Source organism: Fistularia commersonii, chromosome 24 (genome assembly GCF_037954325.1).
Source record: "Fistularia commersonii isolate RoL2024-O1a breed Wild chromosome 24, RoL_Fcom_v1.0, whole genome shotgun sequence".
Taxonomy (NCBI): Eukaryota; Metazoa; Chordata; class Actinopteri; order Syngnathiformes; family Fistulariidae; genus Fistularia; species Fistularia commersonii.
This window is the reverse complement of record NC_141307.1, coordinates 10,297,857-10,415,894: the sequence shown is the minus strand read 5'-3', so window position 1 is coordinate 10,415,894 and position 118,038 is coordinate 10,297,857. Positions and strand designations below refer to the sequence as shown.

General features: G+C 39.8%; 5 protein-coding genes across 9 annotated transcripts; 3 read left to right on the top strand and 2 right to left on the bottom strand.

Annotated features, from left to right (window-relative positions):
* The first annotated feature begins 21,704 nt into the window (after positions 1 to 21,704).
* bet1 (Bet1 golgi vesicular membrane trafficking protein) lies at positions 21,705 to 24,550 on the top strand. The gene is made up of 4 exons (XM_086171426.1): positions 21,705 to 21,857; positions 22,076 to 22,182; positions 22,316 to 22,372; positions 23,478 to 24,550. The coding sequence occupies exons 1-4, from the start codon at positions 21,839 to 21,841 to the stop codon at positions 23,631 to 23,633; spliced, it is 339 nt and encodes a 112-aa protein (XP_086027552.1). The 5' UTR covers positions 21,705 to 21,838; the 3' UTR covers positions 23,634 to 24,550.
* LOC147220473 (putative acyl-CoA dehydrogenase 6) lies at positions 24,224 to 47,149 on the bottom strand. Its single transcript, XM_086171425.1, has 9 exons — positions 46,921 to 47,149; positions 39,001 to 39,121; positions 29,436 to 29,565; positions 28,725 to 28,831; positions 28,269 to 28,436; positions 26,089 to 26,262; positions 25,832 to 25,993; positions 25,567 to 25,717; positions 24,224 to 24,778 (listed from the first exon to the last, which is right to left on the bottom strand). The coding sequence occupies exons 1-9, from the start codon at positions 47,110 to 47,112 to the stop codon at positions 24,688 to 24,690; spliced, it is 1,296 nt and encodes a 431-aa protein (XP_086027551.1). The 5' UTR covers positions 47,113 to 47,149; the 3' UTR covers positions 24,224 to 24,687.
* A 361-nt stretch (positions 47,150 to 47,510) lies between these two features.
* Positions 47,511 to 48,470, bottom strand: gngt1 (guanine nucleotide binding protein (G protein), gamma transducing activity polypeptide 1). Its single transcript, XM_086171427.1, has 3 exons — positions 48,360 to 48,470; positions 48,051 to 48,149; positions 47,511 to 47,925 (listed from the first exon to the last, which is right to left on the bottom strand). The coding sequence occupies exons 2-3, from the start codon at positions 48,144 to 48,146 to the stop codon at positions 47,800 to 47,802; spliced, it is 222 nt and encodes a 73-aa protein (XP_086027553.1). The 5' UTR covers positions 48,147 to 48,149; positions 48,360 to 48,470; the 3' UTR covers positions 47,511 to 47,799.
* Positions 48,471 to 49,774: 1,304 nt separating this feature from the next.
* On the top strand, positions 49,775 to 53,149 carry tfpi2 (tissue factor pathway inhibitor 2). The gene is made up of 5 exons (XM_086171469.1): positions 49,775 to 49,903; positions 50,019 to 50,189; positions 51,755 to 51,934; positions 52,012 to 52,185; positions 52,724 to 53,149. Exons 1-5 carry the CDS (start codon positions 49,831 to 49,833, stop codon positions 52,804 to 52,806), a joined length of 681 nt encoding a protein of 226 aa, XP_086027595.1. The 5' UTR covers positions 49,775 to 49,830; the 3' UTR covers positions 52,807 to 53,149.
* A 16,662-nt stretch (positions 53,150 to 69,811) lies between these two features.
* Positions 69,812 to 117,755, top strand: calcr (calcitonin receptor). 5 transcript variants are annotated; one of them, XM_086171423.1, is made up of 20 exons: positions 69,812 to 70,045; positions 91,279 to 91,365; positions 94,693 to 94,752; positions 95,785 to 95,885; positions 98,178 to 98,285; positions 99,485 to 99,570; positions 99,987 to 100,107; positions 100,207 to 100,317; positions 100,411 to 100,523; positions 103,233 to 103,401; positions 103,482 to 103,592; positions 103,679 to 103,791; positions 104,956 to 105,047; positions 106,878 to 107,004; positions 109,935 to 110,088; positions 110,623 to 110,683; positions 110,844 to 110,910; positions 111,833 to 112,051; positions 112,148 to 112,189; positions 116,313 to 117,755. In XM_086171423.1, exons 5-20 carry the CDS (start codon positions 98,195 to 98,197, stop codon positions 116,532 to 116,534), a joined length of 1,899 nt encoding a protein of 632 aa, XP_086027549.1. In that variant the 5' UTR covers positions 69,812 to 70,045; positions 91,279 to 91,365; positions 94,693 to 94,752; positions 95,785 to 95,885; positions 98,178 to 98,194; the 3' UTR covers positions 116,535 to 117,755. The 5 variants fall into 5 exon arrangements, with proteins under 5 accessions (XP_086027549.1, XP_086027548.1, XP_086027546.1 ...); XM_086171422.1 differs by having other exon boundaries at positions 95,738 to 95,885; positions 116,319 to 117,755; XM_086171420.1 differs by having other exon boundaries at positions 95,738 to 95,885.
* The last annotated feature ends 283 nt before the right edge of the window (positions 117,756 to 118,038 follow it).

Here is a 118,038-nt window from a genome sequence, read left to right as displayed (position 1 = left end):
TGCCTCTGTGCTTAATGTATTTGTACACTGTCCTAATAAACTTTTAAACAAACAAACAAACAACACAACTCTAAATATATAACAGATAAATAATAGAAAAATACGCAAATATTGTTTAACGGACACAATAGAGCACAATGAATGCATGGAGGCTGCTCACACACGTTACCCGACATGCTAAAATACACAGGTTTTTAGTCTCAGAACTTTATTGTCGTCACATCTGAGCTAAGTTATCTTTTGAACCGTGACCTGGTTGATGTCTGTTGTGGTTTATTCTTAAACAACAGAAGAGCCAGGAAACCCAAGAAATAGCGCAACTTTGCTTTTTATCTTGCATGAAAGAGGGGAAAAGGATCATACAGTTCTTTAGGAAGTCTGCACCCAAATCCTGCTGGACCCTGATCAAGTCATTGTAGGTCACGGATGGGGAGGAGCAGCTTCCTCATCTGGGCACCATGACATTATCCTGCATGCAGCTGGGTACGGGGAATATTTTAAAACATTTTTTTGTTTCTTCTTCGTACGTACTCGGTTTGTCACGTGAGAAGATATGCACGTGAGACACATGAACAATTCAGAAGTCCATCAGCAAATAATTACACCATGAGAAGATACTCAAATGAATGATTCAACTGTCCATCAGTAAATAATGGTCCGTTACACACGTCAAAAAGGAAGATATTCGAGTGAGAAATACAAACAATTTAGCAGGAAATAATTTACCCATTATTCAGTGAAAGCAATAATAAAATTGAATCAGTGAAGGCTCTCAGGGATACAGTTTCCTGGTCGAGTGAAATGTTTTTTTTCTTCTTACGATGTATCGCTCTACCAATGTCAGCTGCTCCAGGGATGTGGTTGTCCCGGGATACATTGAGAAATTCTCATCAGCGTGAGGCAGGCGGGTCGCGAGCGTGCACGGACGGACCCAGAAGGCAAAACTGTAAGTTTGTGTCCATAACCGTGTCAGTCAACCCCAACGAAAACGCCATCATAATCATACGTCCCGCCATTAACGGTGAATGATCCTGGTGCACGTGGGCGTTAAGGCATTTCATTTATATTTATGCCCGTTTGCATATATATTATGTATTTATGTTCAGCTTTCAAACTGGAACCGTAGCTCTTGTGCCGCAGCCTCTTGCAGTGCACCTTGGAAATTGTTACTGCTAGTGTGGACAAAATATCAGCAATATAAGCGTTGACACATCGGTCAACGCCAATAGCTATTTGATAAAAGCAGTGTTTAACTTTTATGTTTTTATTGACTATCTGTATATTTTGTATATATTGTCTATTTTGTACCGTTTTATATTGGTATTGTCCAGGACTACACATGGAAATTAGCTATGAGCTACAATCTGGTACAAACATCTCTGCCTCTGTGCTTCATGTAATTGTACACTGTCCTAATAAACTTCTAAACAAACAAACAAACAAACAAACTTAACGTCTAATTTTGAATCGTAACAGTTGTAGTTACGACATAAAAATGATAAAATCTCTTACATATTATACAAACATATCTTTGTTTGCATGAAACTGTAAAAAATGTGTCGGTCAGCCCTGGTTTAATGAAATTCTTTGGACTAAGTGTCGTTGTTGGATACACAATGCAGTGTGTGTGTGTGTACGTTTGTGTACGTCTTTGTCCAAAAAAAAACCCAAAAAAAAACCTAACCCCAGCTTACTGTTCTATATATTTCCTGTGCATCTTGTATTTGGAAGTGTTATTTGCAGTCCTTATGTCTTCTATTGTAAGTCGCTTTGGATAAAAGCGTCTGCCAAATGTAATGTTAATGTAATGTAATGTAATTCAGATTAATCGATAAAGAGGTCGACCCAAAGGGGGTCAGGGACTGGAAAGATGCCTGCGATGTAGGGCTCCGGTTCAGCCAAGGAATTGATACATGCCGTCAAGAGCTTCTGGGATCCTCCACGGTAGTCCTGCAGAGGGAGTTGGAAGACAAAGGTCGGATGCAGACGGACACAGGGAGTGTGTTGACCTCCTTCTAACCCTGGGAGTTTAAGTACACTGGGACTGTTGATGGGAGATAGAAGCAGTTTCAGCAGCGCACGATCCAGCCTGGAGAGGAGGGGAACTCACAGAACACAAAAGGACGTTGAAGTCGGACATCTTTATCAATCGAAATACCGGAGGGTTCGAGGTTAACGGGCAGTTTGTTCCCTCGTTGAGCAAAACCAAAAATCCCCCGACATCACAATTTGACAGCTAATAGAGAAAGTGGTGATGGACAGGCTGATGGATGAGGTCAGACAGGAATCTCCATGGACCGTGATGTTTGCAGAGGACATTGTGATCCGTTGTGAGGTCAGAGAACAGATTGAGAAAAATCTAGAGAGGTGCAGGTATGCTCTGGAAAGGAGAGGAAGGAAGCTCAGTCGCAGCAAGCACAGTATTTGTGTGTGAATGAGAGGAACTCGGATGGAATGGTGAGGCTACAGGGAGTGGAGGTAAAGAACGTAAAGAAACAGGTTCAAACAGGTTGGGACGGGTTGGGAAAAGTGTCAGAGGTACTAATGTATGAGAGAGAAAACTCAGACAGAATAAAAGAAAAGGTGTACAAGACAGTGGCGAGACCAGCGATGCTGGTCTAGAAAGACTTACAATGACAAAAAGACAGGAGGCAGAACTAGAGGTTGCAGAGATGAAGATGTTGAGGTTCTCTTTGGGAGCGACCAGGATGGAGAGGATCAGGAATGAGTCTATCAGAGGAACAGCACATGTTAGATGTTTTGGAGAGAAGGTCAGAGAAGCCAGACTGAGATGGTTCGGTCATGTACAGAGAAGGGATAGTGAATATATTGGTAGACAGATGCTGGAATCGGAGCTGCCAGGCAAGAGGTCTCGAGGAAGACCAAGGGGAAGATTTATGGATGTAGTGAGAGAAGATATGAAGGTAGTTGGTGTGAGAGAGGAGGATACAGAGAATAGATGGAGCAGGTTGATTTGCTGTGGCGACCCCCCCTGAAGGAAAAAGCCCAAAGGAAAAGTAGAAGAATAAGGGAAACAGTGCATGATAGTGTACATTTTTTTTTTTCCTCATGAAAGGCTGGCATTTTAATCTATGAATGGTTACAATGTCGAGTTTAGCACGGTCAGCTTTTTATTTGAGGACAATTTGCAAAGAGGTCTCATCTTGTCGGGCACATTTTGCAGTCGTGCACATCTGTGCAAGTAGTTTGAAAGGATTTCAACCCTCCAAATGGGCGACACCGCTGTCCTGACGGACACAAATCTGATACTCCTCATTTCAGACGGCAATTACATCGAAAGCATAACAAATTCAACACAATAAGAAATCCTCGGTGGAAGATAATTACGACGGGCCAAATAGCATCGCTGAGCAAACTACGGATTACTCGTCAATGCCTGTCATACAGAGCACTTGGAGTGTACAGTTGCAGGGACCTGAAAATGAGCCCTGGAAAACACAATTACAGAAATACAAGGGAATCCACCGAAGGGCGGGGGAGTAAGGCAGAAAAAAAAAAGCTTTGACAAAATGAGGGGCAATGTAGCACAGAATTGTACCTCTATACCTGCAAGAGTGTGCCATTTAAATGATTCTCTGGCTTGAACGACAGGTAATAGAGAACGTTCGGGCCCGTTTTCAACTCTAGAATATTAACTGAAATTAATGTGGCAAGACGCAGCTCTGACAGCCACAAAAACAATAAATTAATTCTTGGCTTCTAAATGAAATATCCTCATTGGTTGACAGCAATATTTTTTGCAGCACAGTATACCCTTGTTTTTCACGGGGGTTACGTTCCAAAAAGAACCCGTGATAGGCAAAATCCGTGAAGGAGAAACCTTTATTATTTTTTTACAATTATTATACAATTAAATACTCAATTATACATCACTGCTGTCGTCCTTATGTTTTTTTCTTCCTTCTTTATGGAACGAACGGAAGATTCATTCATTCCGTAATGCCGACCTACAGCCGCATAGCTTTTAGCTTCCCTTAGCATGTCCAGAAGTTTAACTTTATCTGCGATAGATAGCATCTTCCGCTGCCTTTTGTCGGTCCAGAGCGTTTTGTCAACATTATGGGTTTTAGAGAAACTCGAAATTGCAAGAGAATTTGCTCGTACGTAATGTAAATTCGGCAAGCTGTTTTACGTACGTGTACATATTAAACTGCAACGTTATTGACGCACAGGTAGAGAAGAAGCTGAGTGACTTTTGAGCCAATCAGAATGCAGAACACAATGCACCATGCAAATCCAGGAAGTAGCAAAACCGTTAAAAGCTAACGGCGTTATAGCGAGGGATCACTGTACCCTCAACAAAAGAGGCTGCTTTTGCCTGAAACATTATTTTCCCCTTTAAACTTAAAGGGAACCCCTCCTGGGAGGACTAATAGGCACAAATATTCTGTACTGCTTTTCTCATACTAGAGGGTATTGTTAAAACAGCATGAAAAATTGTTATTTCTTTAAAAATCACAATTTATAACATATTCTAACCCAGTGGCACCACCATTGTTTACTAGGTTGATGATGTAAACAGGTTGTTTGTGTTAACTCTATTTCCGCTAGCTTAAACTTTAGCTTGGTTCAGTACCGCATATGGGTAATAATGCAACATTGTGCTGCTTTTGGGTGCAGTTTCCAATCCAAGGGAACCAAAGCGACTGATGCTAAGCTACACAGCTTTCCAAGGGACGAAAAGAGAAGAAAGGAGTGGGATATTGCTTGTGGACGTACACAACGTCCTAAGGATCCCCTGCCGTGGTCTCACCGCATCTCTCTGGATGCATGTAGCCGAGCTAAGCTAAGAGCTAATGCATGCGGCTCGTCAACAACCCACTGCTGCAGAAGTAGCATCTGATGTCCAAAGACCAGGTGCGCAATTGTGGCACACCTAAAATAGGGTGACCACATTTATTTTGGATTTTATGTGTTATTATTTGGTGATTTATTTCAATTCTAGTATTGTTTTTTTATCTTCTCTCGTTGCACTAAGAGCGGAAAAGGGGCGGACGTTTCCGCCGTCTCTTCAGATGTTATTTGGGAGAGAAAACTAGCTGCATGTTTATTTACTTCTGCTCTTTCACTTGCTTGAAATATGTTGGTAAATCACCTATTAAGAATTGATTTTGTTTATATTTAGTCAAGCATTATTTCGGTGAGTTTTGTGTGTGTATTTGATGCTGTTTTCATTAGTTTAGAACGGGGCCGAGCCAAAGGCCGACCTTGTGACATTCATGATGTTCATAACCGTGCAATATTCACAGCTACATGTACAATATTTTTCATACTCTTGTGCACTCCTTATCTTTCACTTCGTACTTAAGACCTTAAGAGTTTTCACTTGTTACATAAGACACTATAGTTTATTTGTATTTCTTATTCTCCTTATTTTTTTTAATACAATTTTCTTCATTTATTATTGTTCTATTTTTCTTGTAACTCTGTCAAGACAATTTCCTGCAGGATAAATAAAGTTGTTCTTATTCTTACTGTGTTGAAACACAAACAACAATGGCGACCTATGAGGGCAAAGTGTTTCCACAATTTTTTACAACCTAAGATATGTTGAGAGCTTTATTGTTTTTCTGTAGCTGCTATGAATTGATGATAAATACCGTTCAAACTGAAAACGTCTTGGTAACCGAGGAGCCTAAATGGCTAAATGTCACATTGTTTTTAAGAAACAAGCCCTTCAAATATCTCTTTTCGTACAGTTGCCGGCTGGATAGGCCAATGACATGAGGGGAAACGGCGGCCTACAAGTGAAAAGCTTTTTTAAAATTTTATACAAACCCTCAGGACGGCACGGGCCGATCCGTGCCGATTGGAAGGGCGTCCGGCGTAAAACCTTTACCAAAACCAAACACGCGAATCAAACCTAATAATCAGATCATAGGGTTCAATGGAGAAGGTTGATTTTCTGTGGCAAACCATGAGGGGAAAAGCCGAAATGAGAATACAAACAAAGATATGTTGGTAAGAAGATGAATGGAACAAATATTGATCAACTAGGACAATATGTCACGATGTGCTGGGGCGGACTCGAGCAGGGAACCACACTTCGGGACAGAGATGGGTGGAAAGCGCTTTTATTCGGTTGAAGTTGCAGACCGGACGGGTTGCAGACTGGCCGAGATGCAGACAGAACGGCAGAAGCTGGGCCTTGACTGGACGGGACGAGTTGCAGACTGGACGGGACGAGTTGCAGACTGGACGGGACGAGTTGCAGACTGGACGGGACGAGTTGCAGACTGGACGGGAGAGGCTGGGCCTCAACCGTACGGATTGCAGACGGGGCGGGCCCCAGGCAGGGTGGCAGACTGAACAGTACGGGATGCAGACAGGACGAGTTGCAGACAGAACGGCAGGGGCTGGGCCTCAACAGTACGGGTTGCGGGAGGGCACAGAGGTCACGCCGGCCGGCTGGGCCCGGCCGTGACTCGGGAAGGGAACAGAGGTCATGCCGGCCGTCTGGGCCCGGCCGTGACTCGGGAAGGGAAAGGAGGTCCTACCTGGGGTCCGGTCATAGCAGGGGTGAGGTCCGGGTTGGCAGGGGTGAGGTCCGGGTCGTGGCAGGGTCCCACAGTAATCCATGAAGACCACAATCCCCCGGCGCCAGGCAGAGAGTGCCGCTGCCCTTTATAGGGATCTCGATTAGCGGCATCTGCTGCAGCTGGCGCAGATTACAACGGGGATCAGCTGTGAACCCTGACAGTACCCCCCCCTCAATGGGCGCCACCTGGCGCCCCACGGAGCTGGCTTGGGTGGGTGTGGTTCCGAGTCCATGAGGGCCGGGGGATTCTGTCACGATGTGCTGGGGCGGACTCGAGCAGGGAACCACACTTCGGGACAGAGATGGGTGGAAAGCGCTTTTATTCAGTTGAAGTTGCAGACGGGACGGGTCGCAGACGGGACGGGTCGCAGACGGGACGGGTCGCAGACGGGACGGGTCGCAGACGGGACGGGTCGCAGACTGGACGGGTCGCAGACTGGACGGCAGAGGCTGGGCCTCAACCGTACGGATTGCAGACGGGGCGGGCCCCAGGCAGGGTGGCAGACTGAACAGTACGGGATGCAGACAGGACGAGTTGCAGACAGAACGGCAGGGGCTGGGCCTCAACAGTACGGGAGGGAACAGAGGTCACGCCGGCCGTGACTCGGGAAGGGAACAGAGGTCACGCCGGCCGTGACTCGGGAAGGGAACAGAGGTCACGCCGGCCGTGACTCGGGAAGGGAACAGAGGTCACGCCGGCCGTGACTCGGGAAGGGAACAGAGGTCACGCCGGCCGTGACTCGGGAAGGGAACAGAGGTCACGCCGGCCGTGACTCGGGAAGGGAACAGAGGTCACGCCGGCCGTCTGGGCCCGGCCGTGACTCGGGAAGGGAACAGAGGTCCTACCTGGGGTCCGGTCATAGCAGGGGTGAGGTCCGGGTTGGCAGGGGTGAGGTCCGGGTTGTGGCAGGGTCCCACAGTAATCCATGAAGACCACAATCCCCCGGCGCCAGGGGGAGAGTGCCGCTGCCCTTTATAGGGATCTCGATTAGCGGCATCTGCTGCAGCTGGCGCAGATTACAACGGGGATCAGCTGTGAACCCTGACACAATAACATCTTGGCTAATTTTTAAACTCAATTTTTATTTTGTTTTTCTCTACATGGATGACAGGTACATATGCCACATATAATGAGATGACATAATCATGTCTCAAATAATAACAGAAATATTAGGTTAGAAAAAATGGGGGAGGGGTGAAAAAATCAAAACAACAACAACATGATGGATAAATGATAGAGGATTTGATTAATAATTCTTAAACTTCACTCAATTTTATCCAATAGCAAGCTATTAGTTAATAGTTAGTAATAGTTAATTGTTGCAGATTGTTTATGTTCTAACTCTTATTTTATCTTCCAATTCTCCATGTTTGGCCTCCCTTCCTTGCAGTTGTAAATGAAATAATACGGCCTCTTATATAGGCTTAGCACAGTCCCACTTTTTTAATTCTTCTGTGATGAACAAGATTAATTCTTTATCATTAAGAAGAGATGAGTTAAGCTTCCATTATTTAGTTCTTGGTCTTTGTCCTATTTCCCATTTCAATAATTCAAGTGCATGATCAGAAACAGTCATAGGCAGTATCTCAATGTCTGTTTTCCTATATAAATCTACCTCTGGAGTAAAGAAATAATCTATTCTCGAATATGATGCATGTCTACTTGAATAAAAGGTAAAATCCCTTTTTCTTGGAAATGTACTTCTTCATATATCCACTATGCCTGTTTCTGTAGTTTGGTATCTAAGCAGTTTACTCATTCTAGGTAGAGGGTTTTTAGTGGGTGGCCGTGTTGGAACATTACAAAGTTAAAATCTCCCCCCATCAACACTAAGCCAATTATTGCAGGAGGCCAAGGCAGATAAACCATATCGATGGCTGGAATGCAAAACCTCCCATCTGAAAAAAAACACTTTTTTCATTCATTCGATTATACTATGGTCTTTTGTTAAAAATATTCAAGAATATTCTATTGTTCACAGACTATTTCTATATTATAAATTAAAAATACATAGCATGTATTTTTACCACTGAAAATGCAGATAAGTGTTTTTTTCCTATTTTTTTTTCTGCTTCATTGTGCACATAGGAGTTTTGTCATGTGATATTTATGTCAAAAGAAAGAGCAGGATTATCTTGCTGGTAGACTGAAAATGTGGAGACGTCTCATTTCTCACCATTCAATGAAAAAAAAAACAAAATTTGCAGATCGGAGGATTTTTTGCATTCCAGCCATTGATATGCATCATGTCCTATTGTGAAGATTTTTGGAAGTGGGACTAGACAGTAAAACTGGGCAGAGTGGAGTAAACCACTAACCTATTGTCAGATAAATGTATCTGACAAAAGGAAATAATCTCGACGTTCAGAGGGATCAAATCAAAAAAGACAAAACCAACCAAAACTATCATTAACAAACATTACCAATGGTACTTGGGACCTTGTCCCTCCGTGCAAAACAAGCAGCAAAAATGCACAGCCTAGATTTAAACTCTGCTTAAGTGTGCTGAGACAAAGCGATAGAAATTAGATTAAAAAAAAGTAGTCATCATTCAAGCTCCTGCAGAACCAACTGATGGAGTTCAGTCAGGTAGCTTCTGGTACGTTCACAAAACTTAACTTTGAAAGACAATTAAATCTCCTCTCATAGAATTTCTATAGAAATGAGGGTAACAAATAATCAAGGTGGGAGCCGTAAAGTGTCATAACTTATCTGGCTCAAGGAATATATTCGATTAGCCCATGTTAATTGTGGAAAATAGTTTGCTCATCCTACTTTCTCCTCCTACAGTGGTTTCACAAATGAACCAGGATTGATACATAGCAAAAACATGAGAGCATAAAAAGATAACTTGTAATACAAAAGTATCCAGTCATGATCATCACCAGTTCTTTCTATTTTGTCACACATAAGTAGGGATGTATTTAGCTTTTTCAGCTCCGTCTGTTAGAGTCTTCTGGGAGAAAGGTATTGACATACTCCGTGGCCTTTTCGGGAGGCCATAAATTGCTTATCTTCACCCTGATATAAGACGTGGAGTCTGGGTGGGTAGAGGAGACCTTAGGGGATATCTTTCCGATCTCGTAGTGCAGTAAATGCAGTAAATACATCATTTTCTTAGCTACACTGGGGGTGTAGTTGTTGAATACAGTATACCCTTGTTTTTGGCAGGGGTTACGTTCCAAAAATAACCCGTGATAGGCAAAATCCGTGAAGTAGAAACCTTTAATTTTTTTAACAATTATCATACAATTAAATACTCTATTATACATTGCTGCTGTCGTCCTTATGTTTTTTTCTTCCTTCTTAATGGAACGAACGGAAGATTCATTAATCCCGTAATGCCGACCTACAGCCGCATAGCTTTTAGCTTCCCTTAGCATGTCCAGAAGTTTAACTTTATCTGCGATAGATAGCATCTTCCGCTGCCTTTTGTCGGTCCAGAGCGTTTTGTCAACATTATGGGTTTTACAGAAACTCGGAATTGCGAGAGAATTTGCACGTACGTCATGTAAATTTGGCAAGATGTTTTACGTTCGTGTACATATTAAACTGCAACGTTATTGACGCACAGGGAGAGAAGAAGCGGAGTGACTTTTTAGCCAATCAGAATGCAGAACACAACGCACCATGCAAATCCAGGAAGTAGCGAAACCGTTAAAAGTAAACCGCGTTATAGCGAGGGATCACTGTATAGCAATCTTTTGTCCGTTATAGGTCAGTGGGACTCTTTTCAGGATTTCCATTGCGTCTCAGTCATCGTGCAATTTCACAATGATCACCCGCGGCTTCTGCAGACCTCCTGGGTTCCTGGAAGCAAACCCTCGGCCCGTGGGCCGCCTTAACGTCCCGGTCCGGCTGGAGGACTTCTCTGATAACTTTAGCGACCCAGTTGCTATTCTTTTTTTTTTTAACATTTATTAGAACTGGTTCCTTAACAGAGTCACACACATTCTTACAAAACCTCATAACAAGATACACATTATACAATATTCCTTATATTTCCTCACTAGCGAGCGAAAAATAAAATAAAACTAAAAAAAAAAAGAAAAAAACAAAAAACAAAAAAAAACAAAAAAAAAACAAAAACATCTAACTCAGTCAAATAGAGATAATATCTTCAACTCTCCAAATATTTTTTTATGGGGGCCCATTTGTCAAGATATAGGTCTGTCTGAAGTCGTAAGTTTGCTGTTATTTGTTCCATGCAGTTTACATCCTTAAGCCTCTGACGCCACTGGTCCAGGGTAGGTGGGTGGGGTTTGAGCCAGTTTACTGTGATCATTTTATGTGCAATTAATAGAAGAACTCTAAGCGAAAACACCTGTTTTTTCCTTAAATTGCTTGTTGATGCTGTACCCATAATAAATTGCTGTGGATCAATTGGTCTGTTTAATTTTAAAATCTCACTTATTTGTTTTTTTTTACCTCTTCCCAGAATTTCATCAGTTTAGGGCGGTCCCAAAAAATGTGGGAAAAGTCCCCCGTTATGCCACAGCGCCTCCAACACAGGGGAGAACAGTTATTATCATAAGAAGCTATTATCAAGGGAGTTTTAAAATCTTAAGTGCCCTGAAGTCCTCCGACAGTGCACTTTTAAGTTAGTATCTTAGGAGTTTAGGGATCATTCTCTGCTTTGATGTCGGAGCGTCAGGTGTGGTGCTACGCTGCCTCTTCGTTCTCATGGGCCTCATGATGTTAGCTTTGCTGCTTTATTTATATTTTTGGAGCTTTTCCGCCATTCAAATTGACACTATGCGCCCAGTTCGTTGGACCGTCTCCTTGTATTATCTTTCGTCAACTATTAGGCTGGTTGGCATGTATGTAGCTGTTTTACGAAATAAATATGATTGGCTCAGCGGGAGCTCTGGAGAATGCGACCTACTCCATGTCCTGCGCACGAGACCCTGAATTGTTGATGCGGGTGAATGGCTGAATGCTAAAAGGAAATTTATGGAAAAACAAAGGCAGGAATGCCATGCAATTGCAGGGTGCAAAATGGGCAACAAACATCTTGAGAGAAAATGTTGCTGTACCCCATCAGGAAGAAAGAAAATGAAGATTTAAAAACAGCAGAGCTTTAGATAAAATAAGATAATCTTTTATTAGTTTGAAGTAGAACGGTTACTGTAAGGAGCATTTGTTGCAATCATAATCTGATGGTAATGTCTGTCTGTCAATCAAATACTGAGGATGCCATTCTGGGTGAGATATTTGATCATTTAAATTAGAAGTAAAAAAGTGAGGAAATGATTGAGAATGGAATGAAAAAAAATGGGAATAAAACATAGGTAATATTTCGTCTGTGTCACACATTTTTAATTTTTTTTAATAAAATAAAGATTCCTGTCAATATGATGTCAGCATGGCTAAAGCGGCGCTCAGTGCTCAGAGTCGATGGCGCTGAAGCAAGATGGCGGAATTAATCAATTTATCATTGAAGACGTTCAGCAATCATCTCATTTAGCAAACTTTCTGTTTAATTCAATAACAAACCAGTGTTGTTCCCTTATTTTCATGATACTGTGATAGTCTTGGACGGACCGCACATGTTCTATATCTTTGTGGCAGCGCGCCTGCTGACGGCGGAACAGGGCAGATGGAGTGAAGGTGCGAAGCTTTTTTTAACGATATTTGCCGTTGACGGGTTCATCGGTGGCAAAAACGTGCTGTCAAGGAAAAAGGGTGTATTTGTTGTGTTTCGGCCTTAATTGTCTAACATGTTGTGCGACATGGGAATGATGGAGACGGCCCTGATCAAGCCGCTCCGTTCAATCCCTTAACACATCATTAAATTGCGTTAAATTTTAATCTCCTTGGTGGCAGGCTGCTGTTTAAATATTATTGAAACGTCCATTTAATACTTCATAGCCTTTTTATGTCGTTGTTTGTGTTTGGCGATGCGGCTCCCTGCGGATTTTGAAAATAATTATGGAGTATTTAGTTAAAATGAATTTCATTTCCCTTTGTTCATATTCAAAATGTAGATTTAAAATTGAAGATTATAGCAATATTGTAACATCTAAATAAAATGTGTTAAGATATATTTGTTGCTCTTCATAAGTGACAGCACACAGAGAGAGGATGGCATTTTTGGTTTGCTAATTTAAGTCTTTAAGACTTCTTTTTTCATAAATACAAGACGGACTCAAATAGACACTGAGTGTTTTGCTTAGAAGCAACCGTATGTCCATTTTCTTTGAATCCCTCTTAATTTTTTGACTTTTACCTTCTTTTTGAGTCCCACCGTGCTGAGAACTCGAGACAGCCAGTGATTACTACTCCTACTAGCAGTACCTTTTGCTCGCTCTAAGCGATCTCAGGCAAAACTGTTCTAAGTTCTACTACCTCAGTGGTGGAACAAATTTCCAGAAGCAACAAGACTAGCATCATCTATCTCAACCTTCAAGAAACAGGTGAAAACTGTTCTCTTTCAGGACTTTTTACTGCGCTGATGCCCCAGATCAGGTTAGGCAGCAAGTTAGGCTATGCAGTGTGTGTGTGTGTGTACGTTTGTGTATGTCTTTGTCAAAAAAAAAAAACCAAAAAAAAACCTCACTAACCCAAGCTTACTGTTCTGTATATTTCCTGTGCTTCGTGTATTTGCAAGTGTATTTGCAGTCCCTATGTCCTCTATTGTAAGTCGCTTTGGATAAAAGCGTCTGCCAAATGCAATGTAATGTAATGTAATGATTATCCACCGGCTGCTGAGGGCCAGAGACAGAGCCTTCTGAGCCTAATGTGAGGGCGCAAAGACCAGATATCCCCCTCCCTTTTTTTTGATATTTAATGTATTTTATTTCCTGAGTTAGCAACTTGCTCCTTTCCTCTCACTCACTGTTGGTAAGTATGTAGTACCACATTCCACCACAGGATGGCGTGAAACCAACTGTGATTAGTTTGCCGAGACGCGGTCACTGCATTAGTTCAGTGCTGTGTCGGCGGCAAAGAGGTTGGATGCCGGTAATGTGGCTAATGTCTGTGTTACAGGTAAAGATTTATAACGACACGTAAATAGGTAGAAACGAGCGAAAGAGTCCCGGTGAAGTGAGTGAATGGCCGTTTAACTTGTAGGGTTGAGGTCGACAGTAGCTCGGGTAGCGCTAATAGCATGTGATCGCTAGCCGCTAGCTAACTGTAGTCTCGTGGCGGGACTACTGTGTATTGGAGCCGAGTGTCGGTTTGGGATGTGTGTAAATGTACGTGTGCAGAGGGGAAATGGGAGCAATTGCTATACTGGTTTTGTAAATAAGGAAAACTGATTAGTTTGCCGAGACGCGCTCACAGCATTAGTTCAGTGCTGTGTTGGCGGCAAAGAGGTTGGACGCCAGTAATGTGACTAATGTCTGTGTTACAGCCGACAACAAAACCCGCAAAACCTACACACTGAATCATCATCATTCCGTGTGCAACACTAAGACGAAACTAAGATACTGATATGCGGTATCAGGAAAGCCAAACAAATACACCAGCAAGACAACCCAACGATTCAAGGACAGCAGAGATGCCTGTGGCAGGGCATCCAGACCCTCTCAGACTAAAAACCTGCGCCGCAGCTCTGCGACGAAAACATCTCTCTGCCGAACAACCTCAACAGCTTCTTCGCGCCGTTTTTAGGCTCTCAACAATAGCGCTTGTCCCGTCATGCTTCAAACCCACCGTCATTGTACCCCTACCGAAGAAACCCGCCCCTTCCAGTTACAATGACTATCGCCCTGTAGCGCTGACCCCCATCATCATGCTGTCATGGCACACATCAGATCCATCCTCCCACCTACCCTAGACGCTTACCGGTTTGCATACCGGACCAATCGCTTCACAGAGGACGCAGCTCTCCGCTCAGCTCTCCACCCACCTGGACACCATTACATTACATTGCATTACAGCCATTTAGCAGACGCCTTTATCCGAAGCGACTTACAAAAATTGCAATTCAATAACCGAAAATCCAAAGTACCAGTAGTCGTTATTCAGAAGTCACCACTCTACCAAATAACCATCTCAAAACCATAAACATACATTCATTTCTTCTGTGTTTTTTTTTGGGGTGGGGGCTAAGTGTGATTATTGGGGTAGTGCTTGGTGAAGAGGTATGTTTTCAGGTTCTGACCTTTTCCGGGAGTTCGTTCCACCACTGAGGAGCCGAGACCGAGAAGGGCCGAGACTGGTTCGATTGGCAGCCTGGGGCTCAGAGTGATGGGGCGGACGGTTGCCGAGAGGCGGCAGATCGGAGGGGACGGGTAGGGACATGTGGCTTGACCATATCCTGAAGATAAGACGGGGCCGCCCGATTCACTGCCCGCTAGGCGAGCACCAGGGTCTTACCGAGAGCCAGTGAAGGGACATAAGAAGGGACAAGGATGTGAGAATGCTGTTCCTGGACTTCAGCTCAGCGTTCAACACCATAAGAGCTGGACGTTCTTATCCCACAAGAGCTTGTCACCAAACTACAACAGCTGGAGCGCAACACCTCCCTCTGCAACTGGCTGCTGGACTTCCTCTGTGAGAAGCCACAGGCAGTATGAGTAGGCAACAACATCTCAAGCAGCATCACACAAGCAACCTCAGTCCCCTGCTCTTCACCCTGCTGACTCACGAACCCTCTACAGCACCAATCACATGGTGAAGTTGGTAGACAACACAACTCTGGTGGGTCTCATCACCAAGGAGACCCACTACAGGAAGGAGGTCGAACTTCTAATCACATGGTGCAGAGACGACAACTTCCTGCTGAATGTCGGCAAGACCAAGGAGATTGTTGTTGACTTCCAGAGAGGCCACACCAAGCACTCCAAACTGACCATCACTGGAGATCAATGGAGAGAATGAGCAGCACCAAATTCTTGGGCGTGCACATCAGTGAAGACCTCTCCTGGACCACCAAGGCCACATCACTCTCGAAACAATGTCACTTTCTTATCTTGCTACTTTACACTGAAAACCTTCATGCTGCTATTGTCCATATACAATCATGTTACTCCCTACTGACCTTTGCACTAAACTGTACAAAATAAAAATAATTCTGCTGCTACTCAAATATCAATCTATATCTGCGTGCACGTTATACTTACCGTGGGATTGTGAGAAACGTCCTCTCGAGTCCTCTGCATGTCCAGTTCATGCGGAGAAATTTACAATAAAGCTGACTTTGACTATGACTGATAAATAACACATCGGCGGGTTAGATGAGCTTTGTGAAAATTTTGTCCCAGGATGTTTGAGCGAGATGGTGCCTGAAAACGCTGTGTTTGTCAGAAAGATAAGGAGAATGGAGACTTGATAAAAGGCAATACCCATGAGTGAGGTCAGACATGAGGCAGAGTAATACAATTTTCAATCAAAAGTATGGATGAAATGCCATTCATGAGGGAGAACTATCAATCCTGATCTCATCAGTAGCAAGTACAGGTCCCAATAGGGATATAAGACATTGCAGTGAACCTAATATTTTTGTTGTGTAAATTTAGTGGTAGAGGGTTTACGTAGTTAGTGTTACTGTCAATTGAGCAACAGAAAGACACGACTTTGCTGCTCTTCATTGGAAAGTGTCTTCTGATTGGCGCCTCAGACACATATGTTTATCTTGAAACACACTGGCTAATAGAGTAATATAACAAGGATCCAATTGGGTGACATCTCATTTTAGTTTCACTTAAAATGTTGTGCCCCCCAAAAAAGATAGCTGTTGCACAAGAGAAATTCAATTATGAATATGGATGTATTTATGCCCAGAGATGTCAGGGTGACAGGCCTGTAGTCATTTAGGCCTGAGAGGTAGAATTTTTTGGGCGCTTGATTGTATTTGAAGCAGGTCTTCAGGGGGAGCCCCTCCCCACGCTGTCGTAAACACCAAATTCAATAGCGCCGTGGCTGTTACGGAAACCTGCAGGTGTCAAGGATCCATCATCTCTCAGGATCAAACGTGATCATTCTACACAGATTTTGTGATCGAAAAGACCCAAAAGAGGATATTCACCTCTGGTCCAACTTAACGATTCAGTAGAACTATTCCAAAAGCCCTGATGGTGGACAACAGAGAGCAACAAGGTGCCTCATCCAGTTCAAGGAGACAAGGGTACCTTCCTGGAGCTAGGCAGGGAGGTGAGCAAGTCGGCAAACATCTGGTATCTGGGCCGAGAGCGATGGCGCTTGGTCAAAGATCAACTGGAGTCGACAACATGGAGCTGTTGCCCTGCTATCAAAGGTCGGCATAAATGTGCAGGCCCTAGGTGTGGTAAATTCGCTTATGAAACATGGAATGTCATTACTTTGCTGGGGAAGAAACCAGATTCAGTGTGTTCTTCTATGGAGTCACTCAGGGTGAAAGGTGCCTTGTGGGTGCTGGAGTAATCACAAACCCATGACTGAGCACCAGTGTTCATGGCCAAGCGTTGAACATGGTGTAATGTTTACTCCAGATTCTCTACACTAGATACAATATTCTGCCACAAGCAAGATATTAGTCCTTTTGGGACTTGGGTTCCAAAGATTACCAAATGATGCATGCTGCGAGGACAGTTAGCGATGTAGCATTTACCTAGCACAGGGATCTTTTGCAGCTTTAGCTAATAGCAGCTAACCCTGAAGTACACTGCGAGGTTGCGAGTGCATGGCCAAGCACCAAACAAGGCATAATGTCTGATTACATTACACCAGGCTAATTCTTTTTCTGTCCCAACTAGTACCCCACCCAAATATTCCAATTGTGTGTGTACCCGGCCCCCAAAACCCACGAAAACAATGTCTTTGCCAAAGAAAACATTCATTTTGGTTGCCGGGCTATTCAATTCAACTTGGATACTGAAGAATTTCCAGTGATATAGCATTTACCTAGCACAGGGGTCTTTCACAGATTTAGCTAAAATCAGCTAACTCCCAAATACACTGTGGTTGGCGTAATGATTACTCCATGTACTTTATAATGGATACAAAATTCTGCGACAAGCAAGATATTCGGGCTTTTGGGACTTGGGTTCCAAAGGTTGCCAAATGAGGCATCCTGCGAGGACAGTTCGAGATGCAGCATTCATCTAGCACAGGGTTCTTTCGCAGATTTGGCTAATAGCAGCTAACTCCCAAGTACAGTCCAAGGTTGTGAGTACATGGCCAATCATGTAACTTAGCATGATGTGTACTCCATGTACTCTATAATTGACTCTATAATCGGCCACAAGCAAGATATTAACCCATTTGAGACTTGGGTTTGTGGCCAAGTGCTTGGCCAAGCATCACACATGGTGTAATTGTTACTCCGTGTACTCTTTCATGGATACAATATTCTGCCACAAGCAAGCTATTAGCCCTTTTGGGACTTAGGTTCCAAAAGTTGCTGAATGAGGCATCCTGCGAGGACATTTAGTGATGTAGCATTTACCTAGCATTAGGATCTTTCGCAGATTTAGCCAATAGCAGCTAACTCTGAAGTGCACTCTGAGGTTGCGAGTGCATAGCGTCAAACATAGCATAATGTGCACTCCAAATACTCTGCAAATGCAATATGTGATTACACAACACCTATCCCAACTTGCATCCCACCAAAATGTTTGAATTGTGTGTGTCCCCTGCCCCCCAAACCCCCACAAAAACAATATGTCTTTCCTGGGGAAACATCAATTTTTGGGCCAAAGGTTGCCAGGCTATTCTGTGACTTCAACCTGGAAACTGAAAATTAAAGGCTGGTGGAGTTCTTTAAACGTGGTTCAAAGCAATGTCAAACATCTGGATAGAAATACATCCTCTTGAGACTAAGGGATGCAACAATATCCTTTTGATCTCTCATATGGAGCGTTTCCTTCTTTACGCCTCCTCCCTCATCCGACTCACTTATCGCTAAATTCTCTGGAGAAATTACACCACTCCGGGCTTGACGGTGAAGATCTTGCTTTGTGAGATATGTGAGTTAATCTCATTTCAGTTAATTATGGTTCTGTCTTGCCCGGTACCTGCAATTGTGAATACCGACAATTACAAAATTATTAGTAATGACATGGCAGGATCTTTAAATTTTAGTCCATTCCCAGATTCTTTCCTAGTTTCCTTTCAGCGTACTGACCTGAGTGTCACAATATTATATATTATACAACATCATAAACGTTAATATATCACATTTTTCATATCTATCTTTAGATTTGTACTGCACAGACTAAATTTGGTTGATTAAAATTAGTGACAGACTCAGAGATGAAGATGAATTTAAATGGTTGATTGGTGAATACTTGTGCGGTGTTAGAGCTAAGATGCACCACAGATCGTTTCCTTTTCCCTTTCCTTTTCGGCAGCTCATATGACAAGACAAGATAAGAAATTCTCTTGTTACAGCAGTGTAACAGTTATGTCAAAAATAAAAATGAATATAAATATAAATAGAAAAACAAGAAGACAGAAGATAGCAGAGACATCCATTAATAAATAGACAGCAGGGAGAGCAACAACAGCAACAACATCAGGTATAAGAATGGACAACAAAATTGAACATTCAGGGTAAAAAATAGGCAACCAAAACTTAACGACAATATAAATAGAGTGATAATAGCAATGACAAGAATAAAATAAATAAACAAAAATAGGCAGGATGCGTGCGGCCTGGAACCAACAAGGCCAAAAAGAAAAACGGGGAGTCGTCTCAGCGAATCATCTGCCTTTGTCAAACCCTCACAATCATCAGGCTTGAAATTTAAGATTCTTTTCATTTTTGCAACCTTTTAAATCTGTTTGTCCTTCTTACACTGTATAAGAGGGAGTTGTTGATCCCTAAAATTAAGACAAAAAAAAGGACAAAATGAACACATACATATACATTTGTTGTCTGGCTTTTGATTACATTTTACTAATAGTTGTTCATGTATCTCAATTGTTAAGACCTTAATTCTGTTCATCCTGTAATTTTAATTGTCATTTTTTGCAAACTTTATTATTCAATTTCCAATGTAAATAACGTTTGGTAGAATGCAAGAGGGAGCCACCTATCATAGAGCCTTGCAGATTCTTATGTCAAAAAAATAATTCTGTTGAAATACATTCTCGTATGTTTTAAATAAAATAATCGTGCTTTCCGACCACCTGCAGCTGGCTGCATTGTTTTTTTGATCATAACAATTTGAACTTCTAACATTTATTTGATTAATGCGAGTTTAATAAATGGACCGATTTGCTTCCTGCATGTTGGAGAATTCAGTTACAGTTTCTTTTGATTACTAATAAATCCTTGAAAGCCATAAATGTTTTACCTTGCACAGAGCCCCTTAATTAGAACATGTTTTAAATAAATGTGTCTTTGCAATTGAAGTAAAATTGGTTACTTACACGCTCAAGGGTGTGTTTGAGTGTGTGAGGGGTGTTTTTAGATCCTCATGGATTCAATGGGAATTAAGACCAACCCCCTGATGGCCGTCTCAGCTCTGAAGACCTTTGTGATAAATCAAATCCTCTAAAACCCACAAAGGTAACTTAAATGCACACTCGCGGTTCGATCGATACTTCCTGTTTCTCCCACACTTGTGTCAAGGTCGTGCATGACGCCTTCAGACGGAGCGTAATTGCATAACGTTAGACAGGCGTTAAAAGCTTTATTAATTCATAAGAAATTGCTTTGGGATAAATAATTGTCACGAAAGTAATATTAATATCCTGTATAATATTGTCTGCCTCTTTCATCTTTGGCACACTGTTAGTTGGTTACTGCTAAGGAAAGCTAATCACTATAAAATCAGATCTAATATCTATTGAATATTATGATGTTCTTGGATGTGATGGCAATCGCCACTGTCAGACCCACATAGAATCTTTGTCTCCTTTTCACGGCAGTCACGTTTCAACATCTTCAAAGTAAAGGATCACGCAGGGCCCACAGGGGACATCATTATCATAAAGATACTTTCCCCCAAATCATCAAGGGGAGATTGTGAGTCTGTGTCTTTCAGTCAGTGACTGTGAGGGGTAAAAAATAGTGTCTGTTGTTTTTCTTCATCATTGTATTTTACTTCAAATGCTGGATTTCTTTCTTTCTTTATATCAAACTGATTTAAATTCACATTTGCCCGATAATCATTCTTCAACTTTCCTAACCTAAAAAAGGGGCAAATACACAAAAAGTGCTTTAAGAAAGTAGAGGGTTTAGTTATTATGATTACAAACTCCGAATTTACATTCATAGTTATAAGAATGCAAGGCTTTATTGAAATTTTCTATATTACAATTGCCATTATGCATTTTATCCTTGAAATGTTGTATGATGACATCAAAGAACCCAAAAATAAATGAGGAAAAAAAATCTAATCATAAAATGTAATAAACACAGTAATTAGGCATTAAACATTGACTTACATAACAGTGTATTCACAAGATCAACTATGGTAAAGTAGGGAGGAAGTCTGCAGTGGAAGAAAAGTACATAAGAGTGGTGCAGGACATGTATGCCAGCTGTGAGAAGTTCAAGATGGAGGCGGGACTACATCAGGGGTCAGCTCTGAGCCCCTGCTTGTTTTCAGTGGTGTTGGAAAGGCTGAAGTAAGACAGGAATCTCCATGGACCATTATGTTTGCAGATGACATTGTGATCTGTAGTGAGAGCAGGGAGCAGGTGGAGGACCATCTAGAGAGGTGGAAGTATGCTCTGGAATATGAGTGTGAATGAGAGGGGCCCACATGGAGCACTGATACTACAGGGAGTGGAGATAAAAGAAGGTGGAGGACTTTTAGTATTTAGGGTCAACAGTCCAGAGCAACAAGAGTGTGGAAAAGAGGTGAAGAAATGGGTCCAAGCAGGTTGGAATGGGTGGAGAAAAGTTTCAGAGGGGATGCGTGATAAAAGAGTATCAGTAGAATGAACAGATTGGTGCACAAAATAGGGATGATACGAGCTATGCTGTTGATGGTGTATAGAATATTGCAGAATATTGCTAAAAAGACAGGAACCAGAGCTGGAGGTAGCAAAGATAAAGATGGAATGACTAGATGTTTTGGAGATAAAGTCAGAGAAGCCAAACTGAGATGGTTCCCCCCCCCCCAAAAAAAATGATTTGATAACACTGTTGGATAACTATCCGAATTTCAGTTCTTACCTGGGTAGCAAAACTAAAAAGATAATCATTTTTCTTTTCGCGTCGTAAATTGTCCCTCTTCGGCCACCCTGTGATGACGTGGCGTATGCGGATGTGCCAACGTTAACTAACGCCGGACGAAGACGGTGTTTGCTAACTACTCAACTCAAAGTCGTTTTACTCGGATTTCTTTTCGAATAAATCACTTAAACTGGTGGAAAGTGCTACCGGTAGTGTCACAATGAGGCGTTCCGGTTTGGGTAAGACACGTTGGTAAATGTATTTAACGTATTAATGGGATTTAGGGAAGCTAGCTAAGAATTTGAGTGTACACTCGACGACCGCTTTATTAGCTACCGATCCTTTTATGAAGTTGACCAAAGTTGGCAAACATTGAAGTTAGCAAACATTGAAGTTATTATAAATTAAGTTTGAGTGTTTATCGGATGATTTTGTCAACTTTCGTCGATTATTGTAGGTGACGGAGGGTCTTCGAATTACGTAGCGAGTGGATACAGCGTGTATGAAGAGGAAAATGAACACTTACAAGAAGGACTGAGAGCCAAAGTCAACGCTCTGAAAAGTGTAAGAAATTGCAAGTAAACATATTTCTTTTAGTGAGTCTTAAATGGTATACAGGCTTTTGCATTACAATAAGCGGACCCAGAGTTGAACTATGTCACAATTTCTAATTCATATTCATATTAATCGTTTATAGCTATCCATCGACATAGGAACAGAAGTGAAGAGTCAAAATAAAATGCTGGACGATATGGTGAGTTTCTTTTATCTTCTGTCATGATGCAGTGATTTATCGTTATTCATTATGATATATTGTTAAAAATTCATTCATATCACTCAGCCGAGTCAGATTTTATTTCTGCAGCCCCAAATCTCAACTCAGTTTTGATGTAGAGCAGTTCTGGGTTACACTCTTTTTAAATTGATAGACAACAGAAACCTAACCCATGAGGAAACCCAACTGGCAACATCCGCAAGGAAACATTGCCTTTATACGTGGCAGAAACCGTGGAGCTTTGTGTGGGCAGCCTTCTGTCTCTGCAGGTCGGACAAAAAAGAAAAACAAGAGTGATAGAAAGCAAGAGTGGGATGGGAGACAGAAGGGGGTTGCAACTAACAGGCACAAATAATCTATTACTATTAATAGCTGACGTTGACAGTTACCTGGTACTAGCTGGAATGTTGCAAGAATAATTCTAATATATTCATGATAGAAATAACAGTGGCGGACGCCTGGTGGGACGCTGCAGTAGATCAAGCCACGTCCCATTGGAACCCGTGGAATGAGAGGCCGAGGACTCGGGAGAAGATAAGAGGCTGCTATCATGTGTTGGTGATGGGACTCGAGGGCAGACAGGATAGGAGGAATGAAAGAGGTGCATCATGGCAGCAAAACGATGGGCTAGCCTGAGCTATGAGCTTTCTGAAAAAGGAAGGTTTTAAGCGCCTAATTTTACTCAGCTGTATGAAACATTGAAGCACTGAATTGAAAACTCTTCCCTGCAAATGATTTATTTATCATAAATTTAATCCGTAGCACAGGTTGATTTGAACATGATCATTCATACATTACCCGATAGAGATTGGGCTTATTTTACCATTGATAATTCCATAATTATTTAGCCTAAAAAGTAAAAATTAGACTAGTTTCATACTCTTGCTTGTTGTACAACAAGGTGAATTGCTGTTGGTTTTTTCCCCTATGGGACTTTAAAGAATTGATAAATGGGCCTCTCCTCCAGAGTTTTTGCTGAAAAATGACTTGATTAATGACTTTATGTACATCACAGACATTCACGCAGATATTCCAAAGCACTGTCTGTGGATTGAGGACTTTTTGTTTGTGTCTCCCGCAATAGGATACAGATTTCGACTCGACAGGCGGACTGCTCGGGGCCACCATCGGCAGGGTCAAACAGCTGTCTAGAGGCAGCCAGACTAAACTGTTATGTTACATGCTCCTCTTCTGCCTTTTTGTCTTCTTCGTGCTTTACTGGTTCATCAAGTTGAGGTGATGAGTGGACCCCCGTAGGACTCGGAATGGATTTTGTGGATTAAGAAAAAACTAAAAACCCAAAGTCCACTATGTTTTAATTCATTCGATAATGGTAAGTTCTATTGATTTTTTTTTTCCTCCCCCGCCGTTATTGATTGAACTGTTCCAAATTAAAATGCTCATCTGTTAGCGGGGTGCTACGATTAAACAAAACGCACCTGTGGTTTTTGTGGGATAATGCAAAGACTCAAAAATTAGAGGGACTGATTTTTTTTTTGTCAAAAACACACAAAACAATCATAACTGCACAGGGATCTTTTGAAGGTGAAATATAAGCGGAATATCTCTGTTGCATCACTGTGAAACACATTTCACCCCTTTCAAGTTCTGTGCCCTGCCATTTTTTTCGAAACTGGTAGATGTGGTTAATGATTACCTAAACCCAAAAGACAAGGATTTGTACTTTGGTGTTTCACAAACCCAGGTTAGTAATATTTCAGTAATCTTACCTGGATTGTTGTGAGGTGGTTCATTGTAAATAAAATAACGAAATAGGGTTAAGTGATGTTGTATCATGACATTTGAATGAAACAGAGTGCATGAAATGAATGAAACACATGACTGTGTTTATTATTGTATAATGTAATACACAATTGATCTTGAACAGACAAAAAAAAAAACATAAATCTGCATAATTATTCTAGAAATTTAAATACACAGGTTTATTGGTTATACAGAAATTAAGGCTTTTCACTAGTGTTAAACTTAGTTTAACACGTCTTGTACCATATGCATATTTTATGATTGGAAATTGATTTACACGAGAACAGTGTTTACATGTAAATATATTAAAAGTGAAATCAAAATAAAAGTCTTACTGTGCTACAGAAAGCATTCACTTCTGATCTTTTGACAATAAAAATCTAACAAAGCAAATGACCTTAAACATCCTTTATCATCTTCCAGAATGTCATCTATCTAATTCAATTGCACTGAGGTGAATTATTTTTTAATTTTAGTGTATTTTTTATTGTCGGCCCACTATGTTAGAGCCTCTCACCATCGACATGGAGTCACTTCTTGGGCAGAGTGTCCATGTATTTGCAGATGATGCCAAGCATAACCTCATCGGCTCCTCCGCCGATGGACATCAGCCTTGAATCCCTGGAGGAGACAAACGCAATTAACAACAGGAGTTCTCTGAAATGTCTGTTGACTAGTACATATATGAACATTTCCCCCCAATGAAAACGCCATCCTTATGTTTGTTTCTCATATATTTGCAGTGAAGGAGCCAGGTCTAAAACTTAACCAAAAAAGACCAGAAAAAAAGATTCCATAATTTCATAAAGATCTCTTCTTGTGCAGTTCAGATTACTTGCCCTACCACTAGATGTCAGTCTAGTGTCAGCTAGGGACTTGGGATAGTTCACCTTTAAAACTAAAATAATTTTTTTTTCTTCGGTAAGAGCTTCGATTCCATAAGTAATCTGTAAATCTTATTTACAAAGTTATTGAAAAGAAAGACTAGTTAACCCTTGTGTTATCTTGCGGGTCAAAAGTGACCCCCAACATGTTTAGCTGTAGAAAAACCACCTTAACCTATTTTTTTCCAACTTGAAATTTTATGACTTTTCCTAAAGAGACCCCATAATTAGAAAAAGTGATACTTCTTTTTTGTTTATGTTTCCATGTGGGCTGTACACCACTAGGGTACAAAGATTGTCTTATGGGTCATTTTTGACCCGTAGGACAAGGGGAGTAAACACAATGTTAAGATCGCACGAGGGTTAAAGTGCTTTTGGTCTACACATGAGCATAAACTTACATGGTTTACAGACCAAAATACAACAGTTGTCAAGCTTGTTTATTGATGCGTAGCGCTAAAGCGGCAAGATATAGTAAAGATCTAAAATCACAAAGAGTAACACTATCTAAAAGTATATACCTACCTGTAGAATCTGCTGACCATCACGTCGCTGGTGAAGCCCATCCCCCCCCAGAACTGGAGGCAGCTGTCACTCACTTCCCGGGCAAGACGGCCCCCTTTCAACTTCGCCATGGACGCAAGCTTGGTGACATCATTCCCCTTGATGTACAATGCTGGGAAGGGGGAAAATTACAGAGGGTGACAAACCCAAAGGAATGACGTGTTGCGAAAACGAGGAATAAGGGACAAAGTGAATCAGGGAACTCTTGCGACGCTTCCCACCTCACCTGTTGCGTGGTAGAGGAGGGAACGGAGCAGTTCCACCTCTGTCAGAAGCTCGGCCAACCTGAAATGAACCGCCTGGTGGAAGAGCACAGGCTGCTTGAAGATTTTCCTCTGCCTCGTGTAGTCAATGGTCTCCTGGATGACAGCGTCCATCGAGGTTAGAACTGGAGGTGTTGACAGGCGTGCAGATGGGTCAACACGTGTCAGCCGTTCTTGGAATAATACATTTATTTCGAGACCCCGAGTAAACTTTACTCACTATTGGCCACCGCCCAAAGCCGCTCTTCTTGGAACTGGAGCATCTGATAGGTGAAGCCCATGCCTTCCTGGCCAATCACATTTGTGCAAGGCACGCGGACGTCGTCGAAAAACACCTCGGCCGTGTCTGATGACCACATCCCAAGTTTGCTGATCTTTCGGGCGATGTGAACCCCTGTGGCAAAATGCAATAACTTGTAAAATATCATAACAATGCGGCTAATTTATGAAATTTTTGGGGTGCTAACGGGATTCATGGCGCCAAAATATTTAGCCTTGTTACATCGGACCAATAACATGACCGTGAAATTCTAAGGCCGTTCAATTCTGACACCAAAGAAGATGACTTTTATGGTTTTAGTGTGCAGGAGACCAAGATAGCGATCAGCTTGAGTAGGACAAAGCAGGGATAGAAAATGGATGGATGGACTTTTCCTTGTGTTATTTATCATTAATCTTTTTCATCAGCTGTGTTACAGGCATTGTTTGGAGAAAAGCATTTCCAGTACGTATTAAAAGTTGAAAAAAAATGTTTCTGTGTAAATAGGTTACATCGCGGTTTATAGACAAGTGCTGCCTATATATGTACAGTGATCCCTCGCTATAACGCAGTTTACTTTTCATGGTTTTGTTACTTCACAGATTTGCATCGTGCATTGTGTTCTACATTCTGATTGGCTAAAAAGTCACTCAGCTTCTTCTCTACCTGTGCGTCAATAACGTTGCAGTTTAATATGTACACGTACGTAAAATAGTTTGCCAAATTTACATTACGTACGAGCAAATTCTCTCGCAATTTCGAGTTTCTCTAAAACCCATAATGTTGACAAAACGCTCTGGACCGACAAAGGCAGCGGAAGATGCTATCTATCGCAGATAAAGTTAAACTTCTGGACATGCTAAGGGAAAGTAAAAGCTATGCGGCTGGAGGTCGGCATTACGGAATTAATGAATCTTCCGTTCAGCAGCAATTTATAATAGAGTATTTAGTTGTATAATAATTGTAAAAAAAAATGAAGGTTTCTACTTCACGGATTTTGCCTATCACGGGTTCTTTTTGGAACGTAACCCCCGCGAAAAACAAGGGTATATTGTTCACATAAATTCATTTATTTTTAGCCAGTATGGCTTATATTCAGGTGTGTTCAATAGTCTGGAAATTAGGGCACTTTTAAAAATCCTACATGACACCAAACCATCTCCTCCTTTCCTAATTCGGATATGACTGGCATACCATGCTATTTTCCTCTGTGCCACTGGCTCAACACCAGACTACATCGCTGGTCTCACTACCTTCTTGTATACCTTTCATTCTGGATGATAATCTTATATCAAACATTAACTCCTGGCACTTTTCTCGTCCCGCCCAAATCTGCTCTGGATTGTTGACCCCAAGTACTCAAAATCCTCCACCTACTTATATCCTCACCGTTCTACTTGGGTCCCTCTCATTCACACACATGTACTCTATCTTGCTGCGTCCAGCCATCATTCCTCTCCTTTCCAGGGCAAACCTCCACCTCTCTAGATCCTACTCCACCTGCTCCCTGCTCTCATTACACATAACCATGGAGATTCTGTCACCTCATCTGTCAGCCCGATCATTGCCGTAGCGAACAAGAAAGGCCTCAGGGTCGATCCCCGATGCAGTCAAAACCTCACCTTGAACTCCTCTACCACACCTACGGTACGCCTCAGACATACATGTCCTGCACCTCTTTGAACATAATTCTCTGCCACTCCAGGCCCCCTTGACAGTACCTTTGTCCCTCTCTTCAACATGTTGTATGCTTTTTCTGGATCTAAAGAGGCACATTGCAGCTTCCTCTGACCTTCTGTGTACTTCTCTGTTAACATTCTCAAACAGACACTGTAATCCTCTTTCTTGGCATTAAACCATATAACTGCTCACCTCTGACCTGGATCTACTTTCCACTAAACTCTTTCCCACAACTTTGTGGTATGAGTCATCAACTTTATTCCGCCATCGTTGCCACTTTTTAAGGAACAAATAAGTCGTTGAAATGATCAAACTTGAGCTTTTTGGACAGTTGGACAAGGCAAAGAGAAAGAGTTTAAGAACATTTTTGACCAATACGGATCAGATAGCTGAATACTGTAGCCGAGCAAAAGACCGACAACTCATATGTTAATATATATATATATATATAACCATCTTACCCGGTGAGTCCATGGGTAAACAGATGAGCGATTTGTTTCTGTGTGGTGGCCCGTCACTTGTATTGGCGAGAAGGCACATCCAGTCCGCCTGGGTGCCATTGGTAGTCCACATCTTCCCACCATTGATCACGTATTCATCCCCTTTTCTCACCGCCTTGGTCTTAATGCCTGTAACCGGTGTGAGTTGGAGCATGTGAGTAGATGGAGAGATAATCACAATCGGGCCGATGAGCGCAGGGATGAAGGCTTACATGAAGAAACAAAGAATGATCCAGAAATTTGATACAAAAACATTAGCTTAGGTCCAAATACACTACATTTCAACTGAAACAAGCTAACTAACGCTCTCAGAGTTAGCTTTGAGTGTGAAACTTGTTTGATTGCTGCATCATATCAGTCCTCTCGGAGGCAAAGATGATATTAAAGGACCAGGAATCGGAAAAAAGGGGTCCCTACTCGAAACGTCGGAACCTGCCCCGACCTCACTGACTCCCAGGCAGGCAACTTTGTCCCCCATGATGGACGGGAGAAGGAACTCTTTCTTCAGCTCAGCTGATCCAAACCTGTCAACGCAAAAACCAGGAACAGGGAGCTATTTACCAAGGAACACATCTGTAATACTTGAAACGGTACTTCAAATGTACAATAAAAGTTGATTGACATAAAGACTCCTATTTTAACAATTCTGCCACTGCTTTTACGAACCGTGGAGTTTGCTAAAATTTTTCTTTTTCATTTGAACACGGATGACATTTCCAATGATATTGGTAAAAAAAATGCACAGGGGAAGGGGTGAAATTAAACTTCCAGGATTCCACAGATTCTCAAATAGCAATCAACGTCCATTAGTCAGAATGCTTAAGGGCGAGCAGAAATATGTAGAGACACTTCATCATTGCTGGTAGCAGCCTCGGATCAGGACGATCGTTTGGGACAAATTCAAGACGGCTCGCCGCTTGTCCAGTTCAGCACTTGGTCGATGCAAGTATCCTTTTATCACTGCACTTCTGTTCCAATAGAAGTGAATCAATCAATGGTGTACAAAATGGACAAGCCAAAAAACACATACTGGCTCACTAATGAGGCATTATGCTTTTAATGTAACTGAGCTTTGAGTATCTTTTTGAAGGCAATGCATGCCAGGTTTTGCTTGTGTCTTTTTTTTACCTGGCAAGGGCGGGAGTCGTCATGTCGGTTTGCACGCCGATGGCCATCGGGATGCCGCCGCAGCGAATGTGACCCAGCTCCTCGGCCACGGCGACGCTGTAGCTGTAGTCAAGTCCCAAACCGCCATACTCTGGAAAAACAGGCAAATAAAAGAGGCATACGAGGTTCCACTTTACGCTTGCGATTCAAGGACAGAACCTGTATAACTTTGCAAATCTGATTGCCATTTTTTTCCTTTTCCCCTCTGTTCAACATTGGTATAAGAGGTATCTGGTCACCATTTAAAGTACGTTTGGATGTGTAAACTCAGTCCAAAGACATCTTACATGGAGCCTGGAAACCAAATAACAACCCTACTTTGATAACAGCAACCGAGCTGTTTGAGATTTCAGTGGTTAAGCGGTAAGTATTTACATTAATGGCTTATGAGGATCGTCTTTTTTACTAAACCCAAGAGTAGTTGAAGCTACTGACAAGGGCTCTTGTTGTATATAATATGAAGGGTTGAGGCGTATATGTGTGCTTCTGCTTGCTATGGCCTTAAACGTCTTTAAGGGCTATTTGTCCCATTCGTGCGGAGGCGAGACAAACGCCTTCAAGGAATTTCCTTGAAATAAAGGAAGATACAACGCGAATGTCACAAAAAAAAGTGTCCCTTCAAACTACAAACAAAACATTCCTTACCAGATTTAAGTCAGAAAATGAAGTCACCAAAGAGTTAAATGTCAACTTTTGACCCAATGGATGTTACCTGGCACTGGCTTACGACAACGACAGTGTGACATAGTAGCTGTTATTAGTCAACACAATGTCACTGGTGGGGTGACGTTGCTGTTACGCTACATGCCGAAACATGAGTTTTTTTTTTTTTTTGAAAGACCAGTTTGTGAACACATGTAGTTGATAGTGAACATATGACTCATAATGGAAAATATTGTGGGGGAGATGTTTGTGATTACTAGCATAGATGAATCTGGGTTAAGTTCCAAGCCTACCTCAGTGTCTGCTCGCTTGTTCAGGATTATCATTCAATTGATAAAACTGCTAAAGTTTAGTTTTTGTGATTCTGATAAATGTAACAAACTTTTATGCAGTTTCTTAACATTTGGAATTCAACCGCTGGTTTCCAATCGTACCCAAAAGTATGTCTCAAAGAGTGCAAAATTGGGGAGTCTAATTTTCCTGTTTGGGCAACGAAGACATCGGCAAAAAGACCTTTAATGCGGCCCGAATAGCCTTTCATAAACAAAATTTGCAAAACGCCACTTTTTTTTGTTGTTTATCATCACAGGCAATCATCATCTCGCCGTCTTCCTTTCATCATCACCTCGCGGCTTCCATTGTTAAACGGGATGCCGGTTTTCACGCTGGCACTCTCAGTGATTAGGGGCAGCTTTGCTTCTGCGTATGAAGGTAGCTATTTCTTCAAGTCATTTAGCGGCAAACAAACAAACAATCTAAATGTTTTCAGGATACAATGGTTGATAAAGAATTGGACCCTGCAGTTGAGAAATAATGCATGAGCCAGGCCCTGAAAATACTGATTAGATTATCAAAAAACAAAAAAGGTAAAAATAAGAAAAATATGTAATCACAACCACATTTAGAGCCTCTTTGAAGGCACATCCAAAGAAACGACTAACGGAGTAACCAGAGGGCAAGGCACGTAGTATCACGTCGTAAATCTACATTTGGTTCGGTTCTGCTTTCACTTTCAAGGGTTGTCAACTCTGGAACTCTGAAATGCAATTTTATTCCTGATAGAAAACCGGTTTACGAGAAAGGGTGAGTGCTGACCGAAAGAAAAAAAAAAACCCTCTTCGTGTCTTGATGGTGTGTATTTTTATGTACTGCGTAATGCGGTTTTATTACAGTTGTTATTGTGTTGACATGTATTTTATCATGTCCAATGATGTAGTATTTACATGTTGGTCATTTACATATTGTTTTATTGTTCATGTAAAAGCCCAAATTAGCAATAGCTTAAACTGGCCGATGACAAAAAGTGGAGCTCCTTCCAACAGACGCACTCTCTGTTAGCATAGCAACGCAGCTGCCACATGCAAACCAGCCACTTTTGCTGACTCTTGCCTCATCTTGGTTTTTGTTTGTTTTCATTTTGACTTCAGAGTTATCCGTCTCGCTCAGGTACTTTCGGGTCCAAAATGGGAATGGTTGTACAGGGGACATATTTTTGTGCTGTACAGTAAAATTAATGAACCTTTTGACATCACTGCCCAGACAGTATTGGGACATAAACAACAATGGCGGCCTACGAGTGAAGAATTTATTTTTACTGTTTTGTACAAGCTAAGATATGTTGAGAGATTTTATCGTTTTTATCTTGCAGTGACAAATATTGCTCAAATACGACAATAGCATCTTGTGAACCGTGAATCCCATTAAATTACAGTTTATTCCAGGGAAATGTTTTCAAGGTTTTTTTCCAAAGCATTTTAGATTTCCTGCATTCCAGGGAAATGTTTTCAAGGTTTTTTTCCAAAGCATTTCAGATTTCCTGGACTATGTGGAAACCTCTATTTAAGAATATTTTTATTTCCTGTAATAAGGGTACTTACGGGCAATGAGCAATTTGGCAGTTGTGTGCAAACGTACTACATTAGCGAAGTGCTGTAATAATACCATGAAGTAGTGTGATCGAATAGTAAATAACCCACTCTTAAACCGGACAAGAGTTGAAAGAGGGCAGGATAAACAGTGATGAATAGTGTTGTCGAGTAGAAAAGGTAGTGTGTGTGTGTGTGTGTGAGTGTATGCCGGGACTGAGAGGAAACAGGTGCGGCCATGCAATAATACCGTGCTGGAAACCCTGCAGCGGGGCAGTGTGTGTATAAAGGGAAGCGCTGGGATTTATCCGTCTTAAAAACAAAACAAAACAAAAACCATCTGACCGGTTGAACTAGCAAGCCCCGGAAAAACAAAACAAATGTGCCATAAAGGATGAATCCTACATGTTTAATCTTAAATTACTTTTACGGCGCAATACGATAGGAACGATGACATGACATGACATAAAGATGCATTAATTATGGTGTTTACAACACGGAAGTCCTAATATCGTATTATTAGGTAAACACTCATTTAAGCTGCCAGCATCCATCTATCTGTCAGGATGTAAGTGCAATAACACTGGTGTGAGCAGCAAGAGCTGAGGAAGCGGTGCAGGAAGCCAGGGGTCATCCTGGTCTTCTCTCTCGGTGCCGTTTTCTTGGGTTAACTTCCTGTTCTCATGTTTTTTAGTGGCAACGCTGCCCGTCACATTATGTGCAAGCACGTTATGTATCTTCGCACTTTTCCCATATTTTTCAACTTCCTGCCGCACAACGAGAAAAGAAAACTGGGAAGCGCGGCCATCCGATGAACCGTGATGGTGTTTTCTATCTTTTTTTTTTTTTTTTTTATTGTTGACGCTGCTTCGCCAAGCGCCGCACAATATCTGCTACCTGATAACACAGTGTGTGTTTGCTGCACGGCGTTCCTCTGTTCCCCTACTCTAATCCCGTCAACTAACGCTTGGGGGTTTGTGAACTCAGCAGTTTTTAATCCAACCCCTCCGCCTTCCCTGTTCTTTGACCTATAAACTCACAATTCGTAACCCATTGCGGTGTTTAGTTTTAGTTTTTTTTTCGTTTTTAAATCGTGTGACTGTCGCGGTTTCGTTAAAAATGTCTTTTGTTAATTCCCCAAAAAAGAAAAGAGATATTTTTGAGCAGGGCGGCTGTTTGTGGGGCGTCGCCGTCGCGTCGTCGTACTTCGGCACAATGGGGGAACGTTTAAATATTCTAACTTGCTGTAATTTGTGGCTACTGTCATCGAGCAGTAGAAAGGTTACGCCCTTGGCCGAAAACAGGCAATCACATCGCCATCGAAATGTACAACCATTCACCCTATTATTCACAAATCATATAGAGACAGACAACAAATTCACACTGTCATCATTGTCTTATATACATACCTCCATTCAGCCTCTCATTAACAGATCATACAGTCAAACAACCATTAACCCTCTCATTCATGACATGTAGACATACAGCAATTCACCCTTTCATTCATGTTTTATAGACAAACTACCATTCATCCTTTTCATTTACATGTCTTATGAACACTGCTATTCACCATATTATTTACAAATCTTATAAACATACAATTCACCCTTTCATTCATACATCTTATAGACCAACTACCATTCACCCTTTCATTCATAAGTCAATTTGGGACATACAACCATTCACCCCTCCATTCACCTGATATGCAGACATAACCATTCACTCTATCCTTTACATGTCTTATCAACATACCGCCATTCACCCAACAATTAACCTTCTCATTCTCAAGTCATAGAGACATAAAACAATTACAACAATCCTTCCTCGCTCACTCGACAGAAAATACCGGATGATCTTGAGAGCGGCTTCGGCAACAGACTCGTACCACTCTGGCGTCTGAGGGAACGATACAGGAAGTCGTTCCTGCCCCCATCGCCATCGGACTGCACGATTCATCTGCCCCGGTTATATCTGGGGTCTGAGGCGCCTCAGACACGGACTTGCCCTCCAGCCCTCGTACGTATATATATTTCAAAATAAGCAGTAAAATTTACCAAAGTAAATTATTCATCGCACACTGCACATATTTGCATATAAAATCTGATAGCAAGCATTGTTGAGTGGAGCAACCAGAACCACCTCCGACTCAACATCTCCAAGACCAAGGAGGTGGATGTGGACTTCAGGAAGAATCGGAGGAGACGGGTACCGATCACCATCCAGGGTGAAGAGGTGGAGATAGTGGACTCCTACAAGTACCTTGGAGTCCACTTTAACAATAAAGTGGACTGGACATACAACACTGATGCTCTTTAAAGAAGGGTCAGAGCAGGACCTTTTTCCCGGGGAGACCGAGGTCGTTTGGCATCTGTAGCACCTCAACACCTTCTTCCAGTCTATGGTTGCCAGCGCACTCTTCTTCGCTATAGTGTGCTGGTGAGGTCAACGGACTCAACAAGATAGTGAGTATAGCCAGCTCAGTGGTGGGACTGAACGTGGACCATCTTCGATCAGTGGCAGTGGGGAGGGTGAAGGACAAAGTGGGAGCTATCCTGGACAATCCTTCCAACCCCCTGCATGACAATCTGTGGCTGATGTGTAGTTAATTCAGGCAACGCTTCATCCCACCCCGGTGCAGAACTGAACAGTTTAGATCAGGGGTGAGCAAATTTTTGGGTCAAGGGCCGCATTGACTTTTGAAAATTTGAAAGACGGACCGGGTCACCACAAGATGCGATACAAATAAAAAAAACAAAACAAAACGCATTTGTTAACAGTACATATCAGACTCATCTGACATTTGCTTTGATCATAAATCCAGCTCGGTTTTGAAGGCTCTGACGTTTGCTTGCATTTCATGCACAAACTGTTTTTTTTTCCCTTGTAGCTTCACATCCAGCTCATTCATGTGTGTCAGTATGTCCACAGTAAAGGCTAAATCAAAAAGCCAATCCGTGCCATTCAGTTCAGGGAAAATTCTTCAAGTAGCTCCAAAAATGAAAATAAAATAAATGAATAAATAAATAAATAAAATAAAATAAAATAAAATAAAATAAAATAAAATAAAATAAAATAAAATAAAATAAAATAATCTCCTGCTTGAGCTCCCAGATTCATCGATCCAATCATTCACATCAAGAATGAATTTTGTACCAATCTTTGGCGGGCCGGATTGAATAGACCAACGGGCCGAATGTGGCCCGCGGGCCGTAGTTTGCCAACCCCTGGTTTAGATGCTTCTTTGTGCCCACGGCCATCAGACTGGTGTGATACAGCAGTCTGGACGGCACAGAACTCTGACCGGCGTGAGGTGCATCTGTGCTGCTTCCGCAACCTCACCCATTCATACCCTAATTCTCTTGTCTATTTTTTATCCTTCTTGGTCTCAGTACATTCGAATCCTGTTTATTTTTGTCATAGCTATTGTTTATGTTCTTATCCATCATTTTGGTTGTCTATTCTCACCCTTGCGGTCTTCTTTTTTTTTTCCAATTCTGTTGTCTATTCTTATCCTTGTTGTTCACTCAGCTGTCTATTTATTTGTGGGTGTCTTTTGCTATCTTTTAATTGTGTCTGTATTTATTTTTATTGATACTCTAATTATTATGGTGCTGTGACTTCTTCTTCTTCTTCTTCTTCTTCTTCTCCTCTAGTAGTACTTTTTCCAGGCCATACTGCTGTTCACAAATGTTCACAAGAACAAGAAGTTGAAATGAGAAATGCTGACTTCTGCTCTCAGTCTAGTTTCCACTACTCTTTCTCATAACTTCATTGTATGGCTCATCAACTGTATCCCTCTATAGTTGCCGCAATTCTGCACATCCCCCTTATTCTTAAAAATGGGCACCATCACACTTCGTCTCCATTCTTCAGGCATCTTCTCACTCTCTAAGATCCTGTTGAATAGTAGAGGCAGAAACTCTACCACAGCCTCTCCTGGACACTTCCACACCTCCACAGGTATATCATCAGGACCAACTGCATTCCACTCTTTATCCTCATAAATGACTTCCTCCTTTCACTTTCGCTAATCTCTTCTACTTTGTGGTCTGCAATAGTCACCTCTTCTACCCTTGCCTCGCTTTCATTTTCCACATTCATCAGTTCTTCAAAGTACTCTTTCCATTTTCCCATCACTCTTCTAGCATCTGTCAATACATTTCCCTCTCTATCCTTAATCACCCGGACCTGTTGTACATCCTTTCCATTGTTGTTCCTCTGTTTCTCCACCCTGTATAGATCGTTCTCTCCATCCTTACTGTACGACCGAGCATACAGGTCATCGTACGCCCTTTTTTTTGCCTTTGCTACCTTTATCTTTACCGTACGTTGTATCTCCCTGTACTCCTGTCTGTTCTCTTCAGTCCTCTCAGTGTCCACTTCTTCTTTGCTTTCTCTGTATATACTCCTGCACTTCCTCATTCCACCACCAAGTCTCCTTATCTATTTTTCTTCAAAATGACACACCAAGTACTCTCCTACCTGTCTCCCTGATAACACTAGCTGTAGTTGTCCAAGCCTTTCTCAACTCCTCCTTGAACGCCATACAACACTCCTCCCTTTTCAGCTTCCACCACTTTGTCCTCTGCTCTGCCTTTGTCCTCTTCATCTTCCTTGTCACCAGAGTCATCCTACAAACCAACATCCTATGCTGTCTGGCTACACTCTCACCTCCAACTACTTTGCAGTCACTGAGTTCTTTCGGGTTACCTCGTCTATACAAGATGTTGTCTACCGACGTGCTCCTACCTCCGCATAAGCTACCCTATGTTCCTGTCTTTTCAGGAAAAAAGTGTCCATCCTTTTTGCAAACTCTACCACCATCTGTCCCTCTGCGTTCCTATCCTGGATACCAAATCTGCCCATCACTTCTTCATCCCCTCGATTGCCTTCACCAACATGCCCATTGAAGTCTGCACCAATTACCACTCTCTCATCTCTGGGGATTATCTATATCATTTAATCTAGCTCATTCCAGAACTTCTCCTTCTCCTCAAACTCACATCCCACCTGCAGGGCAGAGCCACTAACAACATTGAGCATCACACCTTCAATTTCCAGTTTCAGACTCATTCTAAGTCTATCTGACATTCGTTTCACCTCCAGAACGTTCCTAACAAACTCCTCCTTCAAGATAACTCCTACTCCATTTCTCTTCTTGTCAGTACCACAATAGTACAACTTAAAACCTGCTCCTGAGCTTCTAGACTTACTACCTTTCCACCTGGTCTCCTGAACACACAGTATACCCACTTTCCTTCAGTTAGACCCAGAAAAATTTGTACAGTGACATAAGTTTTGTTATTTCAGCTGTTTACGAAAACATATTCTGGATACAATTATATAATCAATATGGGCTTAAAGTACAGACTCTCAGCAGTGATTTGAGAGCATCCACATCCAAATTGGAGCAAAGGGTTTAGGAATTACAGCTCTTTAATACGTGGCCACCTCTTTTTCAAAAAAATAAATAAATACAAAGGATTCACCACAAGGTGCAAACCATTAATAAGCCTAAAAAATAGAAAGGCCAGAATTGACTTGGCCGAAAACACCTGAAGAAGCAGTTCTGGAACAGCACTCTTTGGACAGATGAGGCTAAGATCAACCTGTACCAGAATGATGGGAAGAAGACAGTTTGTGGAAGAATTGGAACAACTCATGATCCAAATCTTCTGGATCCACCACATCTTCTGTAAAACATGGTGGAGGCAGTGTGTTGGCGTGGGCATGCATGTCTTCCATTACACTGGCTCATTTGGGGTTACTGATCATGTGACAAAAGACAGAAGCAGCCGGATGAATTGTGAAGTGTATAGGGATATACTTTCTGTTCAGATTCAGCCAAATGCAGCAAAGTTGGCGCTTCACAGTACAATGATCCAAAACACTGCAATATTCTGCAATGGCCGGGTCAATCACCAGATCTCAACCCAATCGAGCATGCATTTTACTTGCTCGAGACAGACCAGATAAACAAACAGCAACTGAAGACAGCTGCAGAAAAGGCCTGGTAAAGCATCACAAGGGAGGAAACCAAGCATTTGGTGATGTCCATGGGCTCCAGACTTCAGGCAGTCATAACCTGCAAAGGATTCTCACCAAAAATATTGAAAAGTAACCTTTTACTTAGGGGTTATGTTTATTTGTCCAATTACTTTTGAGCCCGTGAAATGAGGAGCATTTTTACAAAAAAAATTATAATTCCTACATGTTTAATCATAGGGTTATGTTTATTTGTCCAATTACTTTTGAGCCCGTGAAATGAGGAGCATTTTTACAAAAATAATTATAATTCCTACATGTTTAATCATATTTTTTTTTTTCAACCTTAAAGGCTGCACTCCAATACCGCTGTAGTTGTTTCATTTCAAACCCAGTGTGATGGCATGCAGAGCCCAAATGATAAAGATTGTGTCACTGTCCAAATATTTCTGGGCCTAACTGTATACGTACATATATACATACAGACACAAATACATATTTATTTATACGCATACACATGTATATACATGGCGGTGCAGTGGTTATTATTATGAGTATCAAATACGGACACACACACACACACATATATTGCTGGTAGATCATTTCGACTTTGCCATTTTAAGAGTACACACATCTTTTATTTCTATGTTGATGTCATCCCTTTGTTTTAAGTTATGCTATCTAAGAATTTTCCCTATGGAGCTCAATAAATTAGATCTTTTCATCATATGTTATCTTTTGTTATCATATCTTATCCCCAGCCTTATAATGTTCGAATGTAACTGGCTACTATGACAAATTAATTTTCTCCCTTGGATGACTAGAGTAAGTCGCTTAATCTAATCTACAATTTTGTTCATTCTTGTAACAATTTTTTTTTTTGTTATAACTATCAAATAACCTATCGCATAACCTTACGCATCCGCCTTGTTGGTTAAGCACGAGTATGAGTAAGTGCTAAATGACGAGTTATAAGTCAGGAGGCCCGACGATGACTTCAGAATATTTCTTACCGACTGGCTTGTTGACGCCCAAGAAACCGGCGCTTCCTAAGATCTTGAAGATTTTGCTTGCTGGAAACAATCCCTCCGCTTCCCACTGATCCACATAGGGGTTGATCTCCTGATCGATTATCTGTGGAGCAAACAGAACAGGGAGGGACATGATATATATATATATATATATATATATGTATGAGATTATGCACAACTTTAATTTTTTTAACACAAATAAAGTAGAACCTCAGCTTGCGAACACCCCTAATTATGAGCGCATTGGCCAATGAACAGAGTTTTTCGTCAAATTTTAAATCCAGCTGTGAAAAAGCCTTGATGCCCAACTACACAAACAAACAAACAAACAATGAGCTTTCTGTGTTGTAGCATTGTAGTGTAGTAGCGTAGCGGCGTGCTACTTTGCATTCTTTACATCCTTCAGCATTGTTTCCTCTTATTATAACTTTTTATCAGTAAGCTAGCACTCATTATGGCTCACAAAAAGGTTAAAAGTGCTAGTGATAGAGTTGTTAAGAAGAAGGCAAGAATTATATTCGATCTGAAGAAGGAAATGGTAGATAAACGTGAGAACGGTGTTTGTGTTTCAGATCTCGCCAAGCTCTACGACATGGCAAAGTCAACCATCTGTAAAATCCTGAAGAACAAAGATGCGCTAAAGACGGCCGATGAGGCTAAAGGACTGACTATATAAACGAAGCAAACTTATCGTTAGCTGGATTAATGAAAGAGAGCTCGCTGGAGATCACATTAGTGAGGGTCTCGTACGCGAGAAAGCTTTACTTTTACTGATTTAGTGAAGGAAATGCAGAGTACAAGAAAGCAAGAAGAGAAAGAGCACCAGAAAGAAACAATAAATAAGGTTATCTTTAGTTCTTATCGGTAGTTCTGCCACAAATAAACCCATAAAAAAAAAGTTTCAAAAGAGTACAGTATGCTTTTGGGGCTTGAAAAGAGATCAATGGGATTTCCATCGATTTCAAGGGAAAAATTTGATTCAGTTGGCGAACATTTCAGTTCGCAAACGGAGTCAGAGAACAAATTAAAATTCGTAAGCCGAGGCTCAACTGTATCCACAAAAGAAAAGGCTATAACTACGGCCACGGGCAACTACGTTATGAGAGGGGAAAACACAGCGGAGGGAATAAAAGTGATTTTCCTGCCGTGTGACACACATCCAGGCCTAAGCCCATGTCTTCTATTTCCAGCAGACAGCCAGTGAAAGTATTACATGTCAATGAATAGAGAGAAGCCCAGGAAATAAATGCATGAATGTATTTGCAAAGAATGATGAGAGCAGTCAGGGGTAAGCACGGGCATGCAATTCCCTGCGCGTTACCTGTCCCATACTGATAACCACGACTGAAAATTAGCGGGTGACAAAATGACAATCACCAGGCTCATAAAACCGTAACAGGGTCTTTCTGTCTGATTACCAGTCTACCACCCGAGCTACACTGCCCCATCAATCATTAATGGTATCTGAATATAAGAAAAGGAAAAAAAAAAAAAAAAGTTTTTAAAAGATTCCCAAAATACTCCTGAGGTTGTTAAGTCTTTGTGAAATCCTGGTCTCGGATGGACGAGCGGAACATTTGCTAACTGTGACAAGCAAATAATACGCTGAACCATCCGCAAAAGCCAGATTAATTGTCCCTTCGCTATTTTTTATGTCACAACCAGCTTTTGCTCCGAAATCTGAAGTCAAGCAGCAGGATGCTCCACGGGTGGATATCAGCAGCAGTGGGCGTTCGGAAAAGGAAAAGGAAGAGTGACGTTTGGCCGATCATTCAAACGAGAGCGTGAAACGGGCAAACCTGAGTATCGTGACTCATCTGCAGTGCCTGGAAGTGGAGCACAGCTGGAGAAGCGATCGCAAAAAACGATCCCGCGAATGAGATGCCCGAACTGTGCGGTGGAAGCTGCGTTTCACAGAACGGAGGATTGATTGGTGGCGTTGAATACATTTAAACACATTCTGACAACAACGCTTTGCACCAGATCATGTACACCCATTCACACCCGAGGCGCTAACCGGACCATCTGGAGGACTCGGGGGTTCAGTGTCTTGCCCCCAAGACACTTGCGTAAAAACATTGGGTACTTGTCGGCCAGAATCCATTATTACTGACTTTTAAATGTGTGTTCAAAATGATGACTCAGATCCCACTGTGTCCTAAGAGCCTGACAGTCTAATAAATGTTAGTCTGACTAAGGAAATGTGCTGTAAATGATAAGTAACACCAGTCAAAAGCATTTCTTGGAAAGTAAGATCGTTGTTAGGGCCGAGCCTCCGCCATTAGTTTGATATGCCAAATTGCCATGTGTTAATTTAGCATGTCGTTAATAGTAACAAATTGGATTTTCGGAAAAATATTCACAGTGTTTGATAAATGTGACGCAAAAACACCCACCGTCCTCCGGAACACACAAATGCAACTCAGCTAGTTTGATGGAGCCAATAGAAACAAGTTGGTAAGGAAATACTTTTTTTACCAGCCAGGACAGAAAACAGACAAAACTATCAATTCAAATATGCGGTACAGGGCAGACTCTATCTGAATCTGGCAAACTTTCATGACTTGATAGTAAACCGTGACAAAGGAGGCCCAACTAGGGTCCCCTTTCACCTTCAACAGTCATCTCTTTTCCAAGTCCAGATCCTGTGGAGGGAAAGGGAGGGACGACTTGTCAGTGGAACGGAAAACAAACTGCTGGTGTCATGAGGGAGCAATCCTAAATCTCTTCACAAAAGGTTGTTCTTGGCTCTTTGGTTGACAAACCGCCATAGTTTCCCCATCGGTGAACTGTCACTTGGTATGCCGAGGTCAGGAACGCTTCATTTCCAACTTCGCTACCTTGGTTGAAAACCGCAAGACTTGTTGTCTGTGCACAGCTGAATGTGACCTTGGGCACGGACACGTGAGTGGGCAGTGCCAGTTAATAACAGACAATAAATTTGCAATATGTCAAAATACATGTAGATTACTGAGTCTTGTTTTTGGATTAGTGATACTTTTCTGAATTCAATTTTTGAAATTTGTGTGATACTTAATTAATCTCCTTCATTGTGAAATGGGTTGTTAAAAAAAAAGCACCCCAAAATTAGAAAGTAATTTTTGAGAGCTGTCCATTTAGCCATTTGGGACACTCCATTAGTACTTGCTACCAATGACCGACACATCTCACATGGTTGGCTGATAAACTAGCTGGTCGGACAGCCTATTGTCCTTCTTTAACAGGACAATGAGCTAATAACAACGCTGTGATTCCAAAGTTCAAAGTTTCAAATTCCTGGCGGCTGCATTATCCCTGCATCGGGAGTTTATTGCAACTGTCGAGGCAAGACGGTGGTTTGTAATTTATCTAATCGTTACGCTTATTGCTAAGAGTTTCAGGATTTGTGATACACAACTAATCAGGCAGACCTTTTGACTTTGCCCGAAAACATACTGCTGTTATTGCTGATGACTGTCAGTAACCATTTGCAAAGTAACCCTATGTGAGTCCCCATGATTCTGTGAGTTGTCAGGGTATCAGCCCCTGGTAGGGTCTTACAAAGCAATTTGGTCATTGAGGAGAGTCCACCTTGCCCTTATTAGGGAGACTAGGGAACCCTTCTGGAGTTGGGATTGGGAGGGGAACTCATGGGTGAGGGCCTAGTTGGAGGGCATTTGACCCATGGGTGCTCAATCAGGTGCGAGGCATCTCATGCGGTAGACAAAGAAGGAGGGCTACAAGTGCTGGACCTCGGAGTCATAAACTGGCTCTTGTAATGCGGTGAGGTACAGGACAGGAAGGTGCCAGAGCAAAGCCAAGAGGTGTTGGGGAGTGCTCTGGGAGCATGGAGTCACAGGAATGTCACTACATGCTATCTGGTATCTGTACAAACATTGTGAGGACTGTGTCCAAATTATTTGAACAACCTAAGACACATTTCCATTGGGTACAGTGGGAAAGACCCCAGGCCATTCTGATTGAAAAATGTAGATTTGTCATTTACACGAACTGGACTTCTGAGGGAGGAGTGTCCAATACAGGAACCGCTTTATGCAGACGTAGCGACCTCGCTGGTTCCATCACCAAATGACCTCCTGCTGATACCCAGCTGTTTTGAAGCCAGGTGCAAAGCAGCTAGGTCGGGAGTCAACACTGGAATTGGGACAGGCGGTTCAGCGCGGTGTTGACAGTATAATGGGTGATTGATTTGTTCGATTGTGGGGGAGAAATCAGAAAAGCCAAGTTCTCAGCTTACCGGTATATTTATGTTCCAAATCTGACCTGCAAACTTTAGGTTGAGAACGAAAAACAAACAAGGTCTCAGATACACGCAGCTGAAATTACTTTCCTCTGCAGGCTGACTGGGCTCTTCCTTGGAGATGGGTTAAAGAGTACAGACATCTGCGGGGAGCATCGGAAGAGCCGCGACGCCAATGTGTCAAAGTGGGTCAGCTGATGTGCTTCCAAAACCTGATGCTGATGCCTCCTTGTGGCAGTACAAGTGTTCCGGGTGCACCCGCGGGGTAAGAGGTCTGGTGGACTACCCAGGACAGGCTGGAGGGATTGTGTATCCGGTCTGAACTGGGAATGTCTTGGGGGTCTGCAGTCCACACAGGGAGATTTGGGTGGACCTCATCAATCTAATGCCAGCATGACCCAGCCCCAGATAGTTGGCGGGATGATGAATCAATGAATATTAGTCACTTGTTTCTTTTCACCTTCTGCGATGGAAGCATTGTCTTTGCTCAAATAATCAGAATTTTACACTTATAATATTTCTAATATTATGAAATGCCAATATTATTCGTGACAATGAAAATACTTTGCTGTGTTAAGAGTTGATGTGCTTTGTCAAATGGCCTCCAAACATACAGTCACGGGTATCTTGATTGGCATGACATTAAAAATGGCAAAGATGTCCTATAGTATGGGTAAAAACAACTGCATTAAACTATGCCATATAGAACATGACACAATTTTATGGATCCACAAATGTCTAATGAAAGCTCTGGCTTCCTATCTGAAGAGATGTCATTTTTTTACCGACAAGATGTATTTATGGACACATTTTTGGGGTATCCTGCATGATCAACTGTCCTCAGGGATCAATGCGGTTTTCTGGGGTCTAGTCTCAATTCATGTTGAGGCCTGCAGAGGAGCTTGGTTGGTGGACTCGGGGGGGAATGCTGGTTTTTGTTTGGGGTTAAGAATCGGTAAGAACGGCCGTCTAGGAACCAAGCGCTCCGGGTTCGGTTCCTGAGCTCCTCCTTGCCCCTCGAAATTATTGTTGAGCAAGACACCGAACTACTCCCCGGGCACTGCTAAGCGGCTGCCCACTGCATCACAGTTCCTCCACGAGGGGTTTAAAGCAAACAAAATTAAGAGGTTTTTCTGTCTTTCGTATTTTTGAAGCAACAGAGAGAGGTGATTGCCTCTTTTTGCTTTCTGCACAGGCGGCGGCGATACACTGGATGTATACGAATGGCAAGGAAGTAACGTGAAAACAAATCCACCCAGAGGCTGAGACTAAAGAAATAAACTGCCATCCATGAACTTGTAAGAAAAACTGAATGGCTGATGATGGGAACCGCCTAGCGTAGAGTGCACTGACAACAACAAAACATACAACTCAATGCCACGCACGGGTACCGAGAATCCAAGTCAGTCTCGGCCAGTTTGGTAGCTTTGCAGGTGGAACCCTCCGGAAGTTTGACTAATTTCAAAGCAAGGAAGTCATTCTGGCTGTCTATAAATGACCATATGAAAACATCAATCGATAAAGCACATGCATACACACAAGCGTGATGTCTGCAAGGTCTTCCAGCCCTCCCCAAGTGCCTGAAAAAAAGTATAGTGGAAACATTTGGCACCACAAGTGTCTAGCCTTGAACAACACAATCATTGGAGGATATCCTAAAACTCCATCTTTAAATAGGAGTCATCCTCCACGGAGTTCTTTTAATAAACTTCGCCAGCTCGAGTTTCCTTTTCTATACTAACAACATATTGTTTTGCATTTCCTTTCACATTTTTATCCTTCCCATTATTCCCTGTGCTGTTTTATTTTCAACCTCACGGCATAGTTTGAAGGTTGAGTCACACAACACGTTTCCCTCCATTTACTGCAATATGTCTGTGCCCCTTGCTCAAATTAGCTTCTTGTTGATATTTTTACATCCCAGACAGCTTGTCTATTACATTATATTAATCATTCCGATAACTAATGCTTGATCATAGATTCCGATACCATTATTTGCAACAGGTTAGCCTCAGTTCCAAATAATATACATAGAAAAAAACAAAATAACTGGCGAACACAAAAATTAGAACTAAAAAAAAAAACAGTTCTATATTCACTATCTTTATCTGGGTTTCTTTGGGAATCAGCTAATCTATGAATGCTTTTTAATGCCCCTTGAACAAATCTAATGACATATGTCCGACTGCAGACATGTTTATTTATAATAATGTCAATCATTTACATCTGGAACAGATTTTGCACAGTAGCAGATATGTACATTTGACCTTCTGAGTGAAAATGAAACTAAAGAATCACATGGATTTAACTCTGTGATTATCAGTACATATTTCATAGTTTAATTCCTTTATGCGCCAACTCTGGTGTTATAACTTGGTGCACTGTTAGAACACCGGATGTAAACAATAGCCAATTAAAGGGTTCCGCTTATCAATCATAACTGATCTTCACAATTCAATTACAATTATGAAATTGATATTGCCCAATCCAAATAAATTGCAAATAAAATGTTCTTATCAAGTGTATTTAAAATTCTAATTCCTCCTGACATTGAATGGTTTATAATGCTACTCGAGGTCTTCATTTTTGCAATATCTATTGAATGACTTTTAATGCTTTTAAATGACATGAGGAAACGTAGATCATGTTCTTAAATATTAAGATAAAGGGCAAAAAGGTTCTCACTGGATTATAAATGGGTATTTATTTGCAATCCCAGGTGTAATCACACATGAATTGAAGAACGATCTGACAAAATAAAAATGTCTTCCATTGTTTTTCGAGTAAATTTAGAGGAGTTTGAATTGAACGGCCTGAAGAGCACAGGAATTTTTCCAATCATGACCCAAACGTGGCCATTCCGTGTCCAAAACTGTGAGACCTGGCGTAGCAGGTTGGGACAACTAAGACAGTCCAATGCTATATTTCAAATTTTATTTTTCTTCTGAGACACGACGATTTGGGGCCAAGTGTTTAGTTTGGCGGGGTCGTTTATTCTTGTGTAATATTTGTTTTTTGCCCAATACAATTTCAAATATAACTACCGTGGACGATGCTCGCTTTTGGAGCCACACATCAGTCTTGCCTTCTCTCGGGTTTTATTGGAAAAACAAATACCACTGAGGACGTCTGCTTGCAAAATCCATCACAGTACTAGAATAAAGTGGCTAATAAAGTTGCTACTGAGAGTAAACTTGACGTTTTTTGTGTCATTGTCACGTAGCACTGAGACAAATCTCACCCAACACAATACTATGAAGCACATGTGGTGTATTAAAGGTCTGAAATCATTTTAGAACACAATATACATTCAAAGGTAAAAATAATGCTTGCCCGTGCTTTTGGAAGTCAATAAAATTATTTTTAAATTCATGGTGATACGAAACTGTTTTTCTTAGTATGTGCCTTTATTTCCTTTGCTTAGCCGAAATATAAACGCGCATCACTTTTTAATGATGCGCTTCTATTTTAAACATTACGGCCCGGCCATACTGTCCTCTAAACACCCGAAAGTTAACTTTCGATTATAACTACGCTTATTACGGTTACATTAGAATTTAAAAAGGGAATTTCGCGAGGAAATGTGATTACTAACGTGCAAAATTGTGACCTAAAAACGCTTTGATTACGTGGTTGCTAAGACGGGTTAGCATTGATGTTACCTTTCTGAGGGACTCCTTTAACGCAAAGTGCTGTGGCGTATAAATCAAATGGTCATCCGTTGTCTCAGAAGCGCTGGAAGTTACGGATTTCGATGAAGGATTTTCAGAAAATGACCGAATGCTCAGAAAATTGTATTTGAAGTATTTGCGACCGCTAATAAAACATTTTTCAGAAACGCCGCGCAGCGCCATGTCTGTTTTGACGTATGAAGTAGGCTCTACTGAGCATGCGCAGAGCGACTATTAAGCAACCTAAACAAGGGAAAATCAAAACATTGCCAATATGTAGTTACTTCTTACCGTCCCTAAATCAGTAATGCATCTTCTTACACTATTCCAGATAATTTCACGCTAAATAATGAAATTATTAGCATTTTAATAATATGCATATCAACCTAATTTCCATCATCACTCTTAATACATTGTGCTTTTATTTTTGTTGATGTCTCTTGCAAAAGTCTACAATAGTATTCCATAAATGATAGTAAAATCTTTCAGTGTATTACCATTTTGCAATAATTCGCTGTTGTTACCGAGTGTTGATGCTGCATTATCTGCATTAAGTTTTCTCACAGGGATGGAGACAAGTCAAGGGGTTATAGAGGAATTTAATGAGATTTGCTTGTATTAAACAAGATGTAGGGCCATATGTCCAGACTAAACATACAACACCAGGTAGGAAAGCGTTATGTAACCAACTTTGCCCAATAAAAATAATAATCATATTGATACAAGGATACAAATCTGGCATTAAAACAGGGAATTAAATAACTAGCTCCTGCCATACAATGGATCAATTGTTTTTTTTTTCCTTTGCAACCTCTCACTCGGAATCCACTGTAGAGGGGATGGAGATTCGTCCTCGGTGCTAGAATAAAACTAACAAATGACGCAACCCCCTTTCTCCTTAAATGGATTCTTCTCCTCTGAAATGCCTTTGACAAGGGTGTCTTCTTCCACTCCAGCCTGAATGTAGTCCTTGATCTCCTCGCAGCATTTGGATGTCTGCAACGAAGGGGAAATGTTGAGAATAGACTTTCTAAAATAAAATAAAATAAAATAAAATAAAATAAAATAAAATAAAATAAAATAAAATAAAATAAAATAAAATACAAGAATACTGAGCTTACCAACCACCGCTCGAGTTTCACCTCAATTTTGAGCTGGTTTACATCCATCACGGCTTTGTCCTTGTCTGTCAGATCATCTACGTTTATGACTGGCATTCTCTGTAAAAAAAACAAAAACAAAAACAAAAAAAACAAAGCAAAAATTATTTAATTGAAAAAAAAATCATAGATTAAAAATAGCTCTACAATACAAATATGAATGGCATTCTAATTATGTATTTGTGAAAATAAATAATTAACAAATATATAAATTCATTATAATTATTAAAATTAGAAATGATTAAAATGTGAGAATAAAAGTGTACTTACGACAGCTTCGAGGCAGGAGTCCTTCACCCTCCGCGAGCCTGTCAGAGAATCCCTCTCCTCCCCTCAATCTGGGTTATAAAGTAATCTGTACAAATTATCCTTATCCCTTAATCTGATTACAACAAAACCTGACAGTGTGATTATACTAGTTTCTCGAATGTGTCTTGAAAAGAAAGGATGAATGCCGCTAGTGTCTTTTCTGCCCTTTTATACACGCGAAAATGCAAAATACAATGTCAGATTTGAATTTCTTCAATTCCTATTGTGGGTTCAGATTATTCAATCCGGGGTCACGACGAGTCTTTAGGTATCATTTTGATGACCGGGCTAATCTGCTTTAACCTATATCTGTCAAGGTGGAGATGCACCGTTGTCCTCGAGGGATTACGGGGGTGGATTGTAACCATTCGCTTTCAAGAAAGACGGTTGTTTTGACAGTGGGATTCTGTGGACGTATCTATCTATCTATCTATCTATCTATCTATCTATCTATCTATCTATCTATCTATCTATCTATCTATCTATCTAACGTGTTTTTTACTGTTTTTTTACAGTTTCCTAATATTGTTTATTATTGTTATGTTTCACTTGAAACTGTGACACAACAATATCCTTCGGGATAAATCACGTTGTTCTTATTCTTATTCTTATCTATCTATCTATCTATCTATCTATCTATCTATCTATCTATCTATCTATCTATCTATCTATCTATCTATCTATCTATCTATCTATCTATCTATCTATCTATCCATCCATCCATCCATCCATCCATCCATCCATCCATCCATCCATCTATCTATCTATCTATCTATCTATCTATCTATCTATCTATCTATCTATCTATCTATCTATCTATCTATCTATCAGCCGCAGGGAATCTTCAATCTTTGTAGTTATGATTGACAGTTAAGACAATTCATATTTCATTGTATTTCTTATTCTTCCTCCTTTCTACTATTATCTATTACTGTTATGTTTTTACTTGAAACTCTGGCAAAACAATTTCCTTCGAGATTAATGAAGTTGTTCTCATCTCATCTCATCTCATCTCATGTCATATCTATCTATCTATTCACCCAACCACCTCGTGACGTCACGCCGCGCTGGTCGTGACGTCACGCCAGTCGCCAGCCAGGACGAGCAGCCGCTGCTTAGCAACAACAGCAGGTCTGCACCTCGCCTTGCGCATTCTTACTCACGATGATGTCGCGTTAAAAGAAAAAAAAAGAAAAAAGAAAAAAAGAAAGAAAAAAAACTCGACCGGGATTCAATAAACCCTCCCTCTCCGTGGAAATGACTCATCATGACGGGTCCGCCCCTAACACCCCCCCCCCCACACACACCCTCCCACCCACTCACCCACACCCACACCCACGGGAAACGATCTCCGCCTATAAAAGTTGCGCTCCAGAGGACAAAGGATCCAGGAACTTTCCCCCCCTCCCACTCCCACCCAGTTTTCTCAACCATGCATCCTTGCGCCTTCTCCATTCTCGCGTTCGTGTCCTGCGTGTACGTCGCCACGGCGTTGCCGCCGCAAGGTCCGATCCTTAATTTATAATTTTTTTTTTTTTATTTTTTTATTTTATTTTTTTTTAAATTGCAAATGTTTCATTTGAGTCTAACCTTTGCTTTTCTACCCCCTCCCCCACGCAGGTGCGTGTCTCCTCCAGGTGGACCCGGGGCCCTGCAGGGCCGACGTGGAGCGCTACTACTACAACACGATCACGCAAAAGTGCGAGGAGTTCTCCTATGGCGGTTGCCAAGGCAACGCGAATAACTTCAAGAGCTACCACGAGTGCCATAAGACATGTTTTAGAATCCCGAGTGAGTATATCTGAATTTGACCTTTTTTTTTTTGAAGGGATTAGGGGTTATAACACATTTATAACTGATTTTTAGTGCTGGCAGAGAATGGTGGTGGTGGGTGGGGGTCACTTCCTTTTTCCTTTTTCTTCTTGTTTTCTTCTCTGGGCTGCTCCCTTCATGGGTTTCCACAGCCAATCATCTACAACCCCTCTGCATCCTCCTTTTTGCAACAAAACCAACTAGGCCGTACCGTCCGTGTATCTCCTCTGCAGGCCTTCTTCCACCTGGATCTTCTCCGCCTCGTCCAAAAACCCCTTCTCAGTCTTCTCTCCTCCCAAGTCGTATTATGTTACATTTAAAAAAAAAAATCAAATTTAGAAACGACCTAATCTAAGAGTTTATATTTTCCACGTTTTTCTGTTGTACCTTGTTCCTCCACTGCAAATGGACATTCTTCCAGGTGTATTGTCATTAAAAAAAATGACGTTATGGGTTCGTCAATAAATGACAAGAAAGGCTGGGCGTTGGGCTAACGCATTACACTACATTACATTACATTAAATTACATTACATTACATTACAGTCATTTTGCAGACATTTTTATCCAAAGCGACTTACAAAAATTATAAGTGTTTTTTGATGCTCAGGGAACTTTCACTAGTACCAAGACGCTCATGCATTGGGAGTGAAAACCTATTGGTTTTAATATCGAAGACAAATTATTTTTTCCCGATTCTGAAAAAAATCTCACAAAGGTGAATGAGAGACCTATTTTGAGATTTGGAGATTTTAAATAAATATATATGATTTCCACACACTTACCAAAGAAAATAATAGCTTTGCTTTTACCACTCTTTAATTGATATGATTACATCATCACACATTTTTTTTTAATTATTTTTATTATATTGTTTTCATTTGTATTTTAGATAAAATAAATAAAAACTACATTCATAAAAAACTACCTAAATCAATGTGTAACAAATGATAAAAATAAATATATCAGAAAATTCAAATTAATTAATAAAAATAATTTTAAATTAGCTTACCACAAAACACAAAGATCCTGTAAATAGGGGACTTAAAAGATCACCAGGCACAGAAACAGTCTCTTCCTGCAGGATGCAAATAAAATAGATTAATAAGAAAATAAAAACCATACCCCTCCTGTCAGTTTCTTCTCTACCCTGCACTTTAAAAATTTTTTTTTTTTTTTACTGTTTATAAAATTTTCTACCGTTATCTATTATTGTTGTTCTTCTTGTAACTCTGGCACAACATTTTCCTTCGGGATAAATAAAGTTGGTCTTATTCTTATTCTTAGTCTTAGTCTTAGTCTTAGTCTTAGTCTTAGTCTTATTCTGATTTCTTTCACTATTGCACGTTTTGAACATATTTGTGTTTTTATATAAACAAGCAATTTTTGTCTTCTTAGGCGCCCCTTTGCCTGGCTAAATAATTGGGTTAATCCTGGTGGAAATGCAAATCTGTTGTATTATTGTTCCCCGGTAAAGCCCCATCTTTTGTTTGCTTACAAGACCTGATTGATGAATCCCTTTTTTTTTTTTTTTTTTTTTCCTCAGAAATCCCGCAGATCTGCAGGTTCCCCAAAGAGGAGGGTCCGTGCCGCGGCCTTTTCAGACGCTATTTCTTCAACATGACCACCATGCAGTGCGAGTCCTTCTCCTATGGCGGCTGCAGCGGGAATTCCAACCGCTTCCAGGATCTCGCCTCCTGCCAGGAGTATTGCAACCCACCGAAAAGTGAGTCCCTCCTCCGCGATTTCTTTCGTCCGAAAGACAGATCGTTGGTCCTAACGTTGCATTTGCTTGTGCCGCAGCCAAGCCAGTGCTATGTCTAGATCCCCTGGACAGAGGCAAGTGTTCTGCTTCCATCCTGCGATACTACTACAACACGGCCACCAAAATGTGTGAGGAGTTTGTCTACTCCGGTTGCGGGGGGAGCAGCAACAACTTCGTCCTGAGGCAGAGTTGCATTGACGTGTGCGTGAAAGGTAAATAAAGAAATGTGTTTTTGTTTACATGACGTGTCTGTGTGCATCCCTAACTGGGAGGCCATGTTTGTTTTTTAAATTGAGTTAAACTGCATGGTATTGAGAAATCTTGGAAAAACAGACCAAAAAAAAATCCCATGCTATAATGCCACCCCCCTCGTTGATGTTTATTTAAATTTTTATCTTTAACAGAACACTTCAGAATCAGCACAATTTTGGCTCCTGTTTACTGATTTCACCCTGTGTTACGTGATAGGTAAACAAAGATATGCCGGATACAAAGTGCAGCGTAGCAACCTTGTTGAGTAATAAAGTAATAGTCCACATGAGGAAAGTAATCAATGAGCAAAGAGAAAAATAAAACAGGGATAAATATATCTCAACGTGTATGTAATTTAAACAGTTTTCATATGAGAAATGGGTACATTGTGCAGCGACACCGGATGGTAAAAAAGTCAGCATTTTTTTTTTTTATATTTTAGACATTTGAAATCTTATAATAATGAGACGTGTTTTTTTGTTTTTGTTTTTTTTCCAGGGGCGAAAAAGCACTCCAGCCAAATGAAAGTCCGTCGCCTGAGACGCAACAGATTTGGCCGCAAGGCTTCATCGTGGGCGTAGAAATATTCCGCCGACGGCAGTTGTCACCGAAATCCGTCTCTTTACGCTAAACTCTCAACAAGGTCTTCCCTACTTTTTGTTGTCGTAGGGAAAACCGCTTACATTTGCATTTCGACTTGCAACGCGTTTGTTGTTGACGATGGTAATAACTACTGAACTCATGCCTTATAGCGTGTATTCCAATGCTATAAGCATGTAATATATATATATATATATATTTTTGTATGAACTCACAGTTGTATTTAAATGTTTTTGACAAATTGATTTTTTACATGCTTCTGTTTACATCAAACTACAGCACCGTGTGTTATTTAAAATAAAATAAAATTAAAAAAAAAAACAAGTCTCTGAGCTGGGAATTGTCCTCTTGTTATCTTTGCAATGTTTTTGCCCCAATGGCTGGCCTCCATAGCTGCAGATCAGGAAGGAAATAATCACAATGATGCATATTCGTCAACTCTTATTGTCACGTCATGTAGAGAAATACAATGATTCTCTCTTTCATTCACATGCCATATGGTTAATTGGTTAATTAAAATGTAATTTGAATAATAATCCAGCTAAATATGCTTAATTTGGGGTCTCCGATGAATCTACTGCAGGGTCCCTAGGCTGTGAGATGAAATTGGAGAACAAAAGAAAAAAACCCAAATAGACTCTGGGAGAAACATGGAAATACAAAAAAGGTCCCCCCTGCCTGGAAACCAATCAGGGTCCTTCTTGCTGTGAGGTGGAATTGCTAACAACTGCGGCATGGTCATTTTCGATATTTCTTCCTTTAGTTCTTTGTTTTTCGAATGCTTTCTATCTTCAATTTACTTCCAAGCTGAGGTCGCTCTTTTTTCACTCAAGATTTTGATTATTTTGACTATTTTGACATCCATCCCTTTGACATCCATTGAAATTAATGTTTCCTTCCTGTCTGGATATTTCCTGAATTTAACACTTTTTTTTTTTTTTCACAGTGATGGTAAAAGCAGGGACGGGGGGGTTCTTTTGTTTCTTTTTTTCTTTTATATTTAATATTTGTTTTTTCTTCTGTTGTTTGTTTATATTGTTCATATATATTTATATATATATATGTATATATACATATATATATATATATGAACAATATAGATGAGATAAGATAAGAGTGAAAAAGAGTGAAAAAATATATATATGAGATGAGATGAGATGAGATGAGATGAGATGAGATGAGATGAGAGATGAGAACAACTTTATTTATCCCGAAGGAAATTGTTGTGCCAGAGTTTCAAGTAAAAAACATAACAGTAATAGATAATAGTAGAAAGGAGGAAGAATAAGAATACAATGAAATATGAATTGTCTTAACTGTTAACTGTAACTACAAAGATTGAAGATTCCCTGCGGCTTAAAATGTTTAAAAAAAATTAAAGAAAAAAACATATATATAAAAAAAATATATATACATTTTTTTTTTTTATTTTATTGTGGTTGTTTCTTTTTTTTCCACTACATTTTGCACTATTTGCTGCTGTGACAACTGAATTTCCCCGTTGTGGGATCAATACACTCTTATCTTATCTCATCTTATCTTACACTATACTGCCAAAAGTATTTGCTCATCCATCAAAATAATGGGAATTAGGTGTTCCAATCACTTCCATGGCAACAGGTGTATAAAATCAAACACCTCGGCATGCAGACTGTTTTTACAAATCTTTGTGAAAGAATGCGTCGCTCTCAGGAGTTCAGTAAATTCCAGAGAGGAACTGTGATAGGATGCCACCTGTGTAATAAATCCACTTGTGATATTTCCTCACTCCTAAATATTCAACAGTCAACTGTCATCTGGATTATAATAACATGGAAGTGTTTGCGAACGACAGCAACTCTGCCATGAAGCGGTAGGACACGTAAACTGATGGAGCGGGGTCACATAGTGCCAAGAGGTCACTAACTTTCCGCTACAGACCTCCAAACTTCAGATTAGCTCAAAAACCGCGTGCTTCATGGAATGGGTTTCCATGGCTGCATCAACAGCTGCATCACCGAGTGCAATGCAAAGTGTTGGATCCGGTGGTGTAAAGCACACCGCCGCTGGTCTCTAAAGCAGTGGAGACGTGACGTCTGGAGTGACGAATTATCTGATGCACAAGTCTGGGTTTGGCGGTTGCCAGGAGAACGGCGCTCATCTGACTGCATTAAGCCAAGTGTGAAGTCTGTTCTCAGTTCTACTACCTCAGTGGTGGAACAAATTTCCAGAAGCAACAAGACTAGTATCATCTATCTCAACCTTCAAGAAACAGGTAAAAACTGTTCTCTTTCGGGACTTTTTACTGCGCTGATGCCTCAGATCAGGTTAGGCAGCAAGTTAGGCTATGCAGTGTGTGTGTGTGTACATTTGTGTATGTCTTTCTCAAAAAAAAAAAAAAAAAAAAAATCTCACTAACCCAAGCTTACTGTTCTGTATATTTCCTGTGCATCGTGTATTTGCAAGTGTATTTGCAGTCCCTATGTCCTCTATTGTAAGTCGCTTTTGGATAAAAGCGTCTGCCAAATGTAATGTAATGTAATGTAATGGTGGAGGTTATTGTGTGGGGTTGTTTTTCAGGAGCTGGGCTTGGTTCCAGTGAAAGGAACTCTGAAAGCTTCAGCGTACCAAGACATTTTGGACAATTTCTTACTCAATTTCTCCCTTACTTTTTCAACATGACTGCGCACCAGTGCACAAAGCAAGGTACATAAAAACACGGATGACAGTTTGGTTGTGGATGAACTTGACTGGCCTGCACAGAGTCCTGGCTGAAACGCTTTTGGGTTAAATTAGAACGGAGACTAAGAGCCAGGCCTTCTCGTTCAACATCAGTGTGTGACCTCACGAATGCGCTCCTGAATGGTCAAAAATTCCCATAAACACACTCCTGAACATTGTGGAGAGCCTTCCCAGAAGATTTGAAGCTATTCTAGCCGCAAAAGGTGGACCGACGTCATGCGAGTCAAGGCAGGTGAGCAAATACTTTCGGCCATTTAGTGTGTCATGCAATGTTGGTCAGTTAAGCTGCAGAGCTGCAACCTGTCCTAACTCACACTTTTGCAATAAAAGCAACTTCTTACATATCCGAAATACATACTTTTATTCCATGGTAATTGATATTCTAGAAATCTCTCTGTGCTGAAAGTTGGGGAATCTCAGATGCCCTCTGGTGGTACGGCAGAGCGGGGAGGGGTGTAATTGATGCAAATGCGATCAACAGGATTACTTTTTGCAAAGCCGCTCAGGTGTTATTACAACCGCATTAAAAAAAAAGGAACTAACTTTCCGGCAGATGTAGACTCAGCAAAGCAAGTAAGTGAGATGAGTTTTGGAAATGAACTGCACCTCATCCTGCATCCTGCAACGTTTGGTAAAAATGGTTATCATGTATCATAACTACATCTTACAAAGAGTCTATTTCACTGGTAAACATACATATGAAATAATTTAAAAGCTTTGCTTAGCATTTGCTATAAACAAATCAGAATTTTTTTCCTAATTGCCTTTTTTTGAGCCAGAAAAAGGAATAAGATTGTGAATATAATCCATTAATTAAGCTTAATGACAGGATACATTTTTCACCGCTTTTACAAGATAATAAACATTCATATTTTCTGGTGGTCTCAGAAATAACAGATAAGACAGGATGGATTTAAATGTATGTGTGGTCTCAACAAACAAAAAATACCTGTCACTTCTAAACCAGAACTATTTTGTTCACATAAAAACAAAACCAAATGTAAATGAGAGACATATTTTTGAGGTTTTTTAGATTTTATATCATTAGATGTGATTTCAATGAGAAATCGAATTGCGTTGCTTTTACCACTGCTTAATATAACATGTTACATGCTTCACTGTTTCACATTATTTATTTTGTGTTTATTTTTATTATATTAGTAAATGTTTATTATCTACTTGTATAAATAAGATGAATAACAAAATAGTCGTAAATAAAAAATAAATAGATTAAAACATAATAAATAAAAAAATAATCATGAATTACCTTACCGCTAAACAAAAAAAACAAACAAACCTGTAAATAAGGGATTTAAAGATGCACAATGTCACTTTGAGAATCAGGAAATAAGAACCAAAATACCCATAGTGTCCATTTCATTAAAACCCTGCACATTCTTTCACTACTGCACTTTTTGTACATATTTGTGTTTTTATATATACTAGCTATTTTTCCCCATTACTTTATTTTATTTTAATTTTTCTGATTAACTTATCACCTTCCCTTTAATGTGAGCAATGCCAACCTGGAAACAAATTCCTTATTATTTTCAAACTTGGTGAATACAGATGATTGATGACTCTGAATTAATAATAATAGTAGTAATTAATTATAATTACAACAAGGGGTCACATTAAAGGGGTCATTTGCAGTCATTTTAGATGTTAAACATGTGTGGCGGCTTTAAAAAAAAGACTGAAAAACAGCGATTTAGATGACGTATGAACGCAAAATTGAAACATTAAAGTCCAAGGTTGATAAGTCTGATGATACCGAGCTGTTCTTTATCAGTCACCCGGCTGCAGCGCTCGAGATAGCTGACACGTTTCACAGATGGTTTCACGAAAAAATGCCAGCGTGGGGGGAATTAGGTTGTCACAGCAAAGCGCTTGAACGCTTTCCCATCGTACTCATTGGCTTTGACAATGAAGTCGTGTCTTTTGGTCGTTACCTAATTTCACCCTTCCATGGTTTTGGTAGTACCGCGGTAATTGAAAAATGTTTTTAATAACAAGGGTGCGTTTTCTTTAACTTCTATTCAAGTTTCATTGCCATTTGGAGAAACGTAATTTCGTAAATATGATAAAAACGGAAAAGAACCAATTTCCCTATCTCAGCCGGAGCGTTTGCCTCAGTTGTACCATGTTTTCACTTTTTGAGTTAAGAGATGCATTCAGAAGATGAAAATGCGAGTCGCATGAACAAAAAAAGCAGGCCCAGAGTCGTTCAACTAAATTATTTCTCCTCCTGGACAAAAAAATATGTACATATGTGTAGCCAAGGTTTCTTAGCTGAGGATTTTAGGGTTAAAAGAAAACAGAAAAGTTATTGATGGCTTTATTTATCCTCCTCCTGTGCACTGAAACCACTGAAGTCTTCTTCTTTGTTGTTCATTTAAAGCCAAATCCATCCTGGACATCCCGAATTTTTTTAGCGCGATTTGACTTTGAATGTGAATAGTCGATTAGGCATCTTTGCAGATTATTCCGGTCACAATATCCCATTTGACTCCAGACATTGTCAGAAGTGTAGGAAAGAATGGAGGAAAAGCAGAAATGGCGCTTTCTTACTGGACATCCACATACCAGCCTTTTCCGTTTGAAAAGACAGAGTCTTCCATCTCCTAGTCTGAAGCAAATCCGTTAGCGCCGGCGTCGGTCTTCCCTTACTTATTATCTCCTGCCTCGACTGAAAGTCCAGTTTAGAAAATTCTTTCAGTTTAGCTGTGTAATCCTCGGTTTTGGAAATAAAGCCAAGCAAGAGGAAAGAATAACTGGATGGCTGCACTTGACTTGCTGTTTACAGTAGCTTGCTAATGCAAATTCTATTATTCTTTAGCCGAGTAGTAAAAAGGCTCCCTGGGATCACCGGTGCCCCCTACCATGAGGCACAGTCACTGCGTGCCTCACTTGGTGTGTCTTCGCTGCCGCTTTACGATCGCTTGGCACGAGAAACGTGTTACAGTTGTTGATGAAAAAAAATACACACATCAGCTAAAGTATGGAAATTTAGTTCATATATTAGTGCTTGAAGTGTTTGAAAATTTTAATAGTGACATCCACAGAGACAGCAATACGGTCTCAGCCGCATAGCATGCTAGCACAGTTAGCAGAATCATTGCGCCATCCATAGCGGGCTCCGCTGGCTGCTGTGTCACCGCATGTCTCTTCTTCATATTTGTCATAATCAGCAAATTTAAAATAATAAAAGGCTTGCAATATTTCAGTTGATTTATAATGAATCCAGAATATATGACATTTTTGTTTTTGTAATTGCATTACAGAAGATAAAAAACTTTATCACAATATTCTAATTTTCTGAGACAGTCCTGTAGTTCAGTTCTGTTGGTGGCTTGTTTTTACATGTTGTTGTTGTTTTTCTGTAATATATATTTATATATATATATATATATATATATATATATATATATATATATATACCCATATTAAACATAAGTATATAAAATATATTAATAATAAATATATTTAATAATAAAATGAAATATATAAAAAACACACATATATATACATATATATATATACATATATACATATATATATATATATATATATATAAAACCCCACTTAATTTTGTGTTGTGTCATTAATATTGATATTGCATCCTGGACTAACTGTGAACTGTGAATTACTGTTATATGAACCATGCGAATAGAGAGGAGTTACATAATAGGTATATACTCCAGGCTGTGCAGGAGCTCATTCTTCACCTTAATGCTCCAAAGCTTGCTAAAGGTTAAACGTTTTGTATCATGCTCCTGTCATGCAAACATGACAACATAATTGAACTTGCCGCCTAATAGTAAGATTTTAATATGTGCAACATGTTGTAAAGTTTGTCCTCTATAAATTTCCTTCAAGGGAGCATCAGAGAAAAAAATAGAAAAAATGCAAATTATAGCCACCTTACTAGTTTTTTTTTCTTGTTAGCTGAGGCTAATGTGATTCCTTATTATTTGCATGGTACATTTTACAAATAGCCAGTTCCCAGATATCTGCATCCAAAGTATGCAGAACCATTAAGCTTGTTTTAGTTTGAATTCAAAAATTGATTATGTGTCTTAATTGTATCCCTTCCGAATCGTCCAATTAAGCTTGATTCATCTCGAATCGATAGGCAATATAAGCAAGATGCAAAGTGTGCCACGGCCATCAGGGGGTGCCACAAAATGTAAAGCAATGCCCAAATTATATTACTATAAAACACTTTCTGTGGGGGGAGAGGCGAATAATAATTTATGACTCTTATCATTTATTACTTTTTTATTTACAGGATTTTTATTTAGCAGTATATCAAGGTATTTCAGTTTTTTTTTTTGTATTTATTTGTAATTTGTCTGCTTAATAACCTCAGCCATACTCAGACAAACAAATCTTTATAATAACAAATCCATATGCCAGCGATGTTAGAACCTTTATTTGTTCCTGATAATTTTTGGTGAAAGGGATATTTAAAAGCCTGGTGGGATAGAATCTGGAATATTTGAGTTCTAATCAGACAAGGGGGATGTCCTCAGGTTTTCGGAGATGCCTGGTTGCCATAGTTATCATTTGCACGAGAAGAAAAATCCCGGCAACCCCTCAGGGAAAAGAATGCATTGTACATCTTTGCTCACGAGAGGTCTGTAATTATGGTCAGCAAACAAAACAAAGCAAACAAGAAAGTTTACGCATTGATGAACAAACAAACATTCACTCTGCCATTGAGATGTTATATAGAAACATACAGAAATTCACTCTGTCATTCACATCTGTCATAGAGGGAATGCACAACTATTCACTCTTTCTTCACACATCAAATAGAAAAAACAACCATTCACTCTCTCATTTACATGTCTGGGCATTTTTGGGTTTCCAAAGATCATTATTATTATTATTATCATTATCATCATTATCACTAGTGTTAATAGTAGTATGATCATTATTGTTGTTGTTGTATAATTATTATGATTATTAGCATTATTGTTGGCGTTATCATTTCTGTTGTTATTATTACTGTTGTTGCAATATTATTACTGATATCCTTATCATTATTACTATAATTATTATTGGTAATATTATTATTATGAGTATAATTATTATTGTTGTCATTGTTTATTATCATTATCATCATCATTATTATTAATATTATTTCTGTATTATTATTATTATTATTATTAATAATAGTAATAATAGTAGCAGTAGAAGTTGTAGTAGTAGTATATTATTGTCTCTATTATTGTTGTTATTATAATTATTATTGTTCTTATTGTTCTTATTTTATCTGTCATCGTCATCAATAATATTGTTGTTATTTTTTTACTATAATTATTATTATTATTATTATTATTATTAATTATTAATAATAATGTTGTTTTTATTGTTTTTATTATACTACTAATAATAATAATTATTATTATTATTAATAATAATAGTAGCAGTAGTTGTAGTATATTATAGTCTCTATTATTGTTGTTATTATAATTATTATTGTTCTTATTGTTCTTATTTTATCCGTCATCGTCATCAATAATATTGTTGTTATTGTTTTTTATTATAATTAGTAGTAGTATTATTATTAATAATAATCATCAACAAATCACCAATATCATTCTTCTTCTTCTCAATATGAATATAAGTATAATTATTATAGCTATAATGGTGATGATGATATAATACAATATGATATTCAGATGTGTGAACTCTCACTCCTCATCACACATATTATGGTGAAGAAAAACAAAAGGATCACGCCACACGCAGCAGAACGTGGAACATTCCGGGGGAACCTCACGTTCACCCATTACAAAATCGGATTTATACTCATCTTTTTTTTTTTTTTTTTTATCGACAGCAGTGCGGCTTGTTTGGAGATCACCCCGGCTTTACAGCTGGTGGGCTCATCATGTCTGTCATTTATATAATGTTTCATAAATATGCAGCTACATGCCCACCTTTTGTGTGTTTGAATGTGGGTGTGAGATCATAAGAATAGGGTTTCAATTCTGTTATTCTTTTTGTTCTTAACTATATTCTATGCAGTCACTTGCATATCGAGACAATCACTCGCCATGGAATCAAAGAAGGCTATATTTTTATACAACCCATTTGCATTCTCTGTAAAGTCATAATCATAATCATAATCATAATTTGAAACTATTGTTATTGTTATTATGAATTCTAAGTTTGGGGAGATACATATTTGTTCTACCAAAAGAAAACAGAGCAAGATGTTGGATTTTTGAACAAAGCAAGATCTATGTTAACCATCCAACGGAGCAGGGTCAGAACACACGAACAGCAAATAATTTACAGCTAAAACTGAAAAATAGAAAAAAAAGAAGGCAGTTTTCTGATGCAAGAACTCCAATGTGGTCATTTTCTATACAACAGTAAATCACACGAATATGTAGCGAACCAATGTAAAAGCAACAAAGATAAATCCACCGTTCAGACCATAATATCCCAGCAGGGAACTACTTTTATAAATAACACAGTAAATAGTATTACGGTAAATCACGTGCCTCCGACCGCAACCCAGATCTATCAGACGCTCACTATTACCGTTTCACTGTGTAAATCTTTTCTCAACTTAAAAAAAGATTTTGCAAAATGACTCGCTGTAACATTAACATCAGACAAATTGAAGAGAGCCCTTCCAAAAATGCACAATAACAAAACACCGTGACCTGATGGCTTCCTCACTGAATTCCTTGCTCACATCTGGAAAATTATTTTAATGCTTTCCTCCGCGGCAATGCTTTGACAGGGAAGAAGAAAAAAGAAAAAAATTGCCGTAATCAGGTACCACCAAAACCCGATAATACAAACCTGTGCTACATATAGCATTATCATCGATCAGGAAGACTAAACTAGCAAAAATGATCCCAAATACAACCTAATCGAACCAAATTTGTCAAAAATTATACATATAATAACAAAGTATTATGAAAAAGATTGGGGATTTTGTTTTTTTTTTCCACTGTTTATAAATATTTCACAAATATTTATACATGTAATTACACAAATCATGCAGGATGCCCAACATGTCAATCCCGATCTACCGGTCGATCGCAAAGGCAACACGGGTTGCCTTTCAAAATAAACTACCGCGCAACGTAAAAAACGACTCAACTGCAAGTCGCACAATACGCTTAAGTACAAGTCGTGTGGATGGATTGCGTTTCATTAAAAATAGCTGTCAGGCTATTATCCATCCCCAATACCAATACCGGTCCACCGTGACTGGTTTGGAAGTGGGTTAGGGGATGATCTGCCTGTTTAGTTGACTGAGTCCTTTCAGTGCAAGACAGACATCACCAGAGTAAGGCAATGGCCCAAAATGTACACAATTATATTGTGCCATATATACTGCTCAAAAAAATAAGGGAACACTTGAACAACACAATGTAACTCCAAGTCAATCACACTTGTGTGAAATCATAGTGTCCACTCAGGAAGCAACACAGATTCATTTGGACTTGTTTTAAGGACATTACATCAAAGTTGGATCAGCCTGGAGTTTGTTTTTACACTTTAATTTGGAGTGTGATTCCTAATCCAGACCTCCATGGGTTGATACAATTGATTTCCATTGATCATTTTGGTGTGATTTTGTTGTCAGCACATTCAACTGTGTAAAGAGCAAAGTATTTCATAAGAATATTTCATTCATTTAGATCGAGGATGTGTTTTTTAAGTGTTCCCTTTATTTTTTTGAGCAGTGTATGTTCATGCTGTTATGTAAGGGAAACAATACACACACACACACACACATACACACATATAGTGCTGGTAGATCATTTGGTCATTTTAAGAGTAGCTCGCAAGCCAAAAAAGTATGGGCACCCTGTTGTAAAGGTTTCAAGCTGCACAGAATGCTTGGATAAGGATGAACCACTCAATCAGTCTAGTTTGCACTTGTTTTAAAATATCAACAGCACATTAAAATCTTCGGCAAAAAATCAGTCTCTTTGCCAAAGTTAGTCGCCGTGTTTACAATATCCCGCCGGGCTTCTGGCAAGAGGTCTACGGTTGTATTTCTCAGATGTCAGATTGCATTATAAACAGTATAAGTCAGTATTTTGACACGTTTATATGGCAGAGAGGGGTCACCAATCACACTTCTCACCTTCCTCGGGAACATAAACATTTAAACCCACCCTGTCGGACTATTAGATCTTCACGTCATTCCAGGAGTTCAAATGAGAGAACATTATTCCACCCAAAATCCAAAATCTAGGAGCTCTGGAAGCTCCGCCACCCACTAAATGCTTTGATTTGGCAGATGAGCGATGCTGGAGTCACGACAAAAGAGTTTCAAATAGCCCGTGAAAACATTTCACTGTGGGAAAAAAAATTGCTGAAAGAATCCAGTTGTAAATAGTTCGTAAAATCTTGATTTTGCAATGAAACTGACGAAAAAAATTCGCCTCGGGATTTTGTCTTTTTGTAGTTGTTTTGGGGATTCATTTTGTCATTGTGTGGAGTTTGCATGTTCTCCCCGTGTCTAGGTGAATTTCCTCCTGGTTATTTAATTTCAAAAAACATACAGGGGGTTTATCGGAGAACCTAAAACACCCCGATGTCTGAATGAGAGGATGAATGGTCAAATGTTACCGTACCACATAGGAAAATTAACGGTGTATATTGAGACATACGGCCATTCATTCACTCATTCATGTTATGAAGAAATAGTAGAATAGAATAGTCATATCTCTATACGATGTGTGAACAAATGAGTGAATGGTTATTTGTTTCTATATAACACTTGAATAACTGGGTTAGTTGTTTATTGTCTTTATGATTGGTTAATGAGGGAGTGAATAGTTGTATGTCTCTATAGGACATGTGGATAAATGAGTGAATGGTTGTAAATCACCATATGGATGAGAGAGTGAATGGTGTGTCTATATGACATGTGAATGAGAGAATAAATGATTTTATGGGATTTTATTACACTTTTATAAACGTATAAATGGGAGAGTAAATTTTAAATGACACAAGAATGAGTCAGTGATTGGTTTTATTTCTCTCTAAATATGAATAAGTGAGAGAGCAATGGTTTCTATATGAAATGTGAATGACAGGGTGAATGTTCTATGTGTATATAACATGTGAACGAAAGAGTGAATTGCTGTTTGTATTTCTATGCCATGTGAATGAATGAATGAATGAATGGTTACAGGACTGTCTCAGAAAATTATAATATTGTGATAAAGTTCTTTATCTTCTGTAATGCAATTACAAAAACAAAAATGTCAAACATTCTGGATTCATTACAAATCAACTGAAATATTGCAAGCCTTTTATTATTTGAATATTGCTGATTATGGCTTACATCTTAAGAAAACTCAAAAATCCTATCTCAAAATCTTAGAATATCATGAAAAAGTAATTTTTGTTTTTTTAACTGCATTACAGAAGAAAAAGTACTTTATCACAATATTATAATTTTCTGAGACAGTCCCATATAGATCTTCATATGGCTGGTGAGTAGAAGGGTGAATGGTTCTGTATCTCTACATAATGTGTGAATGAATGAGTGAAATGTTGTATTTCTCTATGAAATGTGAATGAGATGGTGACTGGGTCTGTTTCTATAGGATTGGTGAATGAATGAATGAATTGTTGTATGTCACTGTATAACGTGAACAAATAAGTGAATGGTTTTATGGCCAATTTTTGTGTGAAAGAGGGAGTGAATTGTTGGTTGTTTTTATACAACGTGAATGAATGAGTGTGTAGTTGTTTCCATATGAGTTGGGAATGGTTTTATATCTCTAAATAACATGTGAATGAGTGGGTGAATGGTTGTATGTCCTTATATGACATGCGAATAAGAGAAGGAAGGTTTTTGGTTTTGGTTTCCAATGGAAACTGGTCTACTGTAGGTCAAAGAAGGAGAGGAGGAAGGCGTGTTTGGAAGCAGAGAGAGAAGAGGAAAGGCAAGAGTCTTGGACTGAGAGTAGGGACTTTGAAATGTTGGGACTATGACAGGAAAAGGTAGAGTTGGCCGACATGATGCAGAGAAGGAAAGTGGATATACTGTGTGTCCAGGAGACCAGGTGGAAAGGTAGTAAGGCTAGAAGCTTAGGAGCAGGCTTTAAGTTGTACTATTATGGTGCTGACAAGAAGAGAAATGGAGTAGGAGTTATCTTGAAGGAGGAGTGTGTTAGGAGTGTTCTGGAGGTTAAAAGAATGTCAGATAGACTTATGAGTCTGAAACTGGAAATTGAAGGTGTGATGCTCAATGTTGTTAGTGGCTATGTCCCGCAGGTGGGATGTGAGTTTGAGGAGAAGGAGAAGTTCTGGAATGAGCTAGATTAAATGATATAGATAATCCCCAGAGATGAGAGAGTGGTAATTGGACCAAACTTCAATGGGCATGTTGGTGAAGGCAATAGAGGGGATGAAGAAGTGATGGACAGATTTTGCATGCAGGATAGAAACGCAGAGAGACAGATGGTGGTAGATTTTACAAAAAGGATGGAAATGGCTGTAGTGAACACTTTTTTCCAGAAAAGACAGGAACATGGGGTAACTTATAAGAGTGGAGGTAGGAGGATGCAGGTAGACTATACAAGATGTTGTAGAGACGAGGTAACCTGAAAGAGATCAGTGATTGAAAAGTAGTTTTAGGTGAGAGTGTAGCCAGACAACATAGGATGACTCTGGTGACAAGGAAGATCAAGAGGACAAAGGCAGAGCAGAGGACAAAGTGGTGGAAGCTGAAAAGGGAGGAGTGTTGTGTGGTTTTCAGGGAGGAGTTGAGGAAGGCTCTGGGTGGTTGGGAAGAGCTTCCAGATGATTGGACAACAACAGCTAGTGTTATCAGGGAGACAGGTAGGAGAGTACTAGGTGTGTCATTTGGAAGGAAAGTAGATAAGGAGACTTGGTGGTGGAATGAGGAAGTGCAGGAATATATACAGAGAAAGCGTTTAGCAAAGAAGAAGTGGACACTGAGAGGACTGAAGAGAACAGACAGGAGTATAGGGAGATACAACGTAAGGTCAAGATAGAGGTAGCATAGGTAAAGCAAAGGGTGTACAATGACTTGTATGCTCGGCTGGACAGTAAGGAGGGTGAGAATGATCTATACAGGTTGGCAAAACACAGAGATAAGATGGAAAGGATGTACAACAGGTCCAGGTGATTAAGGATAGAGAGAGAAACATATTGACAGATGCTCGAAGAGTGATGGGAAGATGGAAAGAGTACTTTGAAGAGCTGATGAATGTGGAAATGAATGAGAGTCAAGGGTAGAAGAGGGGACTATTGTAGACCACAAAGTGGCACAGATTAGTAAAAGGGAAGTGAGGAAGGTATTGAAGAGGATGAAGAGTGGAAAAGCAGTTGGTCCTGATGATATACCTGTGGAGGTGTGGAAGTGTCTGGGAGAGGCAGTGCTAGAGTGTCTGACCAGTTTATTCAACAGGATCTTAGAGAGTGAGAAGATGCCTGAAGAATGGAGACGAAGAGTGATGGACATGTATGCTATCTGTGAGACACTAGTACGGTGTGCTGTAGGGGTAACAGAGAAGTTCAAGGTGGAGGTGGGACTCCATCAGGGATCAGCTCTGAGCCTCTTCTTTTTGGCACTGGTGATGGACAGGCTGACAGATGAGGTTAGACAGGAATCCCCATGGAACATGATGTTTGCGGATGACATTGTGATCTGTAGTGACAGCAGAAAACAGGTAGAGGAAAATCTAGAGAGGTGGAGGTATGCTCTGGAAAGGAGAGGAATGAAAGTTAGTCGCAGCAAGACAGAGTATAAATGTGTGAATGAGAGGAACTCGGGGGGAACAGTGAGGCTACAGGGAGTGGAGATCAAGAAGCTGAAGAATTTCAGGTACTTTGGGTCAACAATCCAGAGTGACTGAGAGTGTGGAAAAGAGGTGAAGAGACGGGTCCAAGCAGGTTGGAATGGGTGGAGAAAAGTTTTATCAATACTATGAGATAGAAGACTATCAGCCAGAATAAAATGAAAGGTGTACAAGACAGTGGTGAGACCAGCAACGCTGTATTGACTTGAAACAATTCCAATGATGAAAAGACAGAGCTAGAGGTCTCAGAGATGAAGATGTTGAGGTTCTCTTTGGGAGTGACCAGGATGGAGAGGATCAGGAATGAGTCTATCAGAGGAACAGCACATGTTAGATGTTTTGGAGAGAAGGTCAGAGAAGCCAGACTGAGATGGTTCGGTCATGTACAGAGAAGGGATAGTGAATATATTGGTAGACGGATGCTGGAATTGGAGCTGCCAGGCAGGAGGTCTGGAGGAAGACCAAAGAGAAGATTTATGGACGTAGTGAGAGAAGATATGAAGGTAGTTGGTAGAGAATGAATGGCTGTGTATCTATATTATTGATGAATGAGCCATTGGTGAATGCTGAATTGTTCCTACATGACTTTGCATAAGAGAGTGAATTGTTAACTGTTTTAAAATAACATGTAAATGAGTGAGTGTTGTTTCTATATGATATGTGAATGAGACCTTGAATAATTTTATATCTTTACATTATGTATGAATGAGTGACTGAATGGTTGTTTGTTTTTAGATGACATGTGAATGAGAGAGTGAGTGGCTGTTTTTTGTCTAAATGACATAAATGAGTGAATGAATGGTTGTTTCTACAGAAAATTAGAATATTGTGATAAAGTTCTTTATCTTCAGTAATGCAATTAAAAAAAACAAAAATTACTTTTTCATTATATTCTAATATTTTGAGACAGGATTTTTGAGTTTTCTTAAGATGTAAGCCATAATCAGGAATATTAAAGTAATAAAGGGCTTGCAGTATTTCTGTTGATTTGTAATGAATCCAGAATGTATGACATTTTTGTTTTTGTAACTGCATTACAGAAGATAAAGAACTTTATCACAATATTCTAATTTTCTGAGATAGTCTTATATCTGGCATGTGAATGATAAAGTAAACGGCTCGACGTCTATGTCAATGAGTGGATGAAAGAGTGAATTGCTGGTTATTTCCATATATAAATGATTGAGTAAATAGTTTCTACATGACATGGGAACAAGTGAGTGAATGGTTATATTTCTCCATTTAATATGTAAATGAAAGGGTGAACAGTTGTATTTTTCCACATCACGTGTGAAAGAGCAAGTTTGTTTGTTGTTATGACACATCAATGACTGAGTGAATGGTTGTATGTCTCTATAGGACATGTGAATGAGAGGGTGAATTTTGTTTTTGTTTAAATGAAAGAGTGAGTGAATGCTCATATTGCTTCATTTAATATGTGAATGAAGGGGTGAATATTTGTGTGTTTCTCTGATGTGTGAATGAGAGATTGTATGAGTGAACAGTTGTGTATCTATGATTTGTGAATAGTTTCTATATGGCACGTGAATATGAACTGAATGGTTATATTTCTATATAATGTGTGAATGAAAGTGAATTGTTGCTTGATTCTATATAAGAAATAAATGAGTGAGTGAATAGTTTCTATATGGCACGTGAATGATGAACTAAATGGTTATATTTTTATATAATGTGTGAATGAAAGTGAATTGTTGCTTGTTTCTATATAAGATATAAATGAGTGAGTGAATAGTTTCTATATGGCACGTGAATGATGAGCTAAATGTTTATATTTCGATATAACGTGTGAATGAGAGTGAATTGTTGCTTGTTTCTATATAAGATATAAATGAGTGAGTGAATAGTTTCTATATGGCACGTGAATGAGAGGGTGAATGGTTTTACGTATCAACATAACATGTGAATGACTGAGTGAACGGTTGTTTGTCACAATACGACACATTAATAAGAATTTTAGTCTAAATGACACCTGAATAAGTGAATAAGGTGTATCTCCACCGGATATGTGAATAAGTGAATGAATAGTCGTGCATCTCCAATCGGACATGTGAATAAGTGAGCGAATTGTAGTATTTCTCCATTTAATGTGCGAATGAGATGGTGAGCAGTTATTTTGCTTTTTATTGTGTTATTTAGTGAGTGAATAGTTGCTGGGTGAATGGGTTTGTTTCTATATGATTGGTGAATGAGTGAGTGAATGGTTGCAAGGCTATTTATTGCATATTGCAGTGAATAATGAATGAATGAATGAATATCCATTCTGCAGGTGCTTCCGAGCTGCGCGTCCACGCCGCTCCACGGCGGCGTGTGTCTTTAACGCGCCGGCTGTAAAGAGGAATCCGAGGAGGAGCTCCGCTTGAGAGAGAAAAAAACAAAACAAAACCGGGAGACGTCGGGATTTGCTCGGCGGTCGCTGTCACCGCGCACGACGGGCGCATCACGGGCACGCTGCTGCGAGAACTCCGCTTATTACTGTGTAATTACACGGTAATACAGGCGCTATGACGCGGTAATAGAATAATAGAAATAGGAAAAAAAAAAAACAACTTTCCGTTTCGTCCACGTTGAAAGAGGAACGAGCAAGACTAGACAAGGACATTTTCCCCCTTTTCTCTCATTCTGGACTGGGATTTGTAAAATCCCTTGAAGTAAGGTAAGTCATTGTTTTTTTTATATTTTTTTATGTATTTTCTATTCATGTCTACCGCATCGCGAAAGTTTATTTTTATCAGATTTGTGGCTCTCCGCTTATCAATGCAAAAAAAAACAAAAACAAAAAGGTGAATATACATGTCAGGTAAACCCGTAATTATTACATCATAGTCCTATGTAGAGACTCCTCAGGCTTGATTTAAACTTAAATAAAAGTCCACTGATTTTTTTCAAAATCATAATTTTTCCCCAGAGAAGTCAATAAAAATAAAAATGGAGCAGACAGTACACGTCAAACAGTCAATTTAGTGTTATAAGCCTGTAACAACGCTATATTACACAATTATTGTGTGACACAGTGTGCCAAAGTAAGTATGTTTTTTTTTTAATCATAACATCCCTTCAGAGAAATTTGCAAAAATGAAAATGCAATAGATTGTACACATCAATGAATTCAGTGTTATAAACCTGTAATAACGCTATAATACACAAAGGGATGTATTATGTGACAGTTTGTAAAAGTAAATATGCTTTCAGATTAAAGGTCGACACACACACACACACAAACACACACACACACACAGAAAACTTTCTGCTTGTGGTGATCACTATGAAGGGGCAAAGGGTGGGGATGGGGGCGATTTCTTTATCGATCCAAAATGTCAAATCAGTCGAATTGTCATCGCCGAACGCAGCCTGACAGCGAAAATGGCAGATTTTTTTTTTTTTTTTTTGACAAGTTACGGCTTCTCTATTTTTCTTTTTTTTCTTCCAGAACAGACATCTAAAATATGTGCAGCACGGTTGAAGATATTAATAGAATCTGACTCTATGTGCGGTAGAAAGGAGACGACAGGCGCCGTGAGCGCAGAGATCTGCAAATGTCGTTTTTTTTTTTTTTTTTTGTCTATTTTTCTGCGATGGAGATAAGTCCATCGTCCTGCATATTTCTCGCCCCCCCCCCCCCCCAAAAAAAAATTGCTCTCGATTTCAAGGGTGCACCGAGAATTATTAGAGATTTAAGTCCAAAATGGCAATGGTGTGTTGGGGAATGTGGTTCGGGAAACTTCGGCTAACCATCGGTTAGCTAGTTGCTAGTCGCAAGGATGTCCTTCAACCTTTTCTTGGTGCTACGGGACAAATCAAAATGTTTGGCCTGCAACCAGGAGTCAGGGGTTCTATATTTCATACGTACGTTGTTGACAACGGTTACATATCGGAATCCATTGCGGCTGAAAAAGTCGGACAAGGCTTCTGAAACCAATTACAGTTTAAAGCAACAAATTTTGTTATTGAATTAAAATAAGCAAATAGGTGGCGCTGTATTGGAGCGAATGGTACCAGACTTGTCAGCTTAGTGTGTGTGCGCTTCAGTGTGTGTGTGTGTGTGTGTGTGTGTGTGTGTTTGGGTTCGATCTGAGTGTGTGCGCTTGAAAGTGAGAAAGAGTCACGGATATCTGATGTATCATGTGTAGAGCCGGCGTTAACACTGATAAAGCACGGTTCCTTATTCCCTTGCTCAAAGTGCTACGAACGTAACGATTTGTCAGAGACTTGCTTTCCCATCCTTCCCATCCGTCCATCGATTATTGATTATGGATTTACCAACTTCATAACCGATTAAGTTGGTAAATGATCAGGTGACTAGATAATTGGCACAATTTATGTTTGTCTTGTCAAAGTACATGGCCATACAACTTGTGACCAATAGGTAGAGATGTTCCCTCAAGCTACATAAGGGTACATCTAAGAGTGTTCTTCTTTTGGCTTTTCCCTTCAGGGGTCGCCACAGCTAATCAACTCCAACTAACCCTATTCTCCGTATCCTCCTCTCTCACACCGACTACCTTCATATCCTCTCTCACTACGTCCATAGATCTTTTCTTTGGTCTTCCTGGAGACCTCTTGCCTGGCAGCTCCAATTCCAGCACCCGTCTACCAATATATTCACTACCCCTCCTTTGCACATGAACGAACCATCTCAGTCTGGCTTCTCTGACCTTCTTTCCAAAACATCTAACATGTGCTATACCTGAAATCCTCCAGCTTCTCGATTTCCACTCCCTGTAGCCTCACCATTCCATCCGAGTTCCTCTCATTCACACATATATTCTGTCTTGCTGCGAGTAACTTTCATTCCTCTCCTTTCCAGAGCATACCTTCACCTCTCTAGATTTTCCTCTACCTGTTTTCTGTTCGCACTGCAGATGTCATCTGATTCCTGTCTAACCTCATCTGTCAGCCTGTCCTTCACCATTGCGAACAAGAAGGGGCTCAGAGCTGATCTCTGATGGAGTCCCACCTCCACCTTGAACTTTTCTGTTCCCCCTACAGCACACCGTACCACTGTCTCACAGCTAGTATACATGTCCTGCACCAGTTTTACATACTTCTCTGCCACTCCAGACTTCCTCATACAATACCAGAGCTCCTCTCTTGGCACCCTGTCATATGCCTTTTCTAGGTCTACAAAAACACAATGCAGCTCCCTTTGGCCTTCTCTGTACTTTTCTATTAGCATTCTCAAAGCAAATACTGCATCTGTAGTACTCTTTCTAGGCATGAAGCCATACTGCTGTTCACAAATGCTGACTTCTGCTCTCAGTCTAGTTTCCACTACTCTTTCGCATAACTTCATTCATGGCTCATCAAGTTTATCCCTCTATAGTTGCCGCAATTCTGCACATCCCTTTTATTCTTAGAAATAGGCACCATCTCACTTCGTCTCCATTCTTCAGGCATCTTCTCACTCTCTAACACCCTGTTGAATATTCTAGTCAGAAAATCTACCGCTGCATCTCCTAGACACTTCAACACCTCCACAGGTATATCATCAGGACCAACTGCTTTTCCACTCTTCATCTTCTTCAATGCCTTCCTCACTTCCCTTTTACAAATCTATGCCACTTTGTGGTCTACAATAGTCCCCTCTTCTACCCTTGACTCTCATTCATTTTCCACATTCATCAGCTCTTCAAAGTACTCTTTCCATCTTCCCATCACTCTTTGAGTATCTGTCAATATGTTTCCCTCTCTATCCTTAATCACCCGGACCTGTTGTACATCCTTTTCATCTTATCTCTGTGTTTTGCCAACCTGTATAGATCATTCTCACCCTCCTTACTGTCCAACCGAGCATACAGGTCATCTTACAGCCTTTGTTTTGCCTTTGCTACCTCTATCTTTGCCTTACATTGTATCTCCCTGTACTCCTGTCTGTTCTCTTCAGTCCTTTCAGTATCCCACTTCATCTGGAAGCTCTCCCTGACCCCCCAGAGCCTTTCTCAATTCCTCGCTGAAAACCACACAACATTCCTCCATTTTCAGCTTCCACCACTTTATCCTCTGCTGTGCCTTTGTCCTCTTGATCTTCCTTGTCACCAGAGTCATCCTACAAACCACCATCGTATGTTGTCTGGCTACACTCTCACCTACAACTACTTTGCAGTCACTGATCTCTTTCAGGTTACCTTGTCTCTACAAGCTGTAGTCTGCCTGCGTGCTCCTACCTCGCTACCTATGTTCCTGTCTTTTCTGGAAAAAAGTGTTCACTACAGCCACTTCCATCCTTTTTGCAAAATCTATCACCATCTGTCCCTCTGCGTTCCTATCCTGTATATCAACTCTGCCCCATCACTTCTTCATCCCCTCTATTACCTTCACCAACATGTTCATTGAAGTCTGCACCAATTACCACTCTTTCTTTTCTGGGAATATTCTGCATCACTTCATCCAACTCATTCCAGAACTTCTCCTTCTCCTCAAACTCACATCCCACCTGCAGGGCATAGCCACTAACAACATTGAGCATCACACCTTCAATTTCCAGTTTCAGACTCATAAGTCCATCTGACATTCTTTTAACCTCCAGAACATTCCTAACAAACTCCTCCTTCAAGATAACTCCTACTCCATTTCTCTTCTTGTCAGTACCATAATAGTACAATAGTGTACAACAATAGTACAACAATAGTGCTTCTAAGCCTCTAGCTTTACTACCTTTCCACTTGGTCTGCTGCATACACGGTATATCCACCTTCCTTCTCTGCATCATGTCGACCAACTCCAGGCTTGGGACCGGCTCAGGGAGACACTGCTCCGTGCACCCCGATGCTGGCTCGGGGAGTTACCGGCCAGTGCTGCCCTGAGGCTGCATTGGTACAAGAGTGTCTAAGAGTGAAATTACCTACGTTGACTATTTATCCTTAGGATTGTCAGTTTACCTTTAGATATCTCTAAATATGAAGAGAGAAGCCTGCTTGACCGTTGCCTGTGTGACAAAGGCACATATGTGCGAGGCCCTACGAGAACTCGTAAGGAATGCGTTGAAGTGCCTTTTTTGGGGGACCAAAAAAAAGGATTTCACATAAGAGTCTCTGAGAAAACTTGGGGTCGTTTCAACCCGATTGAAAATCGCCCCAAAAAGGGGCAGTTCCCCGCAGTGTGGCGCTATTTGCAAATTGCGCATTACATTTAGGGAGACTCAGGCAACCCTTTCACAGCTCCTCATCCCTGGGCGTTCACAGGTCGGCTGAGAGACGTAGTCCCTCCACTGTGCTCTTCCCCAGGGTCCAGAAACGATGGGACATATGGCTACTTTAAATATTAAGTTGTCATTTAATAAATGTTGAGTATTTTTCTAATCAAAGTGATCAAAATTTTTGATTTGATCTTTTACGTCAGCAGTCCATAATGGATGGGATCTTCAAAAAATTTTTTGGGGAAAATGCCAGTTCCCCGTCATTCCCAATTGTGAAATATTAGCTGGCTACTTTAAGTATTAAGTCATCATCTAATAAATGACGAGTGTTTTCCAGCCTGTAATAAGAATTTAATTTGAATTAAAATAATCAAGATTTTTTATTTCATCTTTTTTGCCCCTGTCCATAATGGGGCTCCTAAAAATTTTAGTGAAAATTGTTTTGTGAAACCAATAGGAAAAGCCGCACCCGATTATGAATTAATGGGCATCTATTTTATAATATAATATAAATATTAAGTCGACCTCTAACAAATGAATTGTGTTTTTCAACCTGTAAATAAGACTTTCCGTTCATATTAAAATTTTTGATTTAATCTTTTTTACCACTGCACGTAATAATTGGCGCATTCCAGAAATGTTTGTGAACATTTTTCTTACAAATGTGATGTGAAAACTTGATTCCTCTTCAGGCCCTAGTATGAATTAATGGCTGGCTACTTTAAATATTAAGTCGTCAACAAATAAAAGTTGTTTTGCATATACTCTCCAAATACCCTTTTTCCCGACTCGCTATTCTCTTTTCATTATCAGAGACATTACTAAAACGTACAGGAAAAATACTGTGAAAATACTGAGTTCACCTCTGCTCGCTTGTTTCCACTGTCAAGATTTTCACTCCAGATATGCACAGCTGTTTTTCCATCCAGACTGACATTTAGAGTGACTCGTGGAGATATTTGAGACAGGCGCTGCATGGTGGCGATACTTCCTGTTTTTTTTTTATTGTATTTCTTTCCCATTACAGACTATACATAAATACCTGGTCTAGTTAGCGTTTTGCATAACGTCTCGGTGTGTGTCTGTGTGTGTGTGTGTGTGTGAATGTCATCTAACATAAAGTGCTTTGAATGCCAAGGTGATTAAAATGTTTTATGAGTGGAGAGCATTTACATGCTTTGCCTCTTGACAAACCAAGTCACCGAACGACACAGAAACAAATCCATATCACTCAATTCAGTGGATGGAATGAAATGAGCCCCTTACACTGTATACATATTTATTGTTTACTTTTCGGTCAATCCCTCGGGGGAACAGTAACACCTGCTGGGTGTGTAGAGTTCAGAAGTTGTATCACTATTTAGGATTGGGATTCTCCCCCCCCCAAAAAAAAATCAACAAAAACAATTATTTTATTTTATTTTATTTTATTTCATTGTATTGCAGTTTAATGCAGTCTTGTCTATTGCTTTTTATTGCGTTCTATTTTATGGGGTCTATTTATTGCATCCTATTTTATTTTATTTTATTTTATTTTATTTTATTTTATTTCAGCATTTAGATATTGATAGTATCATGGAGGCTATAAACAGGGAAGTCTATTCCAAACTTTTCCCCTGCACTCCAGACATTCAAAGGCTTTTATATTCATTTTATTTTATTCTATTCTATTTCAATTTCATTCTTTTCAATTTATTGTAATTTGCAAAATTGACAGCATCATTAGTAAAATAAATCCATTAATGAATGTGCTATTATGATTTGTGAGATGATGTTTTGAATAGCCAAATGACATGCCGCTCAATTAAATCATATTATATTTAATTTGAATAAACTATATTTAAGTAAATGTAGATATGCCTAAATTAACCAAAGTTTTAAATTAATTCGTTTTTTTTTCCTCTTTCCCTGTGAGAATATTAAAGGGTTAAGAAGGTTACTCAACTCATAAGGACAACTCATATTCTCCATCTTCACCTTGACATGCTTTTGCTGTAGTCGAAGCCATTCAAAACAGAACAGACGTTTCTGACACCTTCTGGTTTCCCTCGACGGTCCATTTCCAATCCCATAATTCCTCAACGGTGACTTTTCAGCGCTTGACATCCAAGTAGTGGCCTACAATCAGTGTGCTGAGGTATATTTGACCGAACACGGCCTTACACGGTGAGGCTCACATAACCAGTTAGATTGAAGTCTTTGTCATCTGGCTCTAAATCTGCTCTCACTCCTGTAGTCACCTTTTTAAACAAGTGTTGATGCATAGAAAAAGGAAACTTCAGGACCTGGAGGTGAGCCACAGTGGATCGCTGGCTTCTGTGATCATTGTCATCAGTCTATCTTTGACTTTTTCAAATACCCTTGTCGGATGCTGTACGCGGATTTCGAAATAAAATGCGTTACGGTGATTCAAAAGCACGAAGACGCTTCATTTAAAATGTACATTTAAGTTATACATTCACATGTAAGTTGCACTTCAAATTGCCTTATAATGTTATTATTATTATTACAGTAATATATTGTGGCTAGCTTGAGTTTTGCAGGATTTTAATCTTTCTTGAGCTAGCTTACTCTGCAAGGTGATATAGGCAAAATGCTTGAGGTCGCGTGGCCTCCAGGGGGTGCTGCAAAATAGGGCAAAAATATATAATTTAATCATTTTGTTTGTTATATTTAATTTGACTAAACAAATGCAGTAAGGGGTTGTATTTTTTTTTTTTTTTTTTGCATAAATTGGATGAAATTAAAACACTATTAACAATGATCCGAGATGATCCCCACTCGCTCTCCGCTTCAGCTTCAGCCACTGGCGTTTGATTCCTTTAACCTTTGTATTATTCGCAGTTTAATTTTCCCCTCTCCCTCCTCGTCCGTCATGACACTCGTACTTTTTCGACTTACAATACTAATAACGAAGGGGATATTTCTACCGGTGTTGCTATTTGAGCTCCATCTTATCAGTGCCCCAGGACCAGACACAGCCTGAGCAGACGAGCACGGCACCAAAAGGGAATTGTAGTTGATGCCCTTTGGCCGTAGTCCAGCGATGGAATAGTTCTTTAATTACTTTCCCATAGCCGATTACTGTCCCGTGTCTCCTCTCCAATTGGATATGGAGGCGAGTACACGCGGGCTATACGGGACAAAGGACGAGTCTTAATGAGATCTTAATGGCGCGGCATTTAAAACGACGACAACGACAACAAAACTTATGTTCCGTAATAAACGGCGATTTGTTCATGTGAGCCTCCTGCGTGTTGGTTGAATGAATTCAACAAGAGGCATTTATTGAAAATTAGTGATTTTTATCTCCCTTTCGAAAGCAGCTTGCGGAGCCCAACCTACTTCGCCACGTAATTAAAACTGTGCCTGGACTGCATATGTGTTATACAGTTTTAAAAGAACAACAAAAAACAAACGGAGACATCTTTAAGCCGATTATGAAAATGATGTACATCCCAATTACAACTGTGTGTCACTGAATTAAGATTATCTGAATAAACAAATCAGCAAAAATTGAATAAAAGGCGTTTTGAAAGGGATACTTTCTTGAGGTTTTGGGTTTGCCACTGTGAAAGAAAGTTGCGACTGTCCAAACGCTGATAGATGGATAGAAGTTCATTAATTCATTGTTGCTACTGCTCGTCCTACACAAAGCTAGCGGCTGTTTATACAGTGATCCCTCGCTATAACGCGGTTTACTTTTCACGGTTTCGCTACTTCCTGGATTCGCATCGTGCATTGTGTTCTGCATTCTGATTGGCTAAAAAGTCACTCCGCTTCTTCTCTACCTGTGCGTCAATAACGTTGCAGTTTAATATGTACACGTAAGGAAAACAGCTTGCCAAATTTACATTACGCACGTGCAAATTCTCTTGCAGTTTCGAGTTTTTCTAAAACCCATAATGTTGACAAAACGCTCTGGACCGACAAAGGCAGCGGAAGATGCTATCTATCGCAGATAAAGTTAAACTTCTGGACATGCTAAGGGAAGGTTAAAAGCTATGCTGCTGTAGGTCGGCATTACGGAATTAACGAATCTTCCGTTCGTTCCATAAAGAAGGAAGAAAAAAACATAAGGACGACAGCAGTGATGTATAATAGAGTATTTAATTGTATTATAATTGTAAAAAAAAATATAAAGATTTCTACTTCACGGATTTTGCCTATCACAGGTTCTTTCTGGAACGTAACCCCCGCGAAAAACAAGGGTATACTGTGTATATATATATATATATGTATGTGTGTGTGTGTATATATATGTATGTGTGTGTGTGTGTGTGTATGTATGTATGTATATATATATTCTGTGTATGTGAATTTATATATATGAATATATATAATTAGAATTGTAACTACTCCACTCAGGTCCTGGGAGATCAGGGATCAGGCATTGTCCGGGGTGTTGGGATTCTTCTCAAGTATTATTATTTTATTATAATATTAAGTTATATTAATACAGAGGAAGTCAAATTTCAGATGTTGAAAACCGTGAAATATCCAGCGAGGGCCACCTCGGTGCTGAAGCTTGAATTTAATAGGACTAATTGATTATTATGAGCCTCGTTGTGTTTGTCGTCCCTTGCAGCATCAGGCAGATAGGATTCCGCAGATGATTTAATAGCGGGGCAATTTACGGCGTATTTTTGCTGCCGGAGCTCCTCCCGGGCTTTGGACGGTTGCGTGAGCGCTGCACAGATAATGATAATGGCATCAAACTAAGAGGAAATGGGGAACTGAAAGACTGTTTTCACCTTACCTGTGTGATTTAGTGCGTACGGCGAAAAGCAAGACTACCCTTCCCCGTGAGCTAAGCCGTGTATATATAAAGCCCCGCAGCAGGTGCAAATAGAGACTACTAATGTGATAAAGGGATTTACTTAAATGGTAATTTGATCCGGGTGAATTTATTTGAATTTATTTTCTCTTTGTACAAACGCGCATGCATGTTTTTCGTAGTGCAAAAAAGTGTGTGTATATGTATATAGATAGATAGATAGATAGATAGATAGATAGATAGATAGATAGATAGATAGATAGATAGATAGATAGATAGATCATGAGGCATTTCTTAATTGTCATATGAAGACTTTTTAAAAGCTTTACTGTTAACCAGTGAGTGAATTTGAAAGAATTTGACTAAATATTATATTCATTATTAAATTCCCTAAAAATTAGGGGCTTACGACACGCCCAGATAGGCCTTTTTATGTTTTGATTGACAAACACTCAACATAGAAATAAAATATAAAATCCTGACTTTACTTATACTATTTGTATTTGAAAGCGCAAAAATGAATTGAACATCCTGTCTGACAACAGTGCGTTCCTCATCCAATGGAATGCGTCACTAGATAGTCATGTGACCTACCTGACTAGACAATAAGGCCTGTGACGATTGGTCGGTGATAGATAGATAGATAGATAGATAGATAGATAGATAGATAGATAGATAGATAGATAGATAGATAGATAGATAGATAGATAGATAGATAGATAAAAGTATAAATATTTTGATTCAAGGATCTCTTTAAGACTCCTTCCTTCCTATATTTAACTTCAGCATCATAGCTTATGTTTCACAATGTTAATAGTCCAACATACAATCTTAAAGGTTAGAAAGAACTTATTGACAACAGAGCCAACTAGAATGATAATATACTGCTACTGTTAGAATACAATTGTCAAAATCAATAATATTACATCACATCTCATATCAGCAAAGGCTAAGAACACCATTTGTGCACAATTTGGAAACCATATTTGTGTTACACGCTAATAAAAACAACACCAAAACCACTATTACTAATAATAATAACACAACAACAACAACAATAATAATTATAACAGCAACCACAATACCAACAATGTTAATTGTTGGGATACCAATTCTGATCCGGACCCAATATCAAGAATGTGGTGTGAAAAGAAAATTGTGATGCCCTACATATCTTTGAGACAAAACAACATCTGTGCAAACAAATGGGCTAAAACAGGAGAGCCACCTCTTTAGGACAGAACTCCACGGTCCACTTACACAAGGGAGGGACAAGGGAAACTCATTTGTAGACAGTAATGTCTGGATTCTGACCAGAGAAGAGAGTCAAAGAAACCATCTTTGTCAAACTGGAGACGCCGAAGTTCACCTCCTGAGAGGACCATTGACACAACCTTTCAACGACATACAACATTGTCCCAAGAGTCATCAACACAAGCATACCCGGACCCTGGAAGTCACAGGGACAGGTCACCAACCCCAAATCAGGAACTTGTGACTACCGCTTGACCCTCAGCCCAACTACATTTTCTCTTTTTTGCTCATTAGCCTTACAATTCTTCAAAATTACAATTCAAATTTTGTAACTTTGTCCCCAAAATTACACCCACATAACAATCCATAATCCACGCCCAACCCTAACCCCCAGCGGTTCTCCACCAGAAATTCCCTGAGCTCGAAGAAGCCTCTCGGGTGAGACGAAAATCTGGTTGCCGTGACAGTAGGTCACAAATTTTAACCCTCATATTATGTTAAGGGTCAATTTGACCCATTTCACCCATTGACCCAATGGGCTGCAGTCGCCATAGGAGATACTTGCAAAAATGTTACACAACATTACTGACTCAACTCCAGAGGTAATGTGCAACAGTTGCTTTTTTTTTTTTTTTTTTTTTTTTGGTGAGGGGGTGTATTCTGCTGTAAATTAGTGCCGCTTAAATAGTACGTCCAACTCCAATCAGGCGACCATGTAATTCACCGCCAGTCTTTGAGTAGATGGCAGTTACTGCAGTTTAGAAAATGGAACACAACTGGAACAGCTTAGTGTTGGAGGGAAGTGCATCCTTTCTTTCTTCACTGGTGTAATTTCATCCGTTATTCAGGCGTAGTAAAATCTGCCTGCTTGTGTCTTTTAATGAGCTAGATATTTTATCAAATAAGGATTGGATTCATTTCCTGGCAGTTTTTGCTCGGGCAGCAGGAGCCAAGGCTGTCACTACTTGCCAATCAAGGAGATATTTTTTTTTATTTTCTATTTCACTCCAGTCCCTCATAATTTTGTTGCATTTCGTCTTTGTATGCTTGGCAATGCCATTTTAACAAACACGCTAATTTATGTACATATTGAAGCAGTTTATACTGAGTGGGACATTTAAGTAGAGGCACTAAAGAAATTGAAAAGGAGGAAACTTGTGGAATAACTGCAATTTTTTGTCAAAAACACTCAAATGAAGCTGCTTGAATGGAAGGCTTTTTATCCAAAGAGAAAAAAAAACAATGTCCATTTTTTTTTGACAGGAGAACCAATGGCGTGTCTTATCTGAATGTAGTTGTCATGCAATCGATGTAAAAACAGATCAACATTCAGGATTGAGGGATTAGAAGTGATTCTCTAAATAATAAATACCAAAAATCTGAAATACAATAGAACTACCCTCACTGCAAGATAAAAAACTGATAATTAAGTTAATGACTAACAAATCACAATATACATATGAATCAACGTGCTTTTCCATTTTAAGATTTAACAGTGACAGCCAGTTTCGATAGAATTATATTGAAACCGAATTTTTTTTATAGAGATTTTGCGTTGCCCCCTGGAGGTCAGGGGCCAGCCATTGTGCCAATTTAAACACTCATTGCTCAGTGCTCATTGAAAAGACCGAATAGAGAAATTGAAAAAGTCAAAAGCAGAAAGTGCACAAATATTCCGAGGTAGTTCATGGCCGCTTGATGCATATGACTTTTGTGCTGTCAGCAATACAGAAATGTTCCTGAACCGAATCCATTTTCCCAACTAAGTTCTCCAATTCCAAAAAACATACAGTACTCTTTTGAAACCTTTTCTAGGGTTAATATAGAAATAAAATATAGAAAGAAATTGAATCATTTTTGCTGTGTTTCTGGAGTTCTTTGTCCTCTTACCTTCTTGTACTCGCCGTTTCCTTCAATAAATCAACAAAAGCAAGAGTTCTTGCATATGAGACCCTCACTAACGCTATATAGCTGTCGTACATTAATCCAAACTAATGATAACTTTGCTTCGTTTACGTAGTTACCCCTTTAGCACATCTTTGTTCTGCAGTATTGTACAGATGGTTGACTTAGCTGTGTCGTAGTGCTTGGCGAGATCTGTAAAGCGAACACGTTTCGCGAATATTTCCTTCTTCAGATCAAATGTAATTCTTAACTACATCTTAATACCACTAGCACCAGCACTTTGAACCTTTTTTGGGGCCAGCTCACTGGATAAAAGTGTTATAACAATAGAAGACAGTGAAGAACGATGTAAACAACTCGGGGTAGCATACACCACTGCCGCTACGCTACAAAGTGGAAAGCCCGTGTTTTTGTTTGTTTGTGTGTTCGTGCACCGATGGCTTGTTTGCGGGTTGATGCCAAATTTGATCAAAAACTGTTTGTAGGCTGATTTGTTCATGATTAGCAAGCCGAAGTTCTACTGTCGATAGAAACTGTAAATCCCGGAGGGAAATTGACTAGAAGACAGAAAAAGACTCAATAAAAGCACAATGAACCGAGGACGTTTGGGGAAAGAATAGACGCTTGCTACAACACTTTGCCACTAGCGCAGGAGGATGAGGTCAGCTAAAGGTTTTACAATGCAGAGGGGAAACCTTCATCAAAGTAAAATTCTGTCTATGTTTCTATTAATAAAAGATCAGAAGAATGTATGAGCTTAAATGGTTAATTTCCGCACCCGTGAAATTGTGTCCATGTAATGTTTCTTGTGATTTAATATTGATGTATTGGTTTCTCATATACATCACAATTGCAGGAAACCAGTACAATGCGTATATTTGTATACAAAAACAAAAAATAAGAATATAGAGAATATATATATATATGTAAACGAAAAAACAAATAAACCGGAAGACAGACAGACGGACCCTCTCTCAAAGGAGAACCCCCAACCCTCATATCCCAGAGGTGATAAACAGTTCCCACAGTCCTTTGGAATACAAAACACAGTAGAATGGCCAACGACTCACTCGGGAAATGCATCGATCTCCACAGTCTTCTTCTTCTTGGCTGCTACCCTAAGGGGTTGCCATGTCAACCATCAAATCATCCACCCCCAACTTAACCCGATCCCCTGCATTTGTCTGCTTGAAAAATCCTGCCGCTGTCCGGTCACAAGTGAAACACAAGAAATACAGACGAGAAAAAAAAAGGCAAAAAAGCAACTAATATAAAATATGCATTTTGTTTTAATCAAAACAAAAAAACATGAATTTGGTACTAGTGGACTTGCATAATCTTTTTTGATAACACATCGCTATGATGATGGACAGGCTGACAGATTAGGTTAGACAGGAATGAATGTGGATCATCATGTTTGCAGATGACATTGTGATGGGCACTCGAGTGGTCGAGGAACATCTTGGAAAGGAGAGGACTGAAGGTCAGTCGCAGCAAGGTCAGTTCCCCTGAAGGGGAGTGGTTGAAAGGGAACCTTCTTTTTATTTATAAGGTTACTCCTTGGCAACGAAGCATGGTTTTTAGTTTTTGCAGGAGAATCAAGTCGGTCACGTCATGACCCTCGAATCGGAGTGAAATTTAGGATTTGGAAGTCGGTCATCCATTTTTCGGGTTCATTCTAAAGTCATAAAACTTATTTAACTCCACAACTGGTACCCACATATAGCCTCTTATTGTAATCTCTTGATTGTTGCTAATGGGAAAAAAAAACGCACATTCAAATGATTAAAAGTGTTGGTCGTTTTCTAGAGAGAAATCAAATGGTCTGTGTGATTCTTTTTGTAAGCGACATACGTTTGGTATGTCGCTTACAAAAAGAAACTTCCCAATTAATATCAGTAAGTCAAAGCTTGTGTGTGCTTCCCGCTTTCTTCATCACTCCTGGGCATTCTTTACCATAAATTAGGCAAATAAAACTTCCTTTGAGCAGTATCATGAAACAAATTCTACTGTTTTCTGAGCAACTCCCTTGCCCTGCTCTGGCTTTCCATGTCCTTTCATCTGTAACTAGTTTTCTCATTAGTGTGTCTCTAAGCGAGACAGGATGGCTGGACTCAACATGGTCTTCTATACATTTTGTATACTCACAAGATCATCTGCAAAAAGTCATAGGCCATGGAGATTCCTGTCTAACCTCATCTGTCTGCGTGTCCATCACCCCTGCAAACATGAAGGTTCAGAGATGATCCCTGATGCAGCCTCACCCCCATGATGAACTTCTCCATCACAGCTACAGCTCACACAACTCACCACTGCATTAAAGCGGTCATACATGTCCTGCACCCCTTTAACTCATGTAGGTTACTGCTGGGGAAAAAATGAAAACTGAGACAATGCCAGTGTCAAGGGGAGAACGGCGTAGTTAAGAGAACGCAAACTGCCTTTATAAATGGCATATTTTGTTGTTTGTTTGTTTTTTTTAATCTGGACTCACTCAAATTTACTTGACAACCCAACTGGATGTTAGAAGAGATATGGTAATATTGCAGATTATTTATTATAAATGAGAATTAAAAAGCAAAAATCATGAAGTGTGTTTTAGTGTGCATGTTCAATGTAAAATCTAAAGGTTGAATCCCACCTCCCCTCTCATTTTTGGTTGTGCATTTAGGTCATACCTCAAGCAGCGAGGATTGAAGGATGTCAGCACAGACTTGAAAGACATTATAAAATTGCAGGAACGGGTTACCTCAAGGTGGCATATTGTCTGACGCTGATAGGAGATGAAAACTAACTCTGACAGCCATGGAACATTCCTAATTTATACAGGCTTGTTTATAGATTAGTCTGTCTAGGTGAGATATTTCATCTCGACAGCATTTGATTGGTCACCAGTGGACCACAGGGCCACATATAGAGACATTTATAGATTCACCTTCTCTTTCACTCACATCTGGGTGATGTAGGGTGTCCAGTGAACCCACTGCATGTTTTTGGTTTGTGCGAGGCAAACGAAACACCTATGGAGAACATGGAGACTCCACACTGAACGTGCCCCCCTGCTGGAACTGGACCACAAACATTTTTTTTTTTTTTTGCTGTGCAGAAATGCTAACCACTGCACCTGTTGACAATACTTGAACCAGGAAATGTTTTTGTGATATAATGCAGTTTCAGATGCATGCTAACAAGTGAATTTGTTAATAAACAGGCTGTCCTCTGCAAGATTGGCACATTTTGAAAGCCTGCCGGTGCTTGAAGATTCAGGTTCAGATACAACTAAGAGCCCTCCTGTGTGGAATTTTCATGTTCTCCCTGTCCCTGCATGGGTTCTCTTCAGGTTCTCTGGTTTCCTCCCACAATCCAAAAATGTGTATTCCTGAGGCTGGGCGCCGGAAAAGCTGCACGCATTATGAATGAACAAATGAATGAAAACATGCTTTTACATCCACATTGTTCATCAGAGTTGTGTAATTGTAAACCATTAGTACCAGAAATATACATTTCGTTGTCAAATCTGAGAACTGCTGCAGGAGTTTATGCTCGATCGGTATTTATGCTTGGCAGTTTCTACATATCTATATACTAAAGGGAAATGTGAGATGCATTTTCTAAAACTTATTTTAAATTGAAACAGCAAATCTAAACAGTTGCTAGCTTACAGATGTAGTTGAGCATATTTTTTTTTTTTACAAAGAGAAGCACTTACTTCTGCATTTTATTTCAACTGCATGTATTTTTAGAGTACTTGAAGAAGAAATATGGAAGTAGAGCCGTGAGATCATCAGTCAGCAGGATAATGTAGGACCCTGAAGGAAATTAAGTTATAGCGCAGCAGCAGTAAAGCTTGGCTAGGTCCACTGAGCCTCATTTAGAAACAAACAGAAAAAAATGTCACAACAACAACAATAATAATAATAATAATAACAATAATAATAATAACAATAACAACAACAACAACAACAACAACAATAATAATAATAATAATAATAATAATGATAATCATAATCCTTATTTGTTATTTGTATTATTAGTATTATTATTATTATTATTATTATTAGTAGTAGTAGTAGTAGTATATTATTGTCTCTATTATTGTTGTTATAATAATTATTATTGTTCTTATTGTTCTTATTTTATCTGTCATCGTCAGCATTATTATTGTTGTTAGTGTTTTTTATTATAATTAGTAGTAGTATTATTATTAATAATAATCATCAACAAATCACCAATATCATTCCTCTTCTTCTCAACTACTACTAGTAGTATTATTATCATCATCAATATTATTATGTAATAGTATTTTCTTCGAGCTGGATACTGTTTAGCACCTGGTTGTCCCAAAATGCTCGGAGTGTAAGTGGAGCTGTTTTACAACAACATCCCCGACCCCGATTAAAAAAAAAAACAAAAAAAACAGAAGCATGATGACACGTAAAAATACAAAATGAAAATTATTCACCCTTTTTTCCTCTCTCTTTGAATTTGCTCTTTTCCTTTACGGCAAAGATATTCGAGTTTGTAAATGCCCGGATAAATTGCTTTTCTTCTGCATACACGTTGAGGGAAAGAAGAGAGCCCTGCTGTTTGGATGGAAACAGATCAGTTTGAAATATGATGTGTCAGCATAAAGGGGAATCTGTTTATGTTCAGTGGATGTGCCGTCTGATGAGGGGGGATTCCGAAACAAAGCCGTGAACACGAAACTGGAAAAAAAGGAGAGAAAGAGGCAACTGGAGCGAGAAGGACCGAGGAGCTTTGAAAGCAGAAATCCGTAGACAAAGGGGAGGAACGGTACAGAGAGGGGCAGCGGGCGTGAAGACAGGGAGGACTGGTGGAAAGGAAAAAAATCGAGGTCAGAGACAAAATAGATTCAGGATGAGACTTTGCATTGAGGTGGAAAAAGGAAAAATTGGGAAAAGCTAGACGGAGGTGAACGGGGATACTAAATCAAAAACGGAAAGCTTGTTATTTCCATCTGGTTGGAAAGTTTGTCCCTGTTTTTTTGATGAAGGGACCACGAAAGAAATATGCTTTTATGATCGAATGTTATAATATTAATAAATTAGTATTAAAATTTATGCTTTTAAAATCTATGCCTAAAGTCAAACAAAGTATAAGGAGGCTGTGAGATGCGGTTGAATTGAGCAAACGTTAGATGGAAGGGGCACCTCTGTATCACCGACCAATCGTCACAGGCCTTATTGTCTAGTCAGGTAGGTCACATGACTATCTAGTGACGCATTCCATTGGATGAGGAACGCACTGTTTTCAGACAGGATATTCAATTCATTTTTGCGCTTTCAAATACAAATAGTATAAGTAAAGTCAGGATTTTATTTTAAACATAAAAAGGCCTATCTGGGCGTGTCGTAAGCTCCTAATTTTTAGGGAATTTAATAATAAATATAATATTTAGTAAAAATATTTCAAATTCACTCACTGGTTAACAGTAAAGCTTTTAAAAAGTCTTTATATGACAATTAAGAAATGCCTCATGATCTATCTATCTATCTATCTATCTATCTATCTATCTATCTATCTATCTATCTATCTATCTATCTATCTATCTATCTATCTATCTATCTATCTATCTATCTATCTATCTATCTATCTATCTATCTATCTATCTATCTATCTATTGCTAGCACTGCCGCAAAAGATCATTGGAATTCTCAAATATTACCGTTTAATGGGTTTTATTTTGGTGAATTTTATGAGAATGTTTTGAACAGAGATGACTGTGACTTGCTTTCTGGGCTGCTACATTAGCTTAGCTTAACATCTGGGTTACAACCATGACCAAGATGGACACGGTCTTGCTCTGAATCTGCCTGATTAGTACATGGTATGTTTTTATACACCAAAAACCCAGTAGGGAGAAGTCAGAAACGTTGTCACAGACAAACAACCCCCTTCGTTTCTTGTCTTAATCTTATTCTCTTAGCGACTTGACTTGATTTAATTCCCTTGAAGATGTTTCATCTCTCATCCGAGAGGCTTCTTCAAGTCCAATTGCAATGAGAAGAAGATTTTGACACAGAATGACCATGACCTTGATGACTGAGAACCTCCACAGGCAACCCCCTTCAGGGCATGTACCTTCGATGAAGTGGTCGGGAGGTAATGGCTGATGTTGCCAAAGCATACTTGTTGCTGGAACGGACTGAAAGAGAGCACAGAGGTATTGATCACGGTCACACAACAGCAATCCTTAAACAGGAGATCGGGCAAGGCAGGGATCAACCACGCCTGACAAGATCCCAGGTTCAGGCTGTGCAAGAATGTAAGTGTGAAAATCGTAAAGGCCTCATCATAGTCAAGAACAAGGTTGAGAGAACAAGAACAAACTTCTCTCTGGCAATGACATTCCACACTTGCGATAATGTTTTGAGGAGAAGCTGCGGGAACTCCCCAACTGGGCCTGCGAGAACAGAGTGACGTTGTTTGGTTGCCGCTGGGAGCCAGTTCTTGCTTCTTAGTGGTGGGTGTAGTGATCCCAAGTGACAGCAACATCTAGAAGAAAGAGCAAGAGAAGCTGCAGAAATACCAGAACCTGAAGGAGGAGTTGGAGAAGATGCACAAGTGATCCCAGTAGTGATCGGGTCACTTGGGGTTGTATCCCCCGAGCAGATTCCAGGAAGAGCATCTGAGCTTTGTGTCCATAAGAGCACAATCCTGGGAAGATATAGGATCCTATGTATGACCCTCAAACTTCCAGGTCTCTGGGTAGAGGACCTGACCTTGAAGGATGCACAAATGGGGTGGGGGGACTTTATTTATGGACATGTACATAAGTAATAAACACTAACTATGGTATTGTGTGAACTATGGTAGTGTATAAGGAAGTCTGTAGTGGGAGAGACGTATGTCAGACTGGTGCAGGACATGTATGACAGATGTAAGACAGTACTGAGGTATGACAGAGAAGGTCAAGATGGAGGTGGGACTACATCAGGGATCAACTCTGAGCCCCTTCTTGTTTGCAATGGTGATGGACAGGCCGACGGATGAGGTTAGACAGGAATCTCCATGGACCATGATGTTTGCAGATGACATTGTGATCTGTAGCGAGAGCAGGAAACTGTTGGAGGAAAATGTAGAGAGGTGGAGGTATTTTCAGCGATGTTGTATGGTTTGGGGACAGTGGCATTGAAGAAAAGACAGGAAGCAGAGCTGGAGGTCGCAGAGGTAAAGATGTTGAGGTTCTCTTTGGAGTAACAAGGATGGAGAGGATCAGGGTTGAGTCAATCAGAGGAACAGCCCATTTTAGACGTTTTGGAGAGAAGTTTAGAGAAGCCAAACAGAGATGGTTGGGTCATGTATAGAGGAAGGATAGTGAATATATTGCTAGATTGATGCTAGAATTGGAGCTGTCAGGCAGGAGGTCTAGAGGAAGACCAAAGAGAAGATTTATGGACGCAGTGAGAGAGGATATGAAGGTAGTTGGTGTGAGAGAGGAGGACACAGGATTCTCTCTACTGGACTCTGACAATATATTGCAATATTCCCTCTTCTTTTTTTGCACTGCTGCTACTTTGCACTTTCACAGAGAAAACCCCCATGCTAGTATTGTACCATATACCATAATGGCATTACTTACTGACCTTTTGCACTAAACTGTAGAGAAAAAAAAACAAAAATCTCTGCTGCTAATCTCCATATTCAAATTACGGTACACGAATCTATACACTTCGGTCTACATTATGTCAAATGTTCGTCTTCTTTTCTCACCTTGCCCGCAGTTTGTATCTGCATGCACTTTATACTTTATACCTTATAGTTTCATGTTAACTGTATAATGTAATAGTGCACTTTACTGTTTGATTTGCACTCTTGATATTAGGTTGTTAATATTATGCAATTGTGAGAAACGTCTTCTCATTTCCTTTGTATATGTAGTACAGGCAGAAAAATTGACTATACAGAGAATATGGTCAGTAGGAGAAGGTTGATTCGCAGTGGCGACCCATGAAGGGAAAAGCCGAAAAGAAAATATTAATCATGTAAACTAATATTTAGCATACACCAGCAATTAGTGTGTAGGTTGCCGACATGGGGGAACAGTGTCACTTGCCTCCCAGCAAGGTTCGAGCTCCAAATTGGGCCTCTCAGTGGAGATCGCACCATCTCCCATGTGTCTTCGTTGGTTTTCTTCCCACAATCCAAACACATGCAGAAGAGCCCAAAGTTGCCCAGTTGCGAGGTTGTTTGTCTCCGCACGCAACATCTCGACCAATGACAGCCGGGGAACCTGAGGGCAGGATAAGCAGTAGATAATGAATGAATAAATATCACCGGCTGTACAATAAAAGCTATCAACATCGAGGCTGATGCGTGACTCCAAAAGTGAAGGCCGAGTTAACTTCTTTTACATTACATTACATCACATTACATTACATTACATTACATTACATTTGGCAGACGCTTTTATCCAAAGCGACTTACAATAGAGGACATAAGGACTGCAAATAGCGCTTGCAAATACAAGATGCACAGAAAATATACAGAACAGTAAGCTTTGGTTAGTGCTTTTTTTTTTTTTTTTTTTTTTTTTTGACAAAGATGTACACAAAAGTACACACACACACTCACACACTCACACACACTGCATAACTTCTTAGCTAATACTTATCTGTATAAGTCATTGCAAAAGAGGTACTTCATTTGCTGTAGATATACATGGCTTGGGTAACATCCACAATGGGTCACTGACTCACATTTTTTTTTCTTTTTCAAATGTTGTACTGTTAAAATTGTAAATAAAGGTGAAGATATTTTTTATTGTTCTTACTTTTTTTTTCCCCACTCCTCTAAGGTCTCACATGCCTTACACCTTCCTGGCCCTACCAGCGTGGCATCTATTTGCCAACCCACCCAAAGCTCCGGGAGACTATGTTTGAAGGTGAATATTAACGCACATTTCAATGCATGCCGTGCTATTTATAACGCCGTGTGTGACACAAGAATAAACCTTATCTTATCTAAGCTAATGAGGCACAGCCGTGGAAAATCTGGCCCTTCTTCTCGCCGAGTGTCAAATAAATGGCAGTCATTTGTCACAAACCCCAAGCAAAGTCAATTATTGATGGGCTGAGAGCGAGCTGTAACGTAAACCCCCAGAGATTTGGTGTCTCGAATAATCCAGACGGATGCACGCATCATCCTTTCGCTAACATGTGGCGTTCCTGCAGATTCAGTCTGCTAATCCTCTCGCTCAAACAGCAAAAAAAAATCAATCAGCAAATTACCTTTCACCACAAAATTCTTTGTATTTTAAGATTATAAAGCAAACATAGTCAAATGAAAAACATAATCTGTTCTAAGCACTATTTTCTGCATAGACCTTCCTTTGGTCTATAGATGTCCTTTGGTCTATATATATTATATATATATGATATAAAATCCTATTAAAGTTGACCAATTACAACTTTAATGTAGTTTCTATCTACAATAAACATGTATTTTATTTCAATATATAGAGCAAATCATTTTGTATATACTGAATCCCGATAAAACCAATGAATTACAAACCAAATGTAGTCTTGGTCTTCTATAAACATATGTGAGCATTCAATATACAAAGTAAATTGTTATGTGTTGAATTGATCAATTAAATGTTCTTTCTGTCTGCTGTTAATATGTCAGAACTCTTGAACTCTTTCATCTATATTTATCTTATCTTATCTTATCTTATCTTATCTTATCTTATCTTATCTTATCTTATCTTATCTTATCTTATCTTATCTTATCTTATCTTAGCTTATCTTATCTTAAATAAATCAATATAATAGAGAATCCTGATGAAACTACATACAAAATGTACTTTGTGATGACTGTTAATGGGTTAGAATTCAATATAGAGCAAATTCTTCTGTATTTTACAGAATTCTGATCAATTAAAACCCCAATTTAGTTTAAGGCTTCTATAAACATGTGCAACAATTAAATTCATTGGGCGAATAATTATGTATTACACTGAATCCTGCTAAAAACCAGTCAATTAAATTTAGTTTAGCCAAGTAGTTAACATCTCAATGTGTTTCGCCAAGTCTTTAATTATTAAACATTAACATTAAGATATAAAACTCGCTCATTTTTTGATGAAAACACAACAATGATAAATCCCTCTATTCATCTAATTAAGTGACAGTTTTATTTTCTATCAGATTTGTCAAAACGCATTCAGAATGACAGAATAAATTAAATAAATGAATTTTCTGTGTTCTGTGAGTGTATTTCAAGAGAAAGAGTGACATGGCTAAAAGGTATGTGTAACGTGGATATTTTATACTTAAAGCCAACCCTAATTAATCAAATGCTCAAACAAAATACCAGTTTATTAAACAGCAAAGGGATTTCATTCATTTTTCTATCATTAACTACAATTAATTAAATCCTCAAAGTATCAGTTTATGGAAAAACAGCAAAAGCAATAAATTTGTTTTCCTGTCATTCCGCAAAACCGTCAATCATTTTGACACTGAACGTGTTAGCCATTAGCCTCGGGGTGTATTCAGTGTGTCTTTTCATGCTCGTCTTTTACCTTTTCAAAACTGAATTCCCCAAAGGTTTTATCCGGTTTTAATCAGTTATGTTGTTCAATTGTCATGGCTGTTCTTTATTATTGGGGTTTTTCATGTCGCCATCCAAGATTCCACCCATTTGGAGGCTTGTATGTTTGTTGAAAGTCAGCTTTCTTATGAATTGGTCCACATACAGCAGGATTAGGAGGATATTTCTCACTATGCTGTGTAGATATTAAATTAATAAAAAATACTATTGGCCTTCTATCATAAATAAATATATTTATGTTGAATTGTTTCATCTGGATTGTGCATATTTGATGTAGTTTGATTGAGTCATTCTTGGTTTGATTGTCATTCACGAGCGGTTTGTTCAGAAGGGCGATTTGGGTGATATACCAGCAAAGCATGGAAAAAAAAGGGAATTTTTAAAAATCAGATTCTACCACTGATGTGGAAGTTCAAGCATTGTAGCTGCTTCTAAATGTAATGTCCATTCAGTGTGCAGCGCTGCTCTGCTGGGAACCGCCCCTTTTTGGGAGTGATTTTCAGCGCTGCTCCCCAGGGTACCTCCCCTTTTTTGGGGGCAATTTTCAGCATCGCTCCGCGGGGAGCCACCCCTTTTAGGGGGTGATTTTCAGCACTGCTTCGTGCACCCCAAGTTCTCTCAATGGCTCATATGTGAAATCCTTTTGTCTTTTTTCATAATACAGGCACTTCCGTGTATTCATTATGGGTTCTGGAAGCTTGTGCATACATGCTTTTGTCACTGCTTTTGTGTCTTGGTCACATGAGTAATGGTCAAACAATGGTCTTCATATTCAGATATATCTGAATATAAACTGACAATCTATGAATAAATGATCAATGTAGGTAATTTAGCTTGTGAAAATTCTTAGATATACCTTCCTTGTAGCTTAGGTGGCTAGAGAACATCTTTTTTTGTTTACCTTGCCACCTTTTGGGTACAAGTTACTATGTAGTCAATTTTTTCAGGAGGCGCCACTGTTGCCATTATCATCTCAATTTACTCACCATCTATCCATCCATCCATGCATTCGTTATCTAGTGCTTTTTCTAGCAATCGTGTTCGTGGGGATGCTTTGGCCAGTCCCAGTTCACCCATGAACAGGTCGCCATTCAGAGCTTTTCTAGAGTTTCCCCATGAATCTACTACATGTTTTTAGACTTGGGGAGGCAACCAGAGAACCTGGAGGGAACCTAAGTAGACACGGGGAGGACATGGAGACTCCCACTGTGCACTATGCTGTTTTATTTTGCTGTGGTTTCATGAAAAACTGAGTAAGCAAGTTATTAATTAGGTTTCGGGAGGACTCATGGGGGTCCATTGGTCGGAGATTAGAAGACATCAGTGCGCTTCAGGTAACGTCATTAAACGTCACCCCATGATTTTTGGGGGGAGTTTAATTCACATCCATGTGATGAACAGACTCCCAACAAGATCAGTCAGTTTTTGTAATATCTACCCGAGACTAGCATGGAAAGTTTTTTGAATGCTGCTCCTGCGTTACCGTTTTGCATTTCAGATTAATCGTTCCTGGCGCGGTACTCTCCCGGGTATTCAAAACAATCCTGATTTAAACCAACCGCATGTTTATTCTTTGTGTCACTTTCATGGTCCACAGATTTTTTTTTTGCAGTTCTTTTTTTTTTTAATCCGTTATCTCTCTCCCCCCCCCCTCTAGACATTTACGTTTGAGAGTGAGAATATAATGCTGGCTTTCCCCATTTGGTTTCTCCTGATGGTAAGTTTTTGCACTCTGATAAAAGATATTCAGAGAGGGATTATATCAGGAAAATAAACTGAAGTTAATTCCAATTTAAATCGAAATTTAATACATCACAGTGATATTTGGAAATGTTTATTATAATCACATGATGCTTGAACTGCTGCCATCGGACAGCAAACAAGGCAAACGGTTTTAAAAAACAGTTAATAAAAATTCTTAAGGCTGCTAAAAAAATGACTATCAAGTTAATGACTATCATTTCCTCTATTGTGTCTCTTTAAGGTTGAATGCTACTAATTCTAAATCTAATTGTATTTCTAATGTTTCGTTGGAAAACTGTTTAATTCACTTCTGAGTAACATCACGATATCTTTATATCTGATATTGATGTCTTTGAATGTGCTCGAAACACCAGCTTTTTTCAGTTTACAATAAAATACGCATAGTCAGAACCCAGAATAATGTTTTGAAATCAATGCACAAGCGTGTTTTATCAATATTTTTCTTTTACAAAATAACCTTGACTGACTTGCTATTGGGCTTTTCTGGATTCCACTGTGATTGATTTGAGAATACCAAGGATTAAGGTACATATTGATGAAAAGACACAAATGCTATTTTGGTTTGCATATGCTGTTTATCGCCAACGTGGCATCTCCACAGATATTTTGGAAAGCCCCAAACTTTTTTCTTCCTGTATCAGTTGATTTTTTTTTTGGTGGTGGCCTGGTGGTCGTATGTATGACGTCATTTACTTCGCTGTTTGGAGTGACATCATATGTACGGCTGCTAAACTGCTACGCTGGACTTCAGTGCCTGGATTTTTTTTTTTTTTTAGCTGTTGGTCAAGAGCTTTTCCTTTCAGAAGCCTGGGCTGAGGGAGGTAGGACGTTTGCAAATATGTATATGTCTAAAACAAATGTGAAACTAAATGCATCAACGCTCTCGCTGAAGCGATCTACGATCACGTATTCCTTCCCTCTGCCTGTCTTCTCTGCAGTGCGGGGTGGCAGCAGGCACTGAGTCAATTACAGACCTGTTATTCAGGCATGGGCGGAGTGCACTGGGGGCGCTGGAGTGGGTGGTGAACCAGGATCCGAGCACATGCGTTGAGCGGTCCCACAGTGACCATCAGCGTGACAGAAATGGTGAGAGGCTCGATTCACGATGAGGCTCTGTGAGGCTGTAGCCAGAATCCCTCGGGGTCGAATTATTACAGCACCAATGGCTGTGTCCCTGGCTTGCACCTTCATGCTCCCTGGACGCAGGGCTACTTACGGTCCGTAGTCTCCTGAAAGCATAACAGGAACCGGAGCATTCATTTACCAAACTCCTCCTCTGCAAACCCATCATCCAATCTCGAGCTGGGGGGCAGACACGCTCTCTTTTGTTTAAGAATAGGCTTAAAAATCTGTCTTTTTGAGAAAACTTGTTGTCCAGCCCCTAGCTAAGTTGTTGTAGTCATACTCTGCTGAAGGGTGTCCCATAGGGGAATTCTCGTTCTTGTTATTTACAGAAACCCAACGTTCTTCCAAGAGCAACAGCGGCTGGGAAAGACTAGCCTTTAAGGGGCAGACCGCTTGGAGTGCTAACAGCTGCAAGGTTGGGGTTCTGTAAAATGAGAGATCCCAGGGACTCAGGATGCATGAATGCATTAATGAAGTGAGTGCAGACAGGATGGGAAAACTGGAAGGAGCAAGAGAAGCACCTCATGGTATATGTCCCCCAGCAGGGTAAGCCAAGGGCCTGGCCTAACTAAGCTTTCTGAAAAGGAAAGGTTTTAAGCATATTTTTAAACAAAACAGAGCGTCCGTCACCCAGATGGAGACTGGAAGATGGGTCTGCAGGAGAAGAGCTTGGTGTCTGAGTGCTCTGGCTTCCTTTACTGTACTCCTTACAGAGTAATAAAAATGCAATGTACTGTAGATGAATACAATTGCCAGGTTTTTAAAAGGATTCCCTGTTAGCAAGACATTATTGTCCTATCTGATCAATATTTGCACCACCTACATAACAACAACAATAAAATCTCTCAACATACCTTGATTTGTATAGAATTATAAAAGAAATTTTTCACTCATAGGCCGCCATTGTTATTTACGGTACAACGCTGTCTGGATAGTGACGTCATGAGGTTAAACTTGTCCTGTTCATTTTACCGTACGGTGCAAAAACATTTCATCTGTACCGCCCTTCCTGATTTGGACCTGAGAGAGACGTGAGCAACGAGGAGAATGTTGTCTTCGATGTTCTCCTTGCTTACGTCTCTCTCGTAATGTACTTCAAAATGAAGAACAACAAAGAGGCGAAGAGGCAAGAGTCAGCAAAAGTCGCTGGTGTGCATGAGGCAACTGCATTGCTATGCTAACAGAGAGAGAAAAATCATTTGTTGTAAGGAGTTCCACTGTAGATTTACACACCGCTGTGCTGACTGACTATCATTCCTCCATGATTGTGCTCTTACCTGGTCTTTGGTCATCAGATGCTACTTCTGCAGTAGCAGGTTGTACGTAAACGTCCTCGCAGGAGAACATCCAGCTTCTCCTGCCAGTGGTGTTTTGACAAGCGGGCATCTCTCTTTCAGCCGTGGATCCTTAGGAAGTTTAGTTCATCCACAAGCAATTCCCTACTCCATTCTTCTTGCCCCCTTGGAAAGCTGTGTAGCTTAGCATCAGTGCCTTTGGTTTCCTTGGACTGGAAGTTGCACCCGAAAGCAGCACAATGTGGCATTATTACCATTTATACTGTGCCATACCGAGCCAAAGCTGACACTGGCAGGAGTACAAAGTTAACCTACACTGCTCAAAAAGATAAAGGGAACACTTAAAAAACACATCCTCGATCTAAATGAATGAAATATTCTTATGAAATACTATGCTCTTTACACAGTTGAATGTGCTGACAGCAAAATCACACAAAAATGATCAATGGACATCAATTGTATCAACCCATGGAGGTCTGGATTAGGAATCACACTCAAAATTAAAGTGTAAAAACAAACTCCAGGCTGATCCAACTTTGATGTAATGTCCTTAAAACAAGTCAAAATGAATCTGTGTTGCTTCCTGAGTGGACACTATGATTTCACACAAGTGGGATTGACTTGGAGTTACATTGTGTTGTTCAAGTGTTCCCTTTATTTTTTTGAGCAGTATATATACGTGATCAACTCAGCATGCATTGTGCCAAAACAATGGCGGCACCTGTAGGTTAAAATATGCGTTATCAGTTACGGTTTTGAAAGAAGTAACAATTCCTCATCCTTTTTTAACAACACATTCTAGTATGAGACAAACAGTAAAGTCTGCCTATTAATCCTCCCAGGTGTATTTCTGAATTTGTTCTTATCTTTAATTTGCAGTTTTTTTTTTCAGTTTTCTAAGGGGATTTGTGATGCTAAAGCTGTCACTGGATGACAAAGAAAGTCTTCCTCTCCTCAGGTACCTTCTGTGTACGTATGTGGGATGGCGTGTTGTGCTGGGAAGAGGCACCGCCGAAGACGTCTGTAACCCAAAATTGCCCGGATCACTCCGGCTTCGACCCAACAGGTGAGAGGATCGGGAATCTCTTGGTTGGCAAGATGGGGAGTGAACCACTGTTTAATCTATTGTTTGGTGAAAATCAATACGAAAGGCAGGAAGGTTAACGTTCAGACAGGTTCTGCTGGAGACTCCCTTCAGTTTTGTGGGAAAAAAGACTTGAAAGGCTGATTAAGATTAATAATTTGAGGTATTAGTCCGCGATGAAATCTTAAAGGGTTAAAACAAATCAAGCTTAGCCTCGTAGTCCTTTGGGACTGTTGGAGTTAAATAAACAGCACCCATTGGGCCATGTAGGCAAACACCAAGGGCGGATGAGGGAAAATGCAAAAATCTAGAAAAACAACTTATAATTCATTTATATTAAAAGGTACTTGATAAGCAATTGCCAATTATTATTACTAGAAATGATAACATCCAATAAGTCTATGTTCCCTGCCCTTATCTGCTGCTATAAGTGGTAGAAGAGAGATGAAGAGAGGCGAAGAAAAACAGCGATAACGTGAAAAGGGAACAGGAAATGTCGCAACAGAATGAAAGGGGGTCAGTGATCATGAATTATGGAACAAGAAACAATTTTTAGAAAAAGTTTCCAAGATGAGTCCCATTTTTTCAGAAGCGTATTTGCTACGTGTTCCAATATAGCCTCTGACCAGGTGACAGCGATGGGAACCGTGTTTTCAGCTATAATCGAGTGTCAGCCCAAACGTGAGGTTTAAAACTTCACATTTTAAACAAATATGCATCCATGATGGGAGAATTTGTTGTTTGACCTGATATTTGATGACCACAAAGAGGACAGGAAGTCCGTTGTTTTGAGAGCGGAGGATGCATAGGAGAGGGTTAGATTAAAAAAAAAGGAAAAAAAAAATGTTATACATATTTCTTTTTTTTAGATAAAAAAAAAGGAAAATAAAATCTCTATATATATTTATAGATATTTCTTTTCTTTCAATCCAATCGTAAACCCTAAAAAATCTAACCCTAAAAAAAGAAAAAAAAATTATATATATGTATATATATATATATATATATATATATTTTTTTTTTAATCTAACCCTCTCCTATGCATCCTATGCATCTTCCCCCCACTCTCTCTCTATTTATGTATATATACAGTATATGTACACATTTAATCAGACACATATGTGTGCATATATAGATGTGTAAATATTATTAAATCTTATTTTGTTTGTTTAACTTCACAGAAAAAGTGACCAAATACTGTGATGAATGGGGAAAATGGGTTCAGATGGGATCCACTTGCCGGCCAGTCTCGAAGGACTTATTAAAAGTGATTATTTTTCTATAATCTTAAATTGTTTTGTTACTTGTTTTGGTCGGGTGTTCGGTGAGAGAAATGTAGCATGTTATCTCCGACTTTTTTTTTTTTTTTTTTTAACAATTGATGTTTTTTAATTGGTAAAGTCATATTGTATATAATCTGTAAAGTAATTACAATACATCTATTGTGTTTAATAAAAAAAAAGACAAGTCCAAGTATATATTTGAATATATATGTATATCTGTATATATTCAAATATATATACAGATATATATATCTGTATATATATACAAATATATGTATATATATACAGCCATATATACAAATATGTATATATATACATATGAATAAATATATATAAAAAAATATATATATATACCCATGTACTGTATAAAATAATATGATTTTGCTCTTCTCCATAACAGGTAGAACAGCCCGTCTCAGAAGTTGACTTGGAAAATGGCCGCGATTTGAAAGAGATTATCCTGAGGAACAAAAAGAAGTGCTTTGACAAAATGAAGGAAGACAAACCATATAACAAATCAGGTTATACCGGCATGAAACCAATGACACTGTAGCTCTCCAGAAAAAGGTCAATTATGCTCGGCAAAAACTTTTATAAATGGAGTCATTTACATATTTTAGGGCTATACTGCAGTCGAATGTGGGATGGCTGGTTTTGTTGGGACGACACCCCGGCAGAAACGTTAGCCACACAAAACTGCCCTGATTACATCTCCGACTTTGACCCTGCAGGTAAGGTGCGAGAGGTTTAATGAAGAAGAAAATCACCTCCTCTTCCTTCGACTGTTTGAAGATGGGAGTTGTTAACGCCAATTTCCTCCTCAGATAGGGCAACCAAGTACTGTGGAACAGATGGGAACTGGTTTCCTCACCCGGAGATGGGCAGGTCATGGACCAACTATACCCTCTGTGTGACCACCGACGAGAAGATGTCAATGGTACCGTATGCTTTCTGCAAGTTGATTGGTCAACCGATGCGCATGCAAGTTTTCTAGAAAGAAGACCTCATGACCTTAAGCGCAGGAAGAAGCGGTAGATAATGGATGGATGGATTTATTATTGTCAAAAACTGATTGATGGTCTCATTTAAGAATGCAAGTCATTGATGAGCTTTTTTATCTAATTTTTTTATTTTGCCACCACTTTTGGAAAATAGAGAATGTAGACCAAATGAATGATTTCGATCCACTTTTGCGTGGACACCATCATTTTCTGGAAAACAACTTGTAACATTGACAGATGATGCTTTGCTGTTACGATGTTCTCGGGTAAATCTTCACCTTACGCGCAAAGTTGAGCAAATGTAGACCTTGATAAGTGCTTGCGTGGACCTGAAAGTTACATTTCAGTCAGTAAGTAAGGTATGAGGGAATTCTTGCCTCGACACAAGACAGCGCTACGTATTTTACTCGAGGTGGATGGAATTTTACAGATGGTCAACCTTACCTGTGATTACATGACACGCATGTTAACTCATCTAAACATGTTAGCTGCCAGTGCTTTGACTGCCTCTTGGACAATGGAAGGAAACTTTGGAATTGTCCGCAACTGAGTTTAATGTACACTAGAAACTTATGTATTTAATTTGTTCTTTGACTCCGTTTCGCGAAGAGAAATGTTCACATCAATTCGCCTCAATTATTTCTATTAATCAATGTAAATATACTTGATCCATTCTCCAATCCCCAAAACATAACAGTACAGTTTTTTTATTTGATTTATTTGTTGCAAAAAATTTGGACACCCGGACAATAGGAAAATAGGACAATAACGTCATGATGTAGAATGAATTAATTTATGCTTATTTTGTAGTCAGGATCACAGGGGTCTGCAGCCTATCCCAATGGTCATTGGACGAGAGGGAGGGTTCAAGCTAGACTGATCGCCATTCACTCGCTCATTCACACTTCTAGGAAATATAGGGTCTCCAATGAACCATTTGCATGTTTTTGGGGTGTTGGAGGAAACCGGAGAATCCAGAGAATCTTCCTCCTGTGAGGCTGAAAAGCGCTGACCGCTGGTTGTAGGTTCCATCCCCGGCTACTCCTTTCCGCTTTTCATCGCGTCTTTGGGCAAAACTCACCCTGAAGTACGATCCTGTTAGGATGAGCTCGGGGAACCGGATGGCAACTCTGCTTCCAATCAGTGTGTAAATGTATGCGTGAGCGGGTGGATATGAGATCCAGCGTTTTGAAATTGCACGGTGATAGAAGCGTCATACAAGTGAGGGGAGAGAAAGCGATGTGGTTGCTAAACAGGTTATGAAACACCGCTAACCGTGGAGATAATAAATGTTCTTCCTCTTGACTTCAGGGTGTTTGGATTTTATTATTTCTCTACACTTTTAGGGGGAAAAAAAACAACAAAACAAGCAAACAATTAACTTCCAATAATTCCTTATGGAACTGACAGGGCATGATTGATAAAATTAATCAGGCGAACGTTATTTTTCTCATTCATTTCAGATTTTTCCCGGAAATTATTAAAGGTTTATTTTTTTATTTTTTTTGTTTATTTTTTTTTTATTCATTATTTTTTTCGCAGTCCACTTTAAAATGAACGAGGAACCTACCGTGAATAAATATATTATATATGTATTTATTTTATTCAGGTTTGACTGACTGGTTATATTAAACTGAGATTTGCCATCATTGTCGCTCAAGTGCTGCACTGATGGGATATTAGACATTATTGCATATATATATTCATGGATGACATTTTAAAAACTTAAATATCAAAATGAACAAAAGCAACGGTGAGAATGTTGTTTAAGCTATGATGTGTTAATGTCGACCATTCCCAAAAACAAAGTCCAAAATGACTGTCTAGTTGAAGCCATCCATCATACAAGCCTTACAGTACTGCACCTATGAAGGGATGAAAAATCATATTTTTGTGGGAGTTACCATAATTTTGTATTGTTTATCAAGCTGTGGGCCGGCACAGTAAGAAATTCCCTGGTTCTATTCCAACTAGGGGCCGTTCTGTGTGGAGTTTTCATGCCTGCTTGGATTTCTGTCATGGTCCAAAAACATACAGGTTTATTGAAGACCCTATATTGCCCAAATGCGTGAACGAGAAAATGACTTGTTATATGTTTTATGTCACCTCTGGAGGGGAATGATTGTAAGCCTCTATAGGACTGGTTCATCTCTATACCAGAGGTTTGGCGGCAATGAAAGAATAGAGTTGTTTGAAATTATAAATATTTTATTTTCATTTGTTTATTTTCATTCCTCTTAGGGGCTAATTTCTGCACTTGACTCAGTCATAGGCTTTTTCCGTGCATCAGTAAGTCGTTGGGCTAACAGGTACTGACAATGCTAACGCCCTGCCAAAATGTCCCGCAAACAAATGTCCGAAGAGAGCTTATTTGAAAAGGGAGCCAACGATGAGACCCCAAAAAGGTCTCAGAGAAGCACCAAAAAGTACCAGAAAACCAAGAGTCTTGCTTAAACTCGTGGTTCATCGCAAGAGGTGATGCTAATATTCTGCACTATGGCGAGGCGATATTAGCTGCAAATATCCTAATGTCAAACTGCTGAGGTCATACTGTGCATATATCTGCGTTTGTGCCTCCGTGCTCAACTGCACGTCCTTGATTATTCATGCCGTTGCACGTTTTATTCAAATACTTGGCTGAACAGAGGGCGAGCGGCCACCTGTCAGGGGACTCTGAGGAACAGCTTGCCGATCAGGCCACAGTGAGTCCCGTGGTGAACATAGAGGAACAGGAACTTGTGAGAAGGAAAATCCTCGACAACCAATACAAGTGCTTTGAGAAGATGAATCGAGATCCACCTCATAACAAGTCAGGTGATAACAATAGCCCGTCAATAGCCCGTCTCTTCCAAGGCACGTGTAAATCATAGCTTTTTTTGTTTTTTTTTCGTCAGGGCTTCACTGCAATCGGAACTGGGACGGCTGGTTGTGCTGGGATGACACTCCGGCGGGAACCTACACCTCCCAAAACTGTCCCAATTACTTTGTCGATTTCGATCCAACTGGTAAGCAGCAGCACTAGAAATTTAAGGAATATTGATCAATATATATTTGAAGAAATTGTTGGGTAATTTGTGGTTATTTCTTCCAGAAAAGGCAACTAAGTACTGTGGGGACGACGGGCAATGGTTTCGCCACCCAGACACCAACAGGACATGGTCCAACTACACGCTCTGCAATGAAAACACAAAAGCAAAGCTGAAGGTAGGCTCTAAATGTATGTCCTCCCCATCAATTTTTTTTTTTTTCCTTGGAACAATAAATGTAGTTTTTGGAGAGATTTTCACAAATTTTTCTGTCATTGATGATGACCTTCTTCAGGTTTTATCTGAAAGGTCAGCAAGGGGTGTGCTACTTGTTTATCCCCTTGGAATGTATTGACTATTGTTATGGATTCTGCTTCTTGAAATACCGCAGGCTATTATTTGAGTAGAATTAAGCTTCTGTGTATCAAGTGATTCTTAACATACTTCATCTTTGTACTTTTTCAACTCAAATTCATTTTCTAGTTTTCGCTTGAGGCAGTACTATTTGATTTCTCAACATCCCCCCCCCCCATGATACTAACCAATGACTTAGCAGCTAGTCAAGAGTTGATAGCCAATGGGCTAAGCCCGTTTCTGAAACAACCACCCAAAACTTTCGCAATCAAGTGATCTTCTACCATTTATGTCACGAGCAATCGCAAGTGCATCGTCACATCGGGTTGTGGTTCCTCCCTTCTGCATACCAAAGTGTCCTTGGGCAAGACACTGAAGACTCCCAAAGTTGTGCCCGATGGTCCTGTTAGCAACAGCGCCGGTCTGCCGCCATCGGTGTGCGAGTGTGTTTGAGACCATTTACCGTTCTCGTAGCAATTACGACAGGATTTTCAATCATTTCTTTACAATTTAAACCCCGCCAGGACACCGGACAGTCGCTTGTGCATGGACCGAGTACTCTGATGCAAGCTTGGAGATGCTCCAAAGGCAATCAAGTGCAGTGAGGAATGTAAACAACCACTGCGCATGTATGGTCCCAAACACCGGCAAGCTAGCTCCTCTTGGCCACTTTTTAACTGGAACATGCGGCATTGTAAATAAAAAAAAAATCATTACCAGTGGTTGTAGTCCAAATCTAGTTTTATGGTCAAATCAAAACATTAGCTTTGGAAAATTATATTTCATCAAGCTCCGAACTGAACTGAAAGCAAGGCTAGTAAAGATTTAGATTTACCTGTAAAACACTTGATACCATCGCTGTCTGTACGAATTATCCCCCAAAATATGTGTGAATCATAAATGAATTGTTAAATACCAATTTTGGAGGTTTTTCGATCAATGATTGGGTCTCAGTATTGTAATAGAAAATTCTTGATTCTTTTTCCAGTCAGCGTACATATTGTTTTACATGGCACTCGTGGGTCACGCGTTATCCATCGTCTCCCTGCTTGTTTCATTGGGCATCTTCTTCTACTTCAGGTAAGCGATACACCGCTTATATTTCTTTTAAGATCTCGACAATGCGAGATGTAACCCTGCGGAAAGCGCTTAACATTCAGAAATGTCTCTTCTGCGGCGGCGAGCTCTTCACTCCGAATCTGTCCGTACCGACGCAAGAAACTTTCAGAAGTCCCATACGCTTTCCTCGAAGACATCAGATTTATATATATTTTTTAATTCGTTTATAATTTTTAATGCCTCTCTGGGGGAATTCTTCACCCCTAAATTCTATCAATATATATTTTAATATTTTCCACCGGTTGTCAGTGACTTTTTTTTTTTTTTTTAGGTGGCACTACTGTGACATTAATAATTGACATGCTTTACTGAGTGCAGCTTATACACCAGGTTGTGCACACTTCATTTCATGCTAACCGAGCTATCTTGCGCATCGCAATTTTTTTTCACGGATGATCAAGACTCAGAGGCTGTAAAAAAAAAAAAAAAAAAATTCAAATTTTAAAATCGCACACCAGACACCACCGTTTAGCAACAGCCATTTTATTACCGCGTATCAATGGTAAATGAAATAATGTGATATGATGTAAAAGAATTTGTCTGGATGAGTGTGTTATAGGCAGGTTTGACTGCTTTGCTGTCTCCTAGCCACCTAGCTTCACCGTGGGACATTTGACCCCGGTTGTAAAATCGCCAGAAAGGCGCTCTTCGCACAGCCATTAATCTAGCGGTAGTGGTTACTGCAACTGCGTGATCATGAATCTCACAGCTTACCGAAAAAGACACAATAAAACAGGATTTAAATAAAGTGACAGTTTTTATCCTAGCTTCTTTTTTATTCTATTTTTTTCCCCCCAGCACTTACCATCTTTGCAGATAAATCACTTAAACTATTAGAGGTCAGTGCTATATTATAAACACCAGATGTGAGGCTCACAGAGGTATGCGGTGATGGTCTGTTATTTACTACATCATCACTGTCAGGGCTCCTAGTTCTGAAAATACTCCCAGTTGCTTTGGAATTTAAAAAAAAAATAAAAAAAAATGGCAGATTGTGGATTACATTGGATTTTAATCTGGCAGCGTTAGAATATTTAATTTAAAAAAAAAAAATCTCTGTATATAACCTAAACAAAACTCACCTCGTCTCCTCTTATAGCTGAAGCTGTTTGCTTTACTGTCAGACTCTGGATGAAAGACGTTGTTAGCTTGAGGAGGTGTTGGATTATTTTTATTTTTAAGCATCTCGATGGGTTTCACGACCTGCCGGAGATGAACATTTTCAATAAAAGGTATGTCAGCTAAAGTCCTGGCGGACTTATTTATAGGAAGGGCTACATGTAGCGTAGCAATGATCCTTCTTATCTGATGTGAGTTTGATCGCTGCTATGGAATTAAAAGAAAATAATTTCCAGCCATTGACAACAATAAAGCAAATGGATATAAATTACTTGTAAGGATTTTTATGGTGATAGCCATTTTGCCTTTTGACTGTCAAGCATTTCATTATCCAATTAATTCCATTTGGCCGGACAAGGTAATAAGGAAGCAAATCCTCGAGGGGCGTCATGCATTATTTAACAGCCTTTCTGGCCTTTTCACAAAAGCGCAGTTTAAGATAATTAGTCTGATTTGAAATTAAGAAAAAAAAAATTGTAGCAATAATCTGATGGCATATAAAAGAACCCATGTTGAAGAATGGGTTGTCAAAACATCATATCTGCATTGGTCATCCGAGTCATTATCTGTCTGGTTTACTTCCTGGAAATGTGTCCCGTTTCCCATTTTAGTCGCGACATTGCAGATCGTGTCTCATGAATTATGTTGACGGTGGCATCTGTCCTAACTCAGGAGCCTGAGCTGCCAAAGGATCACACTCCACAAGAACCTCTTCTGCTCTTACGTGCTGAATTCTGCCCTCACCATCATATATCTTGTCGCCGTGGTCAACAATCCCAAAATTGTCAGCAGAAACCCGGTGAGTTCAACCTCTAAACGGGGAAAGTTGGCGGTTTCCCTGGTTGCCGTTTGCCTCCCGTTAGCGCCGGCGCCGAAGGGCTAATGTAATGAATAAAAGCACTTTATATTAACATTTACCATTTATTGCTTCATTTCGATCGTCTGAAGGTGTCCGATTTTCGAGATATATTTAGAGGTCACATTTATGCGCTCTGATTTGTGCTGATGTCTCACTAGATAAATAGATCTATTTTTTTTTCATCCCTCAGCTGTTCTGTAGACAACTGAAATGTTTTATAGGCATTCTTTGTGTCTCAGAGTTCTGCTCAGGCAGAGACGATAAATCTTTTCTCATAGGAATGCCTCACTTTCGGGATCAGCCATAAATCCGCGTGTCGTTATTTAAGGTCTTTTCCCTCCCTGATGAATAGTCGCCTCTTCTTGAAAAGAAAAACAGTTTTTCCCATCCTAAAAAATGATCTTTCTTTTTAAATTCATGAAAACACTCCCAAACTCCTGAGTTTGTTTGATTTTAAATCTCCTGTCATTATTATTATTATTGTTATTATTGTTGTGATTATTTTTTAAAATGAAATACGTGCAAGTGGTAGTCGGATTTGGCTCCGAAGCGCGCAAGATTCCATCAGGCCGGCCAGCCGGGATTCGGCTGGAGAATCTCCAGCTCATTTCGAGACTCTTTTTCCAACGAGCGTTCGTCTTACCTCTCTTTGTCTCGAGCGTCGACAGAATTAGCCGGGATCGCGGGGTTCCCCTAGACCAGGTCCGGCCAACGGGCGGCTCTTTCCCGGTTTTGCGATCGTAAAGTATAAAGTGTGTAATCTGAGCTTTTGGTAAAAATAATATTGCGCAAATGCTGCATAAAAGATTGGATTTTGTCTCAAAATATGGAAGGTTTAACAGCAAAAAGTCAGCATCCAGAAGCATCAGATATCAGCAAGTATTTTTTTCAATAAATAAGTAATAATAAAGCTTTTTTTTTTTTTTTTTTTTTTTAAGAATCATTGGTGGGACAGAGCTATTTATCAGAAAAAGTTATTTCAAGTTATTCTTTAAAAATGTGGCCTTAGCCGGGCTCACTTACTGAGCATTTTAAACATTTCCACAGCAGGACACGGGATTCTGCGAAGATGGCGGCGGAGGCTTTTTTTTTATCCACATTGGAAACAAGCTTATTCAACCGTTGCTTTCTTTCACTGTCGGGGGGGTCCTGAAGTGAGGGAGAAGGTTAAAAACATCGTGACTGGAACGGCAGATGAACCAGCGTTATCCTCATTGCGAAACGGTTTTGTAAGTGGATAAACCTCAATTATGGAAGAATTTAAATGTGTTGTAAACAGTAGAAGAGAATGACTGATGTGTGTTTTTGAGTAATGCCTTATAGTGAAGACACGGTTTCATAATCTCAGATGAATCTCGTGGATTAAAAAAAAACAAAAAAACATGTGTTACAGGAGTTTGGATTAGACGATAATAAAACTCGTCTGGCAGTCATTAATCGTAGCATGTGGTATAAATAAAGCAAAGGCGGCTCCGGGTTGTGTTTCAAACATATGTTCAAATGTCACCAGTAAAGTTAAGACAGAAATCACATTCAGTTTTCCTGCACCTGTGAATCCAAAGTAGGGCAGAAAAGGGGAAGAATAATCTTTAAAAAAAAAAAAAAACAGGTTACTTTGTGAGATGTTTTTATATCCAAGCTCCGTTATGCGACGGAAACAATCCTGGAGACAATCCCGACCGTCATTGGCCAAGTACGGCCTGGACGCTTAGCCCATCAATAGGAGGGGTCAGGTAGAAAAGTGTGCAGTCGTTATGGAAACCGGAGAGAACCCACATGTGGAGACTGAAAATATTACCCTTCCACTTCGAAGGTCGAACCTCCTTTCCGCGACTCCCTTCCTCCGCGGTCGGTGTTTGACAGTCCGTCAAATTAGATACTCCCGTTTGGCAGCCTGCAGGGCGTTCAGGACCCTGCAGGAGCTACTCAGCGTCTGAGGGTGAGAAATGTCATAGCACAGCTAGTTTTTTTTGCCGGTTCAAAATCACAGCTCTTGCTCGGAGATGTCGTGGGAGCTAAACCTCGGTTGCCCAATGGTAGCTGGGCGTCCCGGTGGATAAGGAACGAATAATAACAACAAACCGCTTAAAATATCCAACGATGCACGATCAGTGTGACGCCGGAGGGGCAGCCCAGTATTTGGAAATATGGCAACTTTCTTGCTAACATCACAATTTCGAAGCCTAGTATTCAGTCTCTAGGAATTACACCTACTTTTACTTACATGCCATTTAAAGTGTCTGCCATCAGATATAAAACAATGATACTGAAATAAAATATGGGGAGAGTCACATATGAGTCAGATACCATAGAAGAGCAAAAAAGCCTCCCTAAAAACAAACCCATTTTCAAGTTGCCATCAGTTCAAGCCACAGTCATTTCATCCATTAGCATTAAACCCTCAGGACTGATGATACATCTTTGCACCGAATGATAATGTGCATTTTCTCAAATATACCACATAGATTTCAACCGGGACGATATTGAGTAAATAGCCTTTGAGCTAAAGTACAGATTCCTCGAGGCCATCGCTCACATAGGTATTTTAAGTCCATAAAGATGACCCTGAATCCCTGCAGGCAGCTAATATTCATCCAAAGAGGTTGTCCATCTCTTCAAATCCATCACCAAAGTATATTTTAGTGAGGACGTGTGTGAGATGCACTTTCAGCGTAGACCATCCTTTTGTTGTCTGACCAAAAGTGAGTCTTACAGACACAGAAATCAAAGCTGGTGTCTCTGAATTTCAGCATCTGCAGAGCATACAAGTCAGGCATGATGGTTTGTCATTAGGACAAAGTTTACACACACTCTTGCTGTCTTTAAATGGTTTCATCAAAGCAGGAAACTGATCCAACCCCTCTCCGCAGGTCGGATGCAAGGTGCTGCATTTCTTCCACATGTACATGCTGGGCTGTAATTATTTCTGGATGCTTTGTGAAGGAATCTACCTGCACACGCTGATCGTGGTTGCGGTGTTTGCTGAGGAGCAGCACCTTCACTGGTACTACCTCTTGGGCTGGGGTGAGTCTGGTCCGCATTGGACCCAAAAGCCACTTCCTGGGATGTTTCCTGGTTCTGCTTGCAAGCGCATTCGGTTTCGAAGCTCCACAAAATGATCGAGACTTCTTTATTAAGGCCTCTCGTCGTTTGGTGCCATCATTGCTGATGACACCGGACGCCTTGTCTACTTCATGTTTATCTGGCGATGTAAGAAGACCACTCGTTTGCGTCTTGTACGCCAACGGCCTCATTCAGATCAGAAAATGGACCGATTTATATTCAGTTGAAAAGTAAAAATCTAATTTAGATTGACTTGGTCGAGGAAACTAACAACTAACTCTATCTTAGTTGATCTACTTCTCTCCCGCTAAATGCAGCTGAAGTCGCACCAGAACTCGCTAATGCCATTATAAGTACAAAATCTATAAAGGACATTTGAGAAGAAGACAGCTGGTAAACTCTAATTGCTGCAGATGCTACAAATGGATTTCAGTCCTTTCATTCTCTACCTCATCTGTTTTATTCTTATTTTTATTTTCCTCTCCTCTCCCCTAGGATTTCCTCTAGTGCCTGCATCCATTCATGCCGTGGCAAGAAAAACCTTCTTCGACGATAAGTGAGTACCATTCCCGAAACATACGTAAGTAAAGAGAATGCGTTTATGTATGTGCTGACCAAAGTGAGAACACGCAGGATCACACGCCTACGCGAGTTGGACTGCGGACACAAGTGTCAGATGTGTTTTTTTTTTTTTTTTTTTGTTTTTTCTCCTGTAGCTGTTGGATGAGTGTGGAAACCCATTTGCTGTATGCGGTTCACGGGCCAATAGTCGCAGCTTTGCTCGTAAGTCTACGATTCAGATGCGACATAACACGATGTAGTCACGTGCATTGTTTAAGAGAAAGAAAGCAAACAATTATATTGGTTAATTTGCATTAAATTTGCTTGTTTTCTCTTCTTGAGGACGTTTCAACTCTCAACCAGGGGGTCCTTCGGTTCTTATAGTTGGGAGTTTGGGCATCGGTCTAAGTTGGCTGGGTTCCCCTAATGCTGAAAAGTTTAATTGTGTTATTATGTAATGTGTGCGTCAGTTGGTTAGCTTTTGGAACAAAGGTACGTATTTGGGGGACACGCTTTAGCTTGAACCCAAAAAAGTATTTGTAAGGCTAATGTGCAGATTGTGTAAAACAAAAGGGGTCCATTAGATCTCTTGGGCTGAGGTGTGGGCGGTTGTCGCCGGAGCCCGGTTTGGATTGTTGACCTCTCCGGTTGGGTTGCATGGTGCAGACAGATCTACAGGAATGTGTGTGTGTGTGTGTGTGTCTGCACCCGGGCTCTTTAGTTTCTAATGCCAGCGCTTCCTGCCCGAGACCTCAGCCAAAGAGAACTAATGGACTTCTTTTGTTTAACATAATCTACACATTAGCCGCAAAACTGCCTGTTCACATTCCAGCTCAGGTGAGTCCCCTGGATTCGTACTTTTGTTCCTAAAACAACACAACGCTCACCCATTTGCCGCACATCAAGCACTCATTGCATAACGAACCCTTTCAACCTGGACCGATGCCTAACTCCAACACCAGCAGTTATAAATAAACTCCCCTCGGTCTGTTTTCGAACAGAAGAAGCCTCTGGAATGAGAAGAGGAGCGTCTTTGAGGAGAAAAACTTACCTTCTAACTAGATGCGACAACGATTGACCTGGACCTGGAGAACCTTCACGGACGAGAATGATGTTTATTTTTTTTAAATGTTCTTCCTTGCAGGTCAACCTCTTCTTCTTGCTCAATATTATAAGAGTGTTGGTAACCAAGCTGCGAGACACGCACCGGGCAGAATCCAACATGTACATGAAGGCTGTGAGAGCAACCCTGATCCTCGTGCCACTCCTGGGGATACAGTTTGTCGTTTTCCCCTGGAGGCCGGAGAACCGACTGGCCGGGGAGGTGTTCGAGTACATCATGCACATACTCACGCACTACCAGGTGAGCAGAAGGCTGGGCATCTCATAAGACCATTTGATTTTTTTTTTTTTTTTTTGCCAAATTTATAATCAAAATGTCAACTCTCATTTTTGCCAGGGTTTACTGGTTGCGACTATATTCTGCTTCTTCAATGGAGAGGTGAGCGATTTTTTTTTTTTTTTTTTACATGTCAGCATACTATTTTTGGTGCATAATGACTAAAAAAACCTTTCAGGACCACTTTAAGGAGACTGGCCCCTCAAGAGGATCAAGTTTTGCTCCCCTCTGTGCCAGAATAATGGCAAAGGTTTAGCAACACGATCGCCCTTTATAAAGGTCAACCTGTCCATGCTTTGTGAGCTGTTCAGTCACGTTTTTGACATTCAGAATTAGACATCCAAGTATATTTTGGGGCCAAAAAAAGAAATATTCCCTGTATGTTGTTTTTCCGGTCAGATCTCTGAAATTGTACATATGTGCTTGATAAGCGTACAAAGAGACCATCCATGACAGACAAAAGTTTTTTTTTTCAACTTTGAAGAAACCCAAATAGTCATCTATTTCTTACAAATTATAAAGCAGCGGTTATGTTGTGAGGGTCACACAAAGTGAAGAGTGAAACACAGTTTATAAAAGCCGGCGTGTTTTTCCAACTGGATTCCTTTTAAGTCGTGTTCTCCGAGTCTTTCTTCAAAAGTCGATGGTGGCTGCTTTGAATTTCTTCACTCTTGTAAACAAATGGGCTGGATCGCTGCTAAACTCTTGGGTTGATGGCATTGCTGAGGCCTTTTTAGAGCTTCAAGTTTTCAAGACACTATAAACACAATACATGTTACTTTTAGCTAATCATTGGTACCGACCAAGTCAACTCGGATTTAATGTATCACCTGGACCGCACTCATATTATTTACAGAAACCCAACATTGTCCAATGAACACTGGCTTTTACCGTGAAGAAACCCCAAAGGAAATCAAAATGGTGAGATGTCGCAGTAGATCAAGCCATGCCCCCTGTGAACCTGTGAGATCAGAGAGGCCAAGCACTCAAGAGGGGGTATGAAGTTGCAATCAGGCATTGATGACATGAGTGGACGGCTTGCCCTAATTACAAACATTTGGTGAGGGCTTAAGAGCTGTGGCTGTTGCCTCGCTGGTCATTCGGTCTCTTTCTGTGTCCCGCGCCGTCCCTTACCATTCGGTCCTTTCCCTTCCTTCTGTCAGTGTACGTCACCACCTCCCATCTGGCTACCTTGGCCACCCGTCCCAACCAGGCTTCCCTTGTCATGGTGTACCCTTGTTGGTGTAGGCCAGCACCTTCCACTCGCTTGCTCGTATCCCGACCGGGCTTCCCTTGGTCGAACGCCTAGCCTAGCAGCGTCCCTGTTCCCGTTGCAGCGTCCTTCCACCTGGCCTCCGGTTCCTCATATCTGTTCCTTCCCCAGCTGCCAATCACTGCATGCCTGTTCATGTACATACTGTATTTTCACGACCATAAGGCGCACCGTACTAAAAGGCGCAGTCTCAGTTATGTGTACCATTATTGTATTTAACACACACATAAGGCGCGCCTGATTATAGGGCGCGCGTTTTATATACAATCCACGCCCACACTTCCCCCTTTAACGTTCTCATGGTATCCTCTACTACGTCTGCCTTACAACAACAACACACACACACAAGCATACAAGTGTGCGTATTTAAAAGTAGAGCGGGAGCTAAACTGAGTTTGGTATTCACATTTTTTAACCGGTAATCGTCATCAATCAAAACCCATCGAAGTCCTCATCCTCTGTTTCTGATTTGAACAGCTGCGCTAAATCTCCATCAAACATGCCAGGTTCACTTTTTTCACTGTCAGAAAATGATGCCGGCTTTTGCGAAAGATCGAACCACAGTTCCAGCAGACACGTTAGCCCAAGCCTCTGCAATCCATTCGCAAATTGTTGCGTAACTCGCCCGGCGCCGCCTTCCACCCTTAGTAAAACCGTGGTCTCCAAGAAGACTTTTCGTACCCCGTTGTACGTATCGCTACCGTGCTGGTTCCCTTCTTCTCCACAGTGTAACTCACCGGGATGTCGAAAGTGAGCGGCACCTCGTCCATGTTTGTGATGTGGCTGGGCTGGACGTGTTTGTCGGCGATGTTTTCAGGGTTGCTAAAACAACGATGTTCTGCAAAACGCACATACCCGTTCTTTTATATACAATCAACGCTAACAATTCCCCCTTTAATGTTCTCATGGTGTTCTCTACTATGTCTGCCTTACAACAACAACAACATACACAAGGCGCACTGCACTATAGGGCGCGCCGCACATTTTGAAGAAAATCCAAGACTTTTATGTGAAATATGATATACATATATATATCTATATATCTATATATATAGATATATATATATACAAGAAAGAAAATGAAAAAAAAACATATATATCTATATATATGGTTTTTTTCATTTTTTTTTAAATGCCATTTTTTTAATAATTTTTTAATTTTTTTTTTATTTTTTACTTTTTTTTTTAATTTGTTAAATTTAAATTTTTTTAAATAAATACTTATCACATTCTCTGTATATATATATATACATACAGAGAATGCGATAAATATTTATTATATATGTATATATATATATGTATTATACATGCACACACTTTTTATATAATATAGTTGTTGCACACTAGCACCTCTACTCCAAATACTAGCAATACAAAATAATAATATTAATTGTAATGGTGAAAATAATAGCAATAACCGTATTATATGCTGAAACATTCTTTTCTGAAAGAAGGTCAGGTACCAGGTCAAACAGCCAGGATATGAAAATGTGTCATTACAAAACATAAACAGTTCGCGGAATAGAAACAGCGTGAGTGAGCACTCATACGTCTTCGGGTCAAGCCACATTTCCGGGTGATGCGGGGTGACCTAACACATTTACTGTCGCCGGGAAATGAGATAGTTTGTCCGCTTCGCCCACATAATGATCAATTCAGCCGTCTTAATCAGGTCATGGGCTGCCGGGGCCGCGCTCTATTCTTTTGTTTCTTTATTTTAAGGCCAAATGGTACAACCTGTGTTGTTTTGTCAATAGGCTCATTGTGAGGAGGAATTAGTGAGACAGTTTTCATGCTGTATTTGTGATATCAAGCAAGACATTGTAAAAGTAAGTTACAGGTCCTGCCTGTTTCCAGAGTTTTTTTTTGGCTCATTATGACAATTAGTGTCATAATTTATATCATTAGACCATTGTGTATTCATGCACCCTAATTAATTACGGCGGAATTAGTCTGTTGTGGAAAGCGTTTCTGAAATATACACTGCTGGTGCCCTGACAAAACTTGTTTCTGTTTATAGGATTTTAACAGTTGAGCCTTGCAGGGTCTGTCTGCTCCTCAACCGTTCAGTCGTGAAAATACAAATGGCAGAGCACAAAGCGGCAACTTTGACGAAGAGAAAACCCTGGTCGTCGACAGTTTAAAAAGAATTTATACTTTTCAATATCTATACACTTCCGTATTTGTATTTCACTTTTTATGAATAATTAATTAGACTAATTCTACTTCTATTATTATGTAATTATAAACACTAAAAATCCAATACTACATTATATTATTCAATACTATACTATAGTACACTATGCTTAACAATAATAATTATGTCTTTATGAATAATAATGAATAATAATAATAAATTGACACTAATTCCCTATTGTACCATACTGCAATTTTAAACAAAAAAAAAAATCAAATTTTGTATTATACTGTATTACAAAAGATAGCACTGAAATACATTACACTATACTTTCTTGAACATTTTTTGAATTTTTTTTCTCTGAATAATAATTTCCCTCAAATGAGCAACATCATTACAAATACAATTACTATACTATACTATACTATACTATACTATACTATACTATACTATACCATACAACACCTTGGAAAATGATATATTTCCCCCCAAATATATTTTTATGAAATGTTTTACATTGTGTTGACATTGTAGAAATATATCGTTGCAAAAGTAAGAATCAGTTCAGTCATACAACTTCAGGTGACATATCTGATTACCCTTGTTTGGGAAAATACATCATTAAACACAGGAATCTTTTGATATGTTCGATATTGACGGGATGGATGTACGCTACGGAAATTAAGAAGCATGCATCATGCAGGTTCAGTAAGCGGTTGTTCGAAATGAACTGAGATGCAGAAATGAAAGCGTCGGACCCTGCGCTCAAACTTTTACAAAATACTTTGTTAACAAGGCCTTTCTTCGATGTCAAGGTGCAGGCGGCTCTAAAGAGGCAGTGGATGCAGTACAAGACCCAGTGGGGACAGAGGCGGAAGGACCACTGCTCAATGCGCTCCACGTCCTACACGGCCACCTCCATCACAGAAGTTCACGCTTACATGTACCACCACGAGTGCAACAGCGAACACTTAAACGGACGCCACACGGAAGACTCTGAACTTGTGGCGCTGAAATCAGGAGAGACGTATGCTTGAGACGCGCAGTAGCCGCGCGCCCCAAGGTTAAAAGTAACTTGTTTGGCCTCGGGGGCAATTATACGGGTTTGGAAACGATCGATCGGCAACAAGGCTGCTACTTCTAGTACCTTACACTGACGTTGTAGCCACTGCCTTAGAACATGTAGCAAATGAGAGGACGATACAGGTTGCTCTAAAGCTGCTCAACTGTGAAAGCGCTAACGCCGATAAGAAGGCGAGGGGACTCAAGTAACTGTACCGGGGACTATCGGGTGTTGGTTCCTCTGCACGGTCGTGATGGCGGCGACGGAATGAGACGTTGATGATCACAAAGATAAGGCAGAAGAACCAATCTCTCCTCAACTCACCCGCGCCAAACGGTACCGTACCTCGGTCGTAACTATGGAGCTGCGCAGGCGTCGCGCACGATAAACCAGCATCACAAAAAAAAAAAAAAAAAAAAAAACATGATCTGCATTTAAAGCTCTGGAATCCTGTACATACAAAGGTATTTAAATTATATTCAATTTCTTTTTGTTTCCTATCCATGTTTTTTTTCTTTTTTATTCCGTTTAGTGTATGTTGCACGCGTATTCCGCCGCCAAGCACTCACATCGGCTTCCTTGTTTTTGCGCTTTTGGTCTCACAAGGAAGTCAATGCACAAAATAAATAACTGAAAAAAAAAAACGTCAGAACGGCCACCTATTTCTTTTTTTTTTTTTTTTTTGACTGTGTTTACAATTGTAGCAATGCATCTGGCAAAAAAAAGGCGTCTCATGGAAACTGTACTGTTCATCTCATTCAGTGTCACTCGACGATGCGCTCGTGAGGCCATGACTCCATCCCCTGTTCGTGTCGATACAAAGTCGTGAATTGTCTCCTCAGTCAACAAGAACAAATACCTGCTGCCCCATTCTCAATATTTTCTTGTTACATATGATATGTTTCAGTGGGACATTTCAAGGTACATTTCATGGAATTCTCATTATGTTTAAAATGGGGATTTGGATAGGATGAGGTTCACGCTGAGTCATATTTTTGATATAAGAATTTAAGAAAGATTTTTGGATAATGCTCGTGTAAATACATGTGAACTCACTCCATGTTTCTGCTCTGTGACATATTCCGACAGCTGTTGTCATCACATTCCCATCTTTTGTCGTGAATGGTGTTTCTCCCCCTCCACTTGGAATGATGCTATCTGAAAGATGATTAAAATGTATTTTGTAAAACTCAAATCAGATGTTGCTGTTTTCCAGAATATCTAAGTAACACAATTATGGAGATGTGAGTAACCAAAATTGGGACTTTTCAAGAAAATGAATCGCAACCCCAAATTAGTTAATTTATTCATGCATTTACAGTTGGGCAAATAAGTATTAAGTCAGCCACTAATTGTGCAAGATCTCCTCCTTAAAAAGATGATAGAGACCTGTAATTTTCATCATAGTAAACTTCAATTACGAGACAGAATGCAAAAAAAAAAAAACAACCTAGAAAATCACATTATCTGATTTTTAA

Excerpts from the sequence above, each read along its gene's own strand:
- bet1 (XM_086171426.1), top strand. Across the intron at positions 22,183-22,315 it reads AAGTCAACGCTCTGAAAAGT|CTATCCATCGACATAGGAAC; the intron begins GTAAGAAATTGC and ends AATCGTTTATAG. Across the intron at positions 22,373-23,477 it reads ATAAAATGCTGGACGATATG|GATACAGATTTCGACTCGAC; the intron begins GTGAGTTTCTTT and ends CTCCCGCAATAG.
- tfpi2 (XM_086171469.1), top strand. The coding sequence starts at position 49,831 with ATGCATCCTTGCGCCTTCTCCATTCTCGCGTTCGTGTCCTGCGTGTAC. Across the intron at positions 49,904-50,018 it reads CACGGCGTTGCCGCCGCAAG|GTGCGTGTCTCCTCCAGGTG; the intron begins GTCCGATCCTTA and ends TCCCCCACGCAG. Across the intron at positions 51,935-52,011 it reads GTATTGCAACCCACCGAAAA|CCAAGCCAGTGCTATGTCTA; the intron begins GTGAGTCCCTCC and ends CTTGTGCCGCAG.
- LOC147220473 (XM_086171425.1), bottom strand. The coding sequence starts at position 47,112 with ATGGCGCTGCGCGGCGTTTCTGAAAAATGTTTTATTAGCGGTCGCAAA. Across the intron at positions 26,263-28,268 it reads TTTACCCATGGACTCACCGG|GGGTTCACATCGCCCGAAAG; the intron begins GTAAGATGGTTA and ends ATTTTGCCACAG. Across the intron at positions 25,994-26,088 it reads GCTTTGGGCGGTGGCCAATA|TTCTAACCTCGATGGACGCT; the intron begins GTGAGTAAAGTT and ends CAACACCTCCAG.
- gngt1 (XM_086171427.1), bottom strand. The coding sequence starts at position 48,146 with ATGCCAGTCATAAACGTAGATGATCTGACAGACAAGGACAAAGCCGTG. Across the intron at positions 47,926-48,050 it reads TGAAACTCGAGCGGTGGTTG|ACATCCAAATGCTGCGAGGA; the intron begins GTAAGCTCAGTA and ends CCTTCGTTGCAG.
- calcr (XM_086171420.1), top strand. The coding sequence starts at position 94,720 with ATGCTGGCTTTCCCCATTTGGTTTCTCCTGATG. Across the intron at positions 100,524-103,232 it reads CCGACGAGAAGATGTCAATG|AGGGCGAGCGGCCACCTGTC; the intron begins GTACCGTATGCT and ends TTGGCTGAACAG. Across the intron at positions 110,089-110,622 it reads GTACTACCTCTTGGGCTGGG|GATTTCCTCTAGTGCCTGCA; the intron begins GTGAGTCTGGTC and ends CCTCTCCCCTAG.